Source organism: Cyprinus carpio, chromosome A2 (assembly GCF_018340385.1).
Source record: "Cyprinus carpio isolate SPL01 chromosome A2, ASM1834038v1, whole genome shotgun sequence".
Lineage (NCBI taxonomy): Eukaryota > Metazoa > Chordata > Actinopteri > Cypriniformes > Cyprinidae > Cyprinus > Cyprinus carpio.
In genome coordinates this window covers 2,288,861-2,433,039 of record NC_056573.1, presented here as the reverse complement: position 1 = coordinate 2,433,039, position 144,179 = coordinate 2,288,861, and the positions used below count along the sequence as shown (strand labels likewise).

The 144,179-nt window shown below is 38.4% G+C and overlaps 7 protein-coding genes and 1 pseudogene across 13 annotated transcripts; 5 read left to right on the top strand and 3 right to left on the bottom strand.

Moving 5' to 3' along the window:
- LOC109085262 overlaps window positions 1-20,127 on the top strand; it is a 24,839-nt pseudogene extending 4,712 nt beyond the window's left edge.
- Window positions 20,128-22,659: 2,532 nt separating this feature from the next.
- Window positions 22,660-34,209, bottom strand: sharpin (SHANK-associated RH domain interacting protein). The gene is made up of 9 exons (XM_019107971.2): window positions 33,932-34,209; window positions 32,450-32,624; window positions 32,098-32,187; window positions 30,950-31,091; window positions 28,360-28,450; window positions 27,974-28,283; window positions 27,721-27,818; window positions 23,798-23,908; window positions 22,660-23,720 (listed from the first exon to the last, which is right to left on the bottom strand). Exons 1-9 carry the CDS (start codon window positions 34,097-34,099, stop codon window positions 23,694-23,696), a joined length of 1,212 nt encoding a protein of 403 aa, XP_018963516.1. The 5' UTR covers window positions 34,100-34,209; the 3' UTR covers window positions 22,660-23,693.
- Window positions 34,210-41,337: 7,128 nt separating this feature from the next.
- LOC109094261 (gastrula zinc finger protein XlCGF67.1-like) lies at window positions 41,338-42,033 on the top strand. The gene has a single exon (XM_042714055.1). The coding sequence runs from the start codon at window positions 41,338-41,340 to the stop codon at window positions 42,031-42,033; it is 696 nt and encodes a 231-aa protein (XP_042569989.1).
- A 2,715-nt stretch (window positions 42,034-44,748) lies between these two features.
- On the bottom strand, window positions 44,749-47,042 carry LOC109077583 (zinc finger protein 239-like). 2 transcript variants are annotated; one of them, XM_042769092.1, is made up of 3 exons: window positions 46,993-47,042; window positions 46,686-46,826; window positions 44,749-45,939 (listed from the first exon to the last, which is right to left on the bottom strand). In XM_042769092.1, exons 2-3 carry the CDS (start codon window positions 46,768-46,770, stop codon window positions 45,002-45,004), a joined length of 1,023 nt encoding a protein of 340 aa, XP_042625026.1. In that variant the 5' UTR covers window positions 46,771-46,826; window positions 46,993-47,042; the 3' UTR covers window positions 44,749-45,001. The 2 variants fall into 2 exon arrangements, with proteins under 2 accessions (XP_042625026.1, XP_042625020.1); XM_042769086.1 differs by having other exon boundaries at window positions 46,686-47,032.
- Window positions 47,043-48,726: 1,684 nt separating this feature from the next.
- LOC109077593 (E3 SUMO-protein ligase ZBED1-like) lies at window positions 48,727-53,062 on the top strand. Of its 5 annotated transcripts, XM_019093141.2 has the most exons (8): window positions 48,727-48,839; window positions 48,992-49,252; window positions 49,517-49,575; window positions 49,660-49,777; window positions 49,866-50,005; window positions 50,082-50,552; window positions 50,974-51,541; window positions 51,619-53,062. In XM_019093141.2, exons 2-8 carry the CDS (start codon window positions 49,174-49,176, stop codon window positions 51,942-51,944), a joined length of 1,761 nt encoding a protein of 586 aa, XP_018948686.1. In that variant the 5' UTR covers window positions 48,727-48,839; window positions 48,992-49,173; the 3' UTR covers window positions 51,945-53,062. The 5 variants fall into 5 exon arrangements, with proteins under 5 accessions (XP_018948686.1, XP_042625009.1, XP_042624981.1 ...); XM_042769075.1 differs by having other exon boundaries at window positions 48,772-49,252; window positions 49,513-49,575; window positions 49,722-49,777; XM_042769047.1 differs by having other exon boundaries at window positions 48,772-49,252; window positions 49,513-49,575.
- A 2,065-nt stretch (window positions 53,063-55,127) lies between these two features.
- Window positions 55,128-65,373, bottom strand: LOC109077592 (receptor-interacting serine/threonine-protein kinase 1-like). Its single transcript, XM_042714047.1, has 11 exons — window positions 65,327-65,373; window positions 64,739-64,941; window positions 64,430-64,586; window positions 63,180-63,317; window positions 62,717-62,948; window positions 61,348-61,497; window positions 60,936-61,012; window positions 60,260-60,332; window positions 58,521-59,090; window positions 57,886-58,007; window positions 55,128-56,463 (listed from the first exon to the last, which is right to left on the bottom strand). The coding sequence occupies exons 2-11, from the start codon at window positions 64,894-64,896 to the stop codon at window positions 56,161-56,163; spliced, it is 1,980 nt and encodes a 659-aa protein (XP_042569981.1). The 5' UTR covers window positions 64,897-64,941; window positions 65,327-65,373; the 3' UTR covers window positions 55,128-56,160.
- A 735-nt stretch (window positions 65,374-66,108) lies between these two features.
- On the top strand, window positions 66,109-76,731 carry dusp22b (dual specificity phosphatase 22b). Of its 2 annotated transcripts, XM_019122639.2 has the most exons (7): window positions 66,109-66,246; window positions 67,553-67,586; window positions 67,677-67,759; window positions 69,162-69,211; window positions 74,656-74,730; window positions 75,265-75,436; window positions 76,364-76,731. In XM_019122639.2, the coding sequence occupies exons 1-7, from the start codon at window positions 66,226-66,228 to the stop codon at window positions 76,487-76,489; spliced, it is 561 nt and encodes a 186-aa protein (XP_018978184.1). In that variant the 5' UTR covers window positions 66,109-66,225; the 3' UTR covers window positions 76,490-76,731. The 2 variants fall into 2 exon arrangements, with proteins under 2 accessions (XP_018978184.1, XP_018978190.1); XM_019122645.2 differs by lacking the exon at window positions 74,656-74,730.
- A 733-nt stretch (window positions 76,732-77,464) lies between these two features.
- LOC109109550 (interferon regulatory factor 4-like) lies at window positions 77,465-87,986 on the top strand. The gene is made up of 9 exons (XM_019122664.2): window positions 77,465-78,196; window positions 78,555-78,754; window positions 79,665-79,851; window positions 80,838-80,929; window positions 81,929-82,085; window positions 83,315-83,416; window positions 83,896-84,291; window positions 86,237-86,349; window positions 86,933-87,986. The coding sequence occupies exons 2-9, from the start codon at window positions 78,557-78,559 to the stop codon at window positions 87,071-87,073; spliced, it is 1,386 nt and encodes a 461-aa protein (XP_018978209.1). The 5' UTR covers window positions 77,465-78,196; window positions 78,555-78,556; the 3' UTR covers window positions 87,074-87,986.
- The last annotated feature ends 56,193 nt before the right edge of the window (window positions 87,987-144,179 follow it).

The following is a 144,179-nucleotide window of genomic DNA, read 5'->3' as shown; positions in this document are numbered from 1 at the left end:
TCAGGCGAGTTTGCTGGTCCAATTTAAGAACAGGGATACCATGGTCCTTAAACCAGGTACGGTTAGCTTTGGCACTGTGTGCAGGTGCCAAGGTCCTGTTGGAAAAATGAAATATGCATCTCCATAAAGTTGGTCACCAGCAGGAAGCATGAAGTGCTCTTAAAACTTCTGGTATACTGCTGTGTGTGACCTTGAACCTCAGAAAACACAAGTGGACCAACACCAGCAGATGACATGGCACCCCAACCAAATCTACGTGACTGTGGAAACTTTACACTGGCCATCAAGCAACATGGATTTGTGTGCCTCTCCTCTTTCCTCCAGACTTCTGGGACCCTCTGATATCCAAAGGAAATGCAAAATTACTTTCATCAGAGAACATAACCTTTGGACCTCTCAGCAGCAGTCCAGTCCTTTAAATCGAGACGCTTCTGACGCTGTCTGTTGTTCAAGAGTGGCTGACACAGGAATCGACAGCTGACCATGTCTTGCAACGTCTGGTGGTGTATTGGTTCTTGAAAGCACTGACTCCGCGGCAGTCCACTCTTTGTGAATCTCACCCCACTTTTGAATGGTTTTGTTTCAACCTCCTCTCCAGGGTGGGTTATCACTATGGCTGGACACTTTTTTTCTAATACTCTTTTCCTTCCCTTCGCCTCGCTATATGTGCTGGGACACAGAGCGCGGGGAACACCAGTCCTCTTTGCAATGACCTTGTGGGCTCTTGCTCCCTCCGGTGCAGGGGTCAATGGTTGTCTTTTGGACAACTGTCAAGTCAGCAGTCTTCCCCATGACTGTGTACGCTACAAACTACAGTCATGGCCAAAAAGTTTTGAGATATTACATAAATATTGGAAATTGGGAAAATGTTGCTGCTTAAGTTTTTATAATAGCAATTTGCATTACTCCTAGAATGTTATGAAGCAGTGAAATTCAGATGAATGCGCATACCGGTCCCACCTCCTACTGCTTCCATGAAAATTAACTTAATCCCAAAAAAAACCTTTCCACTGCATTTCATTGCTGTCATTAAAGCGCCCTGCCGAGATCATTTCAGTAATCATCTTGTTAACTCAGGTGAGAATGTTGACGAGCACTAGGCTGGAGATCATTATGTCAGGCTGATTGGGGTTAGAATGGCAGAATGACATGTTAAAAGGAGGGTGATGCTGAAATCATTGTTCTTCCATTGTTAACCATGGTGACCTGCAAATCGAAACGCGTGCAGCCATCATTGCGTTGCATAAACTTTAAAATGGCTTCACAGGCAAGGATATTGTGGCTACTAAGATTGCACCTAAAATCCAACAATTTATAGGTTCATCAAGAACTCTTCAAGGAAAGAGGTTCACAATTCCTTTGTAAAGAAGGCTTCTAGGGCGTCCAAGAAAGTCCAGCAAGCACCAGGATAAGCTCCCTTAAAGAGGCATCAGCTGCCGGGATCGGCCGTGCACAGTCCGCTTGCCTCAGGAATGGCAGCCCTACACAGGTCCAGGTGGTGAGAGCCATTGCACCACGCACGGAGGCGGAAGACTTTTGGAAGATGGCCCTGGTGTCAACACGGCAGCAACGAAGCCCACTTCTCCCCAAAAAAACCCAAACATCTAGGGACAGATTGTCTTCTGCAGAAAGTATAGTGAATGGCTGCTGCGGACTCGGGGCAAAGCATATTTCTGATGAAGCCCTTTCTGATTGTTTGGGGCCTCTGGAAAAAGGCTTTACGGAGAGAAACTGGTGGCGTACCATCAGTCCTGTGTCATGCCCCAACAGTAAAGCATCCTGACACATTCATGTGTGGGGTTGCTTCTACCAAGGGAGTGGGCTCACTCACACTTCTGCCAAAAACACAGCCATGAATAAAGAATGGTACCAAAGACCCTCCAACAGCCAACTTCTTCCAACAACCCAAGCAACAGTTTGGTGACAAAGACCAAATGCTTTTTTTCGAGCACGATGGACTCTGTCACCGTGGCCATAAGGCAAAAGTGAGTAACTAAAGTGGCTCGGGGACCAGAATGTTGAAATTTTGGGTCCTATGGCCCTGGAAACTCCTACAGATCCTTAATCCCATTGAAGACACTTGTGGTCCAATCCTCAAGAGGCGGGTGGACAAACAAAAACCACTAATTCTGACAAACTCCAAGAAGCTTACTATATGCACAAGAATGAGGTTGCTTATCAGTCAGGAATTTGGGCCCAGAAGTTGATTGATAGCATGCACCCAGTCCGCCCGCAATTGTCCCGAGGTCCTAGAAAGAAGGGACAACACTGCAAATACTGGACTCTTTGCCCATAGTAGCAAATGTCATGTAATTGTCGATAAAAGCCTTTGAAACGTCTGAAGTCCCCTGTAATTATTATTTCTCGTACATCACAGAAACAACTGAAACAAAGATGTCTAAAAGCAGTTTAGCAGAAAACCTTTTTGAAAACTAATATGGTTATATAATTCCTTCAAAACGTTTGGCCACGACTGTAGACTGAGAGACCTTTTAAAAGGCCTTTGCAGGGGTGTTTTAAGTTAATTAGCTTGATTTAGAGTGTGGCACCAGGTGTCTTCAATATTGAACCTTTTCACAATAGGCCGACCTAATTTGGCTGAGATTACTGAATTTGGGATTTTCCTTAGTTTGTCAGTTTTTAATCATCTCAAAATTTAAAAGAAAATAACCACATTTGAACATATATCAGTCTGTGTGTGAATGAATGAATATAATATACAAGTTTCACTTTTGAATGGAAATTTAGTGAAATAAAGCATCAACCTTTTTGATGCATATTCTAATCTCCCTCATGACCTAGCACCTGTATAATAAATCAGGAAAACATATAGGTCAAATACAGCATGTGTACGAGCCGATCTTAGTGCTTAAAGTGCAGTTTATCGTTTCATGCCAGTTTTCATCAAATAATCACGATAATAATTTTTTAGCATAATAATTGTGATTATCACTTTATACCATTATGCAGCAGACTATGACTTAAATTTAATTGACCCTAAAAAATAGACTAGTTGGACATGTGTCTAAAAATATAAAATGTTACCGGGGTCACTCACCTCGATCCGATGGGAGTTTTCTCCTCACGTCTGGGAGTTATTGTGGGATCTGCGCACCTCCCTGCAGGCCATGATCCACCGCAGTCTGCACCGCTCCGACCGCAGATCCTCCCAGAAGAACCTCTGTAAGGACTCGAGAGCTCGTCGCTTTAGTGGAGCTTTTTGTGGAAGCAGCCTGGCTGAATAACACGGATCCAGAGTTGCCAGCGATCAGAGGATAGTAGTTCAGCACAGAAGACACTCGATCTGACCCGTCTGTAATGTCCACATCCAGCCCAACCACTTCTGCAGATGAAACACAATCAGGGCATGATGAATCAAGCCTGCTTTATTTATTTATTAAGGGAAAGATGGTGGTATTTCTCACGGCAGACTACGTGAAACCCCAGAACGGTTTTTGCACAAAGGTTTTTTTCATATAAGTTCGGGAGGCATAAACACTAGGATGTGTTACATAAAAAAACATCTTAACTTAATATCAGCGTTTTGTGTCTGAGGATGAATGAAAACTGCCTATAATACTGAACTATTTTGTGTGCCTGTGAGGGCGGGACAAACAAATAAAGTTATGTAACACTTTTCTTAATTTATTGTCCGATTAAAGATGTTCAAATCACATCCTGCATAATTTCAGTGCTCATTTTCTGCACATTTAAATTTGATGAGAAAATACAGAGCTTGTGAAAGTATTCACACCCTTCAATAATGTTTTTCTTCTTTTTTTAAGCCTCAAACTTGATTTGTTGAAAATTTTCAGGTGACTCAGTTTAATTGTGAACTGAATGTCTTTTAAAGGGGTCATATGATGCGATTTTTAAATTTTTCTTTCTCTTTGGAGTGTTACAAGCTCTTGGTGAATAAAGAAGATCTGTAAAGTTGCAAAGACTGAAGTCTCAAATCCAAAGAGATATTCTTTATAAAAGTTAAACACTTGTCCACACCCCCCTGAAACAGCTCGTTCTAACACGCCCAAAATATCTACGTCAGTATGTGGGAAGATTTGCATAACACTGCCCAGATGTTCACACAAAGAAAAAAGCGTATCTTTTATTCTCGTTGTAGTATTGTTTTTGTTGCCGCCTCCATGTCGTATAGAATAAAATAATGTGTTTTCTAACCTTAAAACCGCATAAACACATTTCATTACCACCAAAATACACAAAATAATGTTCCTTTTTAGCAATGTCATATGACCAAGGGCGGATTTAGTGAATTGGGGCCCCAGGCAAAATATAGGAAGGGGCCCTATACATTTTCACACATTTTCTGGTTCCTTTTTTGTTTTGATGCTTGCTGCTGCCTAATGGTGCCCCATAGATGTGTGCAATGTTTTTACTACATTTTTCATGTACATATTAAATGGCTTTAAATATATACATCAGAGCATGCTCACAGATGAGAACACAAAACAGCGTTGGATGAAGTGGAATTAGAGCCTTGCAGGGGCCTTCAAATATACAGGGCTGGTCATATAATTAGAATATCATCAAAAAGTTGATTTATTTCATTAATTACATTAAAAAACGTGAAACTTATATTCAGTCATTACACACAGACTCTGATATGTTTCAAATGTTTATTTCTTTTTAATTTTGATGATTATAACTGACAACTAAGGAAAATCCCAAATTCAGTATCTCAGAAAATTAGAATATTACTAAAGACCAATACAAAGAAAGGATTTTTAGAAATCTTGGCCAACTAAAAAATATTTCTTTTTAATTTGTATGAGCATGTACAGCACTCAATACTTAGTTGGGGCTCCTTTTGCCTGAATTACTGCAGCAATGCGGCGTGGCATGGAGTAGATCAGTCTGTGGCACTGTTCAGGGTGTTATGAGAGCCCAGGTTGCTCTGATAGTGGCCTTCAGCTCCTCTGCATCTTCTTGGGTCCTGGCATATCGCATCTTCCTCTTCACAATACCCCATAGATTTCTATGGGGTTAAGGTCAGAAGAGTTTGCTGGCCAATTAAGAACAGGGATACCCATGGGTCCTTAAACCAGGTACTGGAAACTTTGGCACTGTGTGCAGGTGCCAAGTCCTGTTGGAAAATGAAATATGCATCTCCATAAAGTTGGTCAGCAGCAGGAAGCATGAAGTGCTCACCCCACAGATTTTTATACGGCTGTGTTGACCTTGGACCTCAGAAAACACAGTGGACCAACACCAGCAGATGACATGACACACCCAAACCATCACTGACTGTGGAAACTTTACACTGGACCTCAAGCAACGTGGATTGTGTGCCTCTCCTCTCTTCCTCCAGACTCTGGGACCCTATATCCAAAGGATAATGCAAAATTTACTTTCATCAGAGAACATAACTTTGGACCACTCAGCAGCAGTCCAGTCCGTTTTTGGAAGTGAGACGCTTCTGATGCTGTCTGTTGTTCAAGAGTGGCTTGACAAGGAATGCTCAGCTGAAACCCATGTCTTGCATACGTCTGTGTGTAGTGGTTCTTGATGCACTGACTCCAGCTGCAGTCCACTCTTTGTGAATTTCCCCCACATTTTTGAATGGGTTTTGGTTCACAATCCTCTCCAGGGTGCGGTTATCCCTATTGCTTGTACACTTTTTTCTACCACATCTTCTCCTTCCCTTCGCCTCTCTATTAATGTGCTTGGACACAGAGCTCTGTGAACAGCCAGCCTCTTTTGCAATGACCTTTTGTGTCTTGCCCTCCTTGTGCAAGGTGTCAATGGTCGTCTTCTGGACAAATGTCAATACAGCAGTCTTCCCCATGATTGTGTAGCCTACAGAACTAGACTGAGAGACCATTTAAAGGCTTTGCAGGTGTTTTGAGTTAATTAACTGATTAGTGGTGTGGCACCAGGTGTCTTCAATACTGAACCTTTTCACAATATTCTAATTTTCTGAGTTACTTAATTTGGGATTTTCCTTAAGTTGTCAGTTATAAAACGTCAAAATTAAAAGAAATAAACATTTGAAATATATCAGTCTGTGTGTAATGAATATATATAATATACAAGTTTCACTTTTTGAATGGAATTAGTGAAATAAATCAACTTTTTTGATGATATTCTAATTATATGACCAGCACTTGTAGGCCCTAGCCCATCTTTTTCCCATTTTTCCCCCAAAAAAGCTTATACTATTGTTTCAGCTATTAAAATAGTTCAGTTTTGTATGTAACAGAAAAGTGATTATATTTCATTTTGTTTTTTATAAAGTAAATTTAGAAAAATGTTTGGAACATTTTTTGTTCGTTAAATGTGTATTTTTTTTTTTTTTTATGGCCAGCTACAGACAGTGAATTGATCATAGCCTATATGTTTGATCAATTTAGCCTTCTCAAATCATCACGACTTGCATAAAATAAAATCTATAGATATAAAACTTTAAGTTCAAGCATATCACAATGTTAGTTTTAAAGTTTAAACGTTTAAAAGACGTTTGTGCGGAGAGTGGAAGCTGAAGCGCGCTCTGCAGGACATGGAGGCGCCGGCGTGATCACTTGCAGTATTTTCTAACAGTGGAAACATCTTAATACGCAGTCATTTTTTCTCATAAAGGTAAGAGTAATATCTCATTCTAAACTGTAAAGGGGCTAGTTTTATTTGTGTGCACTCACAATATCAACAAAACGTTGTGCTTTTATAAAATAAAGAAAACAAACGCTTTCTGCTGTCTTGGGTTTGAACAGGAGCGCTTCACAATGATAAACCTAAACTCAGCGAATTGCCTCACAGACCAGGTTCAGTCAACAGAAATACGGGACACACACAGGCCTATGATAACTGCTGAAATGTTTGCGGGGCGAATTGGAGGTCAGTCTGAGCGCTCATAGCTCACAGTGCGTAAAGCCGTACACCTGCAGGCGCCACGGACTCGGACAGTTGTCCGTGGTAATAAACATCTTAAACAACATCCGTTAATGTGTCAGCGCTTAATGTGCAGCTCTTATATGAAAAAGTATTTCCATATAGGAAAACGGAACCATCCGTTCTTACAATAATGACATAAAATACAAAAACACTTAAGCAAGCGAATCGTGCCCCACAGCTAAAGTTTAGCTGCTAAACTGTGAACACTTGGTGGATACGCTAGCCGAGTGCTAACATGACTAACTGATGAAACAATACAGTTTGTAAACCAAAATATGTGTACTGTAATGTTTGAAGAAACGACAGACAAAAGACACTCTGTCTTAAAGGGGTCATATGATGGCGATTTAAAATTTTTCCTTTTCTCTTTGGAGTGTTACAAGCTCTTGGTGTATAAAGAAGATTTTTTTTTAAAAAAAAGTAAAGTTGTAAAAGTCTCAAATCCAAAGAGATATTCTTTATCAAAGTTAATACTTGTCCACAGCCCCCCCTGAAACGCTCCCCCACACCTCTACGTCAGTATGTGGGAAGATTGCATAACGCCGCCCAGATGTTCACGCAATGAAAGAAGGCGTACCTTTTTTCTCGTTCTAGTATTGTTGCTGCCGTCGCCGTCATGTCGTATAGACGCTGTGTGTTTCACTGTGAAAGCGAAACTACTTTGTTTGGCCTTCCAAAAGAGGACGATATCTGCTTCGTCATGCCTGGAGCTGAGCCGTGCTGGTCGCTGAGGAAATACATCAACTTTGCACTGTGGATCGCCGGATCAGCTTTCCAGCCCGGGGTCATCACATGTGGTTGCTGCAAGCTACTTCGTTGAATCCTCCTGCCGAGCTGTTCTCAAGCCGCCCACCTCTGCTCAAGACTGCGGTGTGACTCTGTATCGTTGAGAAAGCAAAACTACTTTGTTTTTTTGCCTTCCAAAAGAAGACACGACTAGAAATTATGTTTATATCAAAAGAGAGAGTCGGTTTTGAAACGCCTTAACGAGTCTTTATATTTTCGAATCTTTTTCCTGTTACGGGTATACGTCACTGGGTAACTCATTTGCATAATCCCCACCTGCCCGCGAAATACAAACAGAGTCTGACCTGCTCACAAACACTTCTGCTATTAGTGGTTTACATCATGTTTAAGAAGACGCTTTTGTTGATTGCATGTCATTTTATCAAGGACTGCTTCTCTAATCTTGGCTTTTCTCTCGTTGGCTTCTAATCTTCTTAATTTGGACTAACAAGCTCTCCGAACCTAATTATGTAAACTAGTTTGATAAGCTGTGTACTTTTTCTATTGTTTGTTCAAAAAAAGTTTTTGTGCTAATATGTGATGTATACCTAGTGCAAGTTTCCAGCTAAAGCACAATATTACTGTTTTACTGAAGTAGTTCTGATAATTCGCTGTGAACCTACTATTTCCTAAGAATGTGTTGATTGTTGTAGACTGATGTAGTTTTAATTACTTCGTTTAATAATAAAGAATGTAGTGCAACACACAGACTTTTCTAACCCTAACTCATTGTGAAATTGCTGTTTATTGTGCTGCTCCGGCAGTTACAGGGTTAATGCGGGAGTTGATCAAACTGTTGTTTCTGATTAAAAGTTAAGACAGAGCGTCTTTTGTCTGTCGTTCTTCAAACATTACAGTAGACACCTTATTTGGTTTACAAACTGTATTGTTTCATCAGTTAGTCATGTTAGGCACTCGGCTAGCGTATCCACCTAGTGTTCACAGTTTAGCAGCTAAACTTTAGCTGTGGGCACGATTCGCTTGCGTTTAAGTGTTTTGTATTTTTATGTCATTATTATAAGAACGGATTTGGAGCACTATGTTTACTGTGTAAAGGTGCTTTGTCAATGGTAGTGCTGGCTAACGTGGCTCAAGGACTCCTCTCTGTGCCAATCACAACAGGCTTGACCAGCTGACCAATCAGAGCAGAGTAGGCTTATGGGCAAATTTGGTAGTTCTGTATGTTGTCTCTGGGTTAGCATAATCTGAGGTCCTCTGAGGGGTTGGCATCATCTCTTCTCAGGTGTTTTGGATCCAGACTGGAGCTTGTGGAAATCCTAGTTTTGCCATGGGATGTAAATCCCAGGCAGAAACAGAGAAACAAATAGAGACTAAATTAGCGTAGCTGCTGTTCCAGCCAAGAAAAAAATTAGTTTAACCCAAGCTAAAGAATAATAATGCGCATTTGATCAGATATAACTGCAGTCCAAAATTATGAGATGCATTATTTGAATGCTTGGCCAAAGAGATGTGTTTTTTAATCTAGATTTAAACAGAGAAAGTGTATCTGAACCCCAAACATTATCAGGAAGGCTATTCCAGAGTTTGGGAGACAAATGCGAAAAAGCTCCTTTAGCGGACTTTGCTATCCTAGGTACTATCAAAAGTCCAGCGTTTTGTGACCTTAGGGAGGGTGATGGATTGTAACGTGGTAGAAGACTAGTTAGGTACGCAGGAGCTAAACCATTAAGGGCCTTATAAGTAAGTAATAATATTTTATAATTGATACGGAACTTAAAGGGATACTCCATCCCAAAATTAAAATATTGTCATTAATCACTTACCCCCATGTCGTTTCAAACCTGTAAAATCTTTGTTCGTCTTCGGAATACAATTTAAGATATTTTGGGATGAAAACAGGGAGGCTTGAGACTATCCCATAGACTGCCAAATAAATAACAGTGTCAAGGTCCAGGAAAGTTTGAAAGACATCGTCAGAATACTCCATCTGCCATCAGTGATTAAACTGTAACGTTATGAAGTGACGAGAATACTTTTTGTACACGAAGAAAACAAAAATAACGACTTTATTCAACAGTTCCCCTCCTCTGTGTCTCTCCAAATCAGCGTAGCGCCATTTTGGCAATTCTGAGCTGTACGCAGGCGCACACTCTTCTGTGTCAGTCTCAAGCCTCCCTGTTTTCATCCAAAATATCTCAAATTGTGTTCTAAAGACAAACAAAGCTTTTACAGGTTTGGAACGACATGGGGGTAAGTGAATAATGACAAAATTTTCATTTTGTGGTGGAGTAACCCTTTATTAGGTAGCCAGTGCAGAGACTGTAAAATTGGGGTAATATGATCATATTTTCTTGACCTGGTAAGGACTCTAGCCGCTGCATTTTGGACTACCTGTAGTTTGTTTATTGAAGATGCAGGACAACCACCTAGCAGTGCATTACAATAGTCCAGTCTAGAGGTCATGAATGCATGAACTAGCTTTTCTGCATCAGAAACAGGTAACATGTTTCGTAGCTTGGCAATGTTTCTAAGATGGAAGAATGTGCTTTTTGTAACATGGGAAATATGATTTTCAAAAGACAAGTTGCTGTCTAATATAACACCCAGATTTTTGACTGTAGAGGAAGTAACAGTACATCCGTCTAGGTCCAATAAGTAATATCTCTGTCTTTTTCGAATTTAATAGGAGAAATTTATTGGTCATCCAATCTTTTAAATTTTTAACACACTCTCTTAGCTTAAATAATTTAGAAGTTTCATCTGGTCTTGTTGAGATATATAGTTGAGTATCATCAGCATAACAGTGGAAACTAATCCCATATTTTCTAATAATATTACCAAGGGGCAACATGTATATTGAAAATAGCAGAGGACCTAGGACAGATCCTTGTGGCCCTCCATATTTTATTGGTGACGGATGAGATGACTCCCCATTTAAATAAACAAGGTGGTAGCGATCGGACAGGTAGGATCTAAACCATCTTAGAGCCTGCCCTTGAATACCTGTATAGTTTTGTAATCGATCTATGAGTATGTCGTGATCTATGGTGTCGAACGCAGCACTAAGATCAAGTAAAACTAGCAATGAGATGCAGCTTTGGTCTGACACAAGAAGCAAGTCATTTGTAATTTAACAAGCGCAGTTTCTGTGCTATGGTGGGGCCTGAAACCCGACTGAAATTCTTCATAGAGATAATTTTTTTGCAAGAAGGAGCAGACACAACTTTTTCTAAAAGTTTAGACATAAATGGAAGATTTGAAATGGGTCTGTAATTTGCCAGTTCACTAGGATCTAGTTGTGGTTTCTTAATAAGAGGCTTAATTACCTCCAGCTTGAATGGTTTTGGGACATGACCTAAAGATAACGAGTTAATAATATTGAAAAGCGGTTCTTCTGTTACAGGTATTAACTCTTTCAGTAATTTAGTGGGTACAGGATCTAATAAACGTGTTGTTGGTTTAGATGCAGTGATAAGTTTATTTAGCTCTTCCTGTCCTATAGTTGTAAAGCACTGCAGTTTGTCTTTGGGTGCGATGAATAAGGCTGAAGTATTAGACGCTGTAGAATCTACATTTGTTATTGTATTTCTGATGCTATCTATTTTATCAGTGAAGAAATCATAAAGTCATTACTATTTACCTGTGAGGGAAAATTTAGATCAGGTGGCATCTATGGTTATTTGTTAATCTAGCTACTGTGCTAAATAAAAACCTTGGATTGTTTCTGGTTATTTTCTACGAGTTTGTGGATATGCTCGGCCCTGGCAGTTTTTAGAGCTTGTCTATAGCTGGACATACTGTTTTTACCAAACTTATCCTGTTCAGTCATCCTACTACTTGTCCACTTGATCCTATTCCCACTCACCTCCTTCAAGCGATTTCTACTTCAGTAATACCTTCACTTACTCACATTATCAACACCTCTCTTCACTCTGGTACAGTTCCCTCAGCATTTAAGCAGGCTCGGGTAAGCCCACTGCTTAAGAAACCGTGTCTAAATCCAGCACTTCTAGAAAACTACAGACCGGTATCCCTTCTTCCATTCATTGCAAAGACACTTGAGTGAGTTGTGTTCAACCAACTCTCTATGTTTCTTCTACCGAACAACCTCCTGGACAGCAACCAGTCTGGCTTCAAAAGCGGCCACTCAACTGAGACTGCTCTGCTCTCAGTTACTGAAGCCCTGCGACTGGCAAGAGCAGCTTCCAAATCCTCAGTACTCATCTTGCTGGATCTGTCTGCTGCCTTTGACACAGTTAATCACCAGATTCTACCGTCCACCCTCAGAAAGATGGGCATCTCTGGAACCGCACTCCTATGGTTCAAGTCCTACCCCTCAGATAGATCCTTCATGGTGTCTTGGAGGGGTGAAGTTTCTAAGTCACAACTTCTTGCTACTGGGGTTCCTCAAGGCTCAGTACATGGACCACTTCTCTTCTCCATCTACATGACGTCATTAGGATCTGTCATTCAGAAGCATGGCTTTTCCTATCACTGCTATGCTGATGACACTCAACTCTACTTCTCATTCCAACCAGATGATCCGACGGTAGCTGCTTGCATTGCAGCCGGTCTGAGTGACATTTCAAGCTGGATGAATGACCATCACCTTCAGCTCACCCTTACTAAGACAGAACTGCTGGTGGTTCCAGCTAACCCATCGTTAAATCACAACTACTCTATACAGCTGGGATCGTCAACCATAACTCCTTCCAGGACAGCCAGAAACCTAGGAGTTGTGATGGTTCATCAGTTGAGCTTCACAGACCATATTGCTACAATGACACCGGTCCTGCAGATTTGCCTTATACAACATTAGGAAGATTAGACCCTTCCTGTCAGAGCAAGCCACCCAAGTTCTTGTCCAAGCTCTTGTTCTCTCCAGACTGGACTATTGAAATGCTCTCCTGGCGGGCCTTCCTGCATGTACTATCAAGCCTCTGCAACTGATCCAGAATGCAGCAGCGAGGGTTGTCTTCAATGTGCCAAAAAAGCTTCACGTACTACTCCTCTCCTCATCAGGTTACACTGGCTACAAGTAGCCGCTCGCATCAAATTCAAGGTACTGATGCTTGCCTACAAGGACAACCACTGGCACGGCACCAAAATACCTAAACTCACTAGTTCAAACTTATGCGCCCTCCAGAAGCTTGCGTTCAGCAAGTGAACGGTTTCTTGTGGTGCCATCCCAAAGAGGTTCAAACTCACTCTCACGGACCTTTTCCTAGACTGCACCCAGCTGGTGGAATGACCTCCCAATCTCAAATCGAACAGCCGAGTCTTTACTCATCTTCAAAAAACATCTAAAGACTCATCTTTTTCTGGTCACTTGACCAACTAATAATTACCTTTTCTTTCTGTCTATCCTATTCTTGAAAAAAAAAAAAAAAAAAAAAAAACTTGCTACGGGTTCTGTGCTAGACTAAATGATAAAATGTAAATGTAAATGTACATGTAAAAATTAAATCTAGCGTATAATTAAAACAATGAGTGGGCCCAGTGACATTTTGCTTGACTCCAAAAGAGTTTTTAAGTAAGTAAATGCAAGTCCTAATGCATCATTTGTAACAGTAGTTTGGTAGAGTAGACTCATTTAGACCAATATAATAATTTGGTTTTAGCCAGGTTTCAGTCAAGCAGAGTACATCAAAAACTTTTTGATTTGTGATCATTTCATTTACAAAAACTGCTTTGGTGTGTGTGATCTAATGTTTATGAGCCCAAACTTTAAAAATCGTTTTTGTTCATTTTAAATTTTTCTGGTTTAATCACGATAAGATTTTTTCTAGATCCTACATTAAATTTATATTTTGACCTAACTATTTGGGGAACAGACACAGTCTTAATAGATTGGACAGCGAAAGTACTTCTATCATTTAAGCGGGTAGAACAAAAGCCATCATAGCAGTTATTTAAGAATTGGCTTACTAGTCACATGGAGTGTAGAGTCCTGGAGATGTTGTCTGAGAGGAGTTCCGCTCAGACTCTGCTGGGGTGCAGGCCATCAGCGCGAAAAAGCCTAGGACGCTCCCAGAAAAGATTCCAATTATTAACAAAGAGCAGTTTCTGTTCTTTACACCATGACGATAACCATTCATTTAGAGCAAAAAGTCTACTGAACCTTTCGTGTCCTCATCGATACATGGGGAGACCTCGAAGACCGGAGGGGGACAGGTCATCGCCTAGGGCCTGGGCTCGCGTCCTCCGCTGCGGATGCACCCGGCGCCGGATTGAAGGACATCTGGGCAGATCGCGTCCTGGGTGCACTGGGCCTGTGCAGAGAAACACACGGGGTGGAGGTGGTGGGACTGTTAGCAGCGCGCTGTATACTTACCCTGGACTTGTGAGCGTCAGCCCGGGAGGTTTCCAGCGCAGCTCTCCGCTCTCTCAGCTGGGCCGGCCTCTGCTCCAGGACCCGAATCTGCTTCTCCACGGCCTCCAGCTGGAGCTGCACCGAATGCAGCTCGAACGTGTCCTCACCTGCACTCAAAGGTAGACATACATCCGCCATTAAAGCAAGTAACAGTGAGTAATGGTGCATTCAAGTCATGTCAGATATATCATATTTACGAGTTAAACGCACATGAACGCCACCACAAAGTCGTAGTAACGAGTGGGAAACTCTGAATTTTTTTTAAGCTCCGAGTTTCTGAGTGGGGGGGGCGTGTCAATGAGAAACATGACAGAAATCAATGGATCGATGGATACAACGTCTGTTGTTGACGGTAATTTTTAATTGAAATTGATAGACAGGCTTGCAATATAACAATTAATAAGTTTTTATGCGATACAGATAAAAGTGGTTTCATAAATTATTTAAAAAAATAAAAAACGCAAAACACACCTGATGCAAATTCTTTGCTCTTCATTTTCTATAAGCAGAGTTAACAAACCTGGTTGTATTTTCTTGTAATTTATTAAAAGAAGGTACACCGCCATCTTGTGCCGACTGATTTGAACGCACCCGACATCGTAATTACGACTTGTCAACTCGTAAGTACAAACTTCCCAGGAGGACTTGAACGCAGCATAAAACAATGGTAATGTGTGTGAATAGAGTATTAGCAATGCACGCAGGATTAGCGGCAACCACGCTGGCGATGCTAATGGGCTATAAGCTAAATAGCGGACTCGGGAAATCAAAATAAAACTAGTGATAACAAGGCGCTTTTGTTTTTTTTGTTGTAGATTAAGGTAGAGGATATATATTCACAGTTATAGAAATGAAAATGATGGTGTATAAAAAAGATTTAAAGATTAAAAAAATAGACGATAAAGAATTAGCGTGACGGAGCTCAAACTCAAGACACACGGCAGCAACAAACAGGAAGTGACTCATATGACCTGCTCTTTTATAAAGCAAGATGCCCTGTTTGAAATATATGACATGTATGGTTTATTTAAACTGAAAAGAGAAAATATAAATTAAAATGATTACAACAAGGGGGAGAAGAATTTATATTTGTGTCAGGTTTTTCAATGTAAAACACTTCCCCAAAGGATACACCTGTGTATCCTCGCTCATAGTCCCTTTGGAAGCCTCCTCACGATACACCTGTGTATCCTCGCTCATAGTCCCTTTGGAAGCCTCCTCACGATAAGCTCATGACACTGAAGGTCAGGTGACCCGTCAGGGGAGGCTCCTGCCAGCCGGCTGAAGATTCAAGAAGGAGCTGTAAATCTGGACACAGTTTTCTTTCCTGCAGTACAAGTGTAGTAATTGAGATGTAGTATTAGTGTAGGTTTTACGGCTGTTGTCGTGCTTCTCTTGAATTCTTTGAGTGTTGGTCTGAGACTGACATCTAGTAGACATTTCATCATCAGTGTTCCCCATTCCTCGTCCAGGAGAGTCACTTTCCCACAGAGTTCAGTTTAGTCTCTGATTAAACACACCTGATTCAACTAGTCAAAGTCTTTGTGTTCACTTTAATAACAACTCAGCAGGAATGAGGAACCTGCGTTACAGACTCAAAGACACACCTGTTTTACACACGTCACTCAAACACAGAACCAGGAAACAGGAATCACATGATTTTAAGGAAATAGAAACTGAAGTGTATTTGAGCTGTTGTGTGTTTGTGTCTCTGTATTCATGCAGTAAAATGGCAGAAGCCAGATTTTCTCAGGATGAGTTCTTGTGTTCAGTGTGTTTAGATCTCCTGAAGGATCCAGTGACCATCCAGTGTGGACACAGTTACTGTAAGATCTGTATTACAGACTGCTGGGATCAGGAGGATCAGAAGAGAGTCTACAGCTGCCCTCAGTGCAGACAGACCTTCAGTCCAAGACCTGCTTTAGCTAGAAACACCATGCTGGCTGAAGTGGTGGAGAAACTGAAGAAGACCAGACTCTCTGCTGACTGTGACGCTGGAGCTGGAGATGTGCAGTGTGACGTCTGTACTGGAAGAAAATACAGAGCCGTCAAGTCCTGTCTGCTGTGTCTGGAGTCTTACTGTCAAACTCATTTTGACCGTCATGAGGGATTTAATTCACGTAAGAGACACAAAGTGATTGAAGCCACTGGACGACTGCAGGAGATGATCTGCCAGAAACATGAGAAGCTCCTTGAGGTTTTCTGTCGCACTGATCAGAAGTGTATATGTGTGCTGTGTATGGATGAACATAAAAACCATGAAACTGTATCAGCTGCAGCACAGAGGACAGAGAAACAGGTATTTAACACTAGACACTGATGAAATATTGCTGACACTCATGTTTATTATTGGCAATCATATGAACAGCTTACAGTATTCCCACGACAGCAGAAATGAACAGCAGCTGCAAGAAGAGTCTCACTGTTTCCTGAAAAAGCACCATAAACCTTCATCAACACAATCTTTCATAAAATAGGCTTTGATTAAGCAACAAAAAATATTCACAGAGTTTGTACCTTGTTTTCAGTCTGCACCATTTTCATTCTCATGGTTAGTGATTTCGTTTGATTTAGTACTTTAGTTTGTTTGTTTCCGGTTGTCGGGTCTGTGTGTAGTTTGTTTGTTTCCGGTCTCTCTGTTTGTAAACCTTGCCTGTGGATTTATTAAAGACTGTAACCTTCATCATCGTCTAGATGTGTACTAACAACACAGTGTTGTGAAAGGAGTGAACTATTCACCCGTTCTTTGACAAAAGATATACTTTCATCAGCAAAAATACAATATAAATGCATTGACAGATGACCTTCTGTTCAGTAAATCTGACTGAATACAGATGATTTCAGTCATTTATAGCTTCACTTTGTTCATTTATTTTCTGTCTAGAGACAGATCTTAATTATGTAGAACACAGAAACACTGTCAGTGCGAAGCTCTACTTCTGTCTGTTTGACTTTTATTCTTACACTTGTAGTCTGAAACAGGTCTTAATTCATGTGTGATGCTGATAAATGATCAATCATCACTTCTGGAGTTTGAACCTACAGCCGTTAGTTATCAGCTCCACTTTTACTGGATTCATCTGTTCATGATGATTTAGAGTCAGTAGTTTTCTGTGAGATTCACTATCATCTGTTTGTCCTGCAGAAGCAGCTGAAGGAGACGCAGAAGACGCTCCAGCAGAGAATCCAGCAGAATGAGAAAGATCTTCAGCAGCTGAGAGAGACTGTGGAGTCTCATAAGGTGAGTCTGGAGAAGAAGAGAAGTTTGTCTCCGTCTCAGTTCAGACTCACTGAAGCTGAATCACTGTGTGTCCTAACAGCGCTCTGCACAGACAGCAGTGGAGGACAGTGAGAGGATCTTTACTGAGCTCATCCGCTCCATTGAGAGAAGCCGCTCTGAGCTGATACGACTGATCAGAGATCAGGAAAAGACTGCAGTGAGTCGAGCTGAAGAACGACTGGAGCGACTGGAGCAGGAGATCAATGATCTGAGGAGGAGAGACGCTGAGCTGGAGCAGCTTTCACACACACAGGATCACATCCAGTTCCTGCAGGTAACACAGATCTAGAAGAACAGGGTCAGAGTGGACTTGAGTAGATCCTGCTGTGACAGAGACTCACAGAGAAACACTTCATGAGTGTCTTATTATATAATCATCAGTCAGACTCTCATCTGATCATCTTCTTTTGAAAGAAATGAATGGCTTTCAGCTCTGGAAATCTTGCTCAAATGAGTCTCATGTCAGAACTTTTTAACTCATTCAGCAGCACCAGACTTCAACACATTTTGATTCATTTGTTTGGACTTTCAGTTATGGATTTTTATTTGCTAATATTGCTTCCCTCTCTGAATAATATAATTTTGTTAGGAAAATTACAGAAAGACAAAAATGCAATCTGATGCTAATAATATGTGTTTCCTTGATTTTGTTTAAATGTTTCATGAAATCCTGGAGTGACTGAACAATGCTTCAGCGTACTGAAACCAAACATAAGCTGACCATGTCTTAAAGGTCCTTGTGAAGTTTCAGTGTCTAGTAGTTCAGATTATGATGCACTTATATTCGTGTACAGCTCAATTAACCCATCCTTTAAAATATTCTCTGACAATACATTCACTGTGCATCTGTCCAAACAGTCCCACAGACAAAGATCAAATCTGATGTACCTGCAGGTTACTGGATGAAGTGTGGAGCTGATGATTTGTGTTTTCTGTAGAGTTTCCAGTCTCTCTCAGCACCTCCTGAATCTACAGACGGAAATTATGATCTCTTAATTTCTCTCCTCTCTTCTGATGCTCTGAGAGAATCTGTCCATCAGCTGAGAGACAAACTGGAGGATTTCTGCAAAAAGGAGATCAAGAAGATCTCAGACAGAGGTAAAGTCCTGGAGATTCATCTGCTCTCAGAAACCAGTCCATCATCATCTCATATCATGTAAAACATCATATTAGAAATGTGTTAGGAATAGATACATGATCATGAGTAGTGCTGCTTTCGTCAACGAAAATTATGACTAAATATCATCATCAACGAACCTTTATCATGTGACGAAAACGAGACGAGACGCAAATGCTGGTCATGTGACGATGACTATAATTAAATGTATAATGCAATATCGTTGACGAATAAAAACGAGACTAAATGTGGTTTACAAAATAAAAACTATGCTAAAATGTCTCTTCATTTTCGTTGACCAAAATGAGACTAAACAAAATGTTTTAACGTTATTTCGTCTCGTTTAGTCGTTATTATTATTATTTTGAAGTTTTTCTGTTTTGTGTGTCTCACTGCGCAGACGCGACCAACGTCAAGTCCACTCGCAGCATTATTTGAGATGACAACAAACAAAGTTCAGCAGGATTTGTACTTCCGCCTGGCTCCGCTGACTGTGAGCGCTCCTTCCCAAACGGACGAGGCTTTTATACTTGTAGCGTTCACCGTTGTACTATTCTTTGAAACGACAGTGGAGCGACAAGGAGTAATTGTCCTCTAAAACCGTCAGGAATCACCGTGAGAAGAAGTCATTAGCCAGTACAAGTCTTGTGATGAATGAGTTGATGAATTAATCATTTCTTTATGTACAAACTTAAAACAATCTTAAACTATCAGCTGTATTACACATCAAACACAAGACAACTTGTTAAATAGTGTATAATTAATATCTAAATGAATTCTAATTCTATTTTATACAATAAAAATAAAACGTACTTCAAATAAGAAGCCTTGGACAAAGACTAGACTAAGACTAAAATTAAAACAGGCCGCCAAAAACAACACTAATCATGAGAATCTCACTGTTCATGTCTGTTGATTTCCACAGTCACACTCACCAACACTGATCACTGGACCAGGAAGGACTTCCTACAATGTAAGTCAGTAAGAAAACAAGTGTGAGTGTGTTCATGTTCTTCCTGTAGAAGGAGAAAGAAGAGTTTTATAACTGATGATGTAAATGATGATTTGCGCAGATATCTGGTCATCTGTACTGAGACACTGATGATACACTGAACATGAAGAGTTCAGATACATGAAAAGATCAAACAGATTCATAATTCCTGATTCTGATGTGTTTTTTTTTCATTAGGTTTCCATTAGGTTAATTCGGGTTTTGAAAAAGTGAATAAACACCTCCGTCTGTCTGAGAACAACAGAGTGATTACTGTCACTGTCACAGTCCAGCCGTATTCTGATCATCCAGACAGATTTGATGTGCGTCAGGTGTTGTGTAGAGAGAGTGTGTGTGGACGCTGTTACTGGGAGATTGAGTGGAGTGGAGATGTGTTTATATCAGTGTCATATAAGAGCATCAGCACGAAGGGAGGAGGTGATGAGTGTTGGTTTGGAAATAATGATCAGTCCTGGAGTTTGTGCTGCTCTTCCTCCAGTTACTCATTCATACACAATAACATACACATTGCTCTCCCTGTGAAGTCCATCAGCAGTAGAATAGGAGTGTTTGTGGATCACAGTGCAGGAACTCTGTCCTTCTACAGCGTCTCTGACACAATGAGCCTCATCCACACAGTCCAGACCACATTCACTCAGACGCTCTATCCTGGGTTTGCTTTTGGTTCTGGATCATCAGTGAAACTGTGTTGATGAATCAGAATAGACTGATGAGAGATTCTACCCATAATGCTTTGAGCTGCATGATGAATCAGTCACAGTCAGATGTTATAGAGTCTCTTTATGACATTAATACTGAAGCTGAACTTCTGTCACTGAATAACGTCAGAATAAATGTGTGTAATAAATCCTCATATAGACGGTAAGATCAGTGTGTGTGTGTGTGTGTGTGTGTGTGTGTGTGTGTGTGTGTGTGTGTCCTGCTGAGTGACACTGTGTTTCTGTGCTTTTCTCAACCTCTGTTTGTTGTTGATGGAAATCAGTCATTTAGTTAATATATAGTATTAATAATAATGATCAATAATTAATGGTTTTATAAAAAAAAATGTAATCATATTTTTCAATGTGTTATTTCTGTTCTCTGGCTGATATAAATAAAGCTTTTACCCACTTGATGGACAGAAGTGATGGTTTTATTCCTCTGTGCAGATCTCCAGAACACAAATCAAGCACCTCATTATAGTTTCTTCTCTCACCCTAAAATCAGCTGACATAAAAATCAGATGAATCATAAAAGGACAATACTGTATGTTGTCCTGTGTAACCATAAAATCAGACTATTGCTTAACAAAAATAAGATTCAGGATAAGAGTTGTTTATCTAATTCTAATATAATACATGAGTGAACAAAAATGCTCATGAAGTCAAACACTAAAAAGTGACAAGTTTTTAATCTATTCCTGTTACTTGCTACTTAGTCTCACTGATGAATTTGCAGAAAAATACCATAATGTCATAAAAGCATAAAATATGAGAGACTATTATCAAAGTAATAGCACACCTGTTGTATTTCAGCTGTGATCTGTTCTGTGTGTGTCGATAAAACATCATTCCTGAGAGAAAATGATTCTTCACCAACGGACTGATCTCTTTCAGGGATTCGTGAGTGATATTTATTGTTTGTCTAGGTAATGATTTATTTCTGGGAGGAAATGTGATTTTTAACCTCCTGTGTCTCATGGCTTCTATTCCTGGACTAACTGAATTCAAGATTTTCACAGTTTACCAAATGTTCAAAACCAGCCCTTATCACATGTTTTAGTTAATAAACCTGAATCTTTAGTCCTATGAGATCTTGCTTATAGGAGCAAAGTCCCAAGAGTGGGTTGGGCTCGAGTCATGAACAAAGACATTTTGGGACAAACAGATGACTATTCCCTGCTCAACTTCTCTCCCCAGGAGAGGAATGAGAATCATCTACAGCATTAACATCGTAGGTCTGACTGACTGATCCAGCTATGTCTTATGGACCTTGCCTTGTGCACTGGGTCACTGGATTAAAAAAGGGTCTTCTTCAAACTGATCCCATGAAACTGGAAGCACAGCATTGTCCAAAATGTCTTGATGTGCTGAAGCATTAAGATTTCCATTTACTGGAAGCAATTGTCCAAACACAACCCTTCAAAAACAGCCCCATACCATTATCCTGCCTTTACAGTTAGCACAGTGTAGTCTGACAGCTATCATCCGCCAAACCCAGAGTTGCCCATCAGACTGTGTGATTGGTCACCCCATAGAACAGGTTTCCACTGCTCCAGAGTCCAGTATCTGTGTGTATTACACACTCCATTTGACGCTTGGTATTATATTTGGTGAAGTGTGGCTTCATGCAGCTGCTGCCACTGAAAACCCTTTCCATGAAGCTCCTGCACAGTTTTGTGCTGACATTAGTGTTTTTCTCTATTGTTTGCAAATGCAGACTGCATGGCTAGTGCTTGATTTTATACACCTGTGGAAATGAGTCTGATTGAAACACCAGAATTCTGCAATTAAGAGGTGTGTCCTAATAAGCCTAAGAACAAATCATTTTAAATAACACTCTTCCTGTGTAGTCGGTGGCTGCCAACAAAGGTGAATACAAACCAAATAATTTTGATACTCAAATGTCTCTTTACAGCATGACTGAGGCAGAGCTTAAAGTTTGTCTAGGTTTAGTGTTTCATAAAAGTCACATATTAGACAACTGGACTATGAAGCTAAACTGAACCCAGACAATCATGTCTCTACTGTAGTTCTACTGTAAGCTATATGCTTCAGGTGTTGCATTTTTGCACCAACAGTATCTGGAAAGTTTTCCATCTGTAATCCACACAGCATATAATATGCACACAATGCTATTAAAAAAGCTCCAATTCTCTGCATAATTTTGACATATTTACTAAGTTTAAATTAAATTAAATTCCCATACTGCTTTCTGCACGTTTGCTTCGCACAAACTTTGAAAAATTAATGGCTCATTTGAAATCGGTTTAAATTAAAAACTATATATAAATTAAAATGCAAATTATGCAATGTTTACATTTATCAACCTTATATCTAACTCAGAAGAAACTAAAACCACGTTTCTACTTTTATACATATTCAAACATTTTCAGATGAAATGGTTTCAATTCATGGCAGTTAATTATCAAGCCGTTAATCATTTTAGTTATAAAAAGCATTAATGTACAACCCGACAGAGGTAAAATCTCTCCTATGTCCACAGACTAAAGATTACTCTGAAGCTTCTCTGTTTATTATGTTTATTCACAGCAAAGCCATGGTGAAATGCAGGTAGACTTTAAACACAATCATTTACAATACACACATATTCAATGCAATTATAATTCAATTCAAAGCAATTGTTCATTAAATAACACGCTATGTAAAAAAATAAAATAAATGTACTTCATAACCCTGTATCTGAATGTAGTTTGTTCCAAATATGAACAAAGTCTTCAATGAGAATTCCCAGTCGATTTGATAAGGAATAATTAGACCATAAATTTGACATAACATGCATTTATGCAAGTTTCATTCAGTTTTCTTCTCACTATGTACTGGCCTCGTCACATAATGACATACAGTCACATTTAAAACTGAAGCCCCTAAAATAGAGCTTGATGAACATATTTTAAAAACATTAATTGTCCTGTTCTAGTTCTAGCGGACATGAACACTGATTTACACTCCGTGAAGTGAGGGAAGAAGATTCCTAAACAGTTGCACGAGCAGAAATTATAGTATGAGCTTGTGAATAAACAGCAAAAGAAGCAGAGTCACGTCTGCAAATGAACTGAAATCTAGAAAATCTAACTTGTGCATGGTCTTCTTTCCAACCTTTCTGCTGTGTTTTTTTATTAGCTCGGACAATGAACCTGAATAACTTCTGATGCCTAATGCTCCTCAACAGTTATATCACTCTATTAAAGGTGTCAGGAGAAATCACATTTTCCTCGATCTTTTGACATATAAGAGGTCTTTGTACCATTAAAACATCCTGCAAGTTTCACAGCTTCCTCCTTAAAGCGTTTAATCGAGCTCAAAAGCAAATCCATGTCACGACTCCTTCACGAGAAACAAGCAACAAATCAGCTGTGAACTAATAGAGATGAAGCCACCGGGGAAATACGCTGCAGAGCCACTATGAGAGTTTCAAGCTTTGTTTGCAGGCCAGCTCTTATTAAAACTAAGCATTGTAGGTCCTCGCGTGTCGCTCGAATATGAATGAATGTGAGATTATTTTAGGTGTTTTTGTGTATTTACACTTTTACACAGTTTCACTGGTTAGATCTTCTTGCTTTTTCCTAGAACAGAAACAGAATAAGTATTAGCGCACACAGTGTTTCTGCACAGTGAACAGGTGTAGATGTAGTGAAATCACCTGCTGAACGCCGCTGTGATTGGGAGGATTGGGTCGATCTGTGCTGCAGATTTCACAGCCGGGTCTCGTAGACTTATTTATGAACGTACAGGAAGGACAGGACCAGCCTGACTAAAGACAGAGATGAAAATCAAACGATTTGCTACATAATCCAACAATCTGCTTTTGTTACTTAAATTAAACTGGAAGAGACAGATCTATATGAGGGGATACAGATTCATGTGTTTCCCTTTCAAGGGAACTTCGAACTGCGTCCTCTAGGGGTCGCTATGGGGAACACCTCGTCGTGACCCGTGTCTGAAGCATACATTGAAAAAACACCAACGAGTTGGCCGGTGACAGCCTCTGACGTCACTACCGGCGTGACTATAAACCGGCACCGGGATAACACGTCATTCTCTGCTTCGTCTTCACTGACTGTTTTGTTTGAAGCGTGCATCTGAAAGAACCGGTAAGAGCACTCTTTCTGTCTATCATGACGACTACTAGCAAGCGTTTAGACAATGTGTGCATCCGTGTCGGCGTTATTTAAACCCGATGACACGCACGATCTTTGCGTCATTTGTTTGGGTAAAGAGCACGCACACGGTGTCTTTGAGGCAATCTGCATGCATTGTGAGCGTTTTTTCAAGGAAAAAGCTCCGCTCTCGTTCATCTCTCTTTGCGAAAAAAAAAAAAAAAAAGGCAACCATCTGCTTCCCGCGGTTCAGGCCCCGCCGCTGCTGAGGCACGGAGGAGAATGAGCTCGTGAGAATTTCAGGTGGATCTGTCTGAATGATTCAGAGAGGAACTTTCGTAATGGCAGCGGACGAGAGAGAGCCTTTGGAGGATGATGTTATATCTTTAACACTTTCTGATACTGTGGTTAGTGCTCTGCTGGGTTTTTACCCAGGAAAAGCAGGAGATATTTGAGGATGGTGAAGAAGCTGAGGCTGAGCCTTCTCAATTCTCCTCCCCTGCGTATGTAGAGCTGTTGGAGTTTATGGATCGCGCCTCGATGAGCGTTATCTTTCCGACCATAGCCCTCCAGCTCAGGTGAGCCTTCCATTTCTGCCTGATCTCCATACAGAGATCGAAAGGAAATGAAAGAGGCTGTAGCGCGAAAACGGCTATGAGAGAATGCCCCCTGTAGAAAGAGCTTTCATTCTGCGGGGGAGACATCCTCTCTTAATCTCCCTCCTTGCCATCTAAACCCCTTCAAGAAATACATCTCGCTTAAATGGCAAGGCATATGCAGCAGCAGGTCAGGCTGTGGCTTTATTACACACGATGGTGGTGCTTCAAGCATATCAGACTGATCTGCTAAGAGACCTGGATAGAGGCGAAGGCCTTTTTCCTGATCAGGTAGCCGAGCTGCGCCGCACCACAGGCCTCTTTCCGGGCTACCAAGCAGGCCTCCTCTGCCAAGCGCAGGACTTTGGCGGCCATGGTGGTGGCGGAGAGACTTCTGTGGATGAACCTGGCAGACATCGGGAAGAAAGAAAAGGCTTTCTTCTCAATGCTCAGGTTTTGCCTTCTGAACTTTTTGGTATTTCCGTTGAGACGGTGATCGAGAAGTTCGGGGAGACGAAGGCGCACTCTGCTGCTTTCAGATCCTTCGTTCCACGAAGGTCCAGGTCTGAACAACATAGGGGTCATGGTCTGTCTCGATCTGAGGATCAAAAAAGGGCACAGAAGGCTAGTGTGGCGACTCGCGCTCCTCCCCGACCTGCGGGCAGGGGTAAGAGGAATTGTGGGTCACAAGGAGGTAAGCAGAACCTAAGGGATGGGATCCAGACGAGGCAGCGTTCTCGTCTGAATCAGAGTGATACTGAGGTATCTACTCGTTCTCTTTAGGGATTTTTAACTTCTGCTTTTATCCTCCCCCTTCCTAATTCCCCTGTAACCACCAGCTCTCCACCTGATCGAGGTTAGGTGGAAACCTCTCGCATAACAGTCTCCTATGCTGGACCTTTAATGTTTTTGGCTGGTTTTATGTTCATAGCAACCACCTTACTGATGGTCCGGACTAAAAGGAGGCGCCCCTTGAGCGGGGCTCCAGCGCAGGGGGGTGGGAATAACCCTTTCTGTATATACTTGTGTATATTGCTGGTGGTTATGCGTCTACTAATAAACTCTGTGAGTTTCCTTTGCAGTGCTGAGTTACAGTGTTTACTAAACACTCTTCAGGACCAGCTATCCGTATTTTTGTTGTGGTTTTGGGTGTATTAGTTAACTGTTTTATGCGGGAGCCTCCTTGATTATCAGGCCTGGCACAGCACTGCAGGGAATTTCATAGATGTCCAGCCAGGTCACCCTGAGGGGTCTCCTGGCCGCTTAGGTGCTGTCGCATCCAGCGGGAAGTGAAGGTGGCAGTTACAGAAGTCTTCTTGTATATGCTGCCTCAGGTGATGCTCCCCTCGCTAGAGGTTTGTAAAATTCGAGCTTGCCTCTCCCGTGTGGTTCAGCGCCTCTGAGATGCTTAGGAACCTTTAGGTACACACACTAAGCTCTGTGTACTTTCTGAAAACCACATGGTGGTCAGTGTGCACGTGAACACTTTGCGCACTTTCTAAAAATCCACGTATTGGTAAGTGTGCACGCAAGACTCTGCGCACTTTCTGTAATCCTGTACGGTGAGGGTTACGTGCTCCACCTCATTCCCTTTCTTGAGATGATTAAACCTTGGTTCCTTGGGCTCCATTCAGCCAGTGTGTATTCGTTTATACACTTCAAGCATCGCTTCCCTCAAACATGAGGGGCTATTTGGGTGATTCTCGTGGTAGTTTAGCAGCACTCCCCTTTTCCAAGAAGGGTCGCCTATGAGCGCGCTACTCTAAATTCGGAGTTCTCCTCTCATATGGGACTGAGTTCACTGTTTTTCCCCAGAGCGCTCCAGCATTATTTCCACAGATCGAGTTGATGACTGTCAAACATACTGTTTTGAGATGCACCATTCCATCTATGAGCTGCTCTATCAGAGTGCCACGAGAGCCCTTCCTTAGAACAGTATTTGAAAATCCATGCTATGGTAAGTGTGTCTTTGCACACTTTCTGAAATCCACACTGTGGTAAATTCGCACGCTAGTATTCTACGTTCTTTCTAAAATCCTATATGGTGAGGGCTACACGCGGTTGCTTCGTGCCCTTTCTTGAGTTGGTAAAAGCCCCGTTCATCTTGGGCGCCACTCCACCCATGTATCCTCGGATACCTATCTAAACAGGGTGTTGCTACTGGAGATCTGTTGAGACAACTCCTTCAGCAAGCTTTTGCGAGAGCAAGCAGTAGCCCCTGTGTGACAGGCAAGACTTTGTATAAAATGCTAGGTTCTTAGCCCTATCCCTTTTAAAGGAATCTTTCCTGATTCCAAGCCTTCAGCTCTACCCCGGGCCGAGGCCCTAACAATTAAGTTGGGTATGTAGCTTAGGCCTTTGGCCGTAAGGGGTACTGTCACAGACAGCCGTCTAAACGTCCCAGGGACAACTCCCATGGAAATGGTAGAGTTGATACTTAGTGTTCGCCATGATTCTGGCCTGCACTACCCTCAGCATGGCGGCGTGGGTATACTGTTCCCATATAGCGACCCCTAGAGGACGCAGTTCGAAGTTCCCTTGAAAAGGAACGTCTCAGGTTACGAATGTAACCATGGTTCCCTGAGTAGGGAACGAGACACTGCGTCCTCTAGCTCCCTGCCATGCTTCGGACGCAAGCTTCAGACGAAAAAGTGAATGACGTGTTCTCCCGGTGCCTGTTTATAGTCGCGTCGGTAGTGACATCAGAGGCTGTCGCCGGCCAACTCGTTGGTGTTTTTTCAATGTATGCTTCAGACACGGGTCACGACGAGGTGTTCCCTATAGCGACCCCTAGAGGACGCAGTGTCTCGTTCCCTGTCTGCATCTGCTAGTGTCTAGAAATGGAAAATGTGAATGTATCTGATTATTACCTGTGTGTTACTTGATTTGTGTTTGGATCCAAGTTGCAACATTTCAAGGTTAATGATGTCACTGACGCTGTGTTTCTCTGGGCCACACCCACCGCTGCCTGCTGACCAATCAGAAGCACACTCTGAAGCAAACAGTGATGATGAAAACAGCAAGAGGAACTGGAACATTCATACACTACTGTTCAGAAGCTGGAGTCGGTATATTAAGCAATCTTTGGACCGTGCCAAACACATGTGAGTGACCTGATCGGACCTGTGCTGCTGTGGCTCAAGCGGGGGGGTAATGTGCTGTATCCTCTCCAGTCGTGGCTGACGGGGCCGCTGGGGGCCGGTGTGGGGCCGAGCGTGGCGTTCAGCGGAGCTGCTGCAGTCAGCATCGACACACCGTTCTCCTGCTGCTGCTGCTGACCGAGGCAGGCGTGACGAGCAGACAAGAGGTAGAGGAACGCAGTGTCACCGTCCCTGTAGATGCCATACGACGCTAAAGAGCGTCCGTCAGAGCACAGACACTGAGCGATGACCCAGCGCTGCACCCTGGGGTGGAAACCATACTCAACAAACATCTGCAAGAGACAAACACACCATCAGATCATCAATCACACATCAGATCTGACTCCAAGATGTGCTTGGATCTTATACCTGCTGCTTCAGAGAAGCGATGGTCACGTGAGGGAGGACTTTCACTGTGACACAGCAGGAAGACGACGCATCTTCTACAACCACAGCTAAGCTGAAATAATAAAAAAAAAATCTGTGAAATCTGTCACCATCAGGATCTTCATGTATATTGGTTTATAGCTGCTTTCTGTTAATGCACATTTTTCTAGATTTCAGTCATTAACACATTCATACAAATGAAACAATTGTGCATATTTGCTAGTGAACTTCACTGCTGAGTCAATCAATAATAATAACAACAATTAAATTGAAACAACTTCACAAACATTCTTTTCAACCACACCGTATCGTTATTACCGTGTTACAAACATTCAGAATATCATAGCTAGGGCTGTGTATCGGCAAGAATCTGGTGATACAGTAAGCAAGGCGATATATTGGGATATTTCTTATATGAGCAATAGGATACTTTTAGGAAAGCTGTCATTAAGAACACTTCAGCATACGCACAGAAGTTATTTAACCAGAACACAGTGGGATCTGCATTAATTCATTCAAAAGAGATTATATTCTCCTTCATTTTACACACCGCATGACTTCAGTCGGGATATAAACTCAAAACAAAACAACTGCCATGAATCTTGTATGATTTAAACAAAACAAAAAAAAAATTTAGTTAATTTTTAGTAATGCATTTTTGAGAATCGATACAGTATTAGCAAACAAAATATCGTGATATTCAAGTGCATCTATATTTTCTCACACCCCTAATCATAGCAGTGTAGGGCTAAAGGTTTACATTTAGTCATTTAGCAGATGCTTTTATCCAAAGCGACTTACAAATGAGGACAATCAAAAACAACAAAAGAGCAATGATATATAAGTGCTATAACAAGTCTCAGTTAGCCTAAACACAGTAGATGTAGCAAGGGCTTTTAAATAATATAATAAATAAAAAGAAAACCGATAGAATAGAAAAAGAATAGAGCAAGCTAGTGTTAGAGGTCTTTTTTTTTATAATTGTATAATAAATGAAAAGAAAATAGATAGAATACAAAAAGATTAGAAAGCTAGTTAGATTTTTTTTTTTAATAGAATTAGAATAGTGAGTACTAGAGTTAGAGGGTCAAATAAAGATGGAAGAGATGTGTTTTAAGCCGATTCTTGAAGATGGCTAAGGACTCAGCTGCTCGGATTGAGTTGAGCAGGTCATTCCACCAGGAGGAACATTTAATTTAAAAGTCCGTAAAAGTGACTTTGTGCTTCTTTGGGATGGCACAATCAAGCTACGTTCACTTGCAGAACACAAGCTTCTAGAGGCACATAAGTCTGAAGTAATGAATTTAGGTAAAGGGGTGCAGAGCCCAGTGATGGTTTTGTATGCAAAACATCAATGCCTTGAATTTTAATGCGAGCAGCTATTGGTAGCCAGTGCAAATTGATAAACAGTGGTGTGACGTGTATTATTTTCGGCTCATTAAAAATTAATCTTGCTGCCGCGTTCTGGATTAATTGTAAAGGTTTGATAGAACTGGCTGGAAGACCTGCCAAGAGAGCGTTGCAATAGTCTAGCCTGGACAGAACAAGAGCTTGAACAAGGAGTTGTGCGGCATGTTCCGAAAGAAAGGGCCTGATCTTCTTAATGTTGAATAAAGCAAATCTACAGGACCGGACAGTTTTAGCAATGTGGTCTGAGAAAGTTAGCTGATCATCAATCATAACTCCAAGGTTTCTTGCTGTTATTGAAGGAGTTATGGTTGATGTGCCTAACTTGATGGTGAAATTGTGATGAAACTATGGGTTTGCTGGAACCACAGCAGTACTGTCTTGGCAAGGTTGAGTTGAAGGTGATGGTCCTTCATTCAGCAAGAAATGTCTGTTAGACAGGCTGAGATGCGAGCAGCTACCGATGGATCATCAGGATGGAATGAGAGGTAGAGTTGAGTGTCATCAGCATAACAGTGGTATGAAAAGCCATGTTTCTGAATGACTGAACCTAATGATGCCATGTGGACAGAGAAGAGAAGTGGTCCAAGAACTGAGCCCTGAGGCACCCCAGTAGTTAGATGTTGCGATTTGGACACCTCACCTCTCCAAGATACTTTGAAGGACCTATCTGATAGGTAAGACTCAAACCACTGGAGTGCGGTTCCTGAGATGCCCTTTGTCAGTAGGGTTGACAGGAGGATCTGGTGGATAACCGTGTCAAAAGGTTTAAACCGTGGTTTACAGTTCAGATATAGATGCTGATGTCTACGGTAGCGAATCAAAACACAGTGAAGCACCTTCTGAAAGTTATTCACTCGAGGAGTTTCGTTCAAAAATGCTGATTTCCAGTAATGAAGCAGGTGAAGTCTTCATGAGTGAGTCACTGAATCATTCATGCAACTGTTCTAAATAATTCATTTAGATGTTACTTAGAGGGTTTGAAAAAGACAATTAACATTTTGTCTAGTAAATCACATTTTGTTAAGTTATTTATTCAGAATCTCTATTTTACTCAAAAAAAAATAAAAAGAGACCGTACAGCTCTCGTTAGGACCGTGTGAAACACCCACAGACAAAATAAACCTGAGGCAAAAGACAGATGTATAATAAATCACACACAGACCTGATCTCGGTGTCGTCTGTGTCCCGCGGCGCTGGCTGAATGCTCAGTGTGATCTGCTGCTTGGCCAGATCTGTGGCGTAGTGCACAGCGGCATGAGTATCTCCAGCCTCGATCGCTCGAGAAAGCTCGAGACACAGCTCCTCTACAGCAGACAGACAACGCTCACAAGATCAAGATCTGTACAGAGACTGACTGATTCCTTTTAGAACCAACACTGATTAGTTGTACATGCAGAACCAATATTTACAATCAAACCAAAAACTATTTGGACACCAGATATAATTTTTTTTTTTACTAGTTATTCCAGTTCATTTATGTAAGTGAGGATTGCAAAATACAGTAAACTGTTAAACATTACACCCAAATATTCTTCATACAGTGGACTTCCAGTAAAACAGATAAAGATTTAGTACCAAAAATGATTCAGACACTTTGACCCGAGCATGTTTAAGTATTATCTGACATTATCAAGATGAATTTATTCCGACAATTTAACTCTGAGTTCTTCTCATATTTTATTAGCATTTTCTAAACTGTAGCGAATAAACTGTGATAAAATGTGAGAAATGTTGAAGGTGTCTAAATAAATTCTGGTTTCACCGTATTTCATGTTTTACTTGTTTTTTTTTTTTGTTACATTTCATCTTCATAAAAACATTAAAAATGTTATTTTCTTATTATAAATTATTCATTCATATAAAATATATTTATATAACAGCAACAATAGTCTAAACAAATTTTTCATGATAGAGGGAGTCTGTCAACTCTGCATAAATAATAATTTATTTTAAAAAAGTTTAATAAAGCAATGCCTCCCCAGAACCAGTGGTTTACAGTGATTTGAGAACAGCTAAAGGGCGTTATTAGGCTGAAAACAAGTTTAAAATAATTACAATTATATAAAAAAAAAACAAAAGTTACAGAAAAGGTCACGGTTTAAAACTACTAACCTATATATTGTATAAATAATAATAACTAATAATGGCATCATCTGATTTGTCAAGAGGTTCAATGTGATGAAACCAGTTTAATGTCACTCCTGCACTGTTAGTACTCAAACATGAATAAATAATACGTGCACAGCATCACAGAAGTGTGCATTTATCATATATAATATATCAAGTTTATTTTGTGATTAGAAACCGAACCTTTCATTGACAGCGACAGGACTGATGGGTTTCTCTCTCCACATTTCATGTTCTGCTCTCCATCATCTGAAGGATGAGAAATGTTGGCCACTAAGACAGAAAGAGAGTGAAGGAACAGTCAGAAGCAGATCATTTCACGAGCAGAGAGGATAAACGTATCATGTGTTTAAGACCCAGGACTTTACACAGGGCTCTGAGGTCTGCTTGCTCAGTGCCAGAAAATTCACTTTAAATCCAACATGAGACTAAACTGAGCAAGAACTGTGATGATATTTAAACGCTCCAAACACGTAATGCAACGCTGACTGATCGAGAGATGAAGAAATCACTGAACGTAGCAGTGACCTCTGACCTCGGTGAGACTCTCTGAGCGATGACATCATGACGGTCCCCCACTCCTGCGCCTCCTGCTCGCTGCGGAAGGTGAACGTGAGGCTGTCGTGGGGCGGCTTGTTCAGACGCATTTCGTGACTCCGAGCTGATTTGATCTCGTACTTGACGGAGCGCAGATCAAACTCTGCCAGAGACTGAGACACAGAACAGATCATAACCCGCTCCATGACAGAACCCTTCTGGAGCACTTCTTCTGAGAATATCTGTTGTTACAAACTAATAAAGATGTTTAGAGAACTTTATATTTAGCTACACAAGACTAGACTACAGGAGGTGTGTTACAGTGTTTACAGACTGACACACAAACACACAGAACTGAGGAGGAAGGATAGTGAGCCTGCATGTGTGTGTGTGTGTGTGTGAGAGAGAGAGTGAGAGTGAGTGTGAGAGAGAGAGTGTATGTTTGTATGAGTGTGTGTGTGTGTGTGTGTGTGTGAAAGAGTGAGTGTGTGTGTGAGAGAGAGAGAGAGCGAGTGTGTGTGTGTGTGGGTGAGAGAGAGCGAGTGTGTGTGTGTGTTAGTGTATGAGTGTGTGTGTTAGTGTGTGTGTGAGAGAGAGAGAGTGTATGTTTGTATGAGTGTGTGTGTTAGTGTGTGAGAGAGAGAGTGTATGTTTGTATGAGTGTGTGTGTTGTGTGTTATTGATTTGTTTTGGTGTTTGTGTGTTAGGTGTTTTGTGTGTGTGTTAGTGTGTTAGAGAGAGGGTTTTTTTTTTTGGTTTTGTGTGTGTGTTAGTGTGTGAAAGAGTGAGTGTGTGTGTGAGAGAGAGAGCGAATGTGTGTGTGTCAGTGTTAGTGTGCGTGTGTGTGTGTGAGAGAGAGCACGAGTGTGTGTGTGTGTGAGAGAGAGAGCGCGAGTGTGTGTGTTAGTGTATGAGTGTGTGTGTTTGGGGGGAGCACGAGTGTGTGTGTGTGTGAGAGAGGTGTGTGTGTGTGTGAGAGAGAGAGAGAGAGCGAGCGAGTGTGTGTGTGTGTGTGTGAGAGAGTGTGTGTGTGTGTGAGAGAGTGTGTGTGTGTGTGTGAGAGAGAGCGCGAGTGTGTGTGTGTGTTAGTGTGTGTGTGAGAGAGAGTGTGTGAGAGAGAGTGTATGTTTGTATGAGTGTGTGTGAGAGAGAGAGAGCGAGTGTGTGTGTGAGAGAGAGAGTGTGTGTGTGTGTGTGTGTGTGAGAGAGAGAGAGAGAGAGAGTATGTTTGTATGAGTGTGTGTGTGTGTGTGTTAGTGTGTGAAAGAGTGTGTGTGTGTGTGTGTGTGAGAGAGAGAAAGAGCGAGTGTGTGTGTGTGTGTGTTTGTGTTAGTGTGTGTATGTGTGTGTGTGTGTGTGTGTGTGAGAGAGAGAGAGAGAGAGAGAGCGAGTGTGTGGGTGTTAGTGTGTGTGTTAGTGTATGTGTGTGTGTGTGTGTGTGTGTGTGTGTGTGTGTTAGTGTATGAGTGTGTGTGTGTACCACGCTGCGTCCTCCGCGGTCGGTGTGTCTGAGTGTGAGCGTGAAGAGTCCCGCGCGGTTCGCGTTCATGCTGAGCTGCAGCCGCAGCGAGTCCGAGCCCACAGACAGCGGCCGAACCGACACCCGCACCGACATCAGCACCGTACTGCAGCCCGAGCTCACAGCCATGTCTTCAGCAGGACGGTCTACAGCTGAATGACTCACATCATCACCATCCTCACGAGCGACAAACGACCCGATTCAAAACAGGAAGCACGTCCGTCTGATATTTACTGCCCCGTTCTTATTACGCGAACATGTAGTTCCGAGAGCGGATGTGTAAAATAAAATAAAATAAAATCATTTAAACCTGAATAATAACAACTTTAATAATTGATTAAAAATAAACATTTTTTCGAAGTATTTTTGTGCAATAAATATAGAACATACTCTTTTATTCTTAGGTTATACGTCCATATACAATCAGCTTGACAACATGAATAGGCTGCTACTATATTAGACAAATATATATATATATATATACACACATATATATATATATATATACCATATACACATATATATATATATAATATATATATATATATATATATATATATATATATTATTATTATTAATATTATTAGACTTAGCAAGTTCATAAGTGTTTTAAAGTTGTGTTTCAACTAGGGATGTAGCGAACGAGGCTTTTGAAGCAGTGATGCTTTTACAACAAACTGTGTTGATGCTTCGAAGCTTTTGACACAGTGCTCCCGCCATCTGGTGGCCAAAAAAAAATTCGTACACCAACTGTATCATTTAGATTTGTTCATTGGGATGTCATTGTAAGATTTAATTGTCTATTTAATAAGCATATGTGTCATAGCAAGGCGGCATGTGTGTGCGCAGCGATAAAAATTTCCCAAATTTATTGTATTTTGCACAATACAATGACAATACTTTATTTTCTTCATTTTTACTTGTATCAAACTTGCGTTTTTTCACATAGGCTAAATAGAACGTTTAATACACCAATAAATTAGACCTACGTCATTGCACCATTTTTGTCTTCCTTACAAAAGAACACAAACATGCACATTGTTAAAAAACACAAATGCACAAATACAAATGCATTTATTGCATTTAATATATTTTGCAATAATATATTTTTCTCGCCAATGTAAGCTGTTGACAACAGAGGACGCATTTTCAAGCAGCAAAAATGTTTGTGGTTAAGGAAGGACTTTTATCCTTTTTGGGAACAGTGGTTGAGCCTGCAAGGTGTTTTCACTTTCATTCAGTCAACAGACATTCACATGCCATTGTTTTTAATAGTAATACTATAATTAACAACTAGGTGTCGATCTATCCATCCCTAGTTCCAACAACATGGCAATATATAAATACTAGAAACCTCTGGAGAGGTGTGATGAGGCAAGTTGTTTCTGAACTGAGGAACTCACCTGAGGAGAACAGTGCATGCATCCAGTCCGTGGAGTGGAATGGCGCAGCAAGCAGATTGACACTGAGCAGGCCCGAAGGGGCGAGTACCCGGGAGGACACAGGCTCTACATGGAGATTATAAAATCTTGCAAATGTATTAGGTGTTGACCAGCCCGCAGCTCTACAGATGTCTGTTAGCGAGGCGCCATGTGCCAGTGCCCAGGAGGAAGCCACACTCCTAGTTGAGTGGGCATTCACCCCTAGGGGGCACGGCAGGTCTTGAGCCTGATAAGCCAATACAATAGCATCCACTATCCAGTGGGAAAACGTCTGCTTGGAGACAGCCTTTCCCTTCTGCTGGCCTCCGTAACAAACAAAGAGCTGGTCTGAGGTCCTGAAACACTGAGTTCTGTCTACGTAAGTGCGGCGTGCACGTACTGGACAGAGCAGCGCCAGGGATAGGTCTGCCTCCTCCAGGGCCACCTGATCTCTAAAAGGAGTGGTGGGAACTTTGGGCATTTATCCAGGCCGGGGTCTCAAGATAACGTGAGAGTTGGCCTGCCCGAATTCTAGGCATGCTTCGTCAACTGAAAATGCCTGCAGATCCCCGGCCCTCTTAACCAAAGCCAAAGCTGTCAGGAGCGCAGTTTTCAATGATAAAAACTTTAACTCTACTGAGAGCAAGGACTCGAAGGGAGCCCTCTGCAGTGCAGATAGAACCACTGCGAGGTCCCAAGAGGGAACTTGATGAGGGAGAGGCAGATTGAGCCTCCTGGCCCCTCTCAGGAACCTGATGACCAGATCATGCTTCCCAAGAGACTTACCATCAACAGGGTCATGGTGAGCCGAAATGGCAGCCACATAGACCTACAGGGTGGAAGGAGACAGCCTTTGTTCCAACCCTTCCTGAAGAAAGGAAAGCACTGACCCGATCGGGGAATCTCCAGGGGTTTTCACGACGTGAAGAACACCAAGTGACGAAGAGGTTCCACTTCAAAGCATAGGCGTGTCTGGTAGACAAGGCCCTAGCCGAAGTGATGGTAGCTACCACCTGAGGTGGCAAGGTACTTAAACCTTCCGTGACCAGTACAGAACCCACACATATAGGTTCCAAAGATCGGGACGCGGGTGCCAGAGGGTGCCCCCATCTCTGAGAAAGAAGGTCCTTCCTCAGAGGGATAGGCCAGGGAAGGGATTTCGCGAGGAGTACAAGTTCGGGGAACCAGGTCCGGCCGGGCCAATAAGGCACAACCATGAGAACCTGCTCCTCGTCCTCCCTGATCTTGCACAACGTCTGTGCAAGAAGGCTCACTGGGGGAAATTTGCACAGGCCCTGCGGCCAGCTGTGCGCCAGAGCGTCCGTGCCAAGGGTGCCCTAACGGTTGATGTACGCTACGGATGCAGTGTTGTCCGTACAGACCAGAACGTGCTTGTCCCTCAGCAGGTCCCTGAAGCGGTGCAGAGCAAGCCATACAGCTAGCAACTCAAGGCAGTTGACATGCCACTGAAGTCGGGGTCCTGTCCAGGAGCCTGACGCAGCATGCCCGTTGCACATGGCACCCCAGCCCGTGGCAGAGGCATCTGTTGACACAACAACATGTCTGGACACTGGTTCTAGGGGAACGTCAGCCCGTAGAAACAAGAGGTCCAACCCCGGGGGGAGGTTCGGAGGCAGGCCGGAGTGACGGTCACTCGGAGCATGCCCTGTTACCATGCCCATGTCGGGACTCAGCCGTGAAGCCAGTGCTGAAGTGGTCTCATTTGAAGCAAACTGAGCGGTATGACTGCTACTGCAGATGCCATATGCCCCAGGAGCCTCTGAAATAGTTTCAGTGGAACCGCTCTCTTGCCCTTGAATTTGTAAGTCAGCAGTGACTGCACGTACTCGTTCGTAAACTGCGCGAACATGGCGACCAAGTCTATTTCCATACCAAGAAAAGAGATCCTCTGCACAGGGGAGAGTTTGCTCTTTTCCAGAAGACCCAGATGGGCGAGGTGTCTGAGCACCAGATCCCTGTGCTCGCACAACCGTGCTCGAGAGTGAGCTAGAATCAGCCAGTCGTCGAGGTAGTTGAGGATATGGATACCTCGTTCCATGAGAGGAGCCAGAGCTCCCTCCGCAACTTTCGTTTTGTTTATGACACGGTGAGAAAGTTTCGTAAAGATGGGGGAGACTTGTACTGATATGATTGTAGATCATTGTAATGATGTGGATGTGGTTTGTTTGCAAACCGAAGAAATGGTCTGTGTCGAGGAAAAATGGGGTTGTTAGATTCAAACAACCAATCCAACGAATGAATGCATTTGAAAATGTGCTTGGGCATTAACATCTTGAACGGAAGTCTGTGAAGAGCTCAGTTCAAGGCACGCAAGTCCAGGATTGGCCGTAACCCACCTGTTTTCTTGGGTACTATGAAGTAGGGGCTGTAGAAGACGGACTTCATGTCGGCTGGAGGGACCAGCTCTATTGCGCCCTTTGCCAACATGGTCACGGCATGGGAGGCATAGCGGGGGCGGAGTTCTCGAGCCGGCTCTGCGTGGAAACTGGGAAGGGAAGAGGGGGACGAGAGCGGCAAGGATGCACGTCACCAACTGTCATCCATGGCCTCTTGGGACCCGGAGGTAGAGGAAACAACTCTTTTAATGAAGGTTTGGGTACCGTGGGGCCAGTGGCGGAACAACAAGAAAACGAGAACAAATAATTTTATCTTTGCCCTGGTCCTGTTGGGGTGGTGGTGTTGCTTCCTTCTACTGTATAGCTGACATCCCCAACTCTGGGTCGCCCCATCTCAGGAACGCGCTGGTACGCCGCTTGGCCTGACATTTGGCAGGTTTGGGGGTGGGGAAGGGTTGTGTGGCCATTTTGTGCGCTGTCGTCCTGGCGTGTGGGCTGGTTGTGTGGTGGTGCTGTGGTGGAGGAGGAGTGGGGGGGGTGACATGGGGGTCGTGCAGGCTGAGGTGGCTGAGCCGTACAGTGACCTTTGTTTTCCTGGAGAGCGAGGTCGGTAGCAGTGCGCTCCGCCTGCAAAACCTCTTGGTCAGCCTTGCCCCTTTGCAGCTCCTTGAGCTACTTGGCCTGGTAGACCTGAAGGGTGGCCATGGCGTGCAGGGCAGAAGCGGCCTGACCCGCAGCTCTGTAAGCCTTGGCTACAAGCGTGGATGAGAACTTACAGGGAAGTTGGAGGGAAGCTTGGGACCACCATGCCATGTGGAGGCGCTCTGAGGACACAGTTGCATCGCAACAGAACGCTCCACTGGGGGTATCCCAGCATACCCTTTTGCCGCTCTGCCATCGAGGGCAGTGAAGGCGGAGGAAGCACCAGAAGGGTTTCGGGCAGTTAAAGGTGCCTTCCATGAACATTGGTAAACTTCCTGCATTGCAACCTTCCTGGCCGCACGTTTGGAGGGCTCCTGGGAACTGGAGGGGGGCGCTGATGATCAGCGTGTGCAGCCCCCAGGAACCAATCATCCAACAAGCAATTTATTAATTATTTATTTTAGTGTACATTAAGTTATATTAGTGTATAAAAACATACTACAGGTATACTCTAAACATTTTGCAAATAAAACAATTGCATTTGAAACATGTATGATTACAACGGAAAAAGTAACAAATACAATTAATAATGTAAAAGCAGGTTCGGTTAAAAAAAACTGAACATTAAAAAAAAGAGGATCAACTGATTTAAGATTTTCTTTACAGAAAGTACAGTTCGTTTAGAATCGATACCGCATGTAATATAATATAGCCGGAGGACTTTTATTTTGCCTCGCGGAACAGCTGTGACGTCATGACGCCGGCGCCGGGACTCCTCCCTCTGCTGTTACTCGACTGAGGAGAGTTTTTTGTGTCGAGCCGTTCAGAGTTTAAGGGTGTGTAAAACGTTCAGCACGGTTTAAGTTGTTTTAAACGAATGTATCCCACGTGGTTCTATTACTTAGATAATTTCGCGTTGGTTGTTAATGTGAAATTAATGCTTTGTGTGTTGACAGTCTGTCTCTCGTAAATGGCGCAAAAATACGCAAGTGTTGTTTTGATTTACTTTGCTCTCTATTTCTTGCTATTAACCATTCAATCATCTTAAACGTGACACAGAACTCTTCGAGAAAAGTAGAAGAGACATCTTCATGTCATGGAGTTTATTAAACGGGAGCCTGAAGACTCGACTGATGCAGAGTCCTGCAGAGTGAAAGATGATTATCATATGGAAGGTTGTACAGTGTGATGGTTGAGAGTACTGAGGAGTGAATGGTTTGGTATTCGAGGAAATTCCATTAAATATTTGGTTATTTTACTTCTGACTCCTAATATAAAGTGTTGTGAGGTTTATCATTTTATAATTTAGTTTGCCATGTTAAAAATGACGGTAAATCAAACTATTTCGTGGTCTAATGAATAATAAAACCAAATTAACAAACACATTAAAGAATCCCATTAGAACATGTACATAACAAACACCACACACAACACTGGCACCATTGTGCAGCAGCAGCATAACGTTTATAGGGTTAATCTAGGGCTGGCAAATGATATAGGGCCCAAAAAATAAATCACTAAATCCGCCCCTGGCTCTTTAAACTAGGGCTGGTTGATATGGCCCAAAAAATAAATAAAATCATTTCTTTATATTTTATGACATATATCTGTATTTGCTATGCTTTCTATTTGGATAAAAGAAAAATCTGTATTTATAATATATATATTATTTGGAATACAGTAACAATGTCGTCCAATGACACAATGTTCATATTAAAGGCTGTAATATAAAAAAAATGGAATTTAACCATGTAGTAGGCAATTCTATATATTACCGGTATGTGCAAAAAAAGGTTAAAATCACAGTCACATTGCATTTTAACATTGTAAGAGTACAGTCTAAAAACAAAAATAATGCATTTTACTAAATAAAAATTAAATAAACTAAAAAAATTTATAATAAAATAAAACAAAAGCACAGACAAATTTTATTAGGCTATTTTGATTACCCCAGTAAAGTCACTTTATGGTTAGTGCTATCATACAAATACACTTACTTTTTATAAAACCAACAGTTTAGTTAATTAAAGGAATACATTTGAAAAGATCTATTAATTTTTTTGGCAAGTTTATTAAATCTTGTGATTTGATTTATTGTCCATATTACTGATTTGACAGAAAAAATACCATTTGAAAGTGTATCAAAAATGAGAAATAATGACAGAATGAACTTCTAGCACACTAAACATCCCATTAAAACAAAACACAACACAGAGGTTCCTTGATCTGTTTTTTAATTTGGGCTTGACTTTTTGATTTGCCCTTTCTGAATTTTCTCAATTTATCGTTAATCGTAGGCCTGATGGAAGTGAAAGAGGAGAGTAAAGAACTGAATGAATCTGAGAACAATCATTTCCAGACAGCTGAAGAAAAACCTTTAATTGTCTGTCAGTCTGAAAATCTTTCACAAACTAAAGATCACATTAAAAATCATACCAGAAAGCGGTCTTTCTCGTGCCATCAGTGCGGAAAGAGCTTCAGTCATAAAGGGCGGCTTAATATCCACACGAGGATTCACTCCGGAGAGAAACCCTTCAAGTGTCCTCAGTGTGGACAGAGGTTTCTTCACAGAGGACATCTTAACAATCACTTACGGATCCACACCGGAGAGAAGCCGTACACATGCACTCACTGTGGAAAGTGTTTCACACGTCAAGCAAGCCTCTCGTGGCACATGAGGTCTCACACCGAAGAAACTCTCAAGCATCCTGAAGAGAATCCGTTCACGTGCCATCAGTGTGGAAGGGGTTTCAGTCATAAAGGAAACCTTAATATTCACTTAAGAGTTCACACTGGAGAGAAGCCGTTCACGTGTCATCTGTGTGGAAAGAGTTTCAGCCATAAAGGATACTTTAATGTTCACTTAATGATTCACACCGGAGAGAAACCGTTTGTGTGCCATCAGTGTGGAAAGAGCTTCACGCATAAAGGAAGCCTGAAGTGGCACATGAGAATCCACACTGAAGGGCTTTTCACTTGCGGCGAGTGCGGGAAGAGTTTCGCCTATAAAAGAAAACTTCAGATTCACAGAAAGATTCACACCGAAGAGAACCCTTTAACTTGCCCTCAGTGTGGAAAAACGTTCACGTGTCACAAAAAGTTTAAGTGTCACGTTAAAACTCACTCTAAAGACAACCTTTACTCGTGCAATCGGTGTGGAAAGTGTTTCAATCAAAGAGGACACCTGAATGTTCACCTGAGAACTCACTCTGCCTTCAACCTCGCATGCCATCAGAGCGGACAGAGTTTAGTTCAACAAGCGCTCCTTAATGATCACGTAAGACTTCACATTGTAGACCGACCATTCACATGCCATCACTGCAAAAAGAACTTCATTCATCGAGGACACCTTAATGAGCACCTGAGGATCCACACCGGAGAGAAGCCTTACGCGTGCCAACAGTGTGGGAAGCGTTTCACACATAAAGCAAGCCTTAAGGGGCACACGAGAACTCACGCTGAGGAGGACGCTTTCACAAACCATCTAACTGAGAAGAAACTTACTAATAATGTAGACGTTGAGAGTCGGATAAGAATGCGCTCTGGAGAAAAGCCTTACGCGTGTCCTTTGTGTGAAAAGAGTTTCAGTCGTCAAGCAATCCTTCAGAGTCATGTAGAAACTCACTTTGAGGAGAGTCCTTAAACGCACTGTAGGTACTGAAGTAAAACAATACTATATTATGTAGGGCTGGGACTATAAATCGAGAAATTTTCTGAGATTTTCTGAAGGTCTTGCGATTCTCTCTTGAATCGATTCCGAGCTAAGATGGCGCTGTGTGCTTTAGAAATCGCTGAATTCTGCTTGCTTCCAGTTGCTTACACACGCACCACTTACTAATCATTCATAAAGTTAGAAAAGGTTGAAGCGAATTACAAGGATGTTCACAGTGGGCTGTGTTTACATTAATTTCGCGTAATAGACGGTGTGTGTGTAATTTTTTTTAATTGCTTGTTGTTAAATAGCATAGAGTGCCATCTGCTGTTAAAAACTAAGCTCAGAATCGATTCGAGAGAGAATCACGATGCATTCCGAAAATCTCAGAATCGATTCACGAATGCATCGATTTATTGACGCATGACAAATGCATGCGATTAATCGTGCAGCCCTACCAGCCCTAATAATATGTTTGCAGATATTTAGGAGACATGCTAATTCACATTACCAGTTACTTTGAAATGTGTTTCGTGTTCCCTGCCAGTATTCCCAGTACTGTAGTATACGGGAGAAACAATATTTTAAATTTGGACTGCAAAATATAATATACTGCACCTTTTAATATGCCCTCAGTGTAGAAAGAAACCCCTTTGAACAACACATAACTTTGGGAGAAACCAGGCTTTTTTTCTTTACTTCTGTTATGTTATGTTGTGATTGATTTTGTGTTGGTTTTTTTGTTTATGTGATAACGAATATGTATTAAGTAATTTGTTATGATGCTCAATGGTGACCTATGGTAGATATTTCTTCAGTATTTTGTGTAAAGCTTTGAAGCAATGCACATTCCCATTGTATATGAAGAGCTTTGTATGGAAAACTGACTTGGCTTACGCATTTTTTTTTGTTGCATTAAATTCCTTTTATTAAACTTATCAACGATTACAGTATCTTTTAATAACAAAATACATGTGCAAGGGTTATCTTATGTCGGTATAAGATTGTCAGCAAACAACAGCATCACGTCACTGTGACTTACGACATCAAAGTATCTTATCTGGCCCTCGTCCTGCTTATCTTAGTGATTATGAGACACAGTGGCATGCAATTGTTTGTGCACCCCTGGTACAAAAAAAAAACTGTGACTTACGAAAAAAAAAAAAAAAAAAAAAAATATATATATATATAAATAATTTTTTTTTACTTTTTTTATTGTGAATAGTTGAGTAGAGGAAATATACTCCAAAAAGCATACATTTAACATTTTAAGCAATATTAGTATATTATTATATAAGATTCTGTTTGTTTGTTTTATTTTGTGTACCTCCAGAGCATGGAGCCAATGACACAAGTTTCTGACGATACGTTAATGTGTTTTAGTAAAATATGCTATTATATGACAAAAATCAAAATTGGATAGTTTGACTCGGTATGCTGCACCAAATCTAAAGAGTCCAATACTGTGATTTTTGCCCAAACCATTTAGAAGTTATAAGCACTAAGCCATTTTTCATATTTCCTGACCACTAGGTGGTGCTGTGCTGAAACTTGACCTGTAGCTATTTAAATTTTGGTATGTTTTCAGCTCCACATGAGCCAAAGAATCAAGGAAAAATGTGGTGCTGTGCTGAAACTTGACCTGTAGCTATGTACCAAAAATAAAGTTTTGTTTTACATAATATATGTGTGTATACTGTGTATATTTTTTATTTATATATAAATACACACACATGCATGTATATATTTAAGAAGAATATGTTATGTTTATATATTAAATATATTTATATATAATATAAAATATAAGAATATAAATATAAAAATGTATATACATGTAAATATTTTCTAAATATATAAGTTTATGTGTGTGTATTTATATATTACAGTAATAAATACTACCCTGTACACATACCACTATATGTAAACAAAACTTTATTTTGAATGTGATTAATCGTGATTAATCATTTGACAGCCCTAGGATGTTTTCAGCTCCACATGCGCCAAAGAATCAACAAAAGTAATTAGCATAAACATGAGTGCGAATTTGACCTGTTGGTGGTGCTAGAGGGTTTGCGTTAGAGACTCCAAACTTGCTATGGTTAATGTCGAGTTACGGTTAAAGCTGTGTGCCAAATTTCATAACTTTCCTGCAAGAGGTTCTATGGGCTGCCAAAGATTTAAGAGCGGAAGAAGAAGAAAACAAACAGATACAAAAGCTACCTACAATAAAATAAAACACACTATTGTTTAAACAAAAGATCAATTTTATCAAAACCACTAATGTTCTTCTTGTTTTGTTTTTTAAGTTGCCAGTCACCGCCAACATTTTCAATAATTTTCAAAAAAATTCCTCGGCCCCCAGAATACTTTGTTGTATGAATATCTGAACATGCAATATGTCAAAAGAAAGACAAACAAACAGTTTTATTCAAGCTTCATGCATTCTTTTTTATCAACACTTAGATGTGGGTAAGTTTCATAAAAATGCAACATTATGAACAAAAAGCTGAGAAAGTCATGTTTTTGTCAAAAACTACATCCATATGGGATTCAGAACGGTGATCAAAACACAGACAGAGTAGATTTCGTATGGGATTCAGAACGGTGATCAAAACACAGACAGAGTAGATCTCCTCCATCAACATCCCCAAAGCCTCACAGTCCTGAAACACTTCCAGGGTCGACATTTCATTCGGTAACGTAAGGCTTTTTAGTGTTTTTACATTGTTTTGAATGTCTGTTACTAATGAGTATAAGATGTGCAACGTAATTAACCTTGCCTATAATTAATTTCATATTAATGCTAGTCCACAATCCAACATGAATAAAAAACATCCCTTCAAACATTGTTATTGCAAAGCCATACGGTTTTCTGAACTAATATTGTGACCTCTTTCAAGCTTTCTATGCAGAATTTACATCAAATTACTGTTAATTTGGAAACTAGTTGTTATTTTGGCTACTTCTGACAGTGCCTTTTTTTATGAGCCAATAGAAAAATTGATGTGCTGAAATTCCTCCCACATGAAGAGCATCCGTACAGCTCCTCTCCAGCAGACACTCCTTCTTGTGTTTCTGAGGAAGTCTCGGTGCTCTGTGATTCCTCATCTGTGTTTTCTCCAGTATGGACTTGTTGTTGCTGATGTCTCAAGTGGCTCGCTCTGACACACGCATTAACACCAGCATGCGTCTTCTGGTGTGATTTCAGACTGCCGAGCCATTTAAAACCCTTTCCGCTCAAAGAACACAAATGCGTTTTCTCGTCAGTGTGACTTTTCATGTGTATCTCTAAGTGAGACAGCGAAAGAAACCTTTTACTACAGCGGTCGCAGTTAAACAGCCGTTCTCCGGGGTGAATGCGCAGATGGTTGAAGAAGTTGATCTTGTCTGCAAACGTCTTTCCACACTCCGAACACTGCAGAACGTCTCCACAGTAAAGCTGCAAATGACTCTTGAGCTGTCTTTGCTGAGCGAAGCTCTTTCCACACTGACCACACGTGTACGGCGTCTCTCCAGTGTGGAGTCGTATGTGACACTTGAGGTTCCCCTTGTGTGAGAAACTCTTTCCACACTGAGGGCAGAGGAACGGTCGCTCTCCGGTGTGAGTTCTCGTGTGGATACGAAGGTGTCCTTCACTCTGGAAGCTTCTTCCGCACTGCTGGCAGCTGAAAGGGATCTCTCCTGTATGAGTTCTCTTGTGGCTACGAAAGTGTTTTTCCCGCGAGAAACTCTTCCCACATTGATGACAGGTGAATGCACTTCTAGATCTTGTTTTCTGAGTTTCTGAACAGTTCTTTTCTGTCTCTGTGCAACTAAAGGGTTTTTCTCCACTGGTGGAATCATGATGTTTCTCCACTTTATTCAATTCTTGGCTTTCTTCTTTCAGCAGCATCAAGTCTAAAATAAACATATTATAAGGTCAATGTGAAACACAAAAATAGATGCCCATTTTAAGGCCACGAAGCACCAGATATTAAACTACTAAAGACTGATTGTGTATTTTGCTGTTAGTGTTGTTGTCACAAGGAAATCTGAGCTACACAAGAACCAATGAGGTTTCTCGCATGTCAGGTACGTTTGATTGAGTTTGTTTGAGTTTAAAATGATTGTGTATTCTCGGAAGACTTGGAATAAACAGCTCGATTCATACAGATTACATTTATAATTGCTTTATAAACATTCTGAAGTGTACATTTGGGTGGAATAGCCTTTTAATGGAGAGGCAAGAATCTCTCAGCTTTCTTTCAGATATTTATTTTCAGATATGACACGGAATGACATTTTGGTGAGTTGATGATAATTTTTGGATCCATTCAAGGGAACTGTACCTTAATGTTGCACACAGGACACAGAAACCAACTCTTAAAAAGAAACAATTTGTTTGTTATTTGTTTATTTATTTTTTTGCATGTAACATTTTAAACACCTATTTATGTATTTTTATTTTTTTTATTTTTAATTTTAACTTGAGTGTTGTGATATAATTTTTTTTTTAGAGGAAATGTGTTTCATCTCATCATGGAAAACACTGAGCTCACTGACTCAATTCCTCTAATCTCAGTTTATATTACTGTAAACATTATCAAAAATATGATTAATTACTTTATAGGTAAATCTGTGTAATTAATTAGAACGAAACCCACCTATTTTCATCTCCGTATCTTCATCTTTGACTCTGCATGGGTCTGGAATTCTTATTTCTTCACTTTCTTCTTTAATAAACTCCATGTTTATAACATCATGTGTCTCGCAGATCTCATGTTGAAGATGATGAGAATAATGAACTGGGAATATAAATAAACACAAAGCAAGTCTTTCTGCAGCATGTATCATTCATGTTGCGACATGCACATACAACATTACATTCAACACTGCACCCTAATCTGCAATATTCTGTGGGAAATCATCGATTTAAACACCTTAAACACTGATGGGTTCAATTCCACACACCTCTCACTGGCGCAGCGTTATGACGTCAGCACAAATCAAAATAAAAGTCCTGTTCATGCGCTGTTCCCTCATGAAATAAACGTGACATGATCATTTTATTTGGTGAAATTAATATTTAAATACACGTCGTCCAGCGAGGCTACACATAATAAATATACACACGTTTTTCAGTAGGCTATAATAAAAAATTGCGTTTTGTAGTAATGAAATTAATAACTTGTGATAGACATCTCCATTATTTTTATTATTATTATTATTATTATTATTATTATTATTATTATTATTATTATTATGCAAATGAGGTTTTATTCTTTATGTCAGTGAATTCATTGGTAGTTATATTTTCACATGGCAGTTTTTAAGCAGCCTAAAACTAAACGTTTATATGGGACAAACTCCACTTTACAAGAATTATGTCTGTAATGTATTAACAGAAGATGAAAATAAGTATAATATTTAGAGGCTGGACAGAGATGTTTTCCTTTAACAGTGTCCAGAGTCCCTGAGGTCAATGCAAACCAAAAACAAATACTGAACTAATGAAATATAACATCTTTCTCAGAGTTTATGAATTTATAAGCTGCTGAGATTATGCATGAAGTGCCATTTTTCATTTTTCTGGTTAACCACTGGTCAAGCGCTGTTGGTTCCAGAAGTATTTTCCCCATTCATTTTTCCAAAGGGATTTTTAAAACACCCAATGTTAAAGCGCTATTAGCCATGGACCAAACCAACTAGCTACAAGGAGAACCACAACATGAGAAACTTTGATTTTAAGTGAAAAAGTAAATGAAAATCGGACAAAAAGACAAACGTACAAGACTGTAAACTTCAGTGAGGGAAAGAACTAAAATCCCATGATGCACTGCAAATGACAAATTAAGACTGTAAACTTCAGTGAGGGAAAGAAGTAAAGATCATATGACAAATTAAATACAAAGGATAAATATAAAACTATTCATTTAAGGTTATTTGTTGTATTAATAGAAACAATATATTTAAGTTTATTACAACATATGCATACGCACACACACAACACACACACACACACACACACACACACACATATATATATATATATAGTATTTTGAGAGCTTAGGGAGACAGACTCTATGTCTATGCTGCGCTTCATAGGAGTGGGCGGAGCTAAGGATATCATTTGGCAAGCTAGTGCTTGCTGTAACAGCTGCAGCGTCTTCAGAAACCCTCCACCTTCCCCAGCTCCGCCTGTACAGATCTGCTGCGGGTGATGTCATGTATGTTATAAATGGAGGTTATTTCTTACATGCTCACAGCAGCATGTCTGTGGATGTAATGGCAGCAGCAGAGTTATCATGAGAAAATTAGTCATAAACGATTACTATGCAATATGCAGTCTTTCGGTTTATCTCCTTTTATCTTTATAATTTTTCTTGTGTTTGTTCTTAAATGATTTAAAAACTTTTTTTTTCAAATAAAAGTCTTGTTCAAATGCTGTTTCCACATTATATATTAAAAATGAAATATACGCCACGGGATAATTTTATTTGGTGAAATTTATATTAAAATAAACAAGTCGTCCAACGATGTGAAAATGCACTACCAAGTGAGCTTCCACTCAGAAAATATATTTACACTGTTTATTTAAGTATAATTAAAAATATATTTTTTGGGTATTGAAAATGAAAAATGTGTTAATTTACATTGTTGTTATTATTATTATCCCGTAACCGTCTGAAAAGACTTTTATTTTGATGTGTGTTGTGGCGTCATAATAATTCGCCCTCGAGGTTTGTTGTTTATTGTTTCGACCCCGTCAGAGCGCTCAGATGGATTTAAAGTTTTTACAAATGCTCTGCAGCATAGCAGTAAGTAATTACTCTATAATAATGCGCGTTAAAAAGGCACCAGTGCTGGAATGAAAGTAGAATGATTGCACTGCTGTTATGTATAAATGATAAAGTAAAGCGTATCCACACACGAGTAATAGAAAGATTTATTCTGCATTTATTTATTTCAGGTAATTAGTCTCATCACATCACACAGTGAGCAAACCAGTATGAAAAACTCCAGCTGAAACAGCAGAGATATAAGTAACATGATATCATAAACATGGAGTTAATTAGAGAAATAAGTGAATCCAGGCATTAAAGAGGTCTAGCTCCTGTCACATCACATTCTCCATGAAGCAGTACTGAAAAGATGGAGTTCATTAAAGAGGAGAGAGAAGACACCAGTGATCCAGAAGAATACAAAACCAAGGAGGCGGAGCCCCAAACAGGTTAGATTCAGCATCATTAATGACTTCCCCTAATTGCCCAGTCTGTGCTGGGATTGTTTTTATCCTCTGGTTATGAGTTACAGACGTTATTACAGTATGTGCCATGTTCCTACGAGAAACTTCAGATTTTTCTCTTTTCAAAGCTGCTTTTACAATAAATAAAAACAATAAATGTGGTGTGTTAAGTCAGCTAATACGTGTATAAACGTGGTTGTGATAGTGTAGCTTATTTGATATTTTTGCTTGTCGTTTCTTTGGAGCCAGCAAAAAAGAGGAAGACTTCCCCTGTATGGGAATACTTTGATCAGATTTCTTTTAATAAGGTAGGCATACTGTACATACATGCACACAAACGTACATTATTACCAATGCATTGCATTAGTTCTGACGATTTCTTTTATTCAAAGGTGAAGTGTATGTTGTGCTCTAAGGTACTGGGGTACAATAATAACACTTCCTCTATGATAAGGCATTACCGTGCATTGCATGAGAACAAGGAGGGAAATGAATGTGGGCACAGCCAAGGTGTGTACATCTTTTCCATCCTGAGTTTTGTAAATCATGCAAATGAAAGTAAACACGTTATTCACACAGCTTCTCTTTGTTTTTCTAGCCGCCAGAAAACAAGAGCTGGATGAGGCCCTGGTCACGATGATTGTGAAGGACACGCAGCCGTTTAGTATTGTAGAGGATGTGGGATTTAGGGACTTTGTTCAGAAACTAGACCCGAGCTATGTTCTTCCCACAAGGCGGGTGTGTATCGCTCCATGCATTAAGCAAAAGAGTATTGCAATATTGCATTGCTAAGTCATCTATTTCTGTGCTTTAGGCTGTAAAGGCCATGGTGGAGGCGAAATATGCCGAGTCCAAGGAGAAGGCCAAAGCGGAAGTGAAGAAGGTGTCCGCAGTGAGCCTGACGTCTGACATGTGGACGTCTATCAACACGGATGCCTGTCTGGCTGTAGCTTGCCACTACGTGGACAGCAACACCTGTCTCAACTCAGTTTTGTTAGGAGTGCTCACATTTCCCCAGACACACACTGCTGAAGATTTAGCTCAGGTGAAAGCCTCCCTCATGGAGGAGTGGGGGATAACCCACAGTGTAACCTGCCTGGTTACAGATGGAGCTGCTGATATGATCGCCTGCGGAAGGGAACTGAGGCTCCGGCACACGGTCTGCATTGCACACACTCTGAACCTGATCGTTAAAAAGGCTCTTGAGCAGACCTCGGCGCTCGCTGATATTCGGGCCAAGGCGAGGAAGCTCGTGGGATTCTTCAGAAGCAGCACCACTGCTAAGGTGTGCTCTTTGAGTACATTAACTTTTCTGCTTGTGTTACTACTGCTGTGACAATAAACCCCAAGAAGCTGTGGTTTAACACCCCTATAACACCTGTTATAAATTCACCGTAAACCACGGCTTCTTGGGGTTTATTGCTTTTATAAAACTGTTATTCCATAGACGTAGTAAGGTTTCACAGAATAAAACCGAGCAAATAAAGTGTAATGATATTAATAAAAACAGTATTCTTCCACCAAACAATGTAGTTCCTCAGAATCAGTTGCAACAAAGTGGTTGCCGAGCAACACACAGAAGTAAACAAAGGCGTGTGTTACATTGTAGAGTGATTCACAAAAGTTCCGAACGCGGCTCGGCCAATCAGAATCAGGGACCGGAACTCTCCGTTTTATAAAATGAACAGCTGCTCTTCTCTTTAAAGGAAAAGCTTGCTCAGCTGCAGCAGCAGATGGGAAGGCCTACGCTGAAGCTCGTTCAGGAGGCGGAGGCCCGCTGGAACAGCACCTTTGAGATGCTGCGCCGTCTGGTGGAGCTCAGAGAGCCGGTGGGGGCAGCTTTGGCCAGTCTGGCCACCGAGATACCCCCACTGAGCTCGGATGAATTCTCCTCCGTGAGCGCGTGCCTTGCGCTGCTCTCTGGCTTCAATGACGCCACTGCGGAGCTGTCAGAAGAAAAGAGGGTTTCTGGCTCTAAGGTACTGCCACTGCTTAAAATGCTAGATGAAAATCTGCAGGAGGAGATGACGGATGTGGCATCTCCGGTGGCAAGACAAATGGGAGAGCATCTGAAAAGACAGTTAAGGGAGAAGCTCAACACCTTGCAGTCTATGAGCATCATGTCACTCTCGACAATGCTGGACCCTAGGTTCAAAGCCATGGGATTTTTAAGTCCTACAAAAGCCAGCGAGGCCATAAAAAGGCTCACATCAGAGTGTGCTGCCATAGTTCCCACGCCTTCAGCATCACGGGGGGCCGGACTTGTAACCCCAGGTGATTCAGTTTTTGGTTTTGAGGTCATTTTGGATTAACTACTACACTCACTAACAAGGTATGTGTATACTTCTCAGGTAACAAACTGTGGCGTCACCTGGATGACAGAGTGATGGAGTCCAGAAGAAGGCACAGCGTTACAGCAGACGCTGCTGTGGAAGTCCAGCGGTACCTTGCCGAACCAAATATTGGGCGATCGGAGGACCCCCTTCAGTACTGGGAGAGACAGAAGCTTATATATCCTCATCTGTATAGGCTTGCTGTCAAGTATTTATGTACCCCGGCTTCATCTGTGCCTTGCGAAAGGGTGTTTTCAAAGGCGGGAGAAGTTGTGTCAAAAAAAAGAACTCGCCTCAGCCCTAAAACACTAGAGAAATTAATGTTTCTGAATAAAAATGTCTGACGTATTCCCTCTTCATCATTTTCCTTGATAAAGTCATCAGAGAACATGACAAGGTTTATTAGGACGAACTCTAAAATTAAATTTCACATGGTTGAAACAAATACTTTAAAAACATTTAAACAATAATGAATGTCTGTGCATTTTGTAATTTTCTAATGAACATTTTCCAGTTATCAGTTCTAACTGTAGTGGTGTGTTTATCGTATTTATCTTGTCTGTTACAATGGAATATTTATTCATTTGCTTTGTCAGACTCGTAACTGTTGAACACGACTGTACTGAAGTCAAAACACCCCGTAAGCTGGGTATCGCATCCATACAGTGTTTTCTAGTAAAGCGTTTATTAAAAGTAAATATTAACATCAAATCTACTGAAACATATTAAGCTGTAGATGCACAAATACACCAATGAAAATACATTTATTGCAAAGTTTTGTTTTGTATATATCGTGTAAATGTAAATGTGTGTGTGTTTGCTTTTGTACATGAATTATGCTGAATTATTGAACTTGCCTTTCTTTTACAACTGGAAGAGAATTTCATCTGCGCTAGGTTGTATCCACACTACATTCTTGCTGTGCTTGCATTGTGGGGGAAAATGTGAGAAGGTAGAATCCATGCTTGACAAGCTCCCTTCTCAACATCGCCACACTACAATATTTACACAGAAATATAGAAGTGCACTGACAAACTCTTAAGATCTGTTTCCCAGCTTCTCTTACGGAGAGCCCGTGATCTCTTACAGGGTCAGTTAGTGTAACTGCTTTCATTTGAAGTGTGTGTGTGTATCTCTCCTTCCACCCCGCTGTCCACTTCTTCTCTGTCCATGTCTTGTTACAGTTTCTCCTCGTGCTCTTTACACTACACCAGTGGCCTCCACTCTACTTATCAACACTTTACATATTTTTTTATTGCTCTTTGTATATTTTTCCCTTTTTAGGCAATTGAGATAAATGTGTAAATAATTAGGAAAACTGCATTTCCTTTGTTGTCTGTTTTTAAGTGAGCAGTTATTAATTTGTGATATTTGATGATATAGTTTTGTTTGTTGTGTTTGCACAAATGGTACGTCAATGTTTGTGATTTGTATAAAACCAATAAAAGGAGCTACAACTGTTTTTTTTTCTTCAGATATTGAAAGAAGCAATATTACACTGGTTAGTTGTATTAACTCATGAAACATTTCAGAGTTTTGTTCACAGTGTTTTGAGAAAATCATTTGCATGATTTGTAATTTGCATGATATGAATGAAAACAACAATCTGTTTAGGACGATTCTAAAGTGTTCTGGGAAGTTTTTTAAGTGTATGAGAGTGATTTTTTAGGAATGTGAAATTGATTTTGGAGAAATTTTAAATGGTTTGTGTATATGTGTTAATCTTTCATACACACTGGCTGTGTCTGTCTTTCCCAGAACTAATTTACACATCACCCTCTCATCAAACAAACTTTGCATAAAAATGTCAAGTTACCACAGGCCTCAGATAAGAGCATGTGAACCTTGATATTCACATTGAAAACGGGGGGATTGAAGGATCCAAGGATCTTCATTTCTTAAAAGAAACCTATGAGTGAGAAAATTTGTTCTGTTCACCCAAAATCAACATCCTGTTTGCTGTCATGTTTTCTGAGTACTTGTGAATAATCTGATGTATTCAGCACTATGGACAGTGATATTTATGCAGGACTGTAAACATCATCCGATGCACTTGAATTGTGATATTGTGAGAGTTAAATGTTAAATGAACGTGTCATACAACAGGAAAACCTAAAAGATAGTTTAGCCATTCTTTTCATTCAACAGCTGGAGAACACTGCTACACTCTTTATCACACTGAATACCAGAAAAACAGGTGAATAAAACAGAAAGACACAGGCTGTAGTATGTTCTGTAGGCTCCAGTCAAGATGCTCTATCTTGCTTTGGAGCAATCATCCCCTGCTTTCAAAACCTATTGAAATAAAGCATGTGTCATTGTTAAAACCATAGCAAACCAACACAGGTCTTTTTCATTTTGAAGCAAAGATATAAATAAAAACAGTTGTAAAATGAAGCGATTAACTATGTTCAGGTGATTTTCCACTTTCCACTGGATTGTTACCGATTTACAGTTCATGTACATGTTCATTATTTTTCGTTTCCTAAACATCTTTTCAAAAAACATCATTATAATGCAATTTTTATTGTTGCTAAGGGAAAATCTATAGCATTAGAAGGCATAATGTGAGTGATAGTTGCTGGGACATCTGTAATTGGCTACAAAGTTGTTGTGTGTTTGCACACAATGAAAAAAATTACTTTTTAGACGGTCCCCATCATGTTTTCTGCTCTACATTGGACATTCGGTGTTATTGTGTATTGAATACACACTCATTTTAATAATATTATTACAGAAATCTGTTATCAATGCTGGTTTCAGCTATGCATGACTAATAAATATGCATCACATTTAGTTTATGTTAGTAATCCAAACGAATGAACATTTTATATGCAATGCAAGTACATAAATCTTAAATTTGTGTCTGTTTGCACTTAAATGTTTGGAAGGAGCAATAGTACCAAATTATTTATCAGTGACACTGATGTCTGTTTACCAAACTGTTGTTATTTCCATTTAATACCATTCTGTCAAACTAAGCCGTTGAACAGTGATGTATTGATAACTAAACAGTGCTTTCTGCTGATATAGAAACAATGATAAATGTATTCACAGTATTATTATAGGTTCATCCCATAGACATAATGGTTTTTCTTCTGCACAAACAGGCATTTTAAGATTTTCAAAACACTTCATTCTGTATAATTTATAAGCTTTTATCCTCATGGGGACCTAAACAATGTCCCCATAAGGTCAAAATTTACTGGTAACACTATCCTTGTGAGGACATTTGGTCCCCCTAACGTAGTGAATATACACACACACACACACAGACACACGAAAGTGCAATATATGCTGTACGTGACTTCTTTCAGGTGTCTGAAAAATATAAACCACTAGACTTTCTCTCTGGCTTCTAATACTCAGTGTAAAACCAAATACTGCGGCTGCTGCTTGAAGATCATGCTTTAACTAACAAAGTGCTGATTCAGGGTTTTAGATACTCTCTACTGACCTCTAGCTGTAAAGAAGGGCACTTCCTATGTGAAATTATATATTATATACAGACAAATGAAAGAAGATGATTTCATCACAGAAAAAAGACATTTTAATAAAAAAGCTGGATTGAGATGATAAAAGCCGTTTTTGAAATACAGATGGGTGACAAATGAAAAGACAATCCTGTGCATCCTGTGGCTGTTATGCACTGAGAAGCATTCTGCTGACATGGTTTGGGTCCCTGCAAACTGATACAAAGCTGATCGATGAACCAGCACTGATGAAACATATGGGTACATACAAAAATGTCCTAGAAGAACCGTTCTGGATTCCTAGAAGAACCTTTAAGCCATCAGTTCTTAAGATAACATTACTTTTTTTAATCATCTGAAGAACCTTACGTTCACTGTAAAGCACCTTTTGTGCAATGGAAAGATTCCATGAATGTTTAAGGTTGTATGTGTCAATAAATCCATCCATTGTTACCAATAAAGAACCTCTAATGCCAAAGTGCACTGAAGCTGTTTTGGTGGCAAATGATGGCCCAACACCATAAAAGACACTTTATGTAGGTTTTTCTTTTGATTTGTCACTATCATATCTTTCACATCGTCTCATATATCCACAGCAGAGTTATCCAGACACCGATGTGGCACAGGATTTACGCCGGATGCCTTTCCTGATGCAACCCAGCACTGAGACATACTCATAGCTAGAACATGCAAACTCCTGTCACAGATCTATATACCAGCATTTCATTTTAAAGAAATCTCTAAACAGAAAAAATCGTAAAGCATCTTACATTCATGACAAGTGATTCAGAAATATAAAGACTGGTTCAACTGATCAGTTTCAGGAAAAAGGCACTTTTTTATGAATCTATGATGAACTCAGATCACATGGCAGAAAGGTAACTTTTGTGCTATGAATAGTTCAGAATATTGTAATCATTATGCTGCAGCATCCAACACCATGAACACAGTCAGAAATACTGTACGTCTTTGTAATGAAGCCTTTGATGAAGGTTGTTAGAGTTGTATAAATGCCCCTTTACCCAATCTGATTCCCTCCAGTGAAGAAGATACTAATGGGATTATGACACAAGCACAGGGTGGCGTCTCAAGGCACTCCGGCGGCGTCTTGAGACTTCAGCAGCAGCTGCAGGAGGACGTTGGGTTTGATGCAGCCCTCCAGCGCACGGCACAGTTTCCCCACGGTGATGCCCAGCAGACCCTCCTTCATCTTCCAGCGCTCCAGCGTCTGGTGCACCTTCTCTGCCAAGCCGTCGCGGTCGTAGTCGTGCTCGATGGTGTCCACGTCTATATCTGTCAGCCCCAGTTTACGAGCCACCTGCTTCCAGTTTCCACCCACGTTCTGACGCACGACCTCCAGGTGGCTCTCGGTGACCGTATGCTCCTCTGAACATCACGCCGCAAACAAACAGAGAAAATCAGTCAGGTCTGGCACATATGAAGCAACGAGAGTTCAGTCATTTGATCAGGATTACTATAAAACAAGGGCTTTGTTACGGCAAAAAGCAAGCATTGGTCAATTTTGGGCTGTTTGGCTTATTCATAATGTGTTGTTTCAAACTAGTGTAAAAATACACTTTTGGGTGTTGCTTTAATTGCATCTGTTTGCATCAGTAGTCTCCACTTCAGTAGCACTTACATACACCAAACTTCACATTTGTATTCTTATTTTCAGTAGCACTTACATACACCAAACTTCACATTTGTCTATAGCATATATATATTACACAGTACAGGTCAAAATTGGAAACATTACTATTTTTAATTTTTGAAAGAAGTTCTGCTCATCAAGGCATTTAGTGGATCAAAAATACAGAAAAAAGCTGATATTGTGATATATTGTTACAATTTAAACATGATTGTTTTTAAATTTATTATACTTTAAATTATCATTTATTTCTGTGATGCAAAAGCTGAATTTTTAGGATCATTATCACATTGATCCTTAAGAAATCATTCTAATATGATGATTCATTATCAAAGTTGGAAACAGTTCTGCTTAATATTTTTTCAGAACATGTGATACTTTTTTAGGATACTTTGAGATAGCCAAAGTAAAAAAAATAAATAAAAAAGCTATGTTTTTAAAATATAAAGGATTTTGTAATAACAATATCACATGTCGTATTGTCACGCTTTTTTTTAAATAAAATCAATACTTTTATTCAGCAAGGAGTTAAATTGATAGTGATAGTAAAGAAAATATTATTAGAATTTTTTTTTTTTTTTTGAATAAATGCAGGCTTTTTAACCTTTTATACAATATATTAGACAGCAGTACTGTTTCCAACACTGACAAGCTATATTAGAATGATTTCTAAATGATCATGTGATAACTGGATGTTACATGTGAACTGAAGGCTGGAGTAATGATGCGAAAAATTCAGCTTTGTCACAGAATAAATTATTTTTTTTTTTAAAGTCTATTCGGCTCTGTCTATTATTTTAAGTTGTAATAATATTTCACAATAGTACTGTTTTTTCTGTATTTGTGATCAAATAAATGCAGGTGATGAAGAGACTTCTTTCAAAAACATTAAAAATAGCGGTGATCCAAACTTTTGAACCTGTACTGATTTACATTTTAACTATTTTATTTATTTTTTTCTGGCGGTGACAGTATTAATGGAGTGATAAATGAAAGGATAAATCCAAAGCCCCTAGAAGACCTTTAATGTGGCAAATAAAAAAACGTCAACAGGCAGTTTAGGTAATGTGTAAATAAAAAAAGTTTGACAATTTTTGAAATTTTGAGAAATGTTTAGTTTGATTGGTTAGATAGCGGTTTGATAGGTATTGAGTATTGATGTTGCTTCATTAGAAGCTCATTATATCTGGTTCTGCTGATGGATCCAGTGGATAACGAGCTGAAGGAGCTGTTATCAGCGACTCGCAAATTCATCGTGTTGTAACTCCCGATTTGAATCGCATTGGCTCTGGTTCACCAAAAAAATCTTCTTGAACTACACCTTCCACGATATAAAACCCTGCCTTAGTGAACTACAACAGCTGGGACTAAAACCAGCTGAAAAAAATCTTTGAAACCAAATCACCTACCTACCCCCTTTATGCAAATCACCTACCCTGCCTTTAACTAAACAGCTCTTATTGGGGGATTTAAACTCTTGAAATCTGGCAACCGCAAGCATGAAAGCTTGTAGAAGCCTGTTTCCAATGCAAGATTTAAACTCACAAGAAATGTTTTCAGGATCAATAACCAGCAAGCAAATATTACAGATGCTGATTATGCTTAATAAATAGATTTAAACTCACAAGAAATGTTTTTGGTGTTTATGATTAGTAAATTATGCCCTTTCTCAACAGAGCCAACACTACAATATTGTCTTTTAGAGCTGCTGGTAATGGATTTTGCTATTTCCCGTTTATCTCTGTGAAGCTGCTTTGACTCAATCAGTATCGTGTGAGGTGCTACAGAAATGATTTGTTAGTGAACTGTACCCGAGTCAGATGGAGGACACACGACGGGCGAGAAACGTAGGCCAGGCTGAGAATCCAGCATGAAAGACTCGGCTGCAGGAGATGCACCTTCGGGACAGGACTTGATGCGGTTGTACAGCGGATGATGAGGATGTTGAAGTCGGTCGTAGTCAGAATACGGCATGGAGAGCTGACTCGCCAGCTCTGGCTTGTGCAAACCCTCGGAAGAGCCTGCAGGTCTGGGGTGGAGCTCTTCCTCTGGGTTTGGGTAAGTGGTGGGTTTAGTCCAAGACTTGACAGAAGAAGCCTCTCCGGTCCACCTGCTGCTGGCCGGCTGCTGCGGGAGCGGGTTATAAACGCTGGCGTCCGGCTGATCCACTATACGACTGCCGTATTTGTGGTAGTTGTACTCTTGTGCCAGTTTGTGCTCCAGATTGGGAGGACTGGGAGGCGCGGCGTCCATCTCCAGCATTGACTCTTCCGGGGTCTTGAAGCTGAGGTCTTCGATGCTGGCCTCCACCGGACCGATGTCTGAGCTCCGCAAGGGCCCTGGAGAGTCTCTGGAACACAGCGAAGGGTCTGCACACACAACAAGAACTGTCAGCATTACATTGACAAGCATCTGATCCCAGGTCACAAAGTTGGGTTATAAAAATGCTGTGGAAACATTGTTTTGAAATGTCCAGGTTTCTTGATGCGGTTAGAATGTTATTTAAAGGTTACAGATACGTTTCTTACAGCATTGTGCTAACTTTATTTTAACCCAAAATATAACATTTATTTTTACTACTCTAAGAATGTTAAAGTGTCCAGTTTTCTTGATTACAAGAAAGGTTTGAAGGTTACAAAAACATTTCTTAGAACGTTCATCAAGTACACATAACATCGTAAGCACGAGAATGTTGTTCTAAGAAAGAACGTAAGAGTCTCAGAGCTTTTTTTCTTAAATCAACACATTGTCTGCCCAGTGGTTTACTTAATATTCCCAACCTGGCAACCATGTGCACTCACTCTGTCTATGTTACAGAAAAAGTGCTGATGACCTGAAAACATCGGGAAACATGTAAGCTGGAGTTCAGCAATCTCGACTGAGTTATAAAAAAAAAAAAAAAATCAATTGACAATAAGTGTTATTAATAATTGTGATCATATTTCTGAACAAAATAATTGTGATTAACCGTTTAACCCTGATTTTGCAGCTCTAACCTTTATATCACTATACATTGTGTTTTATTACCTTGGCATTAAATTACAGAAAAGTACGAGGAAGTGACTAAGTGTTAAAAAGTCATTAAAACACTATTGATCTACACTGATTTGGAGAGACACAGAGGAGAGGAATTGTTGAAGTCGTTATTTTTGTTTTCTTCGTGTACAAAAAGTATTCTCGTCACTTCATAACGTTACGGTTGAATCACTGATGGCAGATGGAGTATTCTGGCGATGTCTTTCATACTTTCCTGGACCTTGACACTGTTATTTATTTGCCAGTCTATGGGACAGTCACAAGCCTCCCGGTTTTCATCCGAAATATCTTAAATTGTGTTCCGAAGACGATCAAAGCGTTTACGGGTTTGGAACGACATGGGGGTAAGTGATTAATGACAACATTTTCATTTTGGGACGGAGTATCCCTTTAAGTGAACTTTACAGTACATATCTGATGTCACAATGATAAACGAGAAAAATGGCACTCGATGTTGAACGGCTGCTGGTGTAAATAAAACATGATGAATAATTCAGCATACCTTCAGGAGTGAGTGAGTCTGTCGTGAGGGACTTCAGCTTTTCTACCAGCTCCTCTGGGCCCTCATACGATCTCTGTGCAAAATAATACCAGCATAACTCTCTTATATTTCACTTACAGACACCCTGACTGGATCTCTTACATTAGAGAGAATGTAAAATACAAATAATCTCTAGGTTAAACAATGGCTGTCCTAAAATTAAAACTGATGCAGGCTGTGCATGCGTGTGACAGTCAGTGATTTGATCTGAAAAAGAAATAAAGCTTAAATTGTGATAATCATATAAAGTGAAAATCATGTTTGCAGGTTGAGTAAAGGATGACTTTTCATTTTTAAGTAACCATTCCTTTAAAAGACAAACAAAACATAATGCAAGGAACACAAAGCAGCGTCACGATCGTGAAAATTATTTAAGAATGAATCATACGCATACTTAAGAAACTATATATTCAAACAGAACTTGAATGCAATAAAATCATAAATGTAGGATTCAAATATTGCACATAATAGAGTATTCAAACGCTCCATATAAAATAGTGAGATCAGTAATGAGATCAATTAAACTTTATAAATGTAATCCAATAAAAGCAGCAATATATTAAATGTCTGTGATGAATGATGGGGTAAACGAATCAGTTCTGACGTCCGAACACTTGAGAAAAAACAAAACACTCACCATCAGACTTTCCAAATCTGCTTTCACATTTGCTGCCAGCTTCTCCTGATAAAAATTCACAAATTTTTCATGGCTATCTGTAAAAAAAAAAATCGAATAAAACAAGTAGATAAAAGGTTCAGTAGCTTACATAGTTCAGATACAAAATGAGTCTTTGATCTAGACCCAAAATCAACAGTCAGATGTCAAAACTGCAGAGATGTCTCTCATAATTTGTCACTGATATACCTGTCAGTTGATTCAAAATACAAAACCAAAGTACATAATTAATCCTGTATGTCAGTATAATAATGAGGGCTGTGTGTTTAGGATGCAGCGTCTATTAAAAGTAGCTCAGCTGCGTTCTGTTCCATTCAAAACCAGACTCAATGAATGTGTCCTGTTAAACATGTCCAGCTCTCAAGGCTTCTACCTTTAAACGTGGGCCGGTCCCGAGGGTCTTCATTCCAGCACGTCTTCATGAGCTCGATGATGTCTTGAGGAGTGTCTCGAGGGATCAGCGCTTCGTCGGGACGCTCACCCTGACACACACAGTGGCAGATCTGATCCTCACTCCTGGCATCTGAAGAAACACAAATAACATTTCCATTCACACTTTCTGGGTACTCCGTCTTGGGCTTGAGTTTGTTACATTGCAGATATGAAAGGGGTCAATTTTATTAAAGAGCACGTGCATGCATTGCAAAGTCTTAAAAGCACAATGGCACAAAAACATGTAACGATAAGACCACATTGATATTAAAATATAGTGCCGCATGAAAATAGTTAAGGAGTTGAACATGATGATGTCATTTGACATTTCTGGTACATTTCATCAGAATTATTATCACATAAGCATGGTTTACTCTCAGGAAATTGCACAAATGACCATGTGTAAGAAATCAGATTGTCTGTGTTACACTTTTAATCAAGCAGTATCTCAAAGTAGATCACTAAACCCTGACTGACATGTTTCCTGGTGTTTTCAGCTCATCAGCGCTTATTCTGTTATGCACAGAGAGCGTGTGCGCGTGGTTGCCAGGTTGGGAATATTAAAAAGATAGTTCACCGAAAAATAAAATAAAATCCGTCATCATTTACTCATCCTCAGGTTGTATGATTCTTCATTCTTCTGCTGAACACAAACGAAGATATTTTGAAGAATGCTGGCAACCAAACAGCTGCTGGTAGCCATTGACTTCTACAGTTCAGAAGAAAAAGTCAATGGCTACCGTCAACGGTTTGTTTACCAATATTCTTCAAAATATCTTGAGAGTGAGTAAATGATAACAGAATTTTCATTTTTGCGTGAGATATCCCTTTAATGAAACCACTGGGCAGAAAATATGTTGATTTAAGAGAAACGCTCTGATTGGGGGATTTAAAATCATGATATCTGGCAACCACCGTGGAAGCTTGTGGAGGTTTGTTACCAGTGCATGAAACCGCAAATGCCAAATTAAAATGACACATTTTTAGGATAAATAACCAGCAGGCAAATATTGCATTTTTATGCCTAATAAATTGAGATAAGCACAATTAAAATATGATTCATCGTTCAGCCCTATTAAAATGTCATATAATTTTTCTTTGAGGAAGAGGGCTGTGCAAACTGACCGGAATAGTGAAAATTAATTTTTATTTTATTATTATTATTACTTCCTCACAAAAATCTCTCTACAGCAGAATATAGCACACGAGATGAATAGTAATTTTGTTACTTTTACATCCTTTTTGTACATTCCTAGTACACCTTCCACAGAAGAAGAATGAATTCTGAACAGTTGTGGAGCCAGACTCACTCTCATAGGGCTCGCGGCCGGTGAGGATGACCCAGACGACGATGGCGAAGCTGTAGACGTCAGATTTCTCGGTGGAGCGTGTGTTGATGCTCTTCAGGTGCTCAGGAGCCATGTAGCACAGAGTGCCTGCGGCGCGCGCACACGACTTCTTGCCCAGACGACTCTGTCTGCGAGACTCCTCTTTCGTCAGCTTGCTCCACACCTGAGACGTGGCCAGACCCAGATCTGCGATCTGATGCGGAGCAAACAAACACAGCGCAGAGCATGCATGGAAATCCTTCACGTCAACTCTGTTTTTAAAGCACTTTTCACAATACACATGGTTTTCGAAGCAGGTTTACAGAAAATCATGATGTTGATGTTTATAATATCTTCATGCCTTACAGTCACATTCAGCAGATTACAGCTGTGCGATAGTAGAGTTTATATTTCGAGATAAAATATAAAGAGATAAACTTTATACTTTTATGTGGAAATTCTTGTCCACCAGGATGTTCTCTGGTTTCAGATCTTTGTGAATGACTTGGTTCTGCGTGAGATAAACCATTCCCTCCAAGATCTCCAGAATGATCCTTCCTTTCACAGACATTGGAACGGGCACCTGGAACACCAAACATGAGGAAACTATTAAAGATATCAAAAAGTGACACGTTTCACTACACGTGAAGCGCTTTGAATGAGGAATTGTTTATTTGCATGCACTGTCTGTGTTTCACCTGATTCTCTAAATGAATTATGCATATGGGGTAATGAAGCAAACGATATTAGTATACTAGTGCATGCAAGCGCAGGTGGATTGTGAATACAGTGATGGGGTTCAGAAAAAGAAATGATGAAAGCATTCACCTGAGAAAGTGCTAATGTCCATTTTGCACATTAAAACACACGATCTGAAAGATACGAGTACTGCTACGGAAGCTGGTGTCCTTTAAATAGCTTTTATTGTAAACTCACAAGCACATTCATGTTTATGAACAACTAACCATTTTTGCATTTTTAAATATTTGTGTGTGTGTGTGTGTGTGTGTGTGTTAATGCAAGCAGCATAGATCAAGTCAAAAATGTGTATTTGTATTGAAGTTTTTCACCCTCATTTCCTTTCATGAATCTGTTTTACTGTAGGTACAAAAATAGTTACACTCTGAACCTTAAAGACACAAATGTTGTAATATTTAATCCTTAAGCATCAAGTCAAGCCTGTTAATAGGCTTTCATTCTGTTGGCTTCAAAACATAAATTCACTATTTTTATAATATAAATGTGTATACTGAGAAATTTGTGTGCATGTGAATGGTATTATTTTTAATCTGACACTGTACAAAAAAATAATAATTCACCAAATTGAATGCTGTCACTAATCACTGTCATACAAGACGGTAATAATCCAAAACAAAATCTGCTTAGCATTTAGTACATGGAAAATAACTGATGTTTGTGTTTTCTTTTTCATAAAAAGCAACAGTGGCATTATGTAAACAAACTTAAAACATTTAAAGGGCTGAAATCCTGAAAACTGATGATAGTATTGTGGTAGTTATGATTAGCACCGATGATAGTAAAAAGATGCAAGTGAAAGTGGAAAAACATAGTAAAATATAATATTATGGACTTTTTAGATTGATGCACAAGGGCTAATACTGTTTTTGGACATTCTGGACAAACTGAGTGTGTGACACAAATGTGAAACTTCATGTATATTTGGTCTGCTGTTACCGTCTCCAGCATGGTGAGCAGGTTTCCTTTAGGAATGAGCTCCATGACTAAAGAATAGTCTCCGTCCTCCAGAATTACCCCCAGCAGCTTGACCACTCGCTGATGGCTCAACCTGCTCATCAGACTGCCCTCATCCAGGAGAGACTGCTTCTGCCGGCTGACACACACACACACACACACACACACACACACACACACACACACACACACACACACATTCAACTCAGTCAGTTCCCACATCATCTGAGCATCTGAAGCTACACACACACACACACACACACACACACACACACACACACACACACTCACCCGTTGCGCGGGGGTCCGGTGTAGACCGTCTTCAGCACCACCTGACCCAGTGTTTTGTGGTAACACAGGTACACTTCCCCAAACCCTCCATAGTCCAGAGGCTCTTTCTTGATCAGATCTGCTGACTTCATAAGACTCAGGCTCGCTGCTGTAGCCATAGTTCCTCTATTCCTAAAGACAACTTCCCTAAGAGCAACATAAACCTAACAAATCAGACAAATATCACCATGAACCCCGTGAAAACATTAAAACATCCTCTATATGAAGGACTGCGGAAGTAACTTAGAGAACATTCTTTATAAAAAAAAAAAAAAAAAAAAAAACCTCTTTAAATATTTCCCGACGATCAAAGGCGCAAATCTGAATGAAGAACCACAGACAAACAGCACTTCAGAGAAACACATTAGAAACCGACACGAGAAAGAACAAAAGAGTTCGGCATTTCTGCTTTCCCTTTCATTACTCGTCAGAAACACCGCGACTTTTTATTTATTCGTTAGTTGACTTCAGATATTAGATTAATTCTACTCCCGAAAAACATCTTTAAAACGGATGAGAAACGCTACAGTGTATCTGTGTAACACTTACCGTGTTACATTCCGCCTAGATCCACTTCTCCGTGGCTTCCGGGATATTAGTTTACAAAGTGAAAGTAAAAACCAGGCAGACAAACATAATCACCAGCAGAGAACCAGATCACCACGTTTTAATCTGGTGCTAAGAACCGCTTGTGTAGGTAACTGAGAAATGAGCATTTCATTATTGCATTCTAATAAATAAAAAGTAACGGGTTTGTAAAGTTTAAAAATGCTCTCAACGAAAACTTCAAAATCAAATGCTATGAGTAAATAGAAACTGCAAGGGATACTGTACGAATAAATCATATTTATTTATCTATTTATAAATAAATAAATATTTATAAATAAATAAATGAATAAATGGACACGAATTATACATTTAAATTGGATTGTAAATTTAAATTTTACTGGCTTACATGCAGAAGCAGCACAGAAACATGAAATAAAAAACCTTTACAATGGGATTTATACCGATTTTATAATAGTTTATTAATTTAATATTTAATTATATTCAATTATAATTAAATAAATGTTATAAATAATAATAATTGATCTCTGTCGTATCCATGTTTAAATATAATATCTTTATTCATTTATTTGTCCATTTTGGAGAAAAGGATCATCGAAGTGACGCAAACCTTTTTGCCTGTGCATTTTTTAAATTACTAGTTATTAATTTTAATCTGAGCTACAGATATGTCCTGTTAGAATGTGAAAACTAGTAGTTGTTTAATAAATCATTAGTATCTTGTGTATTTTATGAAGGAGTGTTCTGTGTGTGTGTAAGTGTGTACTGCGCCTTTAAGAGAGGCTCGTGAAGGAACTCGACACGACTACAGTTCGCTGCGAGCGCTAACAGCAGCGATACAAGCGGACTCCTCAAACACTAGTCACTGCGAACAGTGTGGCATGGGAAACGGGATTAATAAGGTAGATGGGCATGACTTCCCTCTTCTCCTTCTGTAGCTTCGAGAGGGAATGTAATCTTGATGTTGGAGATGCTGGTTAAGGAAAGCGTCAGTGTTGCTCATGTACTTATGCTATTGATTTCAGCAATAACGAAACTTAAGCGCGCCGGCTGGAACGATCCCTAAAATCATGAGTATTCTTCGATTACGATAAAACGGATGAAAAAAAAATAATAATAAAAAGAAAAGAATCCCATTGATTTACAGTGAAGGAGGGACTCGAGACATTTCTAAAGAACATCATAATAGTTCGACTAAGTTGATTTGGGCCAGAAGCAACAACACAGGAGCATGAAAGCCTTAGCAACTGCATAGCAATACCCTAGCAACCACACAGTAACACGGTAACAATTGCTCACAGCAACATGACCACATAAAAACACCTTAGTAATGTATTTGAGGTTGATTCTTTCATCAGGTTTGTAGAAATGTAGCACTGCATCAGTGTCTCAGCAATGGATGCTCTGCAGTGAATGGGTGCCGTCAGAATGAGAGTCCAAACAGCTGATAAAAACATCACAATAATCCACAGCACTCCAGTCCATCAGTTAACATCTGGAGAAGATAAAAGATGAAACACATCCAGCATTAAGACGATTTTAACTTCAAACCATTGCTTCCGACTAAAATGCGAGTCCTTCACAATGGGAACTTTATGTATTTTGACACTGATTTCAGAAGAACTTTTTAATTCAAAAATAATTCATTTCAAACTGGGTTGGAAAATGTAACAGAATAAAAGAAGAATCAATAAATAATATATAATTTACTGCCATTGTGTGAATAATATGTAATCATGTAATCCATAAAAAAAGTAACTTATCTGATTACAAGCAGTGCAAAATGCAATATACTCTAATCATGAGTGCTTAATTTTTAAATCTGATAACATAATCACTCACAACCCAGCACTGCTAGAAAGAGATCTTCAAAAGCGGGAAAGGTAACACACCAAAATATCAAACCACTGGTTTGGCCGAGAAATGCAATAAGTGGGAAAGGTGAAATGCTAGAATGTGATCTTCAAAAGCGGGAAAGGCAGTGTGGCAAAACCACTGGTTTGGCCGAGAAATGCAATACAATAAAAAAATACAAAAACACAATTCAAGCTGACTCTTGTCCCAGTGTTGTTTTATTGTTCACTTGTTTAACAGCTGTTTTAACCAGTTGTTTGGAAGAGAAATACAGAAACACAGTTGTGGATTTTAGGAAAACTGAGTGATGTGAAGTTGTATTTTGACTGAACAAACCTGCTTGTGTCGTTCCAGGTTCTGCCAGACCTGTACTTAGGTAATATCAAAGGTAAGAATGGACAAGGCTAGAATCCACAACACCATTTTAATAAAGTGCATGGTTAGGAAAGATGATGAACGTGTGGATTTGTTCTTCCAGATGCCAGAGACAAGGAGCAATTAGCCAGAAACAACATCACACACATCCTCTCCATCCATGACACCGCTGCGCCCATTTTACAGGTACTCCGACTCTTTAGTTCACGTCTTTAAAGTACAGTGAGGTTTTTCTGTACTGATGCACACATATGATGATCACACTGTACCTACAGACCTACATGCACGTTTACATTTTATCTTCAAGACTGTTCAACTTAACTTCAAAGCCTAACATAATACAAAACCCAGTGAGACAGTAATTTGCTACATTTCTACAGTAATACCACACTGAAAAATATTCCAAATTTAAATAATGAAATAATATCAAAACAACTAGTCTTTCAATTTCATTACCATCTATACAAACTGTACTGTAATGTAAACATGGAGCATGGTAAATAAAGAAGTAAACTACTCGCACATTGTTTTGCAAGTTACACTGTCGACACCGTGACAGACACACAGACACTTTCTGTTCAGTGAACTGTTTTGCTGCATTTTAGGGTTTGGCTTCAGTTCTGTGTTGATGAATCAAGCAGCAGAAAAAGTCTTAATTATCATTTTAAGATGTCTTAAATTTGGGTGACGATAAAACAAGAACCTCAGTACATCCTGATGTGATTATTAAACTTCAAGAACGTATGATTTAATTAAATAAAATTCAAAACACAGAGCCGTTTTGGATTTTACAGGCTCACCGTTTCAGAGCAGTTCTCAGTCCATGAATACTGTGCTTTTATGTCAATAGATTATTGAATTATGCCAGTGTTTACTTTATGGTGATTATATTTTAATATATTGTAGATGGTTGTAATTGTGCATATTTTGTCTCCCTCATCTGTTTGAATGAGCAGCTAGAAGTAGTAAAGCATATACCTTTCAAAATAAAAGTCCCGGTGTACTTTGGGCTTGTTTATAATTAAATGCTCCACATTATGCATAAAGTCTTTTTTTTTTTTTTTTGCAAATTATTTTTTATAGTCCCCTTCACAGAATGCAAGGACTAAAAAAAATATTTTACATGCAATATATAGATATTACAACAATGACACTGTTTTGCATTTTAATGCACTGCAGCCTGTTCAATCTAGATCTAATGCAGGTCTTAAAAACTCTTGTATTTGATTCAGAAAATTCTGCAGAGACCCTAAAGCAGATTTTCTCATCGAAGGGCTTCTTTTACAGGAAAACGAGCCCTTCTGCACAAATTTACTTCTGCTGAATGCTTTGTGCTTTTCAGAGACCTGTGAAGACGTGAGAGTAAAACAATGAAATATATTGCATTTATGCATGCTATTTTTTGAGTTTATTATGAAATGAACGCTCAGCAGAAATAAAACATGGTGTGCATGTGCAACAAAGAGGTCTTGACATGACATGAAACAACAGGTTTACCCTCTAGGTCTTACTTTTTTCTCTATCATTATTTAGCAGCTGATATTGAGGCGTATTAAAGCACATCTCTGTCTTTCCTCTGTCTCTTTAGGAGATGACTTATCTTTGTATCCCTGCAGCAGATTCTCCCACACAAAACCTGTGAGTAGGCATGCATTTCTGACGGACTCGTTCTCTAATTGCTCTGTATGAACTCTCTTGGCCGCCAGTGGGCAGTGCGAGTCACTGTAACCACTTGAAGATGTAAATGCTTTTTATAAACAAACGCTTTATAAGTTCTGCATTCACACGTGCTGTTCCCTCTTGTCTTTTCCTCTGTCTTCTCTAACACTAACGCTGTGATGTTAGTTTTTCATGCTATATCAAACTAGTTACACCCTTGAGCATGCATGCATTCAAAAACACACTCACACACACACACAAGACCCGCACCTACGCACACTTCCTCTTGTGGCCCTCTTGGTGCAGGAAGGAAGTCATGAGCTGGGTTCTGCAGTGATGCCTTGGTCTCACTACATCTTTATTTTTATCCCCCCTTTACCATCAGTCCTCTTGTCACCCTTACGAGCATGCGAAACCCGGCCATGCGTAATGTGAAACTGACCCTCTTTAACCAAACTGGACCAACCCAGCCCTTTCTCATCCTGGTCCTGTCAAAAGGATGGATGTTCTGGGGGAAATGCCGCAGTATCTGCCGTGGTCTTGTTGTCTCATTGCATGCTTAAAAGAAACCACAGTCAGATTTCTGGATTTCTTGCCACTATCTGGACAGTTTCAAACCAAAAAAAAAATCTGTATTTTTTTTTCTTGCAAGGAGAATATGCAGATAGAAAGGCGAAAATGTTTTATTTCTTGGAACAATTTTAATTTTGGTATGGATGTATTCTTGCACACACACAAGCCATTAGGTTTCATTGTCAGTGATTAGTAGCACACGTTATTTCCCCAGTTATGGAAAACATGTAAATATCAGGGGATTTTATAATTGTTATTTTAAAATCTGTAAAAGTCCTAGAAATATCTATAGTGAATCTACACTCTTAAAAATACAGGTACCAAAGGGTTTTTTTTTTTTTCAGCGACGCCATCGAAGAACCATTCTGGGTTCATCAAACAACCTTTCAGTTCTTAAAAGATCCATTATTTATTAGTGTGAAGTAGAGGTCTTCTCAGGTCCTAAAATCTTTTATTTTTTTAAAAGTAAAAAAAAAAAAAAAAAAAAAGAAATTCTCTGCACGAACACACCATAATAAAGCGAGTGGATCTCATATCTGTAAGATGGATTTCTTGGCTAGGTTACAAACATTTGTTCTTCTTCTATGTGCGTTTCTCAAAAATGCACGTGCAAGTATGCGCTGAAGTGCTGAAACGTCAATCATTCATCACTCAGTAATGATCACTGTAACCTCATTACATCCTGTGACTTCTGGCATAGTGTTTTTTACCTGACCAGATGAATAAAGAATCTGGGTCTTATCAGGTCCATTTAGAAAAAGCACATTTGTTTTAAATTACCCCGAGATCCTAGGCCACTGGTGCTGACCCGACCCGTGTCCGATGAACTCGTCGAAGCTTTGGACCCAAACACCCTCAGGTTTCTGGATCCAAGTGGACCTGCGAAGGCCTCACATTTGAAGAACATTTTAATGGTCTTAAGAACCTTTTTCTACAATAAATAAAATTTTGTGGTTCCATGGATGTTAACAGTTCCTCATAGAACCATTAATGTTAATAAAGGGTGTAGATGGTTTTTTTTTTTTTTTTAATTTTCTAGTTTCTCTTTGCTCTAAAATATCTTTGTGAGTGTAGAGTTGAACTTGTCCATCAGTCTGTTTGTTGGACTCATTTGGGCACTAAAAAGTATAACTTTTTCAATCTATAAATTCAAATGAATGATTCCCTACATCCAAATGAAAATCTGCAGTGTCTGTACAATGATAAAAAAAAAAGCTCTTCAAAAAGTATTGGAATTTCAGTGGGATTTTATTTTATTATTTATTTTATACTAATTGCAGGGAAAATCTGTGCAACCTGGGAACAATAGTTTTAGACCATTCCTTACCAATCTTTATCAGCTTCAGCCACTATGGCTGTCCTCTGATCGTTTGCACTTGTTTCTTGTTAATCAGTGAATCCTTGTGTTTCCCTCGTTCTTGGTCAGAGATGAGGGAGAAAATGATCCAAATGTAGCGTTTAATAATATTTTCACAAAAGCGCAAGAAACTAGGAAACATTACATCTACAGGAGGACAAACCTGACAAAAAACAAGGAGATCACAAGGGCTGTATTTACACACAAAGGTTATCATTTACTTACCCTCATGTCATTCCAACCAAACATAAATGAAGATAATTTTTGCTCATCTATTGAAAGTCAACGCAACCAAAATGTTCATGTTTCAAAAAGTACAAAAATACATTGTAAAAGTAATCCGTATTAATCAAGCAACTTAATCCCAGCCTTCTGAAGAGACACAATCACTTCATATAATGAACCGATTTACCTTTATAAACTAAAAAAAAAGAGTCCACCAAACAAGAGACCAGAACCATTACAGTTCAGTTGCTCCGATCATTCAAAGGCCTTGAAGTGATAGAAACTCATGTGTTTTTTATGAACTGAGAAATCAAAATTCCCTTGATCTTTTGACATCCTGTACATTTCAGAACTCAAAACTTTCTCGTTAGTCTAAAAAAGCTTATATTGAAGCCAATCTGCTAAAATGACAGCTTGTGGAATGTGTCACTTTATGATGTAAAAGTGTGGCTAAACTCCGCCTCCACAGAAGAAGATCAACGCCTGCTTCTACATCACTGCCTGTTTAGCCCCACCCACCGAGTATACAACACTGCCCGTTTAGCTCCGCCCACCTATTCTACATCACTTCCATTTAGCCCCGCCCATCGATTCTACATCACTGCCTGTTTAGCTCCGCCCACCAATTCTACAGCACTTCCCTTTAGCTCCGCCTACCGATTCTACAGCACTGCCCGTTTAGCCCCGCCCACCGATTCTATATCACTTCCCATTTAGCTCCGCCCACCGATTCTAAAGCACTGCATGTTTAGCCCTGCCCACCAATTCTCACATGTAGTGTAAATTACGAGAGAGGCAAACACAGGTCTACGCAGAAACCAAATGATAAAGATGCTCAGAAGACAACAAAACGCTGTGCAGTGCCGAGCATTGGAAAAACAGTCTTTGCATTGCAGTCTTTGTGAGGAACTGTTTTTAATACATGCTCACTATTGGTTGGTCTGTTATTACAGAGCGTTTGATTGGTACTGAGTATTTATGGGCTTTTAACTGAAACCACCACAGCGTCCATCTATGAAGGATGTAGACTGTCAAACAAACACAACTGTTAGCCAATCACAGCAGTGGGTGTTTACTTCTGAGTCTACAATCACGCCTTATTCAAACAGAGCGTTCTGATGAGGGGTTAAAACAGGACAGAAAATAGCCTGTTACTTCTAAATCATGATGTGTTTTTGGTGTTAAAATCTTGATAACATTATAAGTGGACCTCAGAGAACAGTACAAAATAACAAAATTGCGTAACTTTAATTTTTGAGCTTTTACTTGTTAATAATTATTGCTAATTAATAATTGTATTTTATAATAATTGTGTTTTAATGCTGTTTCATACTGGCTCTGCTTGAAAACCTTCTGAAATATTTTAAGCATTTCAATACAAGCTCCAGTATCAGCATCAAGCCTAAATAAAATTTTGACAGGAACTGCAAAGGCAGTAAATACTGAAGTTGTAAAAGCTATGTTTGTAGAGCGAGCGGCTGCTGTGAGTAATCTGCATCTGGAAAACATCATGTACACAGGATGTCTCGTAATTCTCTGTTTACTGCTATGGTTACGACCTTCCCACCGCTGGAGGAACATCACTGTCGGCGTCATAGTCTGAATGAAAACCTCTATGGAATCTAGATGAAACATAAACTGTACTACAGTGGCCCCCCAAATTTTTTTTGCACAATTAACAGGATATTTAACCCCAAAATGGATATTCTGTCATCATTTTTTCATCCTCATGTTGTTCCAATCCTGTGTGATTTTTTTTTCTTTTATGTGGAACACAAAAGGAGATGAGTTGTTTTAGAACTCATTGACATTCACATTAAAAATAAAAACATTAAAAGCATTTGATAACAAGATATTAAAACTAATGACATTCATACATTAACCCTTGTACAAAATCGAGTTGTTGTAAAAACTTGTTAAAGTAGGATTTAGTTTTATTTAACTAGGATTTTATTTTTATTATTATTTCTCATTTAGGGTTATGAACAAGACTGCAGAGTTTTGAAACTCTGAGGTGTTGTGGGATGTGTGTATGTGCATGCAAAATGTTTATTAAGATTATAATGTTGGCGAGTCAGTTTGACCTGCAATTTTATGGTTAACGGCAGCTGCACAGACTTTTTTTTCTTGGAATACATTGTTAGCTTCTCAGCTATTATGCATTCAATTATGCATTTGGCAGATGCTTTAATGCATACATTTTTATGAGAATCAAAATCAGAAAGAGCTTTATTGCCAGGTATGTTTACACATACGAGGAATTTGTTTAGGTGACAGAAGCTACCACAGCACAAGCAGATTACGGTGACAAGACACAGATAGTACAAATAAATAATATACAAAAATAGACAATATGGTATTTGTGTGTGAAGGTATAATATGTACAAAAGCAAGGAAATGCGAATAAGAAGCATGGTGTGTTAAATAAATAGTTGTATAAATAGTGTTGTGTATTGAAGTCCACGATCATCTCCACTGTTTTGAGCGTGTTGAGCTCCAGGTTGTTAAGACTGCACCAGACAGCCAGCTCTTTAACCTCCTGTCCGTAAGCAGACTCGTCTCCGTTCTGGATTAGGTTGATGACTGTAGTGTTGTCTGTAAACTTCAGGAGCTTGACAGAGGGGTGAGTAGAGGTGCAGTCGTTGGTGTACAGGGAAAAGAGCAGTGGGGAGAGGACATATCCCTGGGGGGCGCCAGTGCTGTTGGTGCAGGTGTTGGATTTGAATTGACCAATTCTCACTAGCTGTTGTCTATCTGTCAGAAAGCTGGTGATCCACTGACAGATAGAGCTAGGAACAGAGAGCTGGGTCAGTTTGGTCTGGAGGAGTGTTGGGATGATGGGCTTGAAGGGTGAACTGAAGTCCACAAACAGGATCCTCACATAAGTCCCTGTTTTGTCCAGATGTTGTAGGATGTAATGCAGTCCTTTGTTGACTGCATCATCCACGGACCTGTTTGCTTGGTAAGAAAACTGCAGGGGGTCCAGTGATGTCCTTCAGATAAGCCAACACCAGTCTTTCAACGACTTCATGACCACAGATGTTAAAGCCACCGGTCTGTAGTCATTAAGTCCTGTGATTTTGGGTTTCTTTGGGATGGGGATGATGGTGGAGCATTTGAAGCAGGAAGGGACTTACGCACTGTTGAAGATCTGTGTGAAGATGGGGGCCAGCTGGTCAGCACAGGATTTCTTTGCAGCATCCTTCACATGGATTCTCTCTAAAGAATTGCATGAAGTTGACATAATCGGTCTCTTTCCCCTCTGCAGAATTCAGCATTTTAAGAAGAGCATTAAATTCATGCATGAGTCCCGACTGAAAGGCGAGGGCTGTCTGGTTCACTGGTAAGTGAAGGGTTTGTACTCTACGTCCTCCAGCTTTTGAATCAACACTGTAAATGAACCAATGTTGGGTATGCATATGATTGCATGCATGAATATATAGAGTCTACCTTAAGAGGAAGCAAAATGTGCACTCAACCCAGATACCAGCCCTAATCGAGCCCAGTGTGACCATGTGAATATCTGATAACTATGTGTCAAGGGGGGGTGGGGGGTGTTCTATTTTTGAACTTCCCAAAACAACAGTAAACACAAGCCTCTGTTTGATGTGAGACTATAACACCGCTGCGGGCAGAGCGGTTCATTCTCAAAAACATAATGAAGTCTGGAGTATTTCTCTGAAATCTCATGTTCTTCCCCCTGCGACTTCGAGTTGCATGACTAAGTTGAATGCTTAGGAGCTTGTTTTGATCACAAACCAACAGTATGAACAATCATAAGCAAACGCCTGTAATTATTCTAAAGGCAACCAAGCTGTTATGTTAAAATCACATTAGTAAATTTGCTGTATGTGACATTTAATCTGATGTTCTCCAGTCTGGCCGGCGTGTCGCGTAGCGTGACGCTGGTGGTGGCGTACGTCATGACCGTCACGACTCTGGGGTGGCAGGAGGCTCTGGCTGCGGTGAAGGTGGCCAGACCGTGTGCTTCACCCAACGTGGGCTTCCAGAACCAGCTGCAGGAGTTTGAGACCAGCCAGCTACAGCAGGTGATTCCTCCACCGTTTATGATTAAATTATTGTGGCAGTATCTTCACAAACTTCTGATTAACCCTGTGATGCCTGATATATCAAACAATAGTCATTTTTTAAATTGGAACAGTTTATTGAACCTTTAGACAAAATATTGTCATATTTGATCCACAAGGCTTTTCTGGCTCATATAGTTATTCAGAGACTCAAACTGAGCAAAAATATGATTTTGATTTTGTTGATGTTATTTTTTTTATAAAATTCTGATGCTTGTAATGTAAATCAATGAGATCTTTATAACAGTAGAGCAGATACTGACATAAAATGATGTAAAAATCAGTCGCCGCTTTATATCTCCAGTAATGTGTCTCAGTAAGATGAGATGTAAATGATCCAAACATATAATGCAGTGAATGAGAGATGAAGAAATAAAGGCTCCTCAGAAGATGTGAGATGTTCTGGAGGCTTGTGAAGATCATTCCTCCGCTGAGGAACAGTGAAAGTAAAGCTTCTGGAAACAAACGCTCCTCAAAAGATCCTGAGGATCAGATTTGAGACTCTAAAACTTGATTGATGGAGAATCAAGTAAAGCTGAGCTGCTTCAGTCCAGTAAGAGTTCATCTGGAGATATTACTGCAGTTATTCTGACCTTTACTCGATCAAAATCACTCAAGATTTGACACGAGCTGAAGCTGGATGCTTGTACAATTACACTAGAAGAGCTCTGACTGGAAAAAACACTCTAAACTATCAGTCAGAGACAGAGAGGCATGCAGGAGATCGCGTGTGAAACAGGTCTTTAAACAAGTTTAATCATGTTGATAAATTAGAGGCCTTAAAATGTGTATCAAATAGGATACAGTAGGCTTTATAGGGTTAATATGTTTTTGTAAATGCGTGATCCAGGTTAATTAATTCATTCATAATTGTGGATTTGTGTTCAGTTCAGAGAGTGGCTGAAGGAGGAGTATAAGGAAAACCCCTTTAATGACGAGGAGGACATTCGTAACTTACTGACACAGATTCCCAGCTCCTCCGCGCCCGAGGACCAGGACTTTGAGTACAACTGAGAGCTCGGACAGACCATTCCTGACGTGTCGTTATGACTGTCATCTGGGAATAGAAAGATAGTCATGCGACACGGTGAATGTGTTTGTTATGGCACAGCACTGTTTATTAACTTATGCACACTTTTTGTAAATAAGACATATTCAAGGTTTTAATGTTTACTACTGATGCGATGTTAAAGGGAAATTTGCATTTTGTTGTCCAGACTTTAGTTATATTATAAAAATTGATTTATACTACTATAGTCTCTGACTTTCTGCTTTTTCTTAAAGAAATAATCGAGATTAAATGATTATTGCATTCCACCCCCTTTCCAGCGGTGCGCCTCTGCTCCTCCATAAAAGCCCAGTTTCACGTGCAATTTAGTAAAATCATGTAACGTGACTTGCAAAATGGGGTGTGCTTGATTTTTTCATGTTTTAAAAGCATGAAAGAGCACTTGCGCTGTTCCTCAGGAGGATTTCTGTCCTCCCGACTGAAGGACTTTTGTAGCTTTAATAAGAAACAAATGAAGTTTAATTCTTACAGTGAAGACTATGCTGTTTGATTTTACATTGAATTATTGTATTATTTGAATTATTAAATTTCTGTAATAGGCTTTTCTATTGTATTTGACTGTTTAAATATTTTCAATAATTTTCTGCGAATTCTTTTTTTTTTTTACTAATATTACAGTAGTTACCCTAATATTCTGCTGTGGTATTGAGAATTGTGAAATTTCTCTAAATCTCTACATGTCTCTAAAATGTACATAAATGTCTTATGAATATATATATATACACACACACACACACACACACACACACACACACACACACACACACACACACACACACACACACACACATATTGAAGTCAATGGCTACCAGCAAATGTTTGGTTACCAACATTCTTCAAAATATGTTCTTTTGTGTTCAACAGCAAAGAGAAACACATACATATTTGAAACAACCTGAGGATGAGTAAATGACAGAAATTTGATGTTTGGGTAAAAATATCCCTTTAGCACTTGTTGGATCAGCCGAGGACCTGTTTTAATGTGAATGCAACATAAAGAAAGAACGGAAATGTTTATTTTGAAAAATAAGATAATATGGTAATTTCACTGTTAATCCTCGGTCGGACAGCAGGGAGCAGCAAATTCAACACTGCTGAACCTGAAACAGATTGGTAACAGATTTAAAGTTACTTGATATCAAATACTTGACGAGTTCATATTTAAGCAATTTGCGTATATTCTTTTTGGGGTTAAACGGACCCCGAGAAGCTCTGTGGAGTATCAAAACACGTAAGACACAACGACTCTGACACTGGCCCCTTCTGATGGGAATAAGTGAGTGACCCCCGTGCGGTTCTGTGAATTTCCTCAAAGCAAACAAACCTACTTCAACAAACATCAAACACCAGGATAACGGTGATGACGAGCGCCGGGAGATTTTCTGGCATATTTTATCGACAGATATTTGTTCCACCGTGTGTGTGTTTGCGTCTCGCAGGGATTTCCCGTATGCTGGATGTTTATTCTTGCGGTTCTGCCGCGTTTCTCTGAAGTCTTCAGCTCTTAATGGTGCTGGAGAAAGACGCTTCCTCGTAACGCTCCACCCATCTCTCCACCTAACGCGCATTATTTAAGAATAGAAACACCTTCCTCTGACATGACTTGAGAAGTCGGCTTTGAAAGAGAAGTCAAGTTGTCTGCATTCACAAAGGTAAGACTTGAGAGCCTTGATCTGTGTGACAATCAACTGAGCTGAATATGACTTGATTTAAACAGACTGTTAAAGAAAATAAGCTATTATAAGCATGCAGCTGATTTATTAAAATGCTTATGCTTATACCCTGGCTACTCATTGTTCCTTTACAAAAAGTGGCTGTTAATAAACTCCATTTAATTTGCATGTAAAGCTTCATTCTTTGAGCGCATACTTTTCATGCAACAATTTCTGTCTTTTGAGAACACGTTCTAAATGTGTGTATTAATGCGGAATATGCATGCATGAACTCATCTGAATCACTCTTCTGCTCACTGCATGTGCACCTGCTCTCGCATGCCTCCTTCCCTCACAGACATGAACTTAGATGGGGACAGCAGCATGTCAGTCAGTTGTGGGAATGGCAAACTTAGGCAGTGGCTCATCGATCAGATTGACAGCGGGGAGTATCAAGGCTTGGTTTGGGAAAATGACGAGAAAACCATTTTCAGGATTCCCTGGAAGCACGCGGGGAAACAGGACTACAACCGCGACGAGGACGCGGCGCTCTTCAAGGTGACTGAAGGTGGACCTCTGGTGACTCTCTCAATGATGGAGTGTCTTTAGACGTGTATAGTGGCCCCAGAAAGCATTAGGACTCTTAAACTGTCGTGTTATCAAACCAAGTGCCTTTATTTAAATACACACAGCACGGTTTTCAAGCTAGACTTCTGACGAAACTGATCAAACAATAGATGTAGTGTTGAAAATGAAGCCAGAAGTGGTCGCAAAACATTAATGGATAATGCCATAGTTATTGTACTGAACCACACTTGTGGCTTCTCTGTCGGACACCTGTGTGAACTTGACTTCATCCACTTAAAGTCGCCGAAATGCCAACTGATTCAGAGTAAAACGATAAAGAAAAGCGCTGTTTGTTCCGAGAAAAACTTGTTTGCAGCCACGTGGTTTGATATTTTGTTATCTGATGCGATTACATTCATGCACCTCTTAAGTGGCTTAAGTTTCCAAATACGTTTTGGGGCAACTGGTATTAATTTATATGCATTATTATTATTAAAGTTAATACATTAAGGCACATTTTTCATATACTGTATGATAATTATTAGGAGTAATTTCCTATTAGAGAAAATGCATTAGTGTTGTGCTGAGCTGAAAAAGACCATTGCATGTTAATAGATTGGCATTCTGTTGTTGTAGAAACAAAAGCAATGAGATTTCAGTCAATCAAATACATCAAACAGTATTTTATTGATTACATAACAGCACACTTATTAACAATAATCATATTTTTATCATTAAGAATCATAGTGCGCATCCATGTTGACATTCTTTAACTATGTTATGCATTGGTATATGCCTGTATTCTGAGTTTCATACCTGTTGGCAGAAGTGAGCGTGTTCTTCTGCTTCCTCGCTCACTCTTCTTCTCTTCTCATCTTCACGCTGGCATTGTGGTTTGTAGGCTTGGGCCCTGTTCAAAGGCAAGTACAGAGAAGGCTTGGACAAACCAGACCCTCCAACGTGGAAGACGAGGCTCCGCTGTGCCCTGAACAAGAGCAATGACTTTGATGAACTGGTGGAGAGAAGCCAGCTGGACATCTCAGATCCTTACAAGGTCTACAGGATAATACCAGAAGGAGCCAAGAGAGGTAACTTCCATTTTTGGAAATGCATTAAAACATGCATCAGTGGAAGGTCTTTTGGACCTGTGAATTGGTTACCTTCTAATCCACAAATATACATTTGGTAGGAAGTCACACCTTGAAAGGGTGCAGTTTTTGCTCTAGGTTTGATGCATTGCATCATTCCAGCTTTTACTGAAAAGTAAGCGCACAAAAGATCAGTGAACAGAGCTAATTTGCTACACAACGGTGGAGGCATGCTATGCATTCACATTAAATATTGTTACTTGCCCTCAGTGTGTAGCAGGAAGCTAAGAGGAAGCCACTACATGTGCTAAAATCCCTCAAGCTTTTTATAGAGAGCTTCGGTTACCAAGTGCACAGCAGTAAAGCGACACAAATCACCCATCAGACCTTGCATAAGACGAGCTTGTGCTTCGAGATGCTGGGCCAAGGCCATGAAGACCTCTGGTGTGACCCTAAAGCGTTCAAGAGTTTCAGTAATTTCATAAAGATGACATGAATAACAGTTTCACACCTTAATATAGTTGCTGTTATTTGTGCTTGTGAACTACCTGTGAAGTGGAGGCAAGAACTGAACTGTGATGAGTGCAAACGAAATGTTGTCTTTTTATAGACACTAAAATGTACAGAAAATCAAATGCTTTCAAGAATGGCAATGTCCTCTGATAGCAGTAGCAAATAGCTAATCGAGACTGTGGTGGAAACTATTTTGTTGGCTATTTACAAAAAAAATGATGAACTGTTCGATATGTCCAGCCTCAGCTTCTTTTAACAAAATAAATACATCAGCAAAGGTGCACTCGTCAAGTCTGAGAAAAGTCTTAAACTTAAACTTTAAATACAATTATCAATTATTGGCTACAATTGTCATAAACCAAATGCTCAAATAGTGTGGATATTTATTTAATTTTTTTGCATGCTTTGCAGCCAGAGATTCTTGTGAAGCAAATATGTATATGAATGGTATGAATAGATTTTTTGTGTTTTAGGCTCTAAGTCCAGCAGTATGGATGACACCGCGGCACACGTGACACCTATTAGTTATCCCATGCATTCCACATATCCTGCTCTACAGCCTCAGGTGAGATGTGTTACCTTTGCGCTGTCACATTATTATTATTATTATTATTATTATTATTATTATTTTTAATTTTTTATTTTTTTTACAAAATATAAATTTCCATGGGAGACGTCCAATTAGCATTGCATTTCTATCTAGTACTTGTTCCTAGCAGATGCTTTTTAATGTGACAGTGTTATTGTAGTATCAAGATATTTTTAATTAGTTTTTATTTTGATATTTTCTGTTATCATTTTTATTTTGGTTAAAGTTTTTGTAATGTTGTGTGTTTTTATTGTTTTTATTAGGTTTTTTATATGCCAATATAGACCCCCCCCCCCCCCCCCCCCGTTTTACTATATAAATACTATTTTAAAGTTAAGCAAGTAATATATCTAGTGCATCAAAAGAAATATGTGTGTGTGTTTGTTTGTTTGTTTGTTTGTTTACATTTAAATAACATATATATATATATATATATATATATATATATATATATATATATAGCAGTGTTATTTTAGTTATTTTCTTTTAATTATCTATGATTAATTTTTTTATATATTTTTTTGTTTTCTTTTTTTAGTTAAGTTAAAGTTTTAGTAATTGTTGTGTATTAATTTTTATTGCGTTTTAGTTATAGTTATTTAAGTGCATCAAGTTAAAAAAAACGAAAATGAGTAATTTTGCCCTCTCAACCAGCTGAGATAAAGTTTTACTTTAATGAAAGTTCTTAAAATATAAATGTTATTTTAGTTGTAGTTTATTTAACTTTACTAAAAGTGCACAATGAGCCGGGCTGATAGATCAGCTAGTGCAGGCTGGTTTATTGCTGATCTGGTGAACCAGCACAGTCTTATGAAACCTGACTGGTGAAGCAGGTTAACCAAGTGAATCTTGTTGGTTACGCTAGTTAAGAACTCTAGTGGGCCCATGCTGGTGAGCAGAGCGCTCTTCTTCTTCTCCTCTGGAAGGTCAGTGATGAAGTCCAGTCTCAGAAACCCGTCCGTTGTCTCTGTGCAGATGCCGGGATACATGCTGCCCCAGGAGAGACGTGACTGGAGGGAATACAGCGGCGATCAGCCTCATCCTCAAGCTCCGCACGCTGAGTTACCGTACGGCCAGTGTCCGTATCCACCCACGCGCTCCTTAGCCTGGCACCCATCGGCCTGTGACAACGGTACACACTTCAGTGTCCAGTTCTGAGTGCATGACATTACATTCATAGTTCTCACATTTGTCAAACAACCACGTATCCAGTGCAGTGTTGGGGAAAGTTACTTTTAAAAGTAATGCATTACAGTATTACGTAACTCCATTCTAATTGTGTTACTTAGTTACTTTTTAAGGAAAGCAATGCATTATGTTACTTTTGTGTTACTTTTTATCACCTGGGCTGGACTTGCTTGTTTGTTTTTAATAACAAAAACCCAAATGTTATATATTTGGCAACTGTAAAGGACCTTTCACACTGAAAGTGAAATGAATGAGCCTCAGGCTGAAGGAAGTGCGTCTGGCTCTGAACTTACTCCTGATTTCTCTCAACACGGGACAGGACGGGTGTCACGGGAGAACAAAGTAACTTAAGTAACCCAAAACGATTACTGGCCATAATTAAAGGTTGGGTTCCATATTTAACATATTATTTTCAGAGAAGCTAGAGTTATTCTTGGTCATAGATGCTCTCACTTATTGCTGTAAGAGCGTTTATCAAAGGCGAGCAACATAAGCTGACTTTAAACAAAAAGAGGAAATCCTTCATTTATGGCACAGCCGTCTGTATTTATGCTTGTTTATTAATGGCACTTCTCACTCTGTAAAACAGCAAACTCAAGGGGTGCCAATGAATATGAGTCACAGAACATACTTTGTTCTGCTGACATTTAGTCCCTTTATTAACTTTCGCTAAATATAAGTAAACACTAAATAGCCGTTTGCTGTAGATCTTTTGAAAAGCGCAACTTAAAACTTAAATGAGTCTTTGGTTCTTGAGACCAATCGAAGTTGACGCAAGCAGTGGGTCTCAAAATACAGTCTTTTTCCAGATCCGGCTCTCGCTCATTGTTTATGGGGTTAATTGTACTAAATTAAACAACACAACATCCAAATCACAGTCATTACAGTAAGTTAGGCTTTCATTTTGTTGCTGACTTTACCACCTTAAAAATGGCCTCTGATTTTAAAATGAATGTAGCAAAAGCTTTCTACCTGGGTTTCTGGGTTAGACCTTGGTCTGGATTTAGGCCTGAAGTGGTCTGGTCTCAGCAGGTCCAGTCGTGGTCTGGGTCTGGTCTCGATTCTGACTCTTGCAATGATAGAAGTACTTTATTTTACTCTATGCCCCTTTGTCACATTGTATTTTTGATTTTGCTGGTAGTAAAATGATTTGAATGCATCTACCCTTTCCAGGATATCAGATATCTGGCTCCTTCTACACATATTCACCTACAGAAACCCATCCAGTGGCAATGGACCCCAATATAAGATCAGCCGAAGCCATGGCCATTTCAGGTACATGAACATGGCTGCCAGTGTTATATTAGCACCGCCGAGATACTATCATCATTTTTATTCAGATTTTCTTTTTAGTTAGTTTTAGTTATTTTCTTGTCTGTTTTTGTCTAATTTATTTTTAAATGGGCCTATTCAGTACTGTATTCAGTAATATAGAACAGTGTATTGAACATCAACATTTAATTTGAATGTAACCCTCTGCCTTTAAATACTTTGTTAAATAACCATTTTTTAAATTATTTATTTAATAGAATGAGACGAGCAGTTTCATGTCTATCCTTGTGTTATTCAACTGTAATTAGTAATACAGCACTTTTTAGAGAGTACAGTAATCTATTAACACTGTTGAAGATGTAATGGATTACTTTTTTAGAGTGAAAACCCAACACTGCTATTGAAACCACGCTGGTATTGTGTCATCAAGTTTTGCTAAAAATGATATTCTGAAATCCTGTTTTCTGTTCTTTGGTGCACAGACTGCCGCCTGCACGTCTCTCTGTACTATCGCGAGTCTCTGGTGAAGGAGGTGACCACCAGCAGTCCCGAAGGCTGTCGAATCTCCTCCTCTTCGACTCCAGGATCTCCTTCGTCTCCCTCGTCTCCGTGTCCGGAGGAGCGGCTGTATGGCGGGGCCGAGCCCGTGCTCTTTCCCTTCCCGTACCCTCAGTCGCAGCGGCGCGGGGCCGAGAAGCTGCCCAACATCCTGGAGCGGGGCGTGCTGCTGTGGCTGGCTCCGGACGGGCTTTACGCCAAGCGCCTGTGCCAGGGGAGGGTGTACTGGGAAGGTCCGCTGGCGCCGTACGCAGACAAACCCAACAAGCTGGAGAAAGAGCAGACCTGCAAGCTGATGGACACGCAGCAGTTCCTCTCAGGTTAGAGATTCGAGGGACTAGGACGTGCTGATTTACAGCCTCTGGCTTGAATTCGTGGTAGATTTTGAAGGTCACATGACTGTAGATCCAACATGATTGAAGTCCGTTTAATTAACTTAATTAGAACTTTTGGACAGAATCATGGGGTATTCCCATACAGCATAATTTTTATTTTTATTTTTTATTTTTATACATTTCAAAATATACAAAAAAGGCCTGCAAAAATATATGTTGTAATATATTTCAGAATATATTGAAGTAAATATATTTTCTACCAGTATATTTTTTTAAAATATATTTTAAAAATATATACATTTTTTGAAAGCATTTCAAAATGAAGTTTGTCCTCCATATATTTCAATACAAGAAAATTAGTGCAGTCAAAAATGATTAATCGCGATTAATCGCATCCAAGATAAAAGTTTTTGTTCACATAATATATGTGCATGCACTGTGTATATTTATTATGTATATATAAATACATACAGATACATGCATACATTTAAGAAAAATATGCTATGTTTATATATTAAATATATTTAGATATAAATTATATGAATATAAATATTTACATGTAAATATTTTCAAAATATATACTGTATGTGTGTGTATTAATAAATATACACAGAAACACACATATATTATGTGAACAAAAACTTTTATTTTAGATGCAATTAATCGTGTTTAATAGTTTTTTTGTTTTAGATGAATTTAATTGATATTTTTCATTTTTGAGGAATATTTTTAATATAATTGATTTTTGTTAACATATAAAACATTTTAGGAAAATTCAGCACTTTACAAAAAACAAAAACAACAAATATATATATATAAAAAACTTTATTAATCTAATTTTGATATAGGCTAATTCCATCCACATTTGCATGAATTTTGAAATATGTTTTGGTATATGAATGTTCAAATATTTTAAATGTCAGAAATATGTTTAATTGAGCTTCACATGTAGTTTTTGTCCTATAAGTTTTGGGTTGGAGATGACTGAGATGAATTTCAGTGTAAATGGGATTCATGCACGAGTCATGTTTATCTTTGTAAATTGTTGATAAAACTATTCTTATCTAAGCTGACACAACCGTTTAATCAAGAGCTAATATGTGAATGATTCACAGTCTCTGTGATTTGATGCACTCGATGAATACACTTTATCAGCTGTAGACACACTATAGAAGTGTTCTGTGTTCAGGGAAAGGCCTGTCATTTCACCTGTGAGCACATGAAAGCGTGTTCATTAAGCTGTGTGTGTGGTTGGCCACATGTCATGATTAGCTCTGTCTCTAATGTCACACGTCTCACTTGTGTTTGACACTGTGGGATTTTCCAGCGAGCTCCTGACCCTCTGATCACACACATGAACACACTCTCCAGCCGTCTGCACCTGCTAAAGTTCATTTGCATTTCAGCTCTTTGGTAGTCATCAGTTTATGAGGGGTCTTGTGTTCACATTATTGCTCATCGGGTGTTTTTTTGTCTTTGATGGGAAGAGTAATGACCGTAAAGAATGGGGTTTGACATTTAAACCCATCAGCGATTTTAAACACTTTTGCACCACTTCATTTTTAGAATTATGAATCAAATATAAATCTGCCAGTGCTATTATAGAAATAACATCCAACACAAATGCAAATCTCATTCTCAGTACTGTAGTTTGAAGAATTATGATCTGTGTGTAATACAAGTGCATTGTATTTAATGCAAAAGCATTTATGCGTCATGATTGTTGTAGGTGTACTGCCTACTGAATTCATACTACATGCAAACATTTATTGTCATAGTAAAATTATAATGAGAACCATTCATAAATAATTACAAAAAGTAAATGCATTGAGAATTTGTTGAGGAAAAAAACAAAAAGTGATGCAAAATGATCCTAAAAGGCTTAATTTCCTTCATGCAGAATGTTAATGTATTTTTAATCTCTCTGTAGAATTGCAGGGCTTCATTCACCACGGCCGTCCCATGCCACGCTCTCAGGTGGTGCTGTGTTTCGGAGACGAGTTTCCAGACCCTCAACGGCAGAGCAAAATGATCACAGCTCAGGTAAAAGTTTGACACCATTTCTATCATTTAACATTACTGTACTAGCATGAACTCAGTGTTTCTATTTTCAGATGCGCATCACATATGTGACCCTGGACCACAAAACCAGTCTTAAGTGTCAATTTTTCTACATCATCTGAAAGCTGAATAAATAATCTCTCCATTGATGTATGGTTTGTGAGGAGGACAATATTTGTCTGAGATACAACTATTTGAAAATCTGGAATCTGAGGGTGCAAAAAAATCTAAATATTGAGAAAATCATCTTTAAAGTTGTTCAAATGAAGATCTTAGCAATGCATATTACTAATCAAAAATTAAGTTTTGATATATTTACGGTAGGAAATTTACTAAATATCTTCATGGAACATGATCTTTACTTAATATCCTAATGATTTTTGCCATAGAATAAAAAACTATAATTTAGACCCATACAATGTATTTTTGGCTATTGCTACAAATATACCCCAGAGACTTACGACTGGTTTTGTGCTGCAGGGTCTCATATAGTGGGCTGTTCAGTGCAGTTCACCATCAGGGGAATGTGAGTGGCGTGTCTCATCGTGTTTGTCTGCTTTCGCAGGTGGAACCCATGTTTGCCCGGCAGCTCCTGTATTTTGCAGGCCAGACCAACGGGCACTACTTGCGCGGATATGAGCTTCAGAGTCAAGGTGCTTTACCTGTAGAAGAGTATCATAGAAGCATCCAGAACTTGCAGGAGTAACAGCCTTCAGGTGAAACCAGCTGAGATACTGCGAAGCCCAGCCGCTCGTACAGACAGAGGAGACTAACGAAAGCCAATGGAGGATCCTTGACATCACAATGAAGACTTGAAATCGTATAGCGATTACCTGACCAAGTGCCCATTTTCACATCCCAAAAGCTACAAACATGCAAACCCAGCTCTTCAGACGCCACACAGTATTGGATGCAGTCATTTTCTATGAAATTGTTCAGAGTGTCAGGTGAATTATGTCTCATCAAGTTCAAAAGTTTGAGAGCACGTGGAAAAATGGTTGTTTATGGTTTTTTGTTTATGTCAGCTTCTTCGCTGCTGTCATGAAAGAAAAACACAAACCACATGCTAAAACATTGTCAGATTGAGTTCATTTCAATTCAGCGTTTCACTCAAATCATGCTGATAATATCATGTATAGTGATAAAGGATGCATTAAATTAGAAAAGAATGCAAAGTAGGACATTTCAGAAAGAAGCTAACCAAAAATAAAACTACAATCTAACTATTTTTCTCATAACATATAGTCATTGTTTGTTAGTGGGTCAGATATTTTTGATAAGTTGATGTATAGTTGCATAGATGTTCTTTTATCGGTCTGTACTGCTTCTGCTTTTCTAACACAATTCTCTGTTTTTCTTATTGTTTTTAACTCAGCGCCGTGTAAGTATTTATAATGCATGCATGTAGGTTTCTATATGCACAGCAGAATGTACTGTATAGCTGTATAGATATCTTGAATGTAATCAAAGTAATTATTTCTCTTAATGGCATCTGACAAGAAGTTATGTAATGCTAAATACTAAGAAACAGCTTGTGGTTGTGTGTGTGTGTGTGTGTGTGTGTGTGTGTGTGTGTGTGTGTGTGTGTGTGTGTGTGTGTGTGTGTGTGTGATTGTTATCTGCCTACAAGTAAAGATGTAAGTCACAAATTTAATCATGACAAAATCTGCATCTCCCCTATTTGTACATGTGTGAGTGTGTGTGTGTGAGTGAGTGTGTGTGTGTGTGTGTGTGTGTGTGTGTGTGTGTGTGTTCATGTTGTGTGTGTGTGTGTGTGTGTGTGTTTGTTTGTGTGTGTTAATGTGGTGTTTTATGTTGTGTCAATGAAAGAGGCATGAAGAGAAAGACTTTTTCAAATTTCTTGTTTCCCTCTCTGTCTCAGAACCATCTTTATTGTATTTTGTGTTGTTTTGTCTATTTTATTTCAAATCTGGGCTTTTTTTTTCTTAAGTCAATTAAAGATATTTTTGTATGATCCTGGTTTTGTCCTGTATATTGTTTGCTTCTGCTTGGCTTTCAGAGTTTTGCAGATTTTTATGTGCATTGATGGTTATCTTTGCGTGAATGGACTAATTCAGGAATATGACTAAATCAGCTTGCGTTCACTGGGTTAAAACAAGAAGTCATTTTGGCTCCATCAGTATCACCAAAAAAATGATGGGTTGTTTCAACCCAACCTTGGGTCAAATATGGACTAACCCAACTTTTGGGTTAAAAATTGAATGTAAAAATTTAACCCAACAGTTGGTTTAGTCCATATTTGACCCAAAGTTGAAACAACCCATCATTTTTTTTTTTTTTTTTTTTTTTGGAGTGTGGCACCAAAAAGAACTACGAAGCAGTTTTACTCAAAGTCTATTATTTAATACGGCCGTCAGCACATTCTCCATCAAGCGGAAGCGCTGAGACCTGTTTTCTGGGTTTGGTCAGGTGACGTTCGACATATACCCTACAGCTGCTCAACTTCTGGCTTCTGTTATGTCGAATAGTCAATTACAAGGGATTAATATGGCTGATAAACATTCTTATAAGACAATTAGCTGACGACACTACCCTGTGTTTTTAAAAAATGATTTACAGATTCCTATCGCTCTTGATCTTATTAATGTGTTCTCTAAAGCTTCTGGTCTATCTTTGAATTTAGATAAACGTGAGCTTCTTCTTATAAAGTCTTGTTCTGCCCCATTCTTATACAATAATCCTGGTTAGTCCCAAGTAGACTATTTAGATGCATAGTCATCTATAAAGATGATAATGCAAGAGGTATATTAAAGGGGTCATATGATGTGATTTCAATTGTTCCTTTCTCTTTGGAGTGTTACAAGCTCTTGGTGAATAAAGAAGATCTGTAAAGTTGCAAAGACTAAAGTCTCAAATCCAAAGATATATTCTTTATCAAAGTTAATACTTGTCCACACCCCCTGAAACGCTCCTTCTAACACGCCCCCACATCTCGTCAGTATGTGGGAAGATTTGCATAACGCCGCCCAGATGTTCACGCAAAATAAAAGAAGGCGTATCTTTTATTCTCGTTGTAGTATTGTTGCTGCCGCCGCTGTCATGTCGTATAGACGCTGTGTGTTTCACTGTGAAAGCGAAACTACTTTGTTTTTGCCTTCCAAAAGAAGACATGACTAGAAATCATGTCTATATCACGTTTATAATGGGTTGTAATGTTTATGTTTCGTTGCTCCGGCCAAACAAGGCATCCCGATATGTTAAGAGGCGTAACATTTCCGTCTCATGCTTGAGGTATTCGGCCAATCAGAGCACACCTCGTTTTCAGAGAGATGAGCTTTGTGAGAATCGACGTGTTTCAGAAGGCGGGGCATAGAGGAGAAACAATAATGTACATTTTGTGGAAAATAATGTGTGTTTTGAATGTTAAATCGCATTAACACATTTCATTACACCAAATACACCAAATAATGATCTTTTTAGCAACTTCATATGACCCCTTTAAGCTTTGATCCACTAAGAAAAAGTTGAATTCTTGGCTCAAAAGAGACCTGTCTGTACGAGGAAGAGCTCTTCTGAGCAGAGGGTGTTTCCAGATTGACCTTCTCTTTCTTTGCATGTCGACAGATCGGTTTGTGTAGAGGCTTATAGAATGATTTTTTGACGTCTTATGGAAACACAAGAGACATTACATCCAAAAATCTGTTGTCACAAGCAGTTTTGAACTGGGGGGGATTTCGCTTCTGGACTTCTGGATGTCGCTTCTTTAAATAATACGCTTAAAGTAAATTGGTTGAGGCAATTTTTGAGTAATTCTGAATCTGTATGGAACACTGTTCCCAATTATAAGTTGGTGGTCTCCTCTTTTTATTGGTATGTAATTATGATTTCTTAAATTGCCCATCAAATGATCAAATTTCCATAAGCAGGTGCTTTTGGCCTGACACTTAATTTACAAACACAGTTTTAGTCCCCACAGGAACTTTATTTGGAATAATCAAGATATTCAATACAAAAATAACTATTATTTTAACTTGTAAATTCAAATGGTCTCTTGCTTGCGTATTCTGAATTCTTAACTAAATCTTGTATACGTGTCACCCCACGTGACTTTGATGGATGCCATCCCCAGTGGAGTTATTGCACTTTTAAAAATCTCATCTGATTCTTTGACCTCTTGTATTTCTTGGACACATCCCTGTGAAACCGCAGTAGGGAAGATTTGCTTTTTGTCCAGTCCCTGTCTCACAAACAGAAAGATTAGAGAGCTCTTTCAGAAACATATACAGTAATTATCGTCCCTTCTGTAATATCTTACTGGAGTAATTCTTTTGAAGATATTCCTTGGAAGAAAGTGTGGTCCTTACCTAATAAATATCTAATTACTAATAAGGTTAAAGAGATATATTTGTACGTGTTTCTATCTTAGACTATTTTTCTTGGGTGTTTAAGGATGTCTTATTTGGTTTTTATAACTCTCATAAGAATTTAAAAGACAGGTATTTTTTAGTTGTTTATACCTAAATGCAAACCTCTATTTTTTATTTTCTGTAAAGACTTGAAACGTTATTTGGATATTCGTCCAGCAACGTCAAAGCCTTAAAATCCTATACACTGTGCTCAAAGTATAATATTTAAGTTTTTTTTTTTTTTTATAATGTGCTGTTGACTAGGTGTTTGGAGTGTGCGATTTAGCAACATGTTTATTTTATTCAATTTAATTAATTAATTTATATTAATTTTTTTTTTTTATTTTTTATTTTTTTATTTATTATATTGGATTCAGAAAATACCAACTTTGATGGTGACAATAAACCTTGTGACCATACTGTAACTGGCCAGCGATGCTTTTGGGAAATGCATGTGTGAGCAATGTTTTGATAGTGTGACCTGCTTAAATTTTAATGGACGAGAGCAATTTCTTGACATAAAATGCTGTATTTCAAAATACTTACACCAATGGGATGCTTCTGTCACGAGCAGGTGACAATAAGCCATAGACATTTACTGACTTTAGCTGGAAAAATGACTATGTTATTGTCTTCTTGCATCATTGACAAACTATTTTCCTGTTTGACTATAACTGTAAAGCTATTTTGACACAATCAGTTTTGTAAAAAGCGCTATACAAATAAAGATGACTTGACTTGACTTGATAGCATAGATCATGTTTATAATTTACATTTCAGGCACTGTTCTTTCACTTTCCGGGATGGATTACTGAAATCTATCAGATCTATTTTCAGTACATCTTCATACCTCAGTTTAGGCCGTCTAAGAGTGCAGGTACCCCTCTTGAACACACTGTGCAGAATTGCGTGCGGACATTCTGGTCACATGACCTGCCCATCTAATACATTTTAGGCCGGAGGAATGCGGTTCACTTTTTGTCACTTTAAACAGATCTTCATTTGTCATTTTATCTCTCCGTGTCAAACCTGAGGCAGTTACCTGACTCTCTTGACTCTCTGTAGCTAGTCCAGCATTCAGTGCCATACAACCGGATGCTCAGAACCCATGCTTCACACACTCTTATTTTGGTGCAAACAGACAGATGCTTATTCCGTCACATGTGATTTGTCAAACTGATTAAAATCTCATCGTCCAGGGTAGCATTGCGGGTCACGGTAGATCCAAGATAAGCAATCTTTTCCACATCATCTACAAAAACTACATTTTTAAACTGAAAATGATGTGTGTTGTGTTGGCAGCAAGTGACACAGTCTTTCTGTTCACTGTTTTTTTTTTTTTTTTTTCAAGCTGATTGTGAGCCCTGAAACATCACGAGCAGAATCTGCAGCTGCTCTGGTGAAGATGCACATAATGCAGCAGCATCTGCGTACAGCAGCTCTCTGACGACAAACTCTGTTTGTTCATGCTCTGAAACGGGAAAGACTGAAGAAGTGTCCATCATCTCTTTCCCTGTAACACAGTGATATTTACACCCCGTCTAGCTCTGGTTCTGCATCTATACTTTTATAACAGATGGCACTATCTGAACTGTATAACTGTATAACAATGTGCAAGCTTTTCTGATTTATCTTCAGTGATGGAACCTCTTGAGCGCACCACAGTCATTTCATGGACATAATGGCGAACACCTTTCGAGGACAAAATCCTCCTTGCATTTCATAAAATGCATTTTTTATAATGCATAATTTAATATTTCGTCCACAAAAGGAAATCACGAAATGCATTTTTGTGAACTAAACTTTGTGTTTGCACAAAATGATGTTTCAGTTTACAAAACATGCCTGGCTTGTGTCTTTCTGTGTACAAGTAAAGCGTAACAGCATTTTGTGTTCTCACAAAATTAATTTTCATCCACAAAATTAGGCAGGTCACACTTGGCGAAACCATATAGTGTGTATGATTGTGTTTTGATATGGCAGGCGTGTATGCGTGTTGTGCTGCTGACTAGCTGGCTTTTAGTTACGCTTGAGCGAGAGCAGAGTGGTTTTAGGGGACAGTGTGAGTGCAGAGAGAAAGACACAGGAAGCTCGATTCACAGGTGCACAGGAAGACTAGCCCACAAGAAAAACAATGAGACGAAGAGAAGCGGGTGGGGGGCTGCGGGGGGGAGCTCTGCATATTTTCAGATATCTGTTCTACTGGATTACTACACAAACACACAGTACAAATTCATCTGCACCTTCCTGTAGTGTGCATCAGCATCATGTGCTAATGCTTTCAGTTGTTGATACGAGTCTGTACAAATGTTTAATCGTTCACATTTAAAATATACAGTTGCTGTATTAAAAGAAACCAGTCCAGATTACTTTCTTAATAAACACTCATCGCTTTATTGTGTGTGATCAACACAGTGTCAGCACAGTTCGTGATGAATTCGTACAGTCGGCTCTCTGGGAGGGTTTAGGGATGCACTGCAAAAATAATCTGCACAATGTGCTGTATTTAAATGAAGGAATTTTCTGTATTGATTTTTTACAGGTATTTTACCTGTAGTTGGAATTTTGCTCTTAATTGCGGTGTTATATGGTTACCAGAAATTTAGTTAAATTGTACATTTTCATACAAATCATCTCTTATGAAATTGTACAGAATTGCATGAAAAAATATGTTTTTCTGGATGAATTGAGTGTGTACACACACACACACACACACACACACACACACACACACACACACACACACACACACACACACACACACACACACACTTCATAATCTTTTACCAAAATGTAATAATTTGCTTGCTTCTGAAACAGTTTTCCTTTTTATTTGAACCAAATAGAGATTTTTCTTTCTTTCGACCAGAAACTTGACTTTTCTTTTCTCTTTTCTTTCTTTCTTTCTGTCTTTTTTTTAACTCCAACCAATTCTTTATGGATAAATCCTGAGTATAATTTAGAGAAGTCTTGAATTTGAATATCCTGAGTCTTCTATGTAACTAGAAGTGTTTCGTCTCAGATGTCGGGGAAGTATAAATGTCACTGGCTGAGATGGTGTTAAAAGGCAGAAGGGGGATCCTCGGTTCATCTGCCTCTCTCTCTGTCAGGCCTGACTGGTTCCACTAGAGACGGCACTCATGATCGCTCTTCAAGTCTGCGTCATCAACCCACACCCAACTGAAGCCCACGTCTGCAGCCCGTATTAGCAAATAATCGAAACAAAGCATTTCAAAGAAACTTTCTCAGTGCCACAAAATATCACTCCCCTGACACTTTGGTCTTTCTCAGAAGAAGGTCTTTAAAGATGAGATACGAGTATCTAGAAGTGAAGGCTGCACTACCATGAGCAGGTCAAAACTTTGTTAAATATTAGGGATTAACCCTATCATAGCTGTTTTGCTCCTGACAAATTCTCACTGATTACATAATTCACCTGGGACATCCCCAAATACTGTAAAGATACACGCAGACGTTCTTGATGGTAACTCTCCTGATGTTTAACCTTTACATGCGAGTCAATCCCAAGAGTCAAAAATTCAAATGAGAGGCAAAATAGGTTAGTTTTTCCAATGAAACGTCAATCAAGGTTATACCAAGGACTTATTTTATGCAGCAAAACTCACAGTCTCGCATTCTTCACTTTCAAATGTTAAACATTTAAGCTTTATTATTATTTCATCTAAACATGCTTCCTAAGTTTTCATCAGCTGCCTAATTGGAGGTTTTATTCAAATGTCTGTCAGATTAAACGCAAGCAGGTTTAATACTAAAGGTTAGTAATTCATACAAACCTCTAACCCTAAATATGAGCAAGCAAACACCACTAAACACAATCCAGGCTCGTTGGATAAAAACCTGACTGTGACGATATTTTTAAACAATTGCGACACTTTAAAAGTCAAATGAATGAAAGTTGTTGGTGTTTCACTGCCGCTGGTGTTTATTTTAAGCTAGAAACTGCATTTAATTTAGTATGTTTTTGGAGTTTTACAGTAAAGGCATGTTTCCAATGAGCCTGTGTTGTCTATATTTATACGGCATCCTTACAAGCATATAGAAACATAGCTGACAAAATATTGGTTTCCAAATGATTGTTTCATCTACAGACGGTAGATCTGCAGAATCTCATAAGAGCCTCATAAGAGATATTGACAGCTAGCATGCCGTTGTCAGCTGATTTAAACAAATAACACTCATTTTAAGGAACAACTTTAGTGTGATCTGTAATACTCACTAACGGTAAAGCGTGTAAATGTGAAACTACAAATCCGTGTTTGTGCTGGTGAACCTGATTTACCAGGTGTTTCACATCCACTTTCCCACAACCTCTTTCTGCGTCTCCACAGAGACTCAGTGCACCACAAACCTTCTTCCACTGGATGCAGTGTTGACTCTTGTCATGTTAAATGCAGCTGGTAAAAGTTTAAGATGAGATTCTGCATAATTTTCTCTGAATAACAGAGCAATACCTGTGTAACGTGGTGAGTACTGCAAGTTCAGCATCACAACAGTTGTTTGTTTTCATGCACACAGTCAGGAAAACAAAGAGGTTTCAAAGTTACCAATGTTATCAATAGATTAAATGCAAGCTACACAAACCACAAAAGACAGAGCGGCATGGGTTTTAAATGTGAACACACCATACTTCATCCCCAAAACATCTGATAAAGATAATTTGAAGTTGATTTGCGCAGATGATAAAGTTAAAACTGATTTGTGCAAAGTAAATGAAAACTTTTTAAAGGAACATTTAGTAGTTTTTGTGATGTTAAATGACAATTATGAATTTTTGCATTTTAAGGCATGCACTAATTTCTGTCACTTGGAACGAATCCAATCTGATTTCAGATTCTAAAAGTTCTCTTTACATGAATCCTAAATGTTGCTTCTAATTTTTCTTTTGATTTTGTGGAGAAATATGACCTGGTGGACATATCCCTGACAGATTCTCAATACATTGTAAGTTGTATTGATGGGCGTCTGGTGAATAGCAGAACCACGGGTCTCTTGTGGTCCATATTCAGCGGTATCTGTTTACTCAAAACACACTTCCCCAGACACAACAGAAACCTGAAGCACCCGTCTGACATCTTAAGAACCTCACACTGCTTCACAGATTGTTGTGGCATACACACTCAAAGCAATAGTCTAACTTAATAAAATTATGACACCTATTTCCACACAGCTGAACTGATTTATTCTTGTGAGAACTAATATCTAACATAACACTTGTTCACATGTTAAGTATGTCTTATAGCATGCAAATAATGGTCAAATTGTTTTCATCACTGGCATTGGCACTGGCACAGTTATAGCTCATTAAAAAAAAAAAAAAATACATAGTTTGATCTCATGAAGCCATAGCCACAAGGTCTACACTTCAGCATAATGGTAATCTCAGAAATCGACATAACATAGCCCCAACACAAATGGTTTAAGTTAACTTAACAGTTGTGTACCTGGAGCACAAAAGCTGTTACAAGTAGCACAGGTATATTTATAGCATTAGGCAAAAATACATTGTATGAATCAAAATGATTTATTTTTCTTTTATGCCAAAAATCATTAGGATATTAAGTAAAGATCATGTTGTATGGATATTTTTTGTTTAAATATTCTGTAAATTTCCTACCATCTTAATTTCTGATTAGTAATATGCATTGCTAAGATCTTCATTTGAACAATTTTAAAGATGATTTTTTTTTATATTTAGGCACCCTCAGATTCCAGATTTTCAAATAGTTGTATCTCAGACAAATATTGTCCTCCTCACAAATCATGAAGATTCAGAAAATTGACCCTTATGACTAGTTTTGCAAATGTAATTTAATGTAATAAAATTTAGTGCAAATTAAAACTGAGTAAAAAACTAAAGATTTGTGTTGTTTTAGCTTATTTTATTTAGGTAAACTGAGAAAACAACTAAAATCATTTATGTAATGACATGCATTCACACAAACCGCCTACATTTCATCCACTTAGGTGTTTAGTTGCAATAGATTGATTTTCATTTTCCTTCATTTAATATGCAAAAGATTTAGATTTTTAAGTAAGATTATGAATAAAAGAATTAATCTGCAATCAAAAGGAATCAGTTATGAAACATATGCCTACAAACTGTGGTTTGAAACTTTGGATTGATCAAATTCTTAATAAGGCTTAAGAGAAGTGACTTTACCAAGTTTCACTTCATACACTGCAACACTGTAAAGCATGTTGACCTGTTCCTAAACCCACCCACCCACACACACACACACACACACACACACACACACACACACACACACACACACACACACACACACACACACACACACACACACACACACACACACACACACACACACACACACACACACACACACACACACACACACACACACACACACACACACACACACACACACACACATATTTCTGCTCTTCACTGTTATTACAATCCTGCTTTACAGTTTTAGATTACAATGTTTTATTTGCTAATATTTTACAGGTTCATTGTGTTATATGCACAAAAAAAAAAACAAAAAAAAAACAAATGCATGTTCTAATATTTAATTGGACAATTTTTAGCTTGTGCATTTGTTGTAGCATTGTTCTGACAAGCTTATGCATCATCACAACATTTATTTTTGTTAAAAGTGGCATTAGATTTCGGCTGAGATCTTGTACTGAAAATGGCAGAGTCAAATCCTTCTTTAAAGTCGACTCCAGCACATCCCACAGACTTTCAATAGGGTCAAAATGACTCCTCATGCTACCTGAACTAGTTTTTAACAAGCTCAATGAATCTCGTCATTGTCCAATCCCAGACTCTTCAGTATTTGCTTATTTAAATCCAAACAGCTACTTTTTTTGGCCAGGCAGTGTATTTGAAATTTGAGTTTGATGGATGTGTTGAATTATGTCGATGAGGTTGATGACACTACACTAGCTTGAGGAATGGCAATCATAAACAGGTCTTTTCCCCTCAAGGTTTTGCTGTGATGACATGAGAAATAAACAAGGATTTCATTTTGAAGGAGTGAAGCCATTTTCCTAATCTGCAAGCATTAATAATGTATGATTTTCCAAGAAAGGAATTTGGTTACGAATTGTTCTGGCCTTCTTCGCCTCTCTCTCTCTCTCTCTTTCTTTCTTTTTGTTGAACACACTTTCATTTCTTCTATGACAACATGACGTGCTCACCACGTGAACGTCTCTTGTCTGTTGGGTTGGTTTCAGACTGTTTTTGGAGAGCGCTGTAAAAATGTATTTTTAGAAGTAAAGATTATACACTTATGTTTTACTAGTAAATGTAATTTCAGTTTTTATGATTCTGTTTTTAACTGTTTAATGTGTTTATTGATTTTTCTTTGCAATTATTTGTGAAATTTACTAGCAATTTCTGAGTGAAAATTGTGGAAGTGAGCTGTCTTTGAAGGGGATTAGACTTTAAATGCAGATAAAGATGTAGGACAACTAAAGATATACCTCAAATGAATGTTTCTGGGAAGTTTCTACAGAGCAGATCACTGATCTCAAAAGCAGTTTCTGTCCATCTTCTGTCTGCTAAAAATCAAGTTTTAACAGGAAGTTTTAGCAGAATGTCTATATTTTGAAATCTGTATAAATCTGATAAAACTATGAGATATGAAGGATGCAGTACTACTCTATAGGTACTCAAGATTAACATGAGATTGGGAGAAACTGTGTGTGTTATGTAACGTTCATTTCCAGGATGCAGGGATGTGAAGTAACAAATTACAAATACTCACGTTACTGTAATCAGGGGCGGACTTAGTGATTTGGGGGCCCTAAGCAAACTTCAGGCCCCAACATAATAACTATGTGCTATTTTATGCCTAACCCTTATTTTGCTAGCTCTCTCATTCATACAGTTTATTTACATCTTCACAACTTCAGTAAATAATTAGTAATTTTTCGGATCACAAAAGAAGAAATGCTTGCACTTGTCCATTTACTGAATTGTAACCCTCTTCAATCCTTTTACAAAAAGGATTTAAATGTCGTAAAATTATCCCATGAAACACGTTCTGTATTTTAAGTGTTCTTAAGGCATACAGTAGGGTTTGCCAAGAAACTCAGAAAATGTAATCTATTATTAGCATTCGTGCATTAGTATGAGTGTGCAGCAGGAAAAGCACACAAGCGAGTCATTTTGAAACATCAAGACAAATAAAATCATGACACAAAACAAGACGCTTTCTCCTCTGAGGTTAATATATCCGTTCTGAGACAGTCAGACAGGATTTTACAGCCTAGAAAATGTGCAAAGAGCACTCCCACTATAATCACTAAAAGCTGTCACTCACTTCGGTTCATTGCGATCGCATGACGTTCCATTAATCAGTGAAGCTGTCTGCATTCCACAATCAATCTCTTATTTACATCATATCTACACGTTGTTATAAAGAGAGGATTCGTGAGCTTGCAGAACTCAGCACTTGACGAAAACTTGTTTTGAGCGGTTAGTGAACATTTGACGCTCTCCAGAACACAAAAACACACTGGAGCGTTTGCCAAATTTGTTTTGCCAAGATCAGATGGGCCCCTGATTCCCCGGGGGCCTAAGCGGCCGCTTACCTCGCTTATTGGTTAAGTCCGGCCCTGACTGCAATTAAAGAGTTTTTTTTATCAGAAATTGTACTTTTTTGAGTAGTTTAAAAATGGTGTACTTTTACTTGAGTACATTTAAGTGGTGTATCGGTACTTTTACTCTGTTTGTGGTGGTTACATGCTTGTTTTAATTTTGTTTTATCCATCATCGTGATTGGATAGAGAGAGTATTTGGTCTCGTGACTCTCGTCAAATCAAATTGAAGAAGTTTCCCCGGAAATACTTCCCTGTTTAATGCAACCTTTTCCTTACAAATTGTATTATCAGCATAACAATTTGAGTACATTTAGTTGTGTAAAAATTAGGGGATGAAAACAATGTGCTTTTCCATTTAAATTGTAACATGACTTAACATGTTTATGATTCTTATTTCTTTTTCACAAAACACTAAAACTGGCACCGTTTTGGAGAGAAAAAAAAAAACGTTTTTTAACCCATCTCATGGTGTGTTTTGAACTCTCATTTGAGTTTCTAATGGTTTTATGTTCTTTGCACTGTTTAAACATTAATATTTTATGTGCAACAATAGCATGCTCTGACTCAGTGGGCTTACACCTAATTTTAAATCTGTTTTTTTTTTTTTCTCAAAAATTATGATTTAAATGGTGATGAGCATACCAAGAATAACTCTTTAATCTTTTCATCACTTTTTATCATAATAGTTTTTCTGTGTTGTTTTGATGTATTTTAAAGAGTTGACAGTCAAAATTAAAACGGCTGGATGATAGATATTCTTCATTCTTTCTGACAAACAACAAAAGATAATGTGAATTACAATGTTTTTTAAATGTTTAAACTGCAGTGTACAGCATTTATTATAAGGGGTAGAATCTGCAGCTCAGTACTCACTACTCACGAGTACTTTTAAATAAGCAGTTTTTATCAGCTGTTTGGACTCTCATTCTGACAGCACCCATTCAAGTTAAAGGGTTACTCCATCCCAAAATGAAAATTTTATCATTAATCACTTTCACCCATGTCGTTCCAAACCCGTAAAAACTTCGTTTAAGATATTTTGGATGAAAACAGGGAGGCTTGTGACTGTCCCATAGACTGCCAAATAAATAACAGTATCAAGGTCCAGGAAAGTATGAAAAGCATCGTCAGAATACTCCATCTGCCATCAGTTGCCAAGAAGCGACGAGAATACTTTTTGTACATGACTTTATTCAATTCCTCTCCTCTGTGTGTCTCCAAATCATTGTAGTGCCATTTTGACAAATCTGATTATTACGCAAGCGACTTATGCTCTTCTATGTCAGCCGCGCCACATGGATGGTCTCAAGCCTACCGATTTTCATCCAAAATATCTTAAATTGTGTTCTGAAGATGAACGGAGCTTTTACGGGTTTGGAACGACATGGGGGTAAGTGATTAATGACAAAATTTTCATTTTGAGGTGAAGTATACCTTTAAGTCAAGTCACCTTTATTTATATAGCACTTTTAACAATACAGATTGTGTCAAAGCAGCTTTACAGTATCAAAATAGGAAAATAGTGTGTCATTGCAAAAGGACAATAGCAAACACTTGATTTTCAGTTAAATGCAGTTCATCATTGAATTCAGTGATGTCATCATGCAGCTCAGTTCAGTTTAAATAGTATCTGTGCAATCATTTGCAATCAAGTCAACGATATCGCTGTAAATGAAGTGTCCCCAACTAAGCAAGCCAGAGGCGACAGCGGCAAGGAACCAAAACTCCATCAGTGACAGAATGGAGAAAAAAAACCTTGGGAGAAAACAGGCTCAGTCGGGGGTCAGTTCTCCTCTGACCAGACGAAACCAGCAGTTCAATTCCAGGCTGCAGCAAAGTCAGATTGTGCAGAAGAATCATCTGTTTCATGTGGTCAAGTACATATTGGAAGTGTTCCTGGTTCCGGTTTACCTAATTAATGCAGCCTAACAATCCGGATTTGAGTAATAGAAATGTGTTGGTGTGTTATGTGTAAGCCAGGTTAAAGACTTTATTCTAGATTTAAACTGCAAGAGTGTGTCTGCCTCTCGAACAATGTTAGGTAGGTTATTCCAGAGTTTGGGTGCTAAATAGGAGAAGGATCTGCCGCCCGCAGTTGACTTTGATATTCTAGGTATTATCAAATTGCCAGAGTTTTGAGAATGCAGCGGACGTGGAGGACTATAATGTAACAAGAGCTCGTTCAAATACTGAGGTGCTAAACCATTCAGGGCTTTATAATTAATTAGCAGGTTTTTAAAATCTATACGATGTTTGATAGGGAGTCAGTGCAGTGTTGACAGAACGGGGCTAATATGATCATACTTCCTGGTTCTAGTAAGAACTCTAGCTGCTGCATTTTGGACCAGCTGGAGTTTGTTTATTAAGAATGTAGAACAACCACCCAATAAAGCATTACAATAATCTAACCTTGAGGTCATAAACGCATGGATTAACATTTCTGCATTTGACATTGTGTGCATAGGTCACAATTTAGATACATTTTTGAGATGGAAAAATGCAGTTTTATAAATGCTAGAAACATGGCTTTCGAAGGAAAGATTGCTATCAAATAGCACACCTAGGTTCCTAACTGATGATGAAGAATTGACAGAGCAGACACAAAGTGTTAGACAGTGTTCTAGGTTATTACATGCAGAGGTTTTAGGTCCGATAATTAATACCTCTGTTCATCATCCAGTTTTTTATATTGACTATGCATTCTGTTTGTTTTTCCAATTGTTATGTTTCGCTGGGCCACAAAGACATATACAGCTGAGTATCATCAGCATAACAGTGACCAGGAACACCATGTTTCCTGATGATATCTCCTAGGGGTAGCATGTAAAGCGTGAAAAGTAACGGCCCTAGTACTGAGCCTTGAGGTACTCCATACTGCACTTGTGAGTATGCAGAGGTTCCATTGGTGAGCAAGTGATGCAATGCTAAATTTCTCCAAATCTGATGAAGAAACAAATTCATCTACTCATCATCTTGGATGACCTGAGAGTAAACACATGTTCAGCTAATTCTCATTTTTGGGTGAACTACTTAAACTGTCTGAAAGTCATAAATCAAAGTTAGATTCTTGAAATATTCCTGACCTGAATTCTCCATCTGATTTTCCTGTCCACAGCATTGTTCAAATGGTAAAACCACAAAACTTTCAGTTTTGGCCTCTGACAAAACCAAACGCTGTGTGTGTGTGTATGTGTATGTGTGTGTGTGTGTATGCGTGTGTGGATGTGTGTGTGTTTCTACAAGCTCGCAGTTCAAGTGCTTACTCATTCTCATTGACTAAGAAACACAGTCCTGTCTTTCTGTTCGAGTAAAGACTTTGAGTCATTGCCTCAGATGTGTGTGTTCATCGTCTCTATGCATGTGAAATAGTCAGAGCCTCTTCAATGCTATGATATTGACAGAGAGATAGGGAGAGAAAGGAGAATGTAGTGTATACATGCTGACTGGGCTTTATTGACATTTGAGATGACATGTGCCTCCCCCACCCACACGCCTGATAACCCGGTTACTAGCTTAGAGTTTTCTTTCAAATGCACATTCACATTTACTGAAAATGATTCATCATTCACCAATTAGTGCCTTTACATTTCTGTAACAACAGCTACTTATCAACAACAAGTGACCACAAAATATCCTCTGGCATTATGACAGTGTGCCTCATGTTTTTATAGACACTTGACTTGCTGTGCACTCAGAATAGAACAGAATAGAATAGAATAGAATAGAATAGAATAGAATAGAATAGAATAGAATCTAGAAAGGTATTTTTGGTAAAAAAAAGGGTATCTGAAATGTGTTTCATGTCATCTAAATGAACTGTTTTCAAGTGTTATTAACATGACTAAATTAACTGGATTACATCATGCTTCACTAATGAAAGAGATTTTAAGGGTCAAATCTAGTGATAACGCAATCCAACAGAAATCCATTATTTACTTTTATGCTTTTTTACTCTTTTATCCAAAATTACTTATATTAATACACTTTATCTGTTATTCCCAATGCAGGTCCAGTTGTTTAATCTGGATCAGAATGATCCGCATATGAAAATCCCATATTTTGCCATCCATAATTGGGTAGTTCATCTTATATTTGTGTCATTTTTCAAAACAGCATTGGATTGGATCACTCTGATACAGACACAAACGTTTTCCAGATTAGCAAATCTAGATTAACAGTGCTCTAAATGGGACCACATATCACAATGTATAGGTTCGTAGAACAAGACTGAAAACAGCACAATAAAATAACACAAACATTGTTTTGGATTTTATTTTATTGTCAGCAGTCTGACCTCTCATGTGACCCACAATTAACAATTAAATTAAAACAAATATAAATACAAATGATACAACTATTAGAAACTCCTTTTGACTGGTTCATCTCTGATGATTGTGTCATTGTAATTAATATACAGTGATAAATGACATTAAAATGACATCGTTTTTGTTTGATATCGACAGATTATTTTATGGGGCATATTTTTAATTAACTGTACTGAAAGGCTTAATAGATAGACTACCTCTACTTTATCTGCTTCATCACTGTAAATGGTTAAACAAATCAAGTCAAAATCTAAATGTGAAAAAAATATACTAGAAGATACAAAAGTTGTATGTTTGACCTTGTTTTTTTATTGATTTATTTATAACATTCTGCTTCTGAAATAATAATTGGTTATATTTGACCATTTTGCAATAATCTAATAAGTGACCGGATACCTAAAATTTGACCCCCCCCCCCCCCCTCCCCAAGAAAAATCAATGTAACATGTTTTTGTTTAATATTTTTTTTCCTTTTTACGTTTGTATTTTGAGAGAATTTCATGGTACTAATTAATATGTATGCAATAATTATGATACATTTTTTCATGGTAGCTACTTATTAATATGTTTTTTTTTTCAAATATTTTCTATTACTTTTCAATTATGGTAGTATTTCATGTTAAAATAGAAACAACACCTTTAAGCTAGATTAGTTATCTATTACTATTATTATTATCTGGTGGGAGTAAAATAAGAAAAACAACTGCAATTCCATGCTTTAGAGCATAGATTCCCATATAGCTCTATATAAAAGGCCTATAAATTCTCTAATTGTTTTTAGACGTAAATACTTATTTTTATTAAGTTGTGGGTTTGGATATATATTTAGACATTTTCAAAGACAACTTTTTGTAAAGGTTTAGATTTTTTTTTTTTTTGAAATGTTGATTTGAAGCGTCAGTTTTTGAATTATTATTACTACAGACAAACCTGAACACAGAGAAAGCATTTTGTTACACAAAACATTAAATTTGCAGATTTTTTGTGTTTTTGTCAATTTCCCATTCATTTCCTATGGTCAGTCATTTTTGACCCGAAGACCACAAGTGTGATTATTTATTTACGACCACTTAGCCTGCTCGAATCAAGCCCTCAATTTTTTTGTGTGTGTGTTCACATTCCAAATACCATAAAAGTCACCAAGTGTCATACCATTGTGATGGAGCTGTGATTTTTTAAAATTCAAAACAGAATTTTTTTCGGTCGAAAGTGACCGAAGAGCACCAGAGGTTTAAAATATCTGTTTTCTATATGGATCTCTGTTAAACTGTAATGTATTTCTGTGATGTGCAGCTGTATTTTCAGCATCATTACTCCAGTCTTCAGTGTCACATGATCTTCAGAAATCATTCTAATATGATGATTTGCTGCTCAAGAAACACCAATAATTTGGTGGAAACGGTGATACATTTTATTTTTCAGGATTCACAGATGAATAGAAAGTTCAGAATTCATTTGATGCAGAAGTGTTTTGTAACATTATAAACATCTTTACTGTGACTTTTGATCAATTTAATGCATCTTTGTGGAATACTATATCAATTAGTATCTAATCTACGACTGTAGATTCAGAAGCATTTTTCATCTGTTATTACATGTAATTTCATGTGTTATACAGGTGTAATAACACAGAAGAATTACAGTGCGGTCCAGTCATTCCAGCAGAAGAGTCTTGTGGCTTGATCTGCTTTCCAAAACAGGCTGCATCATTCTGTAACCGACTTGCAATTTCTGATAAGTCTATTTATGGGTATGAATGAAGATCCATCGTCAGGTTATTCCCCACACGGCCTCCCCGCGGCCCAGAGTCAACCTACAGCCGCAGGCAGGCTGGCACTTCAGAGAGCAACCATAGGCCAGAGAGAAGACCGCAGAGCTGCTTCCTTTCATTCAGCGAAGCCTCGCAAACTCAAAAGGACAAACAAGCGATTGATAAACATGGCCGGACCTCTTTGAAATGGTAGGCGAAGCCCGTGAGCGGGAAGAGGTGCGCAACCGCCTGCGCGCTGGTGCTTTCCCCCAACAGGAAGCCGAGGTGACGGGTAAAATCTTTCCGTGAGCTTTCTCTCGCACACACTCACTGTGTGTCAGCGCGAGCGTGCTTTGGGTAGACCTGGAGGGAAAGTGTCGTCTGTCTCTGCCAATGTAAACAAACGATGTTATCGTCAGCTTCAAAGAAATGAAATCTGCCAGAACGCGTGGGACAACACTGGGATATTGATTTCCACTCCATTATTAAGACTACTTAGTCATTTTCCAGTTTTTCAACCGCAAGTGTTAAGCGGATGTAAACATGATGAGCGCATACATTTGTAGCGTATCACTGAAGGAAAACAAGCGAGGCTTTAGAAGAAATATCCACTGAATCATTTTATATGAAATATGATGAGAATCATTGATGAATAAAGATTGCAATATTTTTGTCCGTTCTACATTGCTGATATTCTTAACTATATGTGAATAATTCTAACACTAGAAAAATACACATAAATATATATTTATGCAGTAGTTATAATCCATTTCACATCTGTTAACCACTTTTTCAGCATAGACCTGAAAATGAAATTTCCAACTTAAACTGTCGTAAAACTTAAGTTTGGTTTCTTTTTAAAGAAGACACTTGGAAGATTATAAGTGAAAAAGTTTAAAAAGTAAAAAAAAAAAAAAAAATGCACAAAAATATTATTTTAAAATTTGATATGAAACATATATTTTCCAAAACACGTTTTTGTAACACGTCGATGCAAGGAAGAGGAGACGCAGGATCCAAATGCAGACAGAGTGAATTTTTATTAAAAATAAGGAAATCCACAGAATAAGAACAAGGCCAAAGAACAACACGCTACAACTTTGCAAAGACAGCGACTGACCGAAGCACTGGGCTGTTTATACAATGAGACACTAACAGGATAACAAGCTAACAAGACACATCTGGGAAAGGAACCAAGACAACCAATGAAACAATAGGACTACAAGTTGACTACACATGGCACTCTAGACAGGATGTGGGACCTTTTAAGAAAACAGTTCAGGGTTAGTCTCTGGGATAGGAAACACAGAGAGTTCATAAACGGTCAGAAATGACTGATCAACACCAGAGGGTTAAAATCCATCTGGCACATCTTACACACTCACAGCCTATTTATGTCAGAATTCAAATGTAGTAGTATGTTCTCTTATAAAATGAATCATTCAGAAAACTTGACAATGAAAATATTCAGCTTTATACAAGTTGTCATTTAGAAACCAGCAGTAGCTCTAGATGGAAACATGGCTCTTTATTTAGTGACTCATTCGGGACAGAACCCAGGGATAAAATCACTCTAAAGGTCATGACCTACAGATGAATGTATTGAATCATCATTATATGTTTTCTCTCAAGTGGAGCTGCTCAGCTCATTGTCATAATGTGACATAACACAGGATGCCTCTGATCACTGACAAGAAACTGTGTAAATTTGTTTTAATCTCCGAAATGATTTTAAATAACTATTTCCATGTGTAACAGAAATTCAGTGACACTACCTGTGTGTAAAATCTATCGGAGATGAGATATTGTAGAGAGAATGGAACATTATTTTTTTTTAAATTGCACTCATCATATTTGTTCTATTTATGACTTAAAAAATGGCACTTTTTACAGTGTAACCTATGGAGATATATATACTTTTAAAAGTGTACAATTGTTATCAATTCAAGTAAGGAAATGTGAAAAACTTCAAACCATTATTTTAGCCAATAAATATTGTTTTAATATTTTTTATCATTTATAAAACATGAGACAAGTTGCCCCAACCTTATATTACTCTTGTCCTTTAAACATTAAAAATGAAGGTTCAGTGGATAATTCAGTGTAAAGACTTTTTTCTGAATGAACACTTATGTTCACTCGATACATAACAGATATTACACAAACATGTCAATATTTATGTTTTAGTTTTGAGGACAGAATTAGCAAAACAAATTCATTTTTAAACCAGATGTGTGAAATCTGCAAAGGAAACCACTGCTAGAGGAAACAAGCATTTCTACAATAGAATTTTTTTTTATCAAAACTGATTTCTATAGCATTTCTACAGACTAGCAATATCCACACTTCTCTGAGCAGAAAAGTTCATATCTGGTTCATATTTTCTAGCCAAGCATTTCACTGCTCATCTAGAATGAACACTTGCATGTGTGTTGACGAACTGCATTACAATCACCGTTCAAACACACAAAACTTCTGCTTTTGTTTGAAACACGCGAGCCGCTGGCACAGAAGGAGTAAATCACTTCAGTCGAGGGGGTTGCACAGTTCTTTTAAATCGTGCACATGTACAGTAAACTGTTGTGTCACAAAGGCAATAATACACCCTCACATGCTGAGCTAAAATTATACGAGTATGGTGCACAGTGTCTCTGGGAAATGAAGAAGAAATTTCCCCCTGGTTAATATAGACCAGCGCTGGTTTGGAGGTGAGACAGGGGACTGACATCGTGCGTGTAATTGTGAGTAAAGTGAGTGTGGGGGCGTTCGAGCAGTGGGCAGACTGGAGAAAGAGGGGGTGTGTGTATGTGCCTTCAATCAGCCTTGAAGCATTCTGACACATCATATCAGAGAAAAACATCCAGCTGTATCTCTCTGTGAAAGCAAGCTAAACAGAGACCCACGTCCCTCAGCCCTGGTCTAGTGATCACAGCGTTAAAGGAACATTTCACCCGAAATTCAATTGTGCTGAAAATGTGCTCACCCTCAGCTCATCTGAGATCAGGATGAGTTTGTTTCTTCATCAGACTTTCTCCAGTGAAAAAGTGTTCTGGTGTGAATCAGGAGAGAAATCTGCACAGATCAAGCAGCGTTTAAACAGCTCTAAACAAATATGTGACTGGATTTTGATGTGAGAGACAACAGCAGATGCACTTTTTCACTGCAGGAAGTGTTATTATGGATTATGGACTCGTATTTCCATTAAAAATGTCTTGGTGGATTTGTTTTTTTTATGAGCATGCAGCTTATTGTGATGTTTTTATCAGCTGTTTGGACTCTCATTCTGACGGCACCCATTCACTGCAGAGCATCCATTGCTGAGACACTGATGATACAATGATACATTTCTCCAAATCTGATGAAGAAACAAATTCATCCTGTTCTCGGATGGCCTGAGGGTGAGAACATTTACAGCACAATTAAAATTTTTTGAGAGAACTATTCCTTTAAAGAGACTCGGTAGAGGGCTTTTAAAATTTAAAATTTTTTTTTTTTTTTTTTTTTTTTTTTAGAACATTAACCTAGAAACCTTGCGAACACCAAGAACATAAACAAAAACACTAAACATTTTCTTCAGACAATGTAAAAATCCAGTTGCGTTATTTGACTTGTTCAACATGTACTTCAGTGCATGACTTGATTGTTCTTCTACATTGTGGAGTTGGGAAAGCAAACAATTTTAAAAATAGACACTTGAAGAGAAGCAGGGCCGCAGGTCGAGCTCAGCTCTGATGACCTGCCAGTGGAGGCGTTTGGACTGATTTCCACCAGGTTTTGTTTCCCATAGAACAGGGGCCGCAAACTGTCCTGCTTCTTATTTTTGGAGGTAAAAATAGCAGGAGGCAGAAGTGTGGACAGGAACCTCCTGAAAGGAGTGTCACTTTCGCTGCGATCACGTCTCACCTGGTAAGCAGAAGTGCTACCTGAGGAGAACCAAGACCGTTTGTAAACTGATTTTACTTTCAGCTGATCAAACATTAATTACAGCGATCAGCCAGATATATACAGTGAACCAATGCAGGTATTCTGTGTCAGAAATGTCCTCAAATAAGGTCATGAATGCTATCAATATTTGACTTGTTTTCATAAAACAGCTCTATTTTTAACTTCAAATTCATTTTATAAACAAGTATTGAAAGTTATCCTGAGGTGCAGATGAACTTCCAAGCCTGCTGGGCAAATTCAGTTCATTCAAATTTCACTTATATTGTAAAAGTGTGCTATGACTCTGTCATGATCTTTGACCAAACACCTAATATATATATATATATTCAAATTTCACTTATATTGTAAAAGTGTGCTATGACTCTGTCTTTATCTTTGTATATGTATGTATCTATGTATGTATGTATATATATGAATACTGAATAAAAAAATAAAAAAATATATAAATTAAATAAAAATACAACAATTTAAATAAAGATTATTCAGTAAATATACCTGCTTATGTACTTAGATCTAAGATGAAATGAGATTCTCAGCAATATTTTTTTCCAATATGTACTTCTTAATGTAAGAATTCAGAATAAAAAACAAGCACGTATTGATTTATGTCTAGTGACTGCTATTTCATGTCGATATTCACCCGAAATATGGGCAGAGGGCGAGGATGAATGTGTGAATCAGTGTTTTCTGCTGCCCTCTTCTGGTCGCTTCAGAAACAGCATGTTTTTCAATAATGACGCTCGACTGTGAAAGCGTCTTAATGTCATCCTTTGTTTTTCCTCTTTAGCAATGTTTTGACACAAAATAAAGACTAAATAAATTATATTACAATTGTATTAAATGAATAATGTTGCACATGAGCATCATTAATAATTTGCGTAGTGTTTTAAAGTACACCGCAGTACACTGTAACAGTATTTCTAACACACAACATCATGTTTTAAAATGCGTTATCATTCATTTGTCATCTAGCAGTACAATGATGTATTTGATTTTATGCTTTATCTGCTGCTGGAGTCATTGGAAACTGACTTTCAGATCTACAGAATTACTTTATTTCACAGCTAAACCACTAAAATAAACAAACCAAAAATGTGAATTAAGTGGACTCTTTTTATATTAAGTGTCTTTAATTACTATGGCGTAACAATTAAATTAATCATTTGACACAGTGCACTTGTATTTTATGCACTTATATTTAAAAATAAATAAACAAATAAATAAAAAAACGTGCATTTGATTGGATCTGCAATTAATTTCTGTAGTCACATCTCTAACTCTTGACCCACCCTTAACCTACCCATACCACCAAACCTGTCTCTAAACTTACCCATAAGTGATAAGAAAAAGTGTTTTGCAACACAACATTAACACAGAAAGTGCATTCGACCCAACAATATTTTTTTCCCAATATAAGTGTAATTTTAAAAACGTAATATAATTTATTTAGACACTTAATATAAAGAGGGACCAATTAACTTTCCTTCATCTTGCAAATAGACCAAATATTTCTCTGTCCGTTCTTTCAAAATAATCTCAGCTCTTCGATTCCAGTAGAGCGAGCTTTTCAAAGCAAATAAGGATCAAATTTAGACATATATGCTTACAAATTTGCTTATAAATTTGAATATTTCACTGTAAAAAAAGAAACATTTTATTGTAGCCTGAATGATGTATTCATGTGTGATTAAATAAAAGATTTGAAACAGAATAAAACCAGTTTATTTGGAGGCCACCACACAAAGCACATACTGTAGGTTACCTGGAAAAATAAGAGGAGCAGAATTTCACGAAGGAATCAAGATAGTAACAAATGTAACTCCGTGCACGCAAATAAAATCCAGCGCGCAACAATCTCTATTTTTCAGGTTGAGGCGTGTTTGTGTGAGTAAGAGAGGCTGGCATCGGTCGAGCTGGGTGGTTTGTGTGTGATTTTCAGATGACAGCTCTATGGGTGGTCCCAGCGGCGCGAAAGCCCCCGGCAAATTAAGCTACATTGTACACTCTCTTCCCTTTTAAAAGCCGACAGCTGCCCGTGCGTCTCAGATGTTTAACTTTTAGGTTAAGTAAATCAAACACCGAGATCAAGGCGAATGAATACATCATCTATAAAAGTGGTCAGACTCTCAGCGAGGGTAAAGCTGTCTGCTAAAGAGCGTGAACGAGATCAGATCAGTTCAGTGAAATGAAGTCAGCATCACATTAAGGGAAGAAACGCGCAGGCTTTCCGACTGAAGAGAGATCATGCTCGGAGAAAGCCGAAGGTCTGTGGGTCTAGTGGTCTATTTTGGGACGGAGGTGGCAGAGCTCTGTCACTCAGCGTGACTGGCAGAGGTCCAGGACATTTTCAATTTCAGGAACTGGAGGTAAAACAATAAACAAGGCCCCTTCATTCTTGGATCCCTGATGGGAGATAAAAAAGGGAAGGCAGAACACAGACAGAACAAGCAGAACATACAGCCTCCCGCCGTCTCTTTCTCTTCCTCTGCCGCTTTTCTGCTTCTCTCTTTCCCCGACACACACACACACACACACACACACACACACACACACACACACACACACACACACACACACACACACACACACACACACACACACGTCGATGAAGAAGATTAAACAAAAATTCTGCTCTTGGGTGTTCAAATCAGTTTTGATCAATTTTCAATTTATTAAACTAATAGATGTTATTCCATGGGAAGATAGTGTATTGGTTTTGGGTGTTCAAATCAATTTTTATCAATGGGAAGATAGTGTATTGGTTTTATATATATATATACATATATTTCTAAACCAATTGTTTAAACACAAAAAATGAAAAAATGTGCCTTGATAAAGTGTTTCCAAGTCACACTAGATCAATCACATTTATTTAAAATTTGAGTTTTCAGACGAGTTCTACACTCATTTAACATTTCTAAGTTTTATTTATTTATTTATTTATTTTTTTCATTGTGAGCATAACATATTTACTCTGAATAATTGAAGAGACGGGAAGAGTTGTTTCACCCCCCGCCCCACTATTTATAAGTCATATTGTTTATTCTAAAGCTATAAGGCCATAAACTTTGACAACAGAGAGACCAGAAAATTCAGAATATCCCAACATATACATTCTGATGCATTTACTTTGAGAAAATGCAATTTATTAAATGCAATTCACTTCAGGACATTCATTATTTTATAGAATGTTTAAAATCTTAAAAAAGTGAATTTTAGAGATCACGCTTGAATTATGAAATGGGAAGTGTTTTGTTTTGTTTTTTTTTTGATGAAAACTCCTTTTTTTTTTTTTTGTCCCTTTTAGATTTCTTGAGAAAACAAGAACAAAAAAAGCTTGTTTTGGTGAAGCTTGGAGTAGTGTCAAATGTATGCTGCAGTTGTAACACATATACTAAGTGTGCCGCAGAAATAAATTCACTAAAAATGCTAGTGCTATGTCTAACCCACATTAAACATTAAAATATCATAAACCTTTCCATTCCCGCTTCATAACACAACACACATATAAATAGGGTTCTGTGGCAGGAAAGGGTTGTGTGATGTAACCAACAATTTCCATCAACTGGGTTCAAAACAAGGTCTGAAACTCTTAAAAAATAAACACTTTCAGGACGTGAAATTTTGAGTAGTATGATTATTTTATACTTATTTTCAGTTTTTTTTTTTTTTTTTTTTTTTGCAACCACAAGCTTTTATTTCACAGCAGTAAAACATTAAATAAACAACATAAATCAGCAAATATATGAATTTTGTGAAATGCAATATTATGAATAATGGCATATTCAATATATGTCACTGAAAACAAACAAACAAAACTCCTGCTTTCATTTCATGTCATTACCTCTAATGCTTTCTGGAAATAATACAACAGACAAATATACTCTATTTGTAGAAATTTGCAATTATAAAATGCAAAAAAATTGAAATCTACAATTATCACCATGGTTTTAAAGATTGAGATTGTTTCTCTGTTCAGTGACGTCTGAAATGTTCTTTCACATTTTCTTCATGAACTGTTTTAATAGGTCTGAGAATTTACACACCAGTCCATCCTCTGCAGGCCCGAGCACACACACACACACACACACACACACACACACACACACACACACACACACACACACACACACACACACACACACACACACACACACACACACACACACACATGAGTGGAGAGGTCTGCTTTTCATCAGCGTAGGCCAGCACCAGCTGGAAGCTCTCTCACTGTCTATAATCCATTATCGGAGCAAATGGATGTACTCCCAAAGAGATCCTTCAGAGCTAAACATGGACAAAAGACTCGACCCCAATCCCTCCAACAGTGACTCAGCAGCACAGAAACAAACCTCACATTGTTTCAGAACCCAATGCGCGGCGGTCAGGAGGCTTCGAGATCACATTTAGGAGCAAATGAAGATTTTACAGACTGGACAAGTTGAGAGATCTTTTGGTGAAGATCCTACAAACATCAAATCACTCTCTGTACGTCTGTGAAGGTTTGCGCTAGACCTCCCTGAAGAGAATCAGGAGATATCATCTGTTTTAGTTCAGTTTAGCTTAGTCCTGCAGTCAAGTTTGTGTTTATTAATTATAGGGTGAATTCAGGTAAACTGGGACATTTTAGATGACTGGGAAAAATGTTCCAATTACCCCGAATTAACCCTAGTATTTATCAGCAGTCCAAAGACACAGTTTCAATTCGGGAAAAGTCACAGAGATTGTCAGAAATACATGCTACATTTATTATTTTCATATTGTAGCAAATGCATTAATTGTAAGTTTTGGGGAAGCATATTCAAAGAGGGAATAGTGCTGTTTTCACATATTTACATTTTATTTTCCAAACAGAAGGAACATCTCATAAGTGTTGATTTTTATAATTACAATGTACAGTAACATGGGATGCTAGTGAAATCATAAGTGTAACTTTTTATTTTATTTTTTTTTTTTTTTTTTATTTTTCAAAGTTTTTAATATTTTTTTAACTTTTTGTCTATTGTTGAGAAATAAGAAGAAAAAAGGAAAAATTAGGGTTTGTGGTCAGTCGTGAACTTTGACCTTTGCTTGTCCTTTCATGACCTCGGTGTTTGTCAGTCTGTATCGTGAGCCGACCCGAGTGTTTCTGACAGACTGAGACCGTCAGCTCTTTCTCTCCCCGTTTTCTGAGGTCACACACTAGATTTATGACCTCCGGATCTGTTGTGTCACGGCAGAGTCATGGCTTTTCTCTTACTCATTCCTTGCATTAGTTCAAATGATTTATTTCATATTATTTTAGAGTATGTTTTTGGTATCATGCATTCATTTGTGCTTCAAAAAAGGGACAGATAGTCCCAGTTAAACTGATAACAATTTTGAGGTTCGTTTTGTTTTGTTTATTTTATTAGCAGACACGTCAACAAGTTCTCTCGGATCATTCCAAAACTGCGGTGAATTGAATGATTGCAACATGACAAGCGCTCTGAGATCCGAGCAGAATCAGATCCCATCAGGCCAATACAAACGCAGGAATCCACGCACATCCCAAAGACTCATTGTTCTTTCAGAAAGCACAGTGCAAAATGAAATAGTGGCGATAACACTATTTGTATACTTGTGTTTATTTGAACGATGAAAACAATGAGTCTGTGTCTGCATCAGGAAAGCAATAACTGATGTACGATTGTAATAAAATTGTAAGAATGGTGATTGTAAGCAACTGATTGGCACGGGCTATCTGCATAAACAGATTGAGGAGATAGAGAAATTATTTGGACTACCTGGTAGAGGTGTGTGTGTGTGTTTTGAATCTGTGAGAACTCAGCAGAGGATGCGTTCTCTCAAAACACTGCTGCTTCTGGAGACGAGCCCGAGACTCAGACGGGGAAACTGTCTGCTTTCCTGAGGTTTATATTATTGCATCACACCGTCTAGAACTGCAACAAAATATAATAAACAATTTTTCTTAAGTCATAATTCTTATCCTAAAACACTTCAGTAAGATCTGGTATTCTAGTTTTCTGAACACAAGGTTTTTTTGTGTGCTTTGTGTCACTCTAATGTTTCTATAGGTAGCCTGATGATAACATCTCAAAACAAGAAGCCAATCTAGCCAGTCTGCTGTATATTTTCATAGCATTTATAACCTGAAGTAAAGCAGCCTTTTGTGATCCTAGGGTTAAAGAGAGAGAGAGAGAGAGAGAGAGAGAGAGAGAGGGTAAACAGAATTAAAAGCACTCCAACTTTTTAAAGGGCCTTTATTTGTGTTTTATATGAGCTGTGTTAATTTGAGAGCTTTGCAGATGGATTGCAACTTTACGATGTCCATCTCTAGAGCACTTAGCTGCTTTGTCACAGTGTTCCTTTTTCTAGTCTATATATAACAGTGGGGCATGTTGTCACACGATAATCAGTAATAACATAATCTTGAACTTTCGCTTCCAAAAACAAAAACAGTCTTATATGCTGCTTGATATCACAAACTGGTATTTGTTATCATATTATTTGAATTAAATATCATAATCATAAACACAGTTTTGTAGCACAAATAGTTCACTGCACTTTATTATTATTATTTTGTTATTTAGCTATAGTGAGTAATTAAATAATTGCATTGACACTATTTTCCTATTTTGATATTCCTGCGAAGCTGCTTTGACACAATCTGTATTGTTAAAAGTGCTATATAAATAAAGGTGACTTGAGTAATGAATCGGGAGTCTGGCACAATCACTGAAAATATTAATGAAGCTAATTAATTAACTAATTCCGCGTTGCAAAATAACATGTAACATGAAAAACACCCTGACTTGACAATTATATAAAATATTGTCCTCACACTACCTTATAGCTACTGTCTCTTGGCGAAATGCATGTCAGTGTGTTTGTTTCACAAAATACAGTGATAAGGTAATTTTAGTTTGGCTCGGAGTGCCTGCAGTAGGGGGCAGTGTTTGGGTGGGATGGGCTCTTCTCCAGCGGGAGTCGATGTGAAGTGACTGCAGTGTTTACTTGCACTCTGATCTCTGTTAATGACCCGTGACTCAGCTCTTCTGACATCACTGATCTCAGTTCAGCTCTGTCTTATGCACAGATGAGATACTGAGATATGTGAGATATCTGCGAGATATGTGGATCTGTGCTTCCCAGTTAATTCTCTTAGGTAATTTTGAGATATGTGAGATATCTGCGAGATATGTGGATCTGTTTATAATTACTGAAGGATATGACTTTATATATAAGTACAACAGCAGCCATCTCACAAAACAAATATTCAGTGTCAGGAGATTCTACTATTTGTATAATCTAAAGGTCTTTTTTTTTCACATTGTATATTGGATTTTCTATTTATGTCAGTGATAACAGGATTTATTATCACTTGGCTGTGTATAAACAATATAAACGTCAGATAAAATATCCCATAAGTGAAAAAAAATAAATACAAATAAATACACACACACACACACACACACACACACACACACAAAAAAAAAAAAAAAAAAAACACACACTTCTTTTAGGTAATTTATAAATCATACCAATACTAATGAATAAAATACAAAAAAGGGAAATATTTATTTATTTATTTTCCGATTTATTTTCCAATTTATTTTTGTGACATGGTTTAACTATTGTAACTATGGTTTTTTGTTCCCTTTGAGTTGGTCACTTTTGACATCATGTCAGTGACCGACGAATTGGGAATCTAGCTAGAGTGACCAATCTACTTTGAGTGTAAACTTAATGTGCAATGCGATGATTGCATTCAGCTGCCGCTGATCACAGCATGAGCATAAAAAGGTAGCAGGTGCAACCCATACCAACTTTTCGTTTCCTTCTGCTCCAGACTACTGGTTTGAAGAAACTCAATGAGTTCAGTGCACTCTTTAGAGCTCTTGTGTTGGCGGAACGGTGCTTCAGTGGTGTTTTTTTTTTTCTTTTTCTTGTCAAGTGGGGGCAGGGGGTGGGCGCTACTCCTGGCAGTAGCCGGAATGGTCTTATGGTGATGGTGAGGGACTCCCCTCTGAGGAACCAACCTCCGAAAGGCTCCTCCTTCCACTGGCACTTTGAAGCCAGTGGAGCTGCCCGGGGAACAGGCTGGACCCTCTTGTGGGGTACCACTTGTATCCTTCGGCACTCCCCCTGACGATCGGATGTTGATCGCTCCATCGGAGGGTGAGCCAGACCCTTCTGGAAATGATGATCGGATGATCATCATCATTCAATCGGAGCGGTCGTTTGTGATGCAATTGTGTCCAAATACCGCTGCCAACTGGTGGGGCAAGCCGTTGCTCCCCTCCCGGACCTGTAGGAACTTGTCGGCCCTAACTGGCAGTGCTTATGCAGCCTGCGGAGATGCTGCCTCCGCCCTACATGCTATGGCGTTGTTGTAGGTTCATCAGGCCGACATGAGGGAGACCGATAAGATGCGGTTCCTTAAATGCCCCAGATGGGGACGGGTGGAGAATCTTTTGTTTATTTTTTTTGCCACCACTGACTTCAAGGTCAGTGGTACCCGAAACCTCAACGAATGAGCAGTTTCTTCTATCTCTGGGGCGTTCTTTTGATCGCACTCTCGACCTTCTATCAACTGGGAGTTGTCTCGAATCACACTCACCCTCCTCTCTCGCCAGTGAGCAGCTGTGGGCGGTTCGAGAGTGTGATCAAATGTACTACTCACGCACCTTCTGCCCAAAAACAGGTAAGTTTTGCACACACACTGACCCAGCTTCGGACCGGCAACGAGATGTCCAGGCCGGGTCCCTGCGTTCCCTCTCACTGCCCCACCACAGGTACGTCGGTGGTTCTGTTGGTGTCACTCGTTCAAGTTCAAGTTTAATTTACTTATATAGCACCATTAAAACAGCGGCAGCTGACCAATGTGTTTTACAGCATCAGATAAAATAAATACAAGCAAAACAATTTAAAAATATCACAGATAAAATCTAAGAAAAATTATCAACAGGATATCAAAAGAAAATCAGAACAACAGAAGTCAAATTTAAAAATTAAACATCAAGGGACATTAAAAGCAATGGAAAAATAATGAGCTTTAAACAAAGATTTAAAAATCTGTATTTTAGGAGCAAATCTAATATGAACTGGTATCCTGTTCCAGAGTTTAGGACCCACAACAGCAAAGGCACATTCACCTCTCTGTTTAAGTCTGGCTCTGGGAACATTGAGCAATCTGTGACTACCGGATCGAAGAGCTTGAGAAGGGTTATGTGGAGATAGAAGCTCAGATAGATAAGAGGGGGCCAAGTTGTTTAGGGACTTGAAAACAAGAATTAGGGTTTTGAATTCTACTCTAAAACGGACAGGCAGCCAATGCAATGGTGCTAACGCAGGTGTAATGTGAGTGGATTTATGGAGCCCCTATAAAAGTCTTGCTGACGCATTTTGGACCAACTGGAGACGGGCCAGGGAAGTAGTGTTCATTCCACAATAAAGTGAGTTACAGTAGTCTAACCGTGATGATATAAAAACATTAATTACTATTTCAAGATCTTGAAAAGAGAGAAAAGACTTAATTTTTGAAAGAAGCCAAAGATGAAAATAAAACAGGATCTATGCTCTGAATTTACTTGTTTTTCTAGTTTCAGCTCATTATCAATTCAGCTCAAGTTTTTAACAAGAGTTTTGGCTTGAAATGTGACATGGTGATCATTAACAAACGTTTTGGGAATGCCACTAGGGGGACCAAAGAATATCATTTCCGTTTTCTTTTCGTTTAGATTAAGAAAATTTGATGACATCCAGATTTTTATGTCCTCCATACACTCCATTAGATGGCCCAGGGAGATGTTACCTGAGCATTTAAGGGGCAAATAAATCTGGGTGTCATCGGCTTACCAATGAAAAGATACACCATACTTTCGAAAAATGGAGCCCAATGGGAGCATATATAAAGAAAAAAGGGTAGAGGGGTAGGGAGGGGAGATTGGCAGCTGATGACATGAGATTGCCAAGGCGAACAGAGAATCTCCTGTCCTTTAAATACGAACTAAACCAGCTTAAAACTGTTCCCGTCATGTCCACATAGGTCTCGAGACAGGCAATCAGAATCTCATGATCGATCATGTGCAATGCAGCAGTAAGACTCGTACGGTATCTGGGAGCCTGGCTAGAGCTCCCCAGTTCATCTCGTTGGATCCTTCAGACCATCAAACCCGGCTATGCGATTCAGTTCAAGTTCAGGGGCATCCACTTCACTTCAGTGAAGGCGGCAGATGTCCCTGTCTTGCGTGCAGAGATCGCAGTCCTACTGGCGAAGGATGCAATAGTTTTACAGCCCTTACTTCATTGTACCCAAGAAAGGCAGTGGGTTAAGACCAATCTTGTATCTGCGCATTTTGAACTGGGCGCGTTCGAGGGATGAGCATATTAGTACAAGGTTCTACCCTTCGGGCTGTCACTGTTGCCCCGTGTCTTCACAAAAGTTGTGGAGGCGGTCCTTGTTCAGCATTCCCGTTCTCAACTACCTCGACAACTGGCTCACACTAGCTCAGTCTCAGGATCAGTTGTGCGAACACAGGGACTTGGTGTTCTTGCACCTCAGCCAATTAGGCCTTTGGGTCAACTGGGAAAGGAGCAAACTCTCCCCGACGCAGAGGATCTCCTTTCTCAGTATGGAGTTGGATTCAGTCAAACAGACAGCATGCAGGAATGTGCTCAGTCGGTGTTGAACTGCCTGAATATGTTCAAGAGCAGGAGAGCGGTCCCACTGAAACAATTTCAGAGGCTCCTGGAGCATATGGCAGCTGCAGCGGCAGTCACGCCGCTAGGGCTGCTTCATATGAGACTGCTTCAATACTGCATCCATGGCAGAGTTCTGAGGTGGGCATGTAAAGGTGGCACTCAACTGGTCTAAGTCACACCGGCCTGCTGCCAAACCTTCACCCCGTGGTGAGACCTTGCATTTCTCCGGGCAGGAGTGCCCATAGAACTACTGGCTGGGGGGCCACGTTCGACGGGTTTGCACTCTTGGGGGTTTGGACGGGCCCCCAACTGTATTGGCACATCAATTACCTAGAGTTGCTGGCAGTACACCTTGCCTTGATCTGTCTCAAAGGGCGCTTATGAGGCAAGCATGTACTGGTCCGCACTGACTACACTGTGACCATTGCGTACATCAACCGACAAGGTGGTCTACACTCCCGTTGCATGTCACAACTCGCCCGCCACTTCCTCCTCTGGAGTCAACAGCATCTGATGTCACTTCGGGCCATTCACATTCCGTGCTTGCACAACCGGGCAGCCGACGAGCTATCATGAGCTGCACTCCTCGGGGAATGGAGACTCCATCCCTAGATGGTCCAGCTGATTTGGAGACGTTTTGGAGTTGCTCTGGTAGACCTGTTTGCATCTCCAGAGACTTCTCACTGCCAGTTGTTTTACTCCCTGACTGAAGGAACACTCGGTACGGCCCCATTGGCACACAGCTGGATGGGAAGCAGAGGTTCTAGGTGACCTACGCCAGGAGGTAGTTGACACCATCACTTCGGCGAGAGCACCGTCTTAGAGACACACTTACACCTTGAAGTGGAACCTGTTCATTGAATGGTGCTTTTCTCAGAAGCCCCCGAAGATGCCCGATCAGAGCTGTGCTGTCCTTTTTGCAGTGGGGGTTGGAGTGAAGGCTGTCTCCCTCCACCCTTAAAGTCTATGTGGCTTCTATTGCTGCCAGTCACAACCCCGTGGAAGGGAAGTCGGTAGGTAAGCATGACCTGGTCATCAGGTTCCTTAGGGGGACGAGAAGTTTAAATCCTCCCTGCCCCACCTCTATACCCTCTTGGGACCTGTCTCTAATGCACAAAGCACTAAAGCAGGGCCCATTTGAGCCTTGGCAGTCAGTTGAGCTGAAGTTTCTGTCAATGAAAACCCTGCTCCTGCTTGCACTGGCCTCCATCAAGAGGGTAGGGGACCTGAACGCATTTTCAGTCAACGACTCGTGCCTAGAGTTTGGACTGGCTGACTCCCAGGTAATGCTGAAGCCCCGTCCCAGCTATGTGCTCAAGGTTCCTACTACTCCCTTTAGGGATCAGGTGGTGAGCCTGCAAGCGCTGCCCTCGGAGGAGCCCTAGTTATCTTTGCTCTAGCTTTGCTTTGTCCCGTCCGAGCCTTGATGTAGACTGGACACAAAGCTTCAGGACCTCATACCAGCTCTTTGTCTGCCACGTAGGCTGTCAAAAGGGGAATGCTGTCTATAAGCAGAGGTTTGCCCACTGGATAGTGGACGCCATCGCCCTGGATTATCAGGAACAGGGTGTGCCCATCCCCTCGGCAGCCAGACGTGGCAGAACGTCCGGCACCAGGCCCTCACTCGATGCATCTGTGAGAACCGGTAGAGGGCTGGGTTCCATATGTAGAGACCTAAGTGGATCCCATATGCGTAAAGTCCATGGTATAGCCTCAGAGCACGTGAGTTGATCACTGAGTGGGTAGTGCTACGACAACAGTGACTGGCCTTTCTGTCATGAGCCCCGGCCTACACCAAAAAGGGGCACAGGTGGCTCGCACAGGACACTGGAAGGGGCAGTATCCATGGTGTTTTGGTAGGGATTCCCATTTTGTCGGTCACCGACGTGACATCGAAAGTGAATGTCACAGTTACGTATGTAACCCTTGTTCCCTGAAGGAGGGAATGTAGGTTTCATGTGTAGTCGTAGTTACTTGTGTGAGGGAGCTGAGTGGCCGGGTCACCAGGTCGGCTCCTCAGCAAAAACCTGGCATGCATTGCACCTGCTACCTTTTTATGCTTACGCTGTGATCAGTGGCAGCTGAATGGAATTATCGCATGCCAATGTGCATTGGCTCGTTTAGTTTACACTCAAAGTAGATTGGTCTCTCTAGCGAGATTCCCAATTTGTCGGTCACTGACGTGATGTCCCTGTTCCCTCCTTCAGGGAACGGGGGTTACAATACGTAACCAAGATGTTTTTATTTGTGGTATAACCATAACTAATTTGTGGTTACCATGATTTAACTACTGTAACCATGTTTTTTGGTTTTATTTGTGGTAAAACCATGGTTAATTTTTGTGGTTACCATGGTTTAACTATTGTTACCATGTTTTTTGGTTTTATTTGTGGTAAAACAATGGTTACTTTTTGTGGTTACCCAGTGTTGTTTTTTTTTTTTTTTTTAATATGTGGTAAAACCATGGTTATTTTTTTTGGTTACCATGGTTTTTTTGGTTTTATTTGTGGTAAAACCATGGTTAATTTTTGTGGTTACCATGGTTTAACTATTGTTACCAGGTTATTTTTTATTTATTTTTTTTATTTGTAGTAAAACCATGGCTAATTTTTGTGGTTACCATGGTTTAACTATTTTAACCATGTTTTTTGTTTTTATTTTTGGTAAAACTATGTTTTTTTGGTTTTATTTGTGGTAAAACCAGGGTTAATTTTCGTAAGGGATATACTCTCATCGTTCCAGAAAGTCTTTCTCCACAGCACATTTCAGTGAATGGCCTGTATATTTGTTCTAGATTCACAAGTCAAATGTAAGCATTCACACGTGACCCCGAGGGCAAAATGTGGAGGGTAAAGGGTCAGGAGGTGCCGGACGAGGTGAAACAAACCATCAGTCAGCAAACAGCGTCTGGACGTCCCGCATCTGAACGACTGGAAAAAGAAAGCACCACTTTCGCTTAAGGCCCGGTAATCTCAGACAACTAAATTGTTAGACTCTTGACTTGACAATGAAGCAGCACATAAACTAACCATTTAGCATGCAATCCTGTTCATTTAGTGTGCGTATGTGTAGGCGTGTGTGTATTTATCCAGTTTACCACTCGCACGTCACGTGAAACAAAGCAAAACTGAAAACGCTGTCTCTTACAATTTTAAATTGACACTAAATATAGACATCACAAAACGCTCTGATCATTAATTAGATAAGATGGTTTTAAGGAATCAAATGACAGAATACATTTTCATAATCTTGCTGGTAATTTCATGAGTTCAGACTGTACCTGATGGAAAACTTTCCATCTACTTTGATTTAAAATGCAAAAAAAGTTTTTAAATATAATCAAAGTAATTTCAACTCACTTTTAAAATATTGTCATATATTTTCCCAATCCTGCTGGTAATTTCATGAATTCAAGCTGTAACTTACATACAAATATTCTCACAAAACAAGTAGTGCTTGTCATTACTGAAGAAAAGCAGCAACGATATCAGAAATAAACAGCTGCAATATGAACATATTCCACATCAGTATTTTAAGCTCTGAGACTGAAATATGCACACAAATATGCAACCAAGACAAGTATGAATCACAAAATAAAACAGTTATCCGTGGCTGATATTGCAGAATGATTTTTACTCTGCTATTTCCGTAAAAACGGCTGTTTGCTAATTAACATAGAATACAATCATATCCATAAGAAAACACAACTAAAAATAAACTATAAAAGTGTACTTTTGAAACACCTTGTGAGCAAATGAATAAGTCGTGTTGTTCGTGCTTTCTCATGAGAAATCCATTAGACACTCTTTGAACTGTAATTCATTTAATGTACATCTCAACAAAATGCAGTTCACTCAGTGCTTTATGTAAACACACATTCATGGAAAACACCAGTGCGGGAGCGCGTAATGAAACGTGCCCTCTGCAGCGAGTGTGCGGCGGGGTTGTGTTGCGTGCGAGGGGCCGGGGCCGACCCAGACTCTGTGTGGTCTGACTGTGTGGTCTCCAGCTGACAGACTGAGAGAATGAGAAAAGTCAAGGGAGAGAGAGAGAAGGAGAGAGAGAGAGAGTGTGTTTACTTTAAGGAGGCCCGAATCTGACATCCTACAGCCGCTCCTGAGAGCCCAGATAGAGCAAGAGCGGCCTCATACATCACACACACACACACACACACACACACACACACACACACACACACACACACACACACACACACACAGAACCATGTGTAAACAAATACCTGCACAGAGGCACAAGGAAATACGCTCATTCACTTAAGCAAGCGTTTAATACTCTCTTGCAAAGGCAAATATGTGAATAATATATTTATACACATATATGTAAGAACTTAAGGGTTATGCTTTATTTTTATGCAACTAACTCTCATTAATTTACAATTGCATGTCAACTAACTCTAATTAAGGTTAGTAAAATAAGTTAACATGTTGCAGAGTTACTTATAGTCAGTAAAACATCTAAAATGGACTATGAAACTAAAATGTTTTTTAAGTTTTTAAATATATTCAAACTGGCTGTACAAAATACAGTACTCATTTTTTAAATCTTGTCTAGTTGAATCTTGTATAACTTAAAAAATGATGCTGAAATTGGTCAAATGTAAATGGTTCAATATGTTGCCATTACTTGATTATAAAAATTTTTAACAGTGTATATTTTTATGTCTTTGTATTTTAATGTATTTTTACTTCGTTACTTTACTTTGTTACTTATACTTAAGTATATATATATATATATATATATATTCACTTGTTTGCACACTTGACATATCATTTAAATACTGTTTTATCAGTAACCTAAATTGATATTTTAATATATTTCATGGTTTGATAGTGTATGACAAGCCCCCATCCATAAAATTATTAAATATAAAATTATATGTTAAAATTACAAAATAAAATTTTCTTGATCAGTATTTTTACATTTAATACTTAAGTACATTAAAAATCAAGTACTTTTGAGTAAAATTGAAAAGGAGTACTTAAATACTTTCACTGCAGTGATAATTTATTTAGGTGTCTGTACTTTCACTCAAGTATTTGATTTGTGTACTTCATCTTCGACTGTAGATGACAAAACTCTGCAAATACTACGATGCACTATTTGCTAACATGGTGGAAAGTCGTTTCGTTTGGTGCTGCACATTAATATAATACTCACTGTTTGTATTTATATCCTGTTTGGTAAAATGTGTGTTGTATTTTGAAATATGCATATTTCAGTGTGTCTTCTGCGTTGAGTAATATGTGCATTATATTGTGCCAGTGAAGAACAGAGATGGCGTTTCTTATGAATCCTCATTAGCCAACATGGGCTTCTCTGTTGGCCTCAGGCTGTGCTCATGCATCTGTATGTTGTTTATATTTCTGCAGCAGTGTTAGTCAGGCTGTTTAGAGCGACTGACCGTCCAATCACAACATTCAAACGACTTCTTCAGATTTGGCCTATAGGTGCGTTCAGACCGACTGACTGTCCGGTGATTGAACAAAACATGCTGTGGACAGTTATGAAAACAGACACACACACACACACACACACACACACACACACACACACACACACACACACACACACACACACACACACACACAAGCAAAAATAGAGCAAAATGATTAGTTCGACTTCATGTGTCATAGGAATATTTCAATTCCCATTACTTGCATATAAATGCTATACTTGCTTTATTGATGCAATTCTATATCATGGTAATGATATTGATGAACTGCATTGTGAAGACATATAAATAATCCCATAAGAAATCTTAATGCAATAAAAATATACAGTTATAAATCTGAAAATTTCATTGTAAATCTGGAACACATTGCTCTAAATCCTGTGTACACATATACAAATATATACACAATGGGAAATGTAACTTTATTGAACGACAGACACTAGTTTTCTGTATTTTACAGTGATGACCAGCTAACAAAATATGATAGTGTACTTCAAAATCTCTCGTTTGGAAGAGGATCACATGTGGAAATTATCTTCTTTTTTCTTATTAATACTGATATATTTATAAACATTTATAAACAAGTATTATTGCTATTTAAATTTTATACATACATGTGCAACTACATATTAAGATTTAAAACTGTAAATTATTAAGCATCGCTCTTGTTTGTAGTGATATTTTTAGTTTTGATAAAATCTCATTTAGAAATAATAGTAACACTTTACAATAAGGTGCCATTAGTTAATATTAGTTAATGCATTAACTAACAAGAACAAACAATGAACAATACATTTACTGCAGTATTTATTAATCTTTGTTAATGTTAGTTAATGAAAATACAGTCGTTCATTGTTAATTCATGTCTATTCACAGTAAATTAACTAATGTTAACAAGCACAACTTTTTTTGATTTTAATAATGCATAAGTAAATGTTGAAATAAACATTAACTAAGAATAAGATTAATAAATGCTGTAGAAGTATTGTTCATGCTTAGTTTATGTTAACTAAAGTAGTTAACTAATGAACCTTATTTTAAAGTGTTACCAAAATAATGTTTTTTTAGATAAGAAAAATTAGATGATGCAGACACCTTAGTAATGTATTGCTGAATTTAATATTCAACAGTCTACTTCAAACTAAATTCAGTCATCATGAGACAAATGATCTAATTTTGGCAGACAAATTCTTTTTATTATAAATATTTTTATGAAAGTTTTTTTTAAAATGTAAAATCAGAAAAACATACTTAACTAAAAAAATTAAATAAAATAATGCATTATCATCACATACCATAATTCATAATTTCTTGAGGCAGTTTTGACAGTGTTTAATGCTTAATTTAATTTTTAATCTCTTTCTTAATTCCACTTTAAAGAGCTTTGATTCCAACTGATGAATATCCAGTTAAATTAAGTAAGCAATATGTTTTCAATATCGGCCAATTTAAAAGCATAGTATACAACCTGCAGTTTGCTTTTTTGGGAAGAAAATAAAAATGATGCAATTATATGTCTAATATTTGCATTTTAGTTGCTAGCTTCTGAGCACAAAAATCTGCATTTGTTTTGCGTGTTATGAAGTGCTAATAAAAGTGCTGCTTTTAAGAAATCGTGCACTCCGTTGTTTCGTTGTACATGCGGTACATGCGTGGCTCGCAGACCTGGAGACAGAGCGGCTCGTTTCCCTTCCTTCCCAATTGCATCGCTCCCTCCCGTCTCCAACAGCTCTCTCGGGACGGGCCCAGTAATGCTGCACTGCTGAGAAAGCGGTGTGCAAATGTTAATATAATCCACCGTTCTTCAGCAAAGTCAATAAACAGGGCCACCCAAATATCTAATTAGTGTGGGTGTGGAGGACAGGAAATGGATTTGCAAGAACAACCCCATCACCATCATCACCAGCCCAAAGGCACAGGCCTTCCCTGCTAGGAAGGAGAAAACATGGGACAGCGACAGCATCGAGCACCTCTGTCCATCTGAACCAACACAAACAGCACAGTCACACATCTGGATGGCTCTCAGGGTCTTAAAACGGCTTGCAATAAGTTGTGCACGCAAATATAAATTGTGCCAAGTTTGAATCCTACATTTTTATTTAATGAACAAGTTGGAGTGGGTATGCATGCAAAAAAATGCAACATGCATGCAAACTGTTCTAACTGTGCTTAAAAGCATCCCGGTTCATGAAGATGGCTGAGATTGTCCAGATGGAGCAGAGCTGGAGTCCACACAAAGACGGAGCTCAACTATAAGAGGGTTTTCATTTGTTTAACATTTTAGACACCAGACATTGATGGCTGATTATCCTGAAGTAGTTCGCAAATGAGTCTTGGTCTTTAATTTGCCATTTCCAATGATGACGACGACGACGATGATGATTATGATGATGATGATGATGATGATTGGCTCATAATATTACATGCTGCAACTGCATTATTTGTTGTCCAAAAATGAGAGAAGAAAATAAAAAGCGAAGAGGGTAAATGGAAAGAATGATGGCTCTCTGTTTCTCGTGTTGAGACTGAAGTGATGTGTGCGTATGGAGGAACTGTGGCTGGCTTACAGAAGCTTAATGGATTCCCAGTGTTAAGCTTCTCGAGCGGATGAGAGGGAATCTCTGTCCTGAACACACTGCTGATCCTCAGCTGAAACAGCAACCGACCAGCCATTCTCATCAACACTGCATGCAAATACTATGAACCATGCTTTCTGTGGTGCTCTTCTGTGTCAGGAAACTCCAGTTTGCCAAGCTACTCATCATTAAACTAGTTTTAAAGGAAGATTAGACTAAACACTGTAAAAAATCTATTACATTTTTTCCAGTTTACAGAATCTTTTGAGTCACGCAATGTGAACTACTTTGAACAATAAATTAGCCCTAATGAATCCCCCCAAATGTTGTTTGAGCTAGTCAAACACAGATGACTGAACGGAGAACTGAACAAAACTACTGAAGTCTCACGGGTTTGTGAGTTCCCAGCATGCACTGCAGCATCGATAAATGAAGCGGTTTCTGCTATAGGATTGTTTCAATGTTTGCTGACTTTTTATCTTGTCATTATTGTTAGTTGTTTTACATGTAGTGTTTGTCAAGTGTTGAGGTTTACAATATGTACAAGCGTTAAAACTTTATCCCAGATATCTTTGCTTTGTAATGAGAATGCACTTTCAGAAGGACGTTTATTATCAAGTATCATATATGGCTTCCAAAATGATAGATACATTTTTTGTGTTACTAAATGGAAATTTGCTGAACAAGAAGTCTGTAGTTGCCTTGATTAATGCATTGGCTGAATGAGACATTGTGCATTTATTGAACAAACAAATTCAAACTGATAAAACAATTATGTAGAGAATAATTGAGAGAACCTAAAAATCTGAATTAATCAGATTGCATTGATTTTTTTTTTCACATCACATTTCTTTATGTGAGTGAATCAAAACCTTTTTTTTATTAAAATTTTTGAGCAAAAATGTGTCTTTTTGTGTAAATTTTCCAATGAATCTGACTTCCCATCGCCACATACTGTGTGAGAGATTTTAGGAGAGCACTTTGATTATGGCCTCTTGTTGGAAAAAGTGGCTCGCTCCTGGATAATCAACATTATTTTGAGCTGAATAATGCAAGAAGGCGTCATTTCTTTGAGTGGCGCTGTGCACTTTTAATACAACTGCCGCTGCTTCTGAATTCTCTTGGCATGATGTGTTCTTTCCTTTCAAATGAAGCATTTGCGATGCATTTCCACTTGTTCTGGGAACGACATGTCGTAGATAACACGGCCACACGCTGGACCACCCAGGCGTGCTGTGACCTACAGCGCAAATGCACGCGAGTTCAAGTCAAGATAAGCACAAGGAGGTGCGGATACCTGGGAACTGGGACACTTTGGCGGTGTGAAGGGCTTGGTCTGATAACTTGATGAAAGTTATACAGTGCTTGATTGCTGCTTACCTTGAAAGACTAGTCAGTTCATGCCTGCAGTAAGTGGCTGAACATCAAGGGGCTAGTTAGTTGGCATAAACACTGCACTTAGCCAAATGACCTCAGGGACCCACACGGGTATTTGGGAGAAGATGCTTTGTGGTGACGTTCAATAAACAACGCAACTAATGAGCTCATGGTTTTCTGGGAGCCGGCAGTGAGCTTTTGGGTCTCTTGTTGCGAGTTAAAGCTCATGTGGCCTTGATAGTCTGACGGCAGCGACACCTGAACAAATATTTGCACGGGCTCCAGATCCTTGTATTCTTTCCTCTCACCTGCCTGCTCTCTATAGATTCAGACTATAACGGATTCGTGTTGGCTATGATAGTGTCGTACAACATTTACCTGCAGCTTGTTATAATCACAAGGTGAATTCCTGAGCATTTAGAAAGCTAATCTCACAGAAACGCTCAGATTACAGCTGTTTCTGTGCTGCATTGCTTCGGCTCAGGTTTAGAGCCTTCTGAATTAAAGTCTGCTGCATTTTTGACATGCCATTGATTTTTTTCCCTTATATCGCATAACTTTATTTTTTAGCGCCCCATCCAAACACTCTACAAGCGTTGTATAATTTTTCGCAGACTTCTTTGGTTTCTTCAAACTAAATCCAGGAGACTTTTTAAACAGCTTTAGGTTATGCTCACTGTGTTGCTTTAGTCTCTGTGAAGAACTCTGCGCTGTAAAGGCATTTTCCAACTAAAAGATTAATTAATAGGGATATTAAATTGTTTTTAAAATACCATAACATAAAAAAATTCTTTATTTTTATGTTTAAAAAATATATATATTTTATAGCATTTTTTAATCAGATTTAGCTCACTTTTAGGCACACGTTTAACCCCTAAAATATGGTTAAGCAGGTTAAGTACATACACATTTATTTAATTATCTAAATGGGGACAGTCCATGGACTTCTACATATAGCTAGGTATAAATACTGTAACCCTAAACCTAACAGAAAACCTTCTGCATTTTTACAATTTAAAAAAAAAAAAAATTAATATATATATATATATATATATATATATATATATATATATATATATATATATATATATTTACATTATTCCATTTTTACAAATGAGGACGTCCCCAAAAGAAGGTTTTGGGAGATTTTGTCAGGTTTACACACTCCTTTACTTGGCTATTAGTGACAAATTCAAGATTTCTATTGCTTTTATTTTAAACTAATAACAAATTCTATGGATTAACATAAACCAGAATCTTTTTAGAATTTAATATACAGTCTATTAGTCCAGTTTAACTAATATTAGGAAAAACATAAGTTAATTGTACAAAGCAACTACGGTTTTTATTTTGTCTAATCTTATGTGCTGATCACCCATCACTGTTGATCTGTTTATATCTTATTTCTGTTTTTATTTTCTCATCCCTATATATCTGGTCTGTCAGATTTAGATTTTATAGTCTTTAAGCTTGCTTTGATGTAACTCTCTGCCTGCTTGTCATGGTATCTGCAAATAATTGGTAATTATAAACAACTGCCGAGATCTATATCCTCGGTAATTCCTGGACAAATGTGAAATACGGGCTTTTATCTGTAGAAAAGCCAGCTTTATTGATCCCACACTTTTGAAAGCAGGGATTGGTGAGAACATTTGAGACTGTAAAATGATAAGTGTTTTGTGGTTTGATGATAATGTGCACCTTAATCTACGAATGAAAGATGAAACATCCAAAAGCAAACACGTGTCTGAACACATGAAACCACACACGCCTTTTTTGTTCTCTCTTTTTACATGATAAATGACACGAAATTTGTGCTTTCAAATGTTTACCAGACAGTCTATAATGCACAATAGCTTGAGAAATGTTGTGTTATAGTTGGGGATTTTCCACATGAGGTTTTCATAATGTTCAATTCCAAATATTAAAGGAATAAACATCCTTTAATCGTCCATGTAAAGATCAACTGAGGGTCTCATGACCTTTCAATTCCAAGCCAAATGTACTTTTATAATGCTTTTCACAATACAGCAACCTATGATGTTTATAAAATCTTAATATCTTATAGTGTTTTTTTTTTTTTTTTTTTTGGTAACACTTAAAGCCTTTATATATAATGCATTATAAAATATTTTTAATGCATTAATGCATACTTTATAATGCATTGTATGGTCTCATAAATAATTGTAAACACAATTATAATACATTTTAATATCTATGTTGTTACACCTTTAGAAAATATGATGCATTAAAACACATGACCAACAAAACTTCAAATATTACAATGCATTTTAATGTTGGTTATAATTATTTATAAACAGACTCATTGCAACCTACATTATGAATACCTTTATAATGCTTTATACTTAAGGGCTTTAAGTATTTTTTTATCTCTCTCTCTCTCTCTCTATATATATATATTATTATTATTATTATTTTTTCTCCAGCTGCTCGTATTGGACTATATTTATATACTTATGGATCAAATCAATTGCTTTACCTCAACCAGTAGTTCTGGGTCATACCTTTTAGTTAAATGTTAAACACGTGTTGATGAGATAACATCTTATACTCACTTGATTTGCAGCAGCTCTGTGTTTCTACCTATAGCGGCCAGATTTGTACGTTTCTGTTTCTGGAACAAAGCTGTGGGACAGATTTGTGTTGTATTGAGTGTGAACTCATCAGTACAGAGATCAGCTCTGTCTCAGGACTGAACTGAACAACAAGAGAGCGCACAGAGCCTCATACGGTCACGTTATTAGCTAACAGCCCCTGTGAGAACGCTTAGTGTAAAATGTTCAGATTGAAAAGCAGCCGGTGCTGAGCTTGCGCTAATATTGTGCTTCCATTAAGCGAGGCTTACGGCCGTGGTTTTATAGCAGAGGGCGGCACTGCAGCCGTGTTTGCACAGAAACACTGGGATTTTAACAACCTGGGTTAGAACAATAAGCCCAGCTCCTCGTGTGGCTCCAGATTAGATGCGGTGCTGCTTCAGAGATGTCCCTCGAGCTGAACGCTGGTGGGAAACATACATTAATGTCCGGAGTGTTTGCTTACACTCGCTGGCTGTGCGATAATCTCGCAGATTAGGAACGAGGCGGAACCTGATTCATGTGACTGATGGCTCGCTCTGTTTTTATGGACTGAATCCGAGGTGTTTGACATCAGTGTGGATTCATTTCACATGCATGCATGATAACACTGGACTGACTGAAGTCCTGATGTGTGTTTTGTACACAAGGATGTAAGCAGCGTCACGTTAAAACGAGGATACATTTGAAATTAAACTCTGTACTTAAAACTAAAATTAAAACTTAATCCCTGCTTAACTGTGGAACTGAATCAATATGAAGTCACTATAAAATCACTGTTACAGTGGGATGCTATAATTTCAGCGTTTACAAATACTAGTTATCAAATTGTAATTGTCTCCAACAGATTATGCTGAATAGCTGCATAATATAATATCATGCAAATAAAATGATTTTTAGGAAATTTTGTATCCATCCCTCCACACTGTGAAAGCTTTCCAGCTAATTTAACTTAAAAACTTAGGTCCAGTTCATGCCTTCAATTTGTAAGCAATCAAACTGCCTGTACAAGTCATTACAAATAGTTTTCTATCTTAAAAAATGAAGTTGGTTTAAATTATTTTGTAATAAAATAGAAAAACATGACTTAATGATCATATGTTTTTTTTTTTTTTTTTTTTTTACAGTGCATCATATTAAGACATATTTTGTGCTCCAGATTTTTTTTTTATGATATAAAATGAATAATAATTATTTAATATATGTCAGTAATTATAATGTTTTGGTTGTGGGTTTGTTTGTTCAGATTGGGTAATTTATATATATATATGGCTTTATTATTATCAGTAGTTAATTCATATAGGGAGTGTAAATGATTTATCCCAGGGTGTAAAAGTTATAAAAAATAGATCCTTTTGTTTTAAGTGGCTAAATAATGTAATATAATTAATAATGCTATTTCTGTGTCTTCATATTCAACTTTTCAGCCAAATTGTTAATCTCATAATATAATTGGTAATGAAACAATAATAAAAAAAATATTAAAAAAATAATATATGAAGTGATAACAAGATATAATAATTATTATTTTACCTGCATTTTTTCAAGGCATTTAACATCCAGTGTTGGGCTCCTTACTCCAAAAATGTAATTTATTACTATTTATTATCTATTACTACTTGTAACTAGTTACTCCTTTCAAAAGTAATATTATTACTTTACTTATTACTATCTGGCAGCAGTAATGAAATAGATACACTACTAGTTACATTACTTTTCCTTCACTACTATTTGTTATCTATTATAACTGTGTTTCTTCTCCATAGCAATATATTTCTCCCTCATCATTTGATCAAAACCTCCTCTGGATCGCAGTCTGAAGTTTCTACAAACACTCTTTTAAGTAAAAGTGTTGTATTAATTGTCGTGTGTAAAGCTTGAAGCTGATTGTAGCTGTACTCTCTCTGTTACACAAATATGATTATAAGCAGGCTGTTTTATTAAAAGAAATCACAAAAGTTCATAAGAGTTTTAATCATAGTAATATAATTAATATGTGGATCAGAGGGATGTGTGTGTAAAACTAGAGTAAAGTAACGCCACAACTTACACATCTGTGTTCAGATCAGCTTTTCTCCTGAAAAAATCAGCGTAATGCCAATATTTCCATCCTCTGAATCTAAGCTTTTCCATATTCCAAGCTTTCCTGATGCACTGCTGACTTCGTGAAAATTATGAAAATAAATCTAGGAATTATTGGACTGTTGGATTTCAGATCAGTAGGGGTCGAGGCATCAAAAGTAACTAGCTGTTTTATGGATGACAACTATAATATTATTTTTAAAATCTTTAGTTACACTACTAGTTACTGCAGACACTGTTAATATCTCGTCACAGGACTAAAGGCTGTCTTTCTTGCGAGAGTCAGCAGAGGGCGCAATTAAACCCCGGCTCGAGCTGAATCCAGTGTGTTTCTGTCTGTGCAGCAAACACTGGTCAGCAGAAGTCAGTGTCTCCGGACCATTTGACCAGGTTTCATGGTCAGCGGGCTTCAGTTCCATTAATATGTCAGCTTATGCATCGAATCTCTCACAACAAATCATTACTCAGCATTTCTGTGCAGGGATCCACACAGAGCCGTAATTCTGAGCAGATGACGCTGGATCCGAACACATGTGCATCCTGGACCTTGAAATTGCATCTGACCCTCGATGTGGGATGATTGTTGGCTAAGTGCATAATTGCAGTCTCTCTGTTTGTCTGAGGCGGCAGGCATGACCATGTGAGTCTGACCTTTGACCTCCCAAATAACATTCAGTTCTCCCTCTTCCTGTGTCTGTGTTTCTGAGACGGTTGCTTCTAGGACACTTCGTCTGCAGGGCACCGTGTGTCTGGACCTCGGCTGAACCGAAAAACTTCCTGCGTCAAATTCCTCACATTCACACAGAGAGGATTTTTAATTCAGATTATTCTGGTTTGTCATAATAGAGGTGAAATACAGGATGCATCCAGACGCTTATCAGAGTAATCGTCTGCAGTATTTATACTTCTCTACCTATAAAATGTATTTATTGAGTCTGTAGGCAGGAGCGGACCACCCTGTTACCGGAGCAGAGCCACCTAAAGTCAGACGCAAACTGTGGGATTTTTTGAGGGAATAGGATAATAAACTGCATCTGTTTCATTCCTCACACAAACGTAAAATAGGAAGAACTACGTCAGCTTTATGATTTCTCTGTAAAGTGGAAAATCAGTGCACCACTGGGTTATTATAGTTAAATCTAAAAATATAAAAAAATTGTTACTTGAAATCAAATACATGTTAGCAGAAATTAAATAAATGATTAAAAAATGTAAAAGGCAACATTTCTCATTTTTATTTAGTTTAACTTAATGTGCTAAAATAACTAAAACTGAAATAAAAATGAATAAAAACTATATTTAAAAATTACAAAATTAATAAAAAAATGACAAAATTACTAAAACTTTAACTAAAATTAGCAAAAAAACAAAACATTGATAAAAGCTATAATAATATATCAATGATACAAAAATAACACTGATACAAGTCAAAACAGATAGTATAAAGCAACTACTGTATTTTCACTTAAAAGATACAATGTATCACTAACTTGATGCATAGTAACTAGAAGTAACGTAACAATCACATATCATCAACACCAAACCTAAAATATGTTTCTTTCAGTTTTCCTTTTTTAATGACTAAATGTGTCAAAAAATAAAAAAATAAAAAAATAAATAAAATAATAATAATAAATAAATAAATAAATAATAATAATATAATGACAATCCTAATATAAGTCAGTTTCTGTTGAAGTTTGGTTAATGTGCTTAATTTACATGCAAATACCCTGATGGTGCTAAAAATAAATGTAATTTTCCACATTTTAAAGGTCTGTTAAAGGTCTTGTATGTTGTTTTGGTGTGAAGTGGAGCTGGGTATGTTTTTGTGAGATTCACCTTGTCTCCTGTCGAGAGGAACAGCTTTTGGCTCCAGTGACGGTCTGACTCAGAGTCAAACAAATTAAAGAACAGATGTAACATTTGCTGAAGTCTTGAAACCCTTTATTGTGACACTAGACATGACACACTCAGTATGTTTTCAGCAATTTCGCCATATTGTGCATGCATAAGCCATTTTATCCTTCTCATAACAAGCTTTTATGCCTAAGGGTTAGTCCACTGTAATTTTAGGTGCTTTGTGGCTCATGCGTGTGTGTGCTTGTTCCTACAGTAGATGCCCCTCAGAAACAAGGTCGCAGGGTTAACATTAAAATCACTTTTGCATGCTGTAGGAGCATTGAAACAACTAAATAACAAACACTGCAATAAAAGATAGAACGAGCTGTCCAAAAAAAGTACATATACATACTATACAACATCTAACAGTCAGAATAACAAATGTTTTATTTGCTGTGATGTTGTGATTGAAAAATCAGGGTTATTCCACCTTATATTGATCTCTGAACTCTTCTGAAGTTAAAACATTGGCATCATGTATCTAAAAATGAATATAAGCATGTATGAAAACATGGCATCTTTTTTCGTTATTCTGACCAATTGTCATTTCATGCTCTAAATGAGAACATGTTTATTCAAAATTGGAAAGAAATGGCATCAGTAGTTTACAGAATAAGACAAAAATTACTTTTTACTCAAACACGTAACTATAAATCACAAATCCAGAGATATTTGAAAAATTAAGTGTAAATAAAAAATTTAATACCATAAAATGATTATTTTATTTAAAGTTTAAAGTACATTTGTTTTTTACTGCACAGTTATTGAGACGCCACATGTCATATTTCAGATGAATTTAGCTGTTCAGTACTGTATGTCTTCAAAAGACTTACTGCTATTTCAATACTTTTATTATTGGAGTCAGACATTTAAACAAAAGAAGATCTTTTGAAGATCGTTGGTAAACAAACAGTTGACGAAACCATTGACTTCCATATTATGGAAAAATACACAGGAAGTCAATGGCTTCTAGCAACTTACATTCAAAATATCTTCGTCTGTGTTCAGCAAAAGAAAGAAAAATGTACAGGTTTGGAACAATCTGAGAGTGAGTAAAAAATGACAATTTTCATTTTGGGTGAACTGTCTCTTTGATATCATTGTTTGGAAAAGAGCCGCTTCGCCCTCTACTGTACGCTCTTTAGATGAGAGTAAACCTTATGAGTTTCAATAGAGTACATATGGCAGAATTGTCCGTTGAACTTGGGTTCAGTGCAGGAATCCTCTTTCTAAACTGTGTGCGGCAGCAGAGTGAAGTGCGTAATCAGAGTGACGTTCAGCAGTGACGCCAGAATGATGTTTGTGGGAGAGTGTTGCTACAGCACTTCATGTTAGTCCAAAATAACTCCAGCTCATCACTCATCTCTCTGTGCTGGACATTAATAGTGATCCTGACCTTACAGCCGCTGTAATTAACAGAAGGTCAGCGTTAGATTCCTCTCAGAGACGCTCTCGGCCGGCCAGATGAGAGGCTAAGTTTGCTGTGCTTGTCCCTGCTGGGACGGGCCAGTTGGTCATAGACCTCAGAATAGAGAGATCTCTGAATGCCTGTCCCACAGTCGCACGGATTCCTCGCTCGTGTCGTTCTCAGAGGCATTAGTCAGAAACTGTGTGGTCCTGCTCGTATTCGTCTGTTTACAGATCATGACGCCGAACGAGAACTCGAACACTACACAAAAATGTTGTGTGACGCTGAGAGAATTTCTTTTTTCTTTTTTTTCACATGTTTTTCCCTAAGTACACTTATGTTTACTTGTTTATAATATATGTGTTTTTTCCTGAAAATATAATTCATCAACTAGAAGAACTAGCAGAACCTGTGTGGAACAGTATTGGTTTTATATTGATTGTTTGAATTCGTTTTTATTTTATATTTTCTGTTTTTAATTTAAATATCTGTTAAATGTTTAGCATTTTTTTGTCTTTGTAATTTTTTATTTTTTATTCATTATTATATATATTTTTTTTAAATATGTCTATATAATTTTTATTTAATTTTATTTGTATTTTTTATTTCACTTTTAATTTATTTTAGTTAAAATAATGAAAATGAGAAATGCTGTCTTGGGAACAAACTGAAATAAAATAAGTTTATATAAAATACGTTTTTATATTATTGTATTTTTTTTTTTTTAAGTTTTAATTTTAGTTAACTATAACAACCCTGGTGGAAATTCAAAAGTTTTCTGTACAAATGAAGGCTTTAGGGTTTAAGCAGATGGTCGTGCAAAGTCCTTTCTATATGTTTATATATTATAATTTCTATATTTGATTACATGATGAAAAGTGATGTTAAAGCAGATCAAGTTTCAGAAAACATGCACGTGAAACTAGACTTAGACTCCGTAAAGTAGACATTTAAGTCCTTACTGGACACATAACAAACCGTGATCGATCACTTAAATGCAGTTTATCATTCCTCTTGACAAACAGTAGGTGTACATTCCAGAAATGGTTCCACAAAGATTAAAAATATATAATATAAATATATAAAGTACTCTCAACCCACTGGAGCACCTCGAGTCTGTACTGAATCATGTTTTTCACACACGATGAGTTGCTTTAAAAATATCTGGAAGGAGCACTACTTCCTATAACTTGACGCAGCGTCTTAAAAACGCCATACTCATAGAGAGATGCTGAAAAACAACAAGACGTGACACCAGAAGACATCCATCTACATGCAGAATTAAAAACACTGCACAGATGGAAGACATGAGCACTTCAGCGCTCCGACTGCTGCGGTGCAATTATCAGGGAAACAAACTCGAGACACATGCAACAGCTCCTGACCTCCTGAGTGCCTGACCTCTGACCTCGTGTGCCAGACTACTGCGACACACTGTCATACGCAATCGCAAGATGGATCGCTGTGAACTCTGGTGCTTGTTTCCACTACCGGAAAAAAATACAAAATGATTGTGACTCAAAAAAAATTATTTTCAAGAATTTTTTTCAAACGTTTTTTTTTTTTTTTTTTTTTTACAATTCTGAGAAAAAAAAGTCAGATTTGCATAACATAAACTTGAGAGATTTAAACAAATATTATAGAATACAAAAAAAAAATATATATTGTATTTCTGAGTTTAAATTAAATTCACAGTTTTATCAATTCTGAAATTTCACGATTCTGACTTTATATCTTGTGATTTTAAGTTTATATCTTAATTTATATACATGGTGATTCTGACATTGTATCTCGCAATTTGTGATTTTGACTTTATAAGTTGCAATTCTGATGTTATATCTCACAATTTTGAGATTATATCTCACAGTTCTGGCTGTATATTTAAATTTTAACTCTATAAATCCCAATTCTGAGTTTATATGTCTCAACTCTATCTTGCGATTTTGCCTTCACATCTCATGATTTTAAGATTAGATCTTTTCATCTTGCAATTCTGGATTATATTTAGCAATTCTGAGTTTATATCTCACAATTCTGACTTTTTTCTCAGAACTGCAAGAATACAAAACAAAACTGTGAGATAAAAAATTGCAATTACCTTATTATTTTTTATCCTGTGGCCATAGGTGCTTGACTCACACGTTCAGTGATACAGAAATAAAACAAACAATACAATGATTTCTCAACCTACTCTTTGTGACATCCATCTAATTATTTCACCTGAACACAAAATGGAATGTATCTGAATTATCCTCATTTCTCATCAAACATTGATTTTATGTTGCATGGTTAATTATTTTACCTACATATAATTTATTAAATCAAAACTTCAGTTTCTCTAGTAAATATATCTTGTGCAAGTTTAGATTTCGTAATCTGAAGGAATAATCATTTGGGCTTCAATATGCATTCCAGTGTTTATGAATCAGACTATAACAGCTCATGTAAACAGTGTATTGTGAAGTTGTGAGGTGTGTGTCAGGTATCTCTAAACGATACATCCATCATAGCAGCTGATGCGACTTAAAAAAGAATCACACAAAAGATGTTGATTTCTTTTTTTATATCAATTAGTAATTAAATAGAGAACAATAACCAGGAAGGACAGAAGCTTATTGTTTTAAATGTTCAGAACAAATGTCCGGTTAGGCCTGTTAGAGTAGTTTGTGTGTCTATATTATATATGCATATTCCTGTTTACTGAGTCACTCTGCCAAAATAACAGATGCAAAACCTTCTCGCTAATTTACATTTACTTAAAGGAAGAGTTGAACTAAAAAATGGAAATTGTCATCATGTACTCGATCTCAAGTCATTCCAAACCAGTTCAGCTAAGATGAGGATTTTTAATAAATAACAACTTAACCCTCATGTTGTACTTCTTTATTCTGTCCAGAAAATGCTAGTGAATGTTTTTGCATTGGACTAAAATTTATTGACTTTGCTCATGTGAAATATAACAACTTGTCCAATTTTTATTTTTTTTAATTTTATTTTATTTTTTACATTTTGGGGGGTATTTTGTTTTCCCCACACCTTGAAACACTTAGTCAGAAATGACCAGCCCACAAAAAGGTTGCTCATGAATTTCTCGTTATGCTATATTATCATCAAATCGTATTCTTTCACTGAGCACAGTTTTTGTGGCTCTTTTAGGATCTGGCTGATCATGAGCTCATGCTTTTTTTATTCAATACTTTTTTTTTGTCTTATTATTTTTTTTGTGGCTGTTTTTGTATCTGGCTGATCCTTGAGAGATTTAAACAAATATTATAGAATACAAAAAAAAAATATATATTGTATTTCTGAGTTTAAATTAAATTCACAGTTTTATCAATTCTGAAATTTCACGATTCTGACTTTATATCTTGTGATTTTAAACACTATCACTGAGCACAGTTTTTGTGGCTCTTTTAGGATCTGGCTGATCATGAGCTCATGCACCTCAGTGGAGTGCATCAATGAGCTCTACATTCAACCAGATCCAAAAATACACACACAATCTGTGATAACTGAAAGAAAACAAGTTGACAAAAATAATTAATATAAGATTTAGTGAGAATATACTGTAGCATAATGAGAGATTTACACACACTTTTTTAAAAAAAAAAGTCCGGTCATAGATAAAGGGTTTTTATTTATATTTTTGTCTATTCATCACAGAAATCTACTGCAGGGCTTCAAGTCATAATGAAAATTCTCTGCTGAGTTTTTTGATACTTGTTAATTTTCTCTTTATGAGTTATGGGGAAAGTTACTTTTAAAGTATTTCATTATGATGTTGCATTACTCCCTAAAAAGTAACTACATTAGTTACTTTTTACTGAAAGTTACTTTTGCATTACTTTTCTCTTCTGGACTGGGCTAACTTGTTTATTTTAATATAAAAAAGTTATATTTTTCATATTTTTTTATATCAAAAGTGAAATTAATAAGACTCAGGCTGAAGGAAATGTACATTAAAAAACCTCACACAAATCTTTCAGCTGTGCTGCCATCCTGGATTACATGAAGAAGAAGAAACAGGAGAAAACGCTCTTCAGCAATAATGAAAAGTAATGTGTTAGTTTTCTAGTTACTTGAAAAAGTGAACTTGTGTTACTTGTAATTCGTTACCCCCAACACTGCTCTTTATATGGAACAGAGAAGAGTTAGTATGATTAAATAAATCAGCTGTTGTGTTCATGAGCGTGAGCAAATGATGACATGACAGAATTTTAATTTAATTTTTAATTACTGATAAGTAGACTTATGTACTCTCCGAGATCATTATAAGATAAATCAGTGCAGCAGGTTTGACCAGAAACATCTTTTGTGCTAAGAGAGAATGGGATGAAAGAGCAAATGGATTCAACTGAAGAAGAAGAAAAAAGAGAGAGAGAGAGAGAGAGAGAGAGAGAGAGTGAATTCCAGAGAATGCAGACAGATTAAAGTGAAGAAAAACTGTTTTGAGAGGTTGCACACGTGTTTTATTGCTTGGGCGAACAGCCTGCAGTGACAGTAAACAGGCGGGGGTGTCTGAGCATGTATAGCGTGCCGTGGCCGTCACGCCCTGCTGGCAGCTTCCACAAACCACAATGAGTCGTGTCCTCCTCGACCTTATGACCCCTCGCCTCTGCCAGCGTCACTATGGAGACGCACCTGATGCCTGGCAACAAAAGTTACAATAACAACCTGCATGTCAAAACAGCCGCGGCCAGAGCAGGAGCAGGCTGTGCTTTCAGTCAACTCCTCAGCTGTGCGAGAAAACAGCAAAAAATCATTAGAATATTGAGACTGTTCAAGCTGTGAGGTGCACAGTAACAGTGTTAAAAAAAATGTTACAATCTAAAACTAAAACATAAAGGGTAACACTTTAGATTAGGGAACACAATATTCACAATTAACTAAGAGTTTTTCTTCAATAAACTCCTAATTTGATGCTCTTTGATAGTAAGTAAGGTAGTTGTAGTAGTTATGCTTAGGGTTAAGGGATCTATAATATAGTCATGCCTTATAAGTACTAATAAACAGCCAATATGTTAGTAATATGCATGTTATAGGCAGCTAGCTAATAGTCAATAGTGCTCCCTAATTAAGTGTTACCAATTTAAAATGAAGCATTGAAATAACTCAAACTAAACTTAAAATGCATTATAATTTAATAAAAACATATGATAAGATAAGTAGTATATATATATAGGATAGACCAGATACTGTTGCAACATTTGTTGCTGTACTGCAAATACTGACGAGAATAAAGATGGGACAAATAAATGTCAAAAGCCTACATTTACCTTTCATAATTTTTCACAATTTATAGTTGAAGGCAAGAATTCTAATTGCACAGTGATTGTTTCTCATGAGGACATAAGATCATCATTATCATGATTTCAGGTCATGATTTATCATTAACTGTTAGTGACAAATTGGCAGTAGAACACCATCTCTGTCCTGACAGGCGCACTAGAGGAATAACTTTCCCACTTTCAGCAATTTGTCCTAAAAAAATAAAATAAAATGCTGCCTGCCAGCTGCCTACAACTGAGATCCAAGTTTTCCAAGTTTTCTGTAAAGTAGTTTGGAGGGATGGAACACCTGATGTGCTCACAAAACACACAAAAACAAAGGTCAAAGCATTCATTCAAATTGTACAATTTTGTCAAAAATCATATCATATTATTTTGTTATTTTAGTACTTGTGCTTGATATTTGTCAGTCTGAAAGACATTGTGGTTGCATCATGAAGAGTTATTTCTACCTGATTTCTTTGACCCTTAAAAATGTTTTATGGTATACCTTAATTAATCTGTCATGACAACTCTCTGAGAGTTTAGCATGGTAATATACATGCCAATGTTAATGTGTTAGTACTGCGATTTGCTGCTGCCAACACATTCACAGACATGCTGCTGTGAGCATGTAAGAAATACTGCTGCTGCACATATAGCATGTATGAAATAACCTCCATATATAACATACATGAAATCACCCCGTAGCAGATCTGTACAGGTGGAGCTGGGGAAGGTGGAGGGTTTCTGCAGCGAGCTCATTGGCTGCTTGTACAGAAAGAAACCAGTCAGCTGCGGCATGTGAATAATGATGTGATTATGTCAGATTTAGTTAGAACTAGTGCTGTTAAACGATTAATCGCATTCAAAATAAAACTTTACATATTATATGTGTCTGTACTGTGTATATTTATTATGTATATATAAATACACATACAGTAAATATTTTGAAAATGTACATGTATATATTTATATTAATTTAATTTATATTATATAAAAATATATTTATTATATAAACATAACATATTTTTCTTAGATATATACATGCATGTGTGTGTATTTATATATACATAGTAAACATACACAGTGCACACACATATATTATGTAAACAATTTTTTTTATATTGGATGCAATTAACCACGATTAATCGGCCTGCGCCATCTAGAGTTTCTTGACAGAACTTCATATTTAGTTCAATTGTGATAAAAATAGAGATTTCAAATTAATAAAAAAAATAAAAAATAATGTTGTTTTTAGAAGCATCATATGACCCCTTTAATCACATATTTCAATATTTGCTCAGAAATGCCACTAAATTAAGAAAAGCCAATCATAGTAGATAATTAAATAATAATAATAAAACATAATAAAAAGTGGCTTTAGAAGTCAATATAATATTTACATATGCTTGAACACAAACATATCACTCGTTTGTCCATGTAAACACACAGACAGAGACATTTG

Coding starts and splice junctions, on each gene's coding strand:
- sharpin (XM_019107971.2), bottom strand. CDS start 34,099: ATGGCTGTGAGCTCGGGCTGCAGTACGGTGCTGATGTCGGTGCGGGTG. Junction 32,625..33,931: donor ACCGCGGAGGACGCAGCGTG/GTACACACACAC, acceptor TCTGTGTCTCAG/TCTCTGGCAGAGTTTGATCT. Junction 28,284..28,359: donor TCGCTTCTCTGAAGCAGCAG/GTATAAGATCCA, acceptor TGTCTCTTGCAG/ATGTTTGTTGAGTATGGTTT.
- LOC109094261 (XM_042714055.1), top strand. CDS start 41,338: ATGAGAATCCACACTGAAGGGCTTTTCACTTGCGGCGAGTGCGGGAAG.
- LOC109077583 (XM_042769086.1), bottom strand. CDS start 46,875: ATGATACATGCTGCAGAAAGACTTGCTTTGTGTTTATTTATATTCCCA. Junction 45,940..46,685: donor AGATACGGAGATGAAAATAG/GTGGGTTTCGTT, acceptor TGTTTATTTTAG/ACTTGATGCTGCTGAAAGAA.
- LOC109077593 (XM_019093141.2), top strand. CDS start 49,174: ATGGAGTTCATTAAAGAGGAGAGAGAAGACACCAGTGATCCAGAAGAA. Junction 49,253..49,516: donor GGAGGCGGAGCCCCAAACAG/GTTAGATTCAGC, acceptor CTTTGGAGCCAG/CAAAAAAGAGGAAGACTTCC. Junction 51,542..51,618: donor GGCCGGACTTGTAACCCCAG/GTGATTCAGTTT, acceptor TATACTTCTCAG/GTAACAAACTGTGGCGTCAC.
- LOC109077592 (XM_042714047.1), bottom strand. CDS start 64,896: ATGGCTACAGCAGCGAGCCTGAGTCTTATGAAGTCAGCAGATCTGATC. Junction 62,949..63,179: donor ACAAGAATTTCCACATAAAA/GTATAAAGTTTA, acceptor GCTCCGCATCAG/ATCGCAGATCTGGGTCTGGC. Junction 61,498..62,716: donor CGGCCGCGAGCCCTATGAGA/GTGAGTCTGGCT, acceptor GTGTTTCTTCAG/ATGCCAGGAGTGAGGATCAG.
- dusp22b (XM_019122639.2), top strand. CDS start 66,226: ATGGGAAACGGGATTAATAAG. Junction 67,587..67,676: donor GTACTTAGGTAATATCAAAG/GTAAGAATGGAC, acceptor TTGTTCTTCCAG/ATGCCAGAGACAAGGAGCAA. Junction 69,212..74,655: donor GATTCTCCCACACAAAACCT/GTGAGTAGGCAT, acceptor TCCCCTCTGCAG/AATTCAGCATTTTAAGAAGA.
- LOC109109550 (XM_019122664.2), top strand. CDS start 78,557: ATGAACTTAGATGGGGACAGCAGCATGTCAGTCAGTTGTGGGAATGGC. Junction 80,930..81,928: donor ATCCTGCTCTACAGCCTCAG/GTGAGATGTGTT, acceptor GTCTCTGTGCAG/ATGCCGGGATACATGCTGCC. Junction 82,086..83,314: donor CCCATCGGCCTGTGACAACG/GTACACACTTCA, acceptor TACCCTTTCCAG/GATATCAGATATCTGGCTCC.